Source organism: Lissotriton helveticus, chromosome 3_1 (assembly GCF_964261635.1).
Source record: "Lissotriton helveticus chromosome 3_1, aLisHel1.1, whole genome shotgun sequence".
NCBI classification, from domain to species: Eukaryota; Metazoa; Chordata; class Amphibia; order Caudata; family Salamandridae; genus Lissotriton; species Lissotriton helveticus.
In genome coordinates this window covers 1826329919-1826469409 of record NC_136061.1, presented here as the reverse complement: position 1 = coordinate 1826469409, position 139491 = coordinate 1826329919, and the positions used below count along the sequence as shown (strand labels likewise).

General features: G+C 45.1%; 1 protein-coding gene across 3 annotated transcripts; it reads left to right on the top strand.

The window, feature by feature from the left end:
- Nucleotides 1-17805: 17805 nt before the first annotated feature.
- On the top strand, nucleotides 17806-81166 carry LOC144823869 (uncharacterized). Of its 3 annotated transcripts, none has more exons than XM_078682749.1 (5): nucleotides 17806-18052; nucleotides 45819-45917; nucleotides 55964-56053; nucleotides 61110-61267; nucleotides 77241-81166. In XM_078682749.1, exons 2-5 carry the CDS (start codon nucleotides 45830-45832, stop codon nucleotides 78075-78077), a joined length of 1173 nt encoding a protein of 390 aa, XP_078538875.1. In that variant the 5' UTR covers nucleotides 17806-18052; nucleotides 45819-45829; the 3' UTR covers nucleotides 78078-81166. The 3 variants fall into 3 exon arrangements, with proteins under 3 accessions (XP_078538875.1, XP_078538874.1, XP_078538876.1); XM_078682748.1 differs by lacking the exon at nucleotides 17806-18052 and adding an exon at nucleotides 18237-18574; XM_078682750.1 differs by lacking the exon at nucleotides 17806-18052 and adding an exon at nucleotides 18448-18579 and having other exon boundaries at nucleotides 77241-78221.
- The last annotated feature ends 58325 nt before the right edge of the window (nucleotides 81167-139491 follow it).

The following is a 139491-nucleotide window of genomic DNA, read 5'->3' as shown; positions in this document are numbered from 1 at the left end:
AGGTTATTAAGCAGAAATTAGAATAAGAAATTAGATAAAGGTGGCAAGGCTGTGCTGATTTTTCTGGACCTCTCCGCGGCTTTTGATACCGTGCCCCATGACCGGCTCCTGCAGAGGCTTCAGGCGTGTGGCCTTGACGGCACGGTACTCAAGTGGTTCTCCTCCTTTCTGTAGGATCGGCATCAAGTGATTTGGTCTCCTCCTTTTGCACGTCCCCATTCCCCCCATGAAGGTGGGGGTTCCTCAGGGCTCGATTCTGAGCCGGACACTTTTTAATTTTAATCTATATATGGCCCCCCCTTGCTCCCCTAGCTGAGTCATATTGCGCAACAATAATTTTGTACGCAGATCATACACAACTCTTGTTTACATGTGACAAGGGTAATGATTTTAGGGGTGAGGAAATTAACAAATGCTGGACAGGGGTGATCACCTGGCTAAGTCGAACCAATTAAAGTGCAATCATGAGAAATCTGATATAATCTTCTTTGGTTCTCCATCCTGCGACGTATGGCGCCAATGGTGGCCTTCGGACATGTCACCCCCGCCAACCTCAGTAAATACAGTTAAAAACCTGGGGGTCAAGCTCGATGACAATCTATGCATGAAAGATCAGATTCAAACAGTAGCCGGGTCCTGCTTTGGCCTCTTTTAAGAATGCTAAAGTACTTTCTTCCCTTACTATCGATCACTCACAGGAAGTCTGTAGTACAAGCTCTTATTGTTTCGAGGTTGACTACGTCAATATGTTGTATCTGGGCCTTCCAGAATACCTACTGAATCGGCTTCCGGTGGTCGAGAATGCGGCGGCTATGGTGATTCTCATGTTAGGACCCAGAGTGCGGGTGGCCATCCACAAGAAAGCTCTGCACTGGCTGCCGGTCCGAAAGAGAATTTGTTTCAAAGCTCTGGTCTTGGCTTTTAAAGCTCTACATGACACTGGCGCCTTTTATATTAGAAAGAGAGTTCAGCACTACACCCCGGGTAGAACTTTGAGGTCCTCCTCGCAGCAGCAGGCGATTATTCCAAAGTTCTCCCGCGCCCGCACAGGTGGCCGCACCTTCCAAGTGCAGGCTTCCCGTCTGTGGAACAGTTTGTCACTGTCACTCAGATGGGTGCATGATTTACTTACCTTTAGGGAGCAGGTGAAAACCTAGCTATTTCAGCAATAGCCAATAGCCCCTCCCTCCTTTAGTAATAGTGACAGTTTTCTGCCCTGAGGTCTTTTAGCGCCGGGGCACTCTTCTGAGTAGCTGTGCGCTCTATAAGTACCATTTTAACATAACATAACAAGGCTGGCTGCCCCATGGGAAAACACTCAGTGACATAGTTGCATCTAATAATGCTAATTTTGGGTTGGAAGTGGCTACAAATATATTTTATGGACTCTTTTGAATAGTTATTCAAAATTCAATGTAATGGTGAAATTAGATTTGTATAACTATTAAGTAAAGAGTTACTTTTAGATAGTTACATTTTCCCAGCTGAAATCACTGAAAGGTAATCAGAATTGTGCTCTTCCTCTTCTGCTAGCGAGTAATTAGCATTTGAAAAGGTGTGAACTTAATCCCAGGACAGAGACAAAAGCCTTCGGTGCGTTGAGGTGCTGTTTGCCCTTGACAGGCTGGCCTATGGGCTGGGCTCAGGAACTTGATTAACTTTACAAAGGCCTACCCTGTCACAAGCAGATGTAGCTAACACCCAGCCCACACCCTTGCTTTGTCCCCTCAGCCAGAACGGACCTTATCACAATGGGCCCGTCTGGATGAGAGGGTGACATCACAGTGTCAAATCTTGAAGGAGTGTCAAGACCTGCTTTACAGGTCTGCTGGGGTTTTACATATCATATTTGGGGCGCACTTCAAAGGGTGAGATCTGGATGCCAAAATAATTCTTGTGTTTCCTCTGCCTGGTTGCTGATGAACACTGCTTTGTTCTACTATACTCGTCTCTGGGGTTCTTGGGGGTATAAGGACTGCTTCACACTTGATTTTGAGGTTAGATGTGGGAGGACACTAAAATTACCATAGTACACCCCTGTAATACACACCCAGACTTCATAGCCTAAGTTTACTGTGAATAAAAGCGTCTGCCATCTTGAAAATGCCCAAAGTGGATAGGGTTAGTCCCAGCAACCTTTACCCATTGGTTAGGGCATGCCCAGGGGTTAAACCCACCATCTTTCTTGTGCCAGGTATTAGTGTAAAAACAATAATTGATGGACAGAATGCAGAACAATGTCATACATTCACCCCAGTACAGAGATCTGGGGCAAAAACAATTGATGGACAGAATGCAGAACAATGTCATACATTCACCCCAGTACAGAGATCTGGAGCAAAAACAACAATTGATGGACAGAATGCAGAACAATGTCATACATTCAACCCAGTAGAGAGATCTGGGGCAAAAACAACAATTGATGGACAGAATGCAGAACAATGTCATACATTCACCCCAGTACAGAGATCTGGGCCAAAAACAACAATTGATGGACAGAGTGCAGAACAATGTCATACATTCACCCCAGTACAGAGATCTGGGGCAAAAACAACAATTGATGGACAGAATGCAGAACAATGTCATACATTCACCCCAGTACAGAGATCTGGGGCAAAAACAACAATTGATGGACAGAATGCAGAACAATGTCATACATTCACCCCAGTACAGGGATCTGGGGCAAAAACAACAATTGATGGACAGAATTCAGAACATTGTCATACATTCACCCCAGTACAGAGATCTGGGGCAAAAACAACAATTGATGGACAGAATGCAGAACAATGTCATACATTCACCCCAGTACAGAGATCTGGGGCAAAAACAACAATTGATGGACAGAATGCAGAACAATGTCATACATTCACCCCAGTACAGAGATCTGGGGTATTGGTGTGGCATCTCCAGGCACCTACTTCAGAACATCCATGACCTCTGGACCTGGGGAAGATCAAAAGAGAATTGAGCTTGCTGTCTAAGACCTGAGAAGAGCCTAGAATACTGGACCTGCTCTCCCTCTTGTGCCCAAGACAAACAAGTGGACTCCAAGGGTCATTAAGGTTGACCTCCTATTAAAGATACAGGGACATAAGCAACGGGAGCCCTTTTGCTGAATTTGCCCAACTGACCAGTGCCAACTGGTCCTGGATTGGACTCTCCTGTTGGCCTCTTTCATCCTTTGAGGCTCTAAGTGCCTCCCCTTAGTTTCTGTGGTGGATTGGGCCTTAAAGAACTAAAGTCAGGTGGTAAAATCTTTGACCAGTATGAACCTGGTTAGTGTATCTGATCTGCGCTCCATCGTGGTCAGCATCAAATTGTGCCTAGGTTCCGTTCCACCGCAACCATTGACTATCATTGGCAATTTGTTCTTCTTGGCTCTATTTCTATTGAAGACTTTAAAAGTTCATATCTCTGTTTCCCCTTATAGATTTTTGTCATTTTGGTGTCATTTTGTTATTAAATGTTACTTTATTTTTCTAATTCATTTTTGGCTTTTTGTTTTGCATGTCAATTTCATTACTGTTTTTGCACTGCATAAATACTTTGCAAATTGCAGTAAATTAAGCCTGTCTGTTCTGTGCCATAGCTACAATGGGTTTGAGATGAGGTTAATCTAACGACTTTGAGGGTTCACCCTAACAAGGTTTGTGATTATTACATGAGTTGGATACTTAACCCCTCTCAACTAATATTCAAACATTTTACAAACCCATATGTCTTGGATGTTTGGCATATCTTTGTGAGAGAGAATTTTGGGAGGACCGACCTAGAGTCTGGCAACATGAGACTCTGCCCAATCCCAGCAATGGCAGAGATGCACAAAGACAAAGCGAGCTAAAGTTGGAGGGCCAATGACTCCCTTAAAATGCTTTGAGATTAATTACTTATCAGGGGCCGCCATACAGGGTGGACATTCCAGACACTGTTTGAGAAGGGGAGATGGGCAGTGGAGAAGGTCATGGGCACCATGATACAAGCATATTGTGATGGGGAGCAAGTGGCACATAATATGTCATGGTTATAATAAATGAATGATCCGGAGGACACAATGATGGAATGGGAAGATGACATCCTCCTCTGCAATGCCCAACCCAACGCCATTTCCATGGTCGAATCAAGTGTGCCTTTAGGAGTGCTGTGAGCCGAGGGGAGCGGGAACCTGGTGCTCGCAAAAGTCCCAAGATGGAAAGGCCTTCTATTAGACTTCTAAGCCAGAAGCATGAGCTAAGACGAACCTGGCTGCAAGCCAAAGGTTAGGAGACTATGTGTGCCACATTCACAAGAGCATATGCTGTTTGGATAATTGTAAAGGACATGACTAATATGGGAGCGAATGTTGTGAGCCACTCAGCACGTACGTAGAGGAGCCCTCACACATTCATGCACCACTACGGCTGGGCGCAGCGAGGGCTAATAAAAGGGAGCTGGGCCTTTCAGGGTCCACTACAAAAAGCAACCAGGCCTGTTTCTGGAGGGAAAAATTCAGGAGATCTCTGGCCCACCCAAACCTTTTCTCAAGTGGAGGGTCAACATTTGCTTGTTTATTTGTAAATACTTCACATGGGACCGTAGCCCCACTCTCGAGCTCAACTTGCAAGATAAGAAGGAATTTTTTTTCGGGACGGGATGGGGATGTAAGAGCCAATGGACAGTTGTGATATCAGCAGGGTGGATGGCAGTATCACATATGTCTAGAAAGCAGCAGGGTTACCCGAGACACCCTCTTTATGAACAAGCACTGGCAAAGCCAATAGATTGTGCCTGTACAAACTCTATTGGCTTTGTTTATGTTTTTAGCCATGTTGACAGCCGCTATACAACATAGCTGAAAGTAAGGAAAAAATAAAACACTTGTATTTTCTTTACTTTCAACATGGTTAAATACATTAACAATGACAATGTATCTTGTTTAGGCAAGACCTAGTTGGCTTTGCCAATGATTTTTTAATCTCTCTGTGTCTCTCACTGTGATTCTGGGCTAATCACTCAATCTCGCCTGCCTAAAACATAGAATGGGAACTTGTGTAATGTAAGTTGTGTTCATTAAAAGTGCTCCAATACCTTTGGGTTGGGTCAAGTTCGCGCTATATAAAAATTCTAAAAAGAACTTGTACCTCAATCACAGAGCTAGCAGCAGACGGACTGTAATTAAGATAAATCAATCTGTACTTGGTCCAAGCCCCACTCAAAGAAAAAGAAGGGACACCGAAGTGACACCTTGCACACGTTGTTGAATTCGAAGGTAGCAAAGAAGCGTGATAATGATACCGATGGTAAATAATGGGTGGGCAAAAAAGCCCTTTTTAGAGTTTAAAAAAAAAAAAGATTGTCGCCAAGCCACAGTGCATGCACGCTGCCTGTAGGGGAGACCTAAAAAATGAATAGCAATCTCCCATCATGAAGCAATTAAGTGATGTGACAGGAAGAACCTGAAAAGGATGACCAAGAGAAGGAAACGAAAATTTGCATATATTTAGAACATATGTTTTGGTCGCATTTTTATTCCTAACTTCTGGCAGCATGTGAACAATAAATGAAGAGTCAACAAACAAAATATTGCATCCTGATGTCAAGCTAACTAAATAGCATTCTTATTTTAAAGGCTGGAATGTGAGAGAAGAATTGTATCAAGGGCCTTAACCAACACTACCTCCTTGGCTCAGTGAAGCATCCTTAGGATCGGGGTAATATAATCTTATGGGCTTGCACTAGGCAGAAGCTGGTCAGTGAAGTTTTTCTGCCCATCAGGATGATGGCATTTCCATAGTGCAGCTGTGGCCGGGGTGAGGCTGTAACTATAGTGGTGTGGTACTGTGGTGAAATATAGAGGAGGACTTTACACTGGAGTTGGTCACCTTGTATCTCTCTACTTCCAGGAAAGGCCCAAATCTAAGTGAATACCCAGGTTTGAAACAACTTTTGCTTCTGGAGGCGGGTGGGCGTTTGGGGGCGGGGGGTTCCCAGCGGACATCAAGTCGGGTCACTTTTCTCATTAGCATTTTTTTGTGATCAGCAGTTCCATTTAAATGGATTCAATTTAAGATTAGAGACCATCTATTGACGTATGCTGATTACAAAATCAATTAACCAATACTGCAGGCAACCAGACATTAAAAAAGGTTTGCCTGAGCAGCTGTTAGTTGGGGTGTCATCTGCTTAGATAAAAAAAATGTACTCCCTTAGTTTATAGCAAAAGGCTAAAAGTAACATAGAAATATTAAAAATAGAGGAGAAAGTACAGATCCTAGGGCACTCCCAACATGAACCTGGCTTGAAAACAGAAAATTGTATGGGCATAATCTGTCAAAAATAAACTGACCATTTTTGGTCAAGTTTATTGAGACTAATATTGTCCAATCTGTTATGCAACAGTGATTGGTCAATGGTATCTAGTCAATCAATCACTACATTTATAAAGCGCGCTACATACCCGTGAGAGTCTCAAGGCGCTGGAGGGGCGGGGGGCCGCTACTGGTCGAAGAGCCAGGTCTTGAGGAGTCTTCTGAAGGCCAGCAGGTCCTGAGTCTGTCGTAGGCTGGTGGGGAGAGCGTTCCGGGTCTTGGCGGCGAGGTAGGAGAAGGATCTGCCGCCGGCGGTGGTTTTCCGGATACGAGGAACTGTGGCGAGGGCGAGGTTGGCTGAGCGGAGGTTTCGGGTGGGGGTGTGTAAGCTGAGACGGTTGGTGAGGTATGTGGGTCCTGTGTTGTGTAGGGATTTGTGTGCGTGCATGAGGAGTTTGAAGGTGTGGCTGCGACGGGGGACGTCGAGGATCAGTCATGCCGAGGCGTTCTGGATTAGTTGGAGTCGTCTCAGGAGCTTGGTTGTTGTTCCTGAGTGGAGGGCGTTCCCGTAGTCGAGTCTGCTGGTGATGAGGGCCTGGGTGACGGTTTTTCTCGTGCCGGGGGGGATCCATTTGAAGATCCTGCGGAGCATGCGGAGGGTGTTGAAGCATGAAGCGGAGACGGCCTTGACTTGCCTGGTCATGGAGAGGGTGGAGTCGAGGATGACCCCCAGGTTGCGTGCGTGGTCTGTGGGTTCTGGGGCTGTGCCTAGCGATGTGGGCCAGGAGTCGTCCCAGGCTGATGGGGTGGGTCAGAGAATGAGGACCTCCGTCTTGTCTGAGTTCAACTTCAATCTGCTGTCCTTCATCCAGTCGGCTACGGCCTTCATTCCTCTGTGGAGGTTGGCTTTGGTGGTGTGGGGTCTTCGGTGAGGGATATGATCAGTTGGGTGTCGTCGGCGTAGGAGATGATGTTGAGGTTGGGTTGTCGAGCAACGTGGGCGAGCGGTGCCATGTAGATATTGAACAACGTCGGGCTGAGGGAGGATCCCTGTGGGATGCTGCAGATGATCTCTGTGGATTTCGAGCGGAAGGGTGGGAGGCGGACTCTCTGGGTTCTGTCGGAGAGGAAGGATGTGGTCCAGGCCAGGGCCTTCTCTTGAATTCCGGCGTCATGGAGGCGTGCTGATAGGGTGCGGTGGCAGACTGTGTCAAAGGCTGCTGATAGGTCCAGGAGGATGAGGGCGGCTGTTTCTCCTTTGTCCATCAGGATCCTGATGTCGTCAGTGGCAGCGATGAGGGCAGTCTCGGTGCTGTGGTTGCTGCGAAAACCGGATTGGGAGGGGTCCAGGATGTTGTTGTCTTCAAAGTAGCGGGTTAGCTGTTTGTTGACATTCTTCTCTGTCACTTTAGCCGGGAACGGGAGCAGGGAGATGGGCCAGAAGTTCTTGAGGTCCTTGGGGTCCGCCTTGGGCTTCTTCAGAAGGGCGTTGATCTCGGCATGCTTCCAGCTTTCCGGGAAAGTTGCTGTCTCGAAGGAACTGTTGATTGTTTTTCGGAGGTGGGGCCGATGGTTGTGCTGGCTTTGTTGAAGACTAGGTGAGGGCAGAGGTCAGATGGGGATCCAGAGTGGATGGAGTTCATGATTTTGATGGTGTCTTCGTTGGTGACTTTGGACCAGGCGGTCAGGCGGCTGGTGCGGGTGGTGGTCGCAAGAGTGGTAGACTCGGTGGTGGGTGCGGAGGTGTCGGAGTTAAAGCTGTTGAGACTGTCGTGGATGTCGGTGATCTTGCGGTGAAAGAAGGCGGTCAGGGAGTCGCACAGGTCTTGTGAAGGTAGGATGTCGTTGCTGTTGGAGCTTGTTTGGAGAGTTCTTTCACGATGCTGAAGAGCTCTTTGATGTTGTGTGCGTTGTTGTCTAAGCGGTCCTTGAAGACGGTCCTCTTGGCGGTCCTGATGAGTTGGTGGTGTCTGCGGGTGGCGCTCTTGTGGGCTGTGTGGCTGTCTGGTGTTTGGTCGTGGAGCCATTTCTTATCCAGCTTCCGACAGGTGCGGCTGGAGATCCGGAGGTCTTCGGTGAACCAGGCGGCTTTCTTGTTGGTGTGGTTGGTTGTGGAGGTCTTGAGAGGGGCGAGGGTGTCGGCGCAGTCGTTGATCCTCTGTTTGAGGTTGGTCGCGGCGGTGTCTGGGTCGGTGGGGTCGGCGGGTGGTCTCAGGGCGAGGGTGGTAGTCAGTTGGTCCTTGGTGATCTTGCCCCAGCAGCGGCGTGGCAGTTGTTGGGTGCGATGGTGTGTGGTGGGTTTCCTGAAGGTGAAGTGGACGCATCTATGGTCGGTCCAGTGGGGCTCGGTGGTGTGGTTGAACGAGACGTGGGGGCTGGTGGAGAAGATGGGGTCCAGCGTGTGTCCGGTGGCATGAGTGGGTGCCGTCACGAGTTGTTTGAGTCCAAGGTTGGCGAGGTTTTCGATCAGGGTGGTGGAGTTGGCGTCGTTGTTGTTCTCGAGGTGGATGTTCAGGTCCCCGAGGAGGATGTAGTCCGTGGAGGCGAGGGCGTGGGTGCTGATGAGGTCGGCGATGGTGTCGCTGAACTGTGGTCGTGGTCCGGGTGGTCTGTAGACGAGTGTTCCTCTGAGGGTGGTGTTGGGATCAGTGTGGATCTGGAAGTGCATGTGCTCGGCGGTGGTGAAGGTGTCGTCAGTGTTGGTCAAGACTCTGAGGGTGTCCTTGTGGATGATGGCAATACCGCCTCCCACTCCATTGGTGCGGTCTCTGCGGGAGATCTTGTAGCCATGTGGGATGGCTATGGCGATTTCTGGTGCTGAGGTGGCGTTCAGCCAGGTCTCCGCCAGGAAGGCGAGGTCGGGGGTGGTGGAGACTAGGAGGTCCCAGAGTTCGATGGCGTGTTTGCGAGCGGAGCAAGTGTTGAGGAGGATGCAGCGGAGGTGGTTGGGTTCTCTGGTTGGTGGTTTGGTGGGCTGGATGCTGGTGAATCTGCAGTTCCGGCAGGCGAAGGGCCCTTGGGTGCGCTTCGGGGTGGCTCGGTAGCAGAGGTGGTCTTGTTCGGTGTTGAGTGCGTGGAGGGTGCTGGAGTCGTAGAGCAGTCTGGCGTTGTGGGAGGAGCGGGGTCCAGGGGTTTTGGTGCTGGGCGCGGTCCAGGCGCAGACGGGCTTGCCTTTGGCGCGCCTTCTGCGTGCGGCCGCTGCGCGGCCTCCATAAGAGGCGAAATGGGAGGGAGGAGCAGCTGGGAGTTGGGAGCGGGCGGCCAATGGGCGAGGGCACGGGGTACAGAAAGGAAAAAGGGGGCGGGGCCACGGGGAGCAGCGGCGGGGAGTGGGGGGGCACAGAGGGCAGGGGCGCACGAGGAGTGCCTAAGAAACCACAAACCACAGAGACAATAATATTAAACAGGGGAGCAACAACACAATCACAATGGGGGAAAAAAGGGATGCAAAGAAAAACCTAGGGCACACCAGTGGCGAACCCTCGTCAGCACTCGGGTCCAGAGGGGTAGAGCGGCGTGGGGAGTGACATGGGGTCAGGTCACACTCACCTGCGCCGCGCGGCCTCCATAAGAGGCCAAGTGGAAGGGAGGAGCAGCTGGGAGGCGGGAGCGGGGCGGCCAATGGGCGAGGGCACGGGGTACAGAAAGGAAAAAGGGGGCAGGCCACGGGGGGGGCACAGAGGGCAGGAGCACATGAGGAGCGCCTAAGAAACCACAAACCACAGAGACAATAATATTAAACAGGGGAGCAACAACACAATCACAATGGGGGAAAAAAGGGATGCAAAGAAAAACCTGGAGTACACCAGTGGCGAACCCTCGTCAGCACTCGGGTCCAGAGGGGTCGAGCGGCGTGGGGAGTGACCTGGGGTCAGGTCACCCTATCTAGGGCTATGGAAATGTTCAAAAGGACCACAGTCCCTTGCAAACCGCGCTCCACAAGGTTTCCTCACGGAAACCTGGATGAACGCCTCCTCGGCCCCCAACATCGCCATAGCCATCCCGGACGACTACAAAATCACCCGGAAGGACCGCGTCAACAAAACTGGAGGAGGAATCGCCATCATCTACAGGAACACCATCAGCATCACGACCAACGCCGAAGACACACTCACCGCCGCCGAACACCTACACTTCCAAATCCACACCGACCCCCAGACCACCCTCAGAGGAACGCTCATCTACAGACCGTCGGGCCCACGGACACAATTCAGCGAAACCATTGCCGACTTCATCAGCCCGCATGCCCTAGCCTCACCAGAGTACATCCTCCTAGGGGACCTGAACTTCCACCTGGAGAAAAACAACGACAACAACTCCACCACCCTGCTTGACAACCTTGCCAACCTCGGACTCAAGCAACTGGTGAACACCCCCACCCACTACGCCGGCCACACGCTTGACCCCATCTTCTCTGCCAGCAGCCACGTCGCCTTCAGCCACTCCACCGGGCTACACTGGACCGACCACAGCTCAATCCATTTCACCTTCAAGAAGACCACATCCCACCACCACACGCTACAGATCCCCCGCAGATGCTGGAGCAAAGTCACCACAGACCAGCTGACCACATCGCTGAGCCAGAACCCACCTGCCGACACCCCTGACACCAACGACGCAGCAGACAATCTCGCACAGTGGATCACCAACTGCGCCGACGACCTCGCTCCACTGAAGAAACCCCCAGGCAAGACTAGCAACAGAAAAACATCATGGTTCACAGACGCCCTCAAAATCGCTAAGAAAACTTACCGAACCCTCGAAAAAGCTTGGCGCCACGAACGGACTTCAGAAAACATGACAGCCCTCAAGAACGCCACCCGCGAATACCACCAGATGATCCGCACCACCAAAAGGACATCGTTCAAAGAGCAGCTTGACAACAACTCCCACAACAGAAAGGAACTCTTCAGCATCGTCAAAGAGCTCTCCAACCCCAGCGCCAGCAACAACAACATCACACCTTCACAAGATCTCTGCGATTCCCTCTCCGCATTCTTCCCCCGCAAGATCGCAGATATACACGAGAGCTTCGGACCCCAGACTCCGCCGCCAGCCACCAAACCAACGACCCCCACCACCAGCCTCAGCGCATGGATGCCCATCAGCACTGGAGACACCACTCGCGTCATGAACACCATCCACTCCGGCTCACCCTCCGACCCATGCCCTCATCATATCTTCTACAAAGCAGACACCATCATCGCACCCCACCTCCGGAACATCATTAACAGCTCCTTCACGTCAGCCACCTTCCCTGGAAGCTGGAAACACGCAGAAATCAACGCCCTTCTGAAGAAACCAACAGCGGACCTCAAGAACTTTCGCCCCATCTCTCTTCTTCCCTTCCCGGCTAAAGTCATCGAGAAGACCGTCAATAAACAGCTGACTACATTTCTCGAAGCAAACAACTCACTCGACCCATCCCAGTCCGGATTCCGAGCCAACCACAGCACCAAGACCGCCCTCATCGCAGCCACCGATGACATCAGGACCTTGATGGACATCGGAGAGACAGCCGCCCTCATCCTCCTGGACCTCTCGGCAGCCTTTGATACCGTCTGCCACCGCACCCTAATAACCCGCCTCTACAACTCTGGGATCCAAGGAAAGGCCCTGGACTGGATCACATTGTTCCTCTCCGACAGAACCCAGAGAGTCCGCCTCCCTCCCTTCCGCTCCGAGGCCACCAAGCTCATCTGCGGCGTACCCCAGGGCTCCTCGCTCAGCCCGACCCTCTTCAATATCTACATGAGCCCCCTCGCCACCATCGCACGCAAACACAACATCAACATCATCTCTTACGCCGACGACACCCAACTGATACTCTCCCTCACCAAAGACCCTCTCACTGCCAAAGTCAACTTCCAGGACGGAATGAAAGATGTCACAGAATGGATGAAGCACAGCCGTCTGAAGCTCAACTCGGACAAGACGGAGGTCCTCATCCTCGGACAATCCCCATCTGCCTGGGACGACTCCTGGTGGCCCACGACGCTGGGCACCGCACCGACACCCACGGACCACGCTCACAACCTGGGATTCATCCTGGACTCCTCCCTCACGATGCCCAAGCAAGTCAACGCAGTCTCGTCCTCATGCTTCAACACCTTGCGCATGCTCCGTAAGATCTTCCGGTGGATCCCCACCGAAACAAGAAAGACGGTTACCCAGGCCCTCGTCAGAAGCCGACTGGACTACGGGAATGTCCTCTACGCAGGAACAAAGGTTTGGGAGGTGCACAGCAAAGTTACTCGGGGGGTTCTTGCAAAAGTTGTTGCAATTTAAGGGTGCTCTCACCGGGTGGTGTTGTCCGTCTTCACACCACTAGATACTACTGAAGTTGTGTTTGCGGGAACCGCAGGTACATCCCCAATGAGGCACACCGGAGAATGATCACACAAAAGTGCTTCGTTTCTTTCTAGAATTTTTCACGTTTTATTTTCTTAAGAATTACTTCATTTGAGAGTTGTTTGTAGTTTGCTGATATTTAAAGCATATCAAGAGACAACATCATTATGCATCCGAACTGTGATATCCTATGCATTTCGGGCTGATGGGCCCTTGGTCACGGATAAGCTGAGGAGGAAGAGTAAAGAAAGACAAGTGTAAGGGATGAAGCTCAAGCATATAGCGTGAATAGTGTGTACAAAGTGCTCATAGTGCGATTAAAAAAGACGGATAATATGTTGTGGAAAAATAGTAACCAAAAGTGATGAAGAACGGATGAAGGAACGTGGTTAACTCATAACTAAAATACGGCAATTCCTGCTGATGGGAAACATGTAGGTCTAGAACAAAAACTTTAACTTTAAAGCCGACGTGGGCGTGCTCCGTACACAAACGGTTGCGTGATGGTTTAAAGCTTGCAGAATAGCGCGTTAGCATGCACTTACTTCAGGATGAAGAACATAACGGCGTATAAACGCGTGCTCACTCGACTTAGCGGCCGGTTGTCTAATGTGTCAGGAAATGAAGTGAGTAGATATATGCTTAGAGACTTAAGCATAGAAAGTAAAAGCGGACTAACGTGTAGTAGTGAAGTTGAAAAAGTGTGGCAGCCATTTTGGAATGGTGAAGGTATCGTGAGAATCGAAACAAGGTACATACAATGTGTAAGCGGTATCAGAATATACATGGTAGCGTAATAAACACTATGTACAAAATTATAAAAAACAACTTAATTCAGTACGATCGTTAAGCCCGTTCGGCTTAAGAGTCTGTAGCAAGTAAATCCATTCAAGTTCTCTCCTAAGTAGGAATTTGGAGTTATCAGTTCCTTCTTTTTTCAACACCGTTTCAAGAATGATGAATTTCATTTGAGCGATGGTATGCTTAGCCTCAATGAAATGCATAGCAATGTTTGATTTTTCAGATCTTAGTCTAATGTTAGACTTGTGTTCATTGAGTCGAACTTTCATTTTCCGTTCTGTCTTGCCAATGTACAGTTTGCCACACGGGCATTTCAATGCGTAAATTACATTGGCAGTATCACATGTTGCATCCACCTTGAGTTTTACATCGTGACCTTTCATAGGGTGCTGTATAGTGTTTCCTTTGATGGCACTGTTGCAGTGACTGCAGTTGCGGCATGGTTGGGTGCCTCGATGTTGTTTGGATGGCTCACTAGATTTGGTTAGGATTTCTTTCAAGTTGTTGCTTCTGGTGTGAGCGAAAATTGGAGGTTGCTCAAAAATACCCATGAAGTCGGGTTCATTTTTTAACACAGGCCAATGTTTGCAGATAATCTTTTTAAACTTGCAACTAGCTGTTGAATACTTGGATACAAGCACCATGCGTTGTTTTGAATCCTTTTGAGACTTAGTCATACTGTCACTTCAGTTCGGATGCATAATGATGTTGTCTCTTGATATGCTTTAAATATCAGCAAACTACAAACAACTCTCAAATGAAGTAATTCTTAAGAAAATAAAACGTGAAAAATTCTAGAAAGAAACGAAGCACTTTTGTGTGATCATTCTCCGGTGTGCCTCCAAATGAACCCGACTTCATGGGTATTTTTGAGCAACCTCCAATTTTCGCTCACACCAGAAGCAACAACTTGAAAGAAATCCTAACCAAATCTAGTGAGCCATCCAAACAACATCGAGGCACCCAACCATGCCGCAACTGCAGTCACTGCAACAGTGCCATCAAAGGAAACACTATACAGCACCCTATGAAAGGTCACGATGTAAAACTCAAGGTGGATGCAACATGTGATACTGCCAATGTAATTTACGCATTGAAATGCCCGTGTGGCAAACTGTACATTGGCAAGACAGAACGGAAAATGAAAGTTCGACTCAATGAACACAAGTCTAACATTAGACTAAGATCTGAAAAATCAAACATTGCTATGCATTTCATTGAGGCTAAGCATACCATCGCTCAAATGAAATTCATCATTCTTGAAACGGTGTTGAAAAAAGAAGGAACTGATAACTCCAAATTCCTACTTAGGAGAGAACTTGAATGGATTTACTTGCTACAGACTCTTAAGCCGAACGGGCTTAACGATCGTACTGAATTAAGTTGTTTTTTATAATTTTGTACATAGTGTTTATTACGCTACCATGTATATTCTGATACCGCTTACACATTGTATGTACCTTGTTTCGATTCTCACGATACCTTCACCATTCCAAAATGGCTGCCACACTTTTTCAACTTCACTACTACACGTTAGTCCGCTTTTACTTTCTATGCTTAAGTCTCTAAGCATATATCTACTCACTTCATTTCCTGACACATTAGACAACCGGCCGCTAAGTCGAGTGAGCACGCGTTTATACGCCGTTATGTTCTTCATCCTGAAGTAAGTGCATGCTAACGCGCTATTCTGCAAGCTTTAAACCATCACGCAACCGTTTGTGTACGGAGCACGCCCACGTCGGCTTTAAAGTTAAAGTTTTTGTTCTAGACCTACATGTTTCCCATCAGCAGGAATTGCCGTATTTTAGTTATGAGTTAACCACGTTCCTTCATCCGTTCTTCATCACTTTTGGTTACTATTTTTCCACAACATATTATCCGTCTTTTTTAATCGCACTATGAGCACTTTGTACACACTATTCACGCTATATGCTTGAGCTTCATCCCTTACACTTGTCTTTCTTTACTCTTCCTCCTCAGCTTATCCGTGACCAAGGGCCCATCAGCCCGAAATGCATAGGATATCACAGTTCGGATGCATAATGATGTTGTCTCTTGATATGCTTTAAATATCAGCAAACTACAAACAACTCTCAAATGAAGTAATTCTTAAGAAAATAAAACGTGAAAAATTCTAGAAAGAAACGAAGCACTTTTGTGTGATCATTCTCCGGTGTGCCTCATTGGGGATGTACCTGCGGTTCCCGCAAACACAACTCTACGCAGGAACCACAGCCAAACTCCAGGAACTGCTTCAGCGCATACAGAACGCCTCCGCACGACTCATCCTCGACATCCCTCGCCGCAACCACATATCCACCCACCTGAGAAACCTGCACTGGCTCCCCGTCAGCAAGAGGATCACGTTCAGGCTGCTCACCCACTCACACAAAGCACTGCACAACATGGGCCCCGAATACCTCAACAACCGCCTCTCGTTCCACACCCCCACCCGCCAACTCTGTTCCACCAGCCTCGCCCTCGCCACCGTCCCGCGGATTCGCAGAACCACCACCGGAGGAAGATCGTTCTCCTACCTGGCAGCCAAGACATGGAACTCCCTCCCCGCACACCTACGACTGACCCAGGACCATCTCACCTTCAGGAGACACCTCAAGACCTGGCTATTCGAGCAGTAGCGGCACCACCACCCCTCCCCCCTTCAGCGCCTTGATACCCTCATGGGTGAGTAGCACGCTCTACAAATGTAGTGATTGATTGATTGATAGAAAGTTACAAGGGTTACAAAGAATGGGGAGATAAGATGGTGCACCCTAGTTCAGAAGATGCATTAATTGCATCTAAATGTACTGGAAGATAAGCGTTTAATTGTTCATAAGTGTTAGATTGCAAATCTTGAGCTTTTTTTTAAATACAATGTTCTACTTCAACTGGGGTTTCTAAATGATTGTTGAAGTTGCTCAGAACAATGGAATGATCATTAATTATCAAGGGTGGTACGTGCTATACCTTCTTTATTTGAAGTGGAGACTTCTTAGGCAGAAAATTGTGTGTGGTGTGGGGGAGAGGCAATACAATCAAAGCAAATGTATTGTTATGTACCCAGTTTTGCATTTGCATACACAAACCTCTCCTTCAAATCTTCTTTGAAAACGTTTTGGTTAATATCCATGTTCTTCTTACAAAGAACCGCTACCCTGCCTTTGGGTTTCTGGGCTTATTAGTTTGAGCACCTCTCAAGATCTAATAGTTCTCTGGGAATAGTTCATGCAAAATGTAATCTGAATGTCCCCGTACCCAAGTGTCAGCTAAGCAACAGAGGTCAAGACTTGGAGATTCGCAGAGATGAGCAATTTGAAGGCTATGTGTTGCCACTGACCTCACGTTGTTTAACATAACCTTCAGATTGTATGTGCAGAAAGGCAAAGAAGATGATGTAGAATTAGGAGGCGAATAGAATGATTTTTTCTTTTTTTACAGAGGAACAGTGTGGTATGAATTCTCAGAATTGTGAGACCTTTTGCTAGCATGAGAAAGCATATGAGATGGGAAAACAACATATCTAATCCATTGACGCTAGAGATAAGAGGATGAGCTACATCACCATCAGGATTCCTAATCCCTGCTGAAAGTTGGTCGGTTCGGCAGCATCTCGGGAGGTGGGTGGGAGAGAATGGTAAGATTCTGCATGGATCAGAGAAACAAGGTAAAATTCGTTTGTAATGACTGAGCTTTTCAAAAAAGTAGATTACAAGAGCTAATGGTAAAAATTAGAACTAATCGTAAATCACTATTAGGATGACAAGCAGGTAATGGACTGGGCCTGGGCATGTACATCTAATTTGTTCGATCCTGTACCAATTTGATTTCACACCAACTAGGTGAATAAAGAGACTGTTGCGCCACAGCCAGGGCTAAACAGTCACTTCTGACTCGACAAATCGAGGGCTAGAACATGACAGAGCGAGTGCTGAAGCATGATCTGCCTAATACAGCGAGCACAAAAAACGAGAAGGTTCTGCACTGCTTGAGGACAGGAGAGCGGGGGGTTGACAGTTCCGGAATTTCAGGGTTCCCGAGCGATCGGGGTGCTACGGCGGTGCTTTTCGTTTATTTATTTTTGTGCAGATTTATACAGCGCGAACTCGACACTAAGGTATTGGAGCGCTTTACATGAGCTCCAGCTATCTTACACCAGGGCACATTCGTTTTTTGATAGGCACGGGGAGATTACATGATTTGCCCGGAATCAGAGGCTGATGAGCCCCCACCGAGGCTTGAACCTGCTTCCCCAGCTCCAAAGCCGGCAGCTCTTGCCGCACGGCCACATCCTATCCCAATTCTCGGGTAACGGGGTCAGTACTGGGAGAGCAGGGCTATAACAGGTAAGGGATGAAGTGCATCCGCAGAGCGGTGGGTGTGTCTCTCGGTGCGGCAGTGCCAGGTGTTCCCGGGATGTCTCCTGCTTGCAGAGTGCCCGCCTGCTGACGTCCTTGCCCGTACGCCAGTATCCTAGAAACACTGAATCAGCAGCGCCAGCCAATCACAGCTCCAGGACCACCTAAACCCGCCCGCGGACCCTCCATGAGGGCGAGTCCAGACATCCCTTCCGAGAGCGCAGACCGGAGAGACGGCCACCCCGGCGTGCACAGGTGAGACGCAGGGGAAGCAGGCAGGGCATCCCGGAGGGGGGAAGAGCGAAGAGGCAGACTCAGGAGGGACAGAAGCGAGAGGGAGAGAGGATGGGACACGCTGGGGGGAGTTAAAGAGGGAAGCTTCCGGAAATGACAAAAGAAACCGGAAAACACACTAGGGAGGAAGGGAGCTGCAGCAAGAGACGGTCGGGACCGTAAGGGAAAAGTCAGGATCGTAAAAGGCACCCTAGAAACGGAGGGGTGAGCAAGGGTCGTAGAAGGAGGCAGTTTGAGGAGGAATAGGGCTACAAAGAGAGCAGCAGAGGCGGGAAGGGATCGGAAGAGAGGCAATAGTACGAAAGCAAGAGACGGGAAGAGCCAGACTTGGAGTGTAATAGTAAGAAGAAAGATATGGGAAGACAATGGGCGAAGTTGTGCAGGAAGAGGAGAGTGATTGGAAAGAACACGCTGAAGACAAAGAGTGAAGAGATGCGCTAAGAGTCAGAAAGAGACCATCCGGGGATGCAGGCCAAGAGACAGGTAAGGTAAGAGTGATTGGTAAAGAACCAACTTATAATACGAGATGGGCTGTGAAGAAAGTTACCAGAACTGAAGGGGAATAATGAGATCGCTGAAGCATCTGTGAGCAAGAAAGAGGGTTGGTGAAGAGAACATAACACCAGAAAGCCCAAGAAACGATAGGGTGCGAGGTACATGGTATATTGGCGAACATTTAACATGTAGTGAATGTATAGCCTTTGCAGTGTGTTGCAGTCTCGAGTCTACTACCTTAACAAACTATTCGATCCCGGGAAAACATACTATGTGCCTATGTCCACTGATCGTGACGACATATCAGCACTTTGCAGCAGCCTTAATCAGGGCCACTGGAATTATGTGGCAGGGAAGCACCACATTTTGCGACAGGGTTGACTAAATTATGCGGCAAGAAAAGCCAAATAATGCAGCAAATATTTATTTTTTCAGTATTCATTATTTTGTCATTTTTACACATGGTAATATTGTCTGGGCAAATATGTCACCTCATTAGTACTAGTTATGTATAAATACATAAATAAGTGACTGAAAGATGACCAGCTATCCTTTACGATGGGTCTTCCAATGCACATGGACACCCTTTGCCACGTTTTTTGATAACATTTGATCTGTTTGAGCTAGAAACAATTTTTTGTTAAATCTGCAGATTATGCTGCTGCTGATAGATTATGTGGAAAATGTGACAAACCCTTAATTATGCAAAAAAACCTGTGGCAGCAGAATCACATAATTCCATTGACACTGGGCTAATGGAAGAAATAACCACCCGGGCATACCCCCAGGACAGGCTCCAGCATGGTATTCACTAACACATTCAGGGCTGTTTATCTGCAAGCAACTGTATTTGCACCTCAATTTCTGTGCCTGCTCCCGAAGCTGTATTTTAGAGAATCCCCTCTTGTGCTGGACCTATGCCTTCCTAACCATAGACAGGTACTTGCACACTTCATAAAGGTCTGAACGAGTGAGAGTTACTTGTCCTTTGAAAGTGGTGTAGAATCAAAATGCAGGACAGTGGGCATCCCACATTGCCTCATGCAGGTAGCAGAGCAGGAGCCATGAACGTGGAACAAACCTGCAAAATATGGGATGTTTGGCTACAACAGAGAGCCTGGATAGGAAGCATAAATAAGTAGACCAAGTCAGAATGAAAAAAGATGGGAAGAGTTTGGAGGAGAGTGAGAGATACAGGTGCGTAGTTTGGGAGAGAGAGGAGAAAGTAGAGAAATCTTGACAGACTAAGGGAGGAAAGACATAGGAAACGAGTGAGAGAATGAGAACAAAGCTCTGCTCCAAATTAAGTATGCACTATGACTTAATTCATAGTGAAAATAGGTGCTGATTTTGCCATTAGAGTGCTGTAATCAATTTACAAAATTGCAGGAGTGTCAAAATCTCCATATTAATTGTCAATATGTCGACGACCCTCTGGAAACACAGTTGCACGGTTCACCTTTTCTTCTATCTATAGATAGCCTTAAATGGATATTCTGTGATAGATGTGGAAAACTACCTCTTTCTTACATTATAAGGACATAGCTTGTCACTGATGAGTTTCTTTATAATGTCATGGAACATTAAGGAGACTTGCAATCATTGTAACATACATCAGGGAGTACCTTATTCCGTATAATACATGATACACCATCAGGCTTCGCACAGTCTTCCTAAAATCCTAGGGTTTGATCCTTAATATGAAAAAAAAGAATATGGTTGAAGGCATGAAAAATTAAAGCGCACTCTTTAGTATAAAATTAAATACACCAAAAAGCAGTTAATTATTTGTTATACAAACTAATTAGAACCAGTTTAATGTAAACCAGATAAAAAGGCTGTAGCTCAGAATGGATACCAGCGTGCACAGATACTAGTTCTTTTCTGTTAAATAATGTAAAGAATTAAGTAGGCTGCAATGATGCTCTATGACTTGCCCATCACCCTTGGCTGTGGAACCGGGCATTATGACATCACAACACGACTTTAATAACAAAGTATTAGACAGGTTTATATACTGGATCTGCAGGCTTCCATGTCTTATGTGCACTTTCAGTGGAAGTGCACGTTACTAGACGCAAAATCAGTCCATTTCATATATAATAAAATAAGTAGTTATTAACTTCAAAGATTAGAATAAATACTTCTTTCGAATTCCAAACTTGTGTTCTTTCAACAGTTTTCATTAATAGCAGTAGTCACCATGTTTTAACCCATATTTTGTAATTTCTTCAAGCCTGAAACAAATCAATAATAAAGAAAAAAAATCCCATGTATAATGAAACAGACATTAAATTACAAATATGTAGTTGAAAAACATCTTGAATCCATATAGATCTTCATTAGCTTGCAGCCAGGCTGTGGAACTCCCTCTGATTGCAGCTGAGGTAATCCTTGTCAGAATCGCTGTTTCGGAAAAATCTAAAAACTTGGCTTTTCAGATAGGTTGTTCCTTGCGTCCGCTAAATCTTCAGCTGCATCTGACCTCTAAGTGCTGAGGCACTCCTTTCAGGAGTAGCTATGCTCTTTATAAATCAAATTTCATTATAGGGAGTATGCAAAACATTAATATGTAAACCATAATAATAAATATATCTGCAATGCAGTCAAGTGACTTGTGAAAAAGATATTTTTACTGTCACACATAAGCAATATCAAGTTAAAAAAATAGGTGGTGTATATGACAAAACAGAAAGGAGATAAGTTAATCACGCAAATGCCTATTTCTCGTAGCTATATAATAACGCATATATTATTCATTATCCATGATTCCAATCAATCATATCGGCAGTGAATGTATATTGAGACTATTATTCGTTTCTACAGCAAAAAATAGATACCTGTTTCATAAAAACATACCGCTCGCCTTTGTATTCATATTGTACATCATCCAAAATGTATCTAGATAGAACAACTTATTCTTTGCAGTAACATCTGTAACAATAGTATGCATATATTAGGAAGCTTCATGTTAAAAGTGACTCCATAATACTCTCGTGAGAGTTTTTGTTGTGAGGGTATAATAGAACCATTTCAACAGAGAAGCAGATGAACACACACTGCTATGATAGTGAAATTCAATATTCGTCTGTACCACAAGAGCACTTTACATGTATTTAGTGATCATGGTTCAAAACCTTTTCCTTTACATGGAACACTGCACGTATTCATGCCGAACACAGGAGAGAGGATAGCTTCAAGAGGTTGGTGCATGTGAGAATGGTGCCAACAAATGTAGATCACTTGGCCCCACAGCTATTGAGCCCCTATGCGAATGTTTTCACTGTGGATTCAGCCTTCTAGTTGAGACCCACTGAACTCTGGTAAACTCTATGCTCCATTCATCTGAGAACCAATGATGGGCCTGGTTCACTGATATTTGTGAGTAGCGCGAGTGACCAAATAAATCCAAGAGTACTTATTCCGAGATCCTTAATAAAAGAATCCGAATTTATGAACATTTATTGTTTATATGGAACTTAGTACTGCTTAGATCGGCCAGAACAGCAGATTTTCTGGAGTTTTAGACTTAAGGCTCGTGTAGGGACCAGAGTTATATTGAAGGTGCCCTCATGAAATGTATAGAACACAAACAAATATGTTTGTTTGGCTCTTTCAGTAACGTTTTGTATGACCTTTCCCACCCAGCAAATACACACAAATTACCATTCTCAAAAGAGCGACCTAGTGTCTCAATTATGTTTCATCACTTGTTCTGCGATTCAGGTGAAGGGCTTTGTTACCAGGGAGAATATTTCGCCCATAGGAAAAAAGTTTTTATGTAAATGCCCAGTTTTATTGCACGCACGTACTCGTACTCTATGATCAATCCTCAAAAGTAGTGTAGAGGAACTATTTGGTGTTATGAAGTTTTTGGGGAGTGCAGTGTTTGGCACAGTGGTATAAAGGAAAACCTACAATTTGCACAGTTTTTCACTTCCAGATCATTTGTATGAATCCATAGCAATGTCAAAATCTATTCAAATTGTTGGTGTGCCTGTACAGAAATTGTTTGAGTGGTGTGTTGAGGTTTCGCCTCCCAGCCAGCGCGTGCTTTCTGGGTTATGTAAGACCTAATGCTGGTTTACCGAAAAGTTACAAAAACTTTCTGAGCTCTTCCATTGCTTATCATTTACTGGCTTTATTGCCATTCTCAGTTTCTTGCTTCTTATTCAGTAACTTGTCTTCCCCTCCTTCTCTTTGGACCTCCCCTAGAACAAATCTTCGTCACCATTCTTTTGATCTCGGTGTCATGTATCCTTTCACTGCAAATTTATGGAACTGCTTTTTATTTATCTTTTGGCACTCGAAGGTGCATGTGTTTTCTAGCTCTCTCCCTGGGGTACTGTTTCCCCCCCCCCCAAATACCCACCTCCCCTGTGTTTCTCTATCTCCGTTGTGTGTTGCTCTCTGTGTGTGCTCTGTCCCCACTCTCTATGGTACTTTCTCCATTGTGTGCTGCTCTCTCTATTGCTAGGCTAACCACCCCAAGTCCCTGTGCTGCTGCATCCATCCCTGGTGTGCTGCTTTGTCTTCCCCGCCAGGCTTTTTTATTCTGCCCCACTGCTCCCCTCCCCACAGCCCTCTTGGGTATTTCTATATTTTTTGGTGCATTTTGTTTTTTTTTATGGCCCCACATTTGCCATATTCTTTTGAATGTTAAACTACATCAAAAGCACTTTATCACAAACTTTAAATTTGCCCGTCAAAGTGGTGCTTGCTAACTTTGATCAGTCAATTAAATAAAAAACAGGAAAATGTTGCCTGCATGATGACACCGCATGCCTATAGATTGATGCACCCAGCAACTGCAGTCGCATTATCACACTTTTTTATTTCTTTTTGTTTTTTTGCAAATGCTCTGCAGAATTGGCAAAAAGCACTTTGCTTTTTTTGCGCGTTGCACAGCATAAAGCTTTGGCAAAGCCAGTAGGTCCGAAAGATGAGACCTGTTGGCTTTGCCAATGCTGGGTTCTTGAGTTTTCTTAGTCTTTTTCCTTACTCATTGAAGATTGTTATCTGTTCAGACCTTCATCAGAGATTGCCTCAATTTTACACTACATATTTACAAACACGTTCTCCAACATCCTCATGGCCAGAGTGATCATTAACGCATCTCTTGAAACTGGAGAATTCACCAATGATTTCAGACATACACCCGACCAATCCGGAAGAAGCAAAGACCACCCTGGGCCCGCGAATTGCAGACCTATATAAATTCTTTCACTTCTGGGCGAAAATTAGTCACTCATACTTGGGATTTAAACTTCCTCTCTTGGCAGACAGGCAGGCAGGCTTCCAACCAGAAAAACGTACTAAATCAGATTTAATTGCTGTCTTGGACAACCTCAAGAATACTGTTAATTTCAGGACCCTGATACACATTATAGTGCTTCTCGACCTCAACAGGTGGTATAAAGAGCTATATAAATGATATAACCGAAGTAGACCCTTAGTCAATAACACAAAAAAGTGATTTTGGGCCCCGTTTTTCGATAAGTTCTTAACGTTTTTTTTCCATCTGAAAATAAAGTGAAGCACCCCATTCCGATCACTTTCATCTGATCTTTGCAAGGTCTGTTTTTTGGGTCTATGGATAGTGCTATACTCTGCAGATCTCTCACAATCTCCAATTGTTAACAAAAACCTTAACAACGTACTTATTTTGACCATCTAATCAGGATGTTCTTTTGTATAAGGGCCTGGACAGAGCAATGGTCTGCGCCTTTGCATATGCACATTTCCCTGGATATATGAGGCTACACCACGGCACAGAAAGCTATAGCCGGGCAGACAGAGCTGTAGCTGGGCACACACATCTGTTATTCAGCACATAAGGCTGTACTTTGCTCTATTGGGCCTATTACAGGATTTTATCAGCAGTTCACAATCTCAAGGTTGGACTCCTAGTTGTTCATCAGCAGTTAATCCTGGGGACCCTTTGTGCTTCTACATTATAGGATTGAAAAGCGATGAATAAACTGTGGGTACAGATTCTGGTCTGAACTTCTATAATTATATACTGCTCAACAATGTTTGCAGTGCTGATCATATCTGTAGGCAGGGCGTAACTTTCAGGTGTGGAACATGTACAGGGCAAGGTAAAAAAAATGACTACAGCAGTGTTGTTGTGTGTTGTTTTTTTTCATAGCAACATAGCAAAATCCTTGACGACTCCACCCAAACTTCACATAATTTGTGCAAAGCTGCATATGACTCACGTGGCTCTCTCCATATAATGTAGGATTATGCTTTGATTAGAGCCCCTGACTATCAAGAAGGATAATCAGCCCTTCTCCATTAAAACCCTTTTAACAATTTGGCCACCCATCCTTGTGCTGCAAAAGGAAAATGGAAAAAAAAAAAGAATTCCGCCCAACCCCCCTTATTTTTCAAAAAGGCTTTTGGTAGCGTAGTTCATTGCAAGATTTAAATTTCTACAGTGGTATTCATTGTGATAGTTGTAAAGCTGTCCTTCAAAGAACACCAGAGAAAGGGAAAACGGATTTAGGGCCTCATGTAGAAAGTGATTTCCCAAATCTAAGGGCGTGCGACTGATAAAAACACTTTTTGAAATGTATTAAATACTATAAACAATTCGGAAAGGCTTAACAGAGCGTTAAATAGGTTCAGGAAACAATAAGAAATCGGTATTTGGAAAGGGGATGTTTTGGGCGTCCCTTCTAAATACCAATTCCTTCTGTTATTAATGTTTTACAACCGAAGTCCTGCTTAACTTGAACTCTTTGTTTCTGTGCAAACTGTACTTTTGAAACTGATGGTTTTTCTACCTGTGACAGTTGGATTTCTTTCCTAGTTTACCCTGCACTGTGCATAGGCCAGCAGGGGCAACCCCCCAGAACCACCATTGTTGGCCCTTTGAAGTAAAAAAAAAAGCAAACTACACCCTCAAAGGTAAAGCAGAGTGTGTTTAAAAGACTGCTTAATCTGCTTTATGGATTAAACCGTGTTTGGAAAGTGTATGTAGCACTTGTTTTTGGCTAGAAAAAGGGATTTGTATAAGTGCACGAAAAGCAGTATTTTCAGTGGTTTTAAATTTAGATTTGGGTCTAACCTGCTGGCTAAAACAGGACCTGAAAAGTGTCAGGCTGTCTGTATCCAAGGAGATTCTGACTTCAGAAGCAGGTCTCCCTGTCCATCAGCCTGTGCTTACGTGATTGGCTAACTAGCTCCCAAGAAACCATGAACCCTCCTCCTCCCACACCTGCGGCCCTTAAGGTCTGTGTAGGGAACCCCAAGACAGCCACCTCCATCTTGTAACCCAGCTTGTCTGTGCCCTAAACAACCCAGTGAGCAAGCAACAGCACAGGTAGTAAGAACATATACTAGTACTGTGTATTCTTGATACTTTAAAGCTGCTGTGTTTTTTCTATCCGTTACTGCTTGAATATAACTATTTGTCCTATTCCGGATTGCCAAATAGGTAAATTAGGTACCGGCCTGGGGGCCTTACTCCTTTTAGGGGCCCTGCGACAACAGATACAAATAATATTGATTTTATCTTGAAAGAAAAATACACTCAAGCATTCTTAAATTGTTTCCAATTCATTTTTGTTTAATAGCATTAATAATTGTTTTTTGTTCTTTTGTTTAAATATATTTTTATTTTATTTTGCGACAATTGTTAGCATTGACATAACTGTAACAACAACATTGCACTTAGACCACAATCAACCACCTGGTGCTTCCCACATCCGGTGGGCATCTGAGGGATACAAATCATGATATAAACAAAAATTACATATAGGACCTTAGTACACGTCACAGCAGGGCCGTCTCCCACAACCCGTCCCCACACACCCCTCTTGGGACCAGCCAGGTATTGTTAGTCCGACACACACCATAGTATCTCATCCAGCGCCCCCATATTTTCTTAAACTTTTTGGGGCAGCCTCTACTTTTGTATATGACCATTTCAGCAGTGATGTATAAATCCATACCCCTTTTCATTCTTGTAATGTAGGGGTCTCTAACGCGCCCCAGCAATGAGCGATATCCTGCTTGTCCACCACTAAGCCCAGTGCGCTAAAAAGAAGTTGGGGTCTAGGGACATCTACCGTACCTGGGATCCCTAACAGGAAAAATCTAGGGTCCATTGCTAGAGAGATTCCCTGTATTGCGTTCAATTAGGTGATTATCATCTGCCAATAAATCCCTATTTGTGGACACTCCCAAAGCGTGTGAAGGAAATTGCCGGTGTCAGTTCGGCAGCGCAGATGCAGTGGTGACTCTGCGCGTCCCATTTTGTGTAGTTTGTCTCTGTCGCATTAGGCCGAGTGAAGGATTTTGAATTGAATGAGGCGAAACCTGGCTTGATTGCGACCTCCCTTGGGTGCATCAGTGCTGCCTCCCAATCCATGTCCTCCATTTCCCCTAGGTCTCCCTTCCACACCCCACTTAGTTTAACTAGTGTGTCAGGCATATTGTTGTTTGTAGTTTGTAGGTGAAAGAAACTGCCTTCATTTTTAATTCTTCCTGGAGCAATCTGCCCTCCAGTGGTGCAAACTCGGGGAGCCCAGAAGCCTCTATTCCCTCTGCACTCCAAGCATGGTGCAGCTGGGCGTATTAAAAAATTTGGGAGGCATGAAGTTGAAATTCCACCTGGAGGGTTGGGAAGGGTTTAAGGTTGCCCTTAGCCATGATCTCTCTCACTGTTAAGATCCCAAGCAGATCCCCAGCCTCGAATCCCCAAAGCTTATTCAGTTCTTTGAACCAATTTTCTTTCCACAGGTGGGTGGCCCTAGATATTTTGTGTGCCCAGCCTAACTAGTATTAGTTCTGTTCCAAACCTCTATAGTGGCTCTGGTTGCGGGGAATAGTCTGTGGGTCCCTTTTCCACCATATAAATAGTGTGTGAATGTTTTTTGTGTAAATGTTTCCCTTTCCAACCTATAGGTGCGATGATCCCCGGGGTGTGTATCAGTCGTTTATGGAAAAAGGTGGGCTGCCCAGTAGTAAGCCTCTATGTCTGGAATCGCAAGTCCCCCATTGTACAGGTTGCGCTGTAGAGTCTTTAATGCAATTCTGGGATGGCCCTTCAACCAAAGGAGTGCGTGGAGTTCGGAGTCGACTTCCCTGAATGTTGATCGAGGGACAGGGTGGTATGTGTTCTGCAGCTCATATAAAAATTGGTGTAGTGAAATCATTTTGTACATTGATGTGCGGTCCAATATTGTAAGTGGCAGTTCTCTCCATCTATCTGCATCCTGCTTAAAGCTAGAGAGGACCCAGTGTACATTGCGTATACAACATGTTATGGGGTTGGGGTTGAGGACAATCCAAACATACTTAAAGCCCTCTGTAACTATACGTAGGTCTCCGTGTATTGAAGGCCATTCCATATCTTGCATTGGGCTATATATTATAGTCTTGTGGTAGTTAATTTTATAACCCGAAAACCGACCATATTCCTCAAGGATCGGGAACACGTTGGGGATTGTGATAGTTATGTTTGTGATAAAGAAAAGAATTAGATCTGCATACAGCGATGTTGTTTCTTCCTCCCGGTCGTCTGATGTGATCTGGAAGCCTGTGACGTGCGGTTGATGTCTGATCAAGCAAGCTAGGGTGAATAATAGTAGGGACAAGGGACATCCCTGTCTGGTCCCGCAGGAGATCAGGAACTTAGATGAAAGCCTACCGTTAACCCATACTTTTGCCCTTGGTTCTGTGTATAGTAAGGCCACCCATTTCCTAAACTTCGGGCAGAGGCCGAATTTGGCAAGGACAGCATTGAGGAAAGGCCAGAGTACAGTATTGAAGGCCTTCTCGGCGTTCAGCGCCGGAAAGGCATGCAGGGTAGTCCGGTTCCTGACCTCCATCATCCAGTTATGGGCTCTTCAGAGGTTCCACCAGGTCGCCCTGCCCGGCATAAAGCCTGATTGGTCGAAGTGGATAAGGGACGTAAACGACTTTCAGTAGCCGCATGGCAAATATTGTTGCGAGGATTTTGACCTCCATATTCAGGAGGGAGATTGGGCGGTATGAGTCACATTTGTCCCTGGGTTTTTCCTTTTTATGGATGAACACAATAGTAGCAGTGCGAAGATCATTTGGGAGAATCCCCCCTACATATGCATCTCGATATAGAGCCAGAAGATGGTGGTCAATGAGGTCTTTACTTTAAAAGAAAATTTGGGCAGGGAGCCCATTCGGTCCAGGGGTTTTACCAGATCTTAACCTATTTACTGCGTCCCGACCTCTGTCAGTGTTCTATCTTCCTCTAGTAGCTGGACATCTTCATCTTCTAGCCCTGCGGTGGTGGTATCTACGAGGTAATTATTAATCTCTTCAGTTGTACTGAATGATTTCTGATTGTAGACATCTGCGTAATGTTGGGCAAATGCGGACAAGTTTCTGTTTGTCTGTGTTGTGTATCGCCCCCCTATCATCTACAATTGAGTTGACCCATCTGGCCTCATTTTTCTTTTTTTTCCATACCAGGCCAGTAACTTTCCGGCCTTCTCACCAACCTCATACAGACGATGCAGCATTGCTAGACTCCGTTTCCTAGCCTCTCCCTGAGCCTGTTCACAATACTCGATCCTTAAAGGGATTTCTGTTTGGTGTTTTCTTCCCTATATTCTGATTGGCCCTATCATGACCTATCACGAGTCGGTTACCATGGGGATATAGCGCAAAGTTGACCTGTTCCGTATTTTTGACTATGTTGTGTAGTCTGTTACCTGATTGGGCGAAGATCGGCCAATCAGGATAACGTTACTATGGTGATATAACGCGCTTTTAGGCCCGTTCCGTATTTTTAGCTAACTTGTTGTTAGTTTTATCTGTTATCTGATTTGGCGAAAATGGGTCAGTCTAGGTAACATTGCTCTGGTAATGTGACGCGCTTTTAGTCCTGCTTCTAGTGTATCCTTGACTTATTTTTTTTTTTTAATTCTTGTTTACTTGCTTATTGAAAAACGGGGCATAGTTTGTAACGGCGAACCCCTATTTCGCCATTTTCAATTCGATTTCCCAGATTAGGTTAAATTTCTGTCGTGTAGTAAGTAAAATGTGTCAATGGATATTAAACCTTCTTACCCTAATGGTCGGTTATGTGGTGTCGCCTATGTCTAACCAAAACAACAATGGTACCGTGTTACACCACGAGATGGATCACGTGTGTAATGGCAAAACTAATTTCAGAGGATTGCCACTATGGTTTCTTGTATTCCCTAGTGTCTTGGTCTGAGTGTGGCTTACTTAAGCTGTCTGGATACATTTTAGTAAGATTTTTAATTAATGCACAATTTGTTCCCAATCTTCTCTACTATTTAAGCCACATCTCACACTGTTGAATTTTGACATATAAAACTGTTCTCTCTTTTTCCTCTTTGCATTTGTATTGCCCCCCTCTTAAGTTTAGAGTAACTATTTCGAGACCGCACCAGCTCAGATCTTCTATTTTGTGTCCTGCTGACTGCCAGTGTTCCGTCAGCGGTGCACCTTTCTTATTATTTCTGATAGCTGATTTATGTTCGTTCAGGCGAATACGTACATCTCTGGACGTTTCACCCACGTAGCATAGTTGGCAGGGGCATTGTATTAAATATATCAAGTTTTTGGTACGGCAGTTCATAAAGCTTCTGATCTGTATTGTAGTGTTAGTTGTAATGATTGTACTGCCTTTGATGATATTCATGCATTTCACACAGCCCTGGCACGGAAAAGTCCCCTTGGGTAGAGGTGCATTATTTATACAGGATTGAGATGTCTGTCTGTTTTCTCTGTAGGTGTGTACTAACCTGTTGCGTATCGTCGTATTTCTTCGAAATGAGAACATAGGTTTAGGTAATTTTTCTTGGGCTTTGTTAGTGATTAAATGCCAGTTTCTGTTTACTATGTTTTTAATTTTGTTACTCACTTGGCTAAAGTTAGTAACAAAAATTAATGGTTGTGTTTTATCGGAGGATATTGCCTTTTCTTTGAACAGATTTTCACTGTTAAAATATTTTGCTCTTTTGTATGCTTGACGTACCATGCGTCTTGGGTATCCTCTTTCTAAAAATTTTTGTTTGAAAACCTCAGCGTATTTCTCAAAGTCTTTCATGGCTGTACAGTTTCTTTTTAATCTTAAAAACTGTCCGAAAGGGATGTTGTTTTTTTGACAGGGAGGATGGTTGCTGTTGAAATGAAGCATAGTATTTCTATCCGTTGTTTTGGTAAAAAGTTCAACATTTAGTCTGCCCTCTTTATGTTTGATGATTACATCCAGAAACTCACATTGCTCACGATTCTTATGTGAGGTAAATTTAAGGTTTATGTCACCCAGGTTAAGCCATTCTAGGAATTCAGTCAATGTGTCCATATTGTCTGTCCAAATAAAAAAAATATCATCTATATACCTAGACCATTCAGTGATGTTCTCGTAGAAAGGCGCAACTGGATTGAATATGTGATTTTCCTAAAATTGTGAGACATATAAACAGGCCAGGCTGGGAGCACAGGTAGCCCCCATGCTCGTCCCCTTGACCTGCTTATAGAGATCTTTTTCGAAAAGAAAGATATTGTTTTTGAGGACCAGGGTGATACAATCCACTATGAATGTTTGGTGGGCTGTCAAATCTTGCCCCTCGGTGCTTAGGAGATCGGTTATCATGGTGATTGTACTGTCTTGCGGAATATTCGTATAGAGTGCCTCTATATCGAGAGTAACTAGTATTTGGGTCTCTGGATTAAAACTGAGGCACTCTATTTTTTTAATCATGGATGTGGTATCTTTAATGTAAGCTTTTTGTTTGGCAACCAGAGGTTGTAAGAACACATCCGCATATTTGCTGAGCGGTTCGGTGAGTGAGCCTATGCTGGAAACAATAGGTCTCATGGGAGGGTTGTCTATATCCTTATGCACCTTCGGGAGGCCATAAGTTATGGCCCCAAAAGATGTCCACAATTCGCGGAAAAGCGACTGTTTCCTAGATTCGAGCAGCGCGATAGTGCAAGTACAAGTGCGAGTGAATATCTTAAAATGATAAAATCAGCAGGTAGCAGCAGCTTACGTGAGCGTGCAGTGGCAAGTAATAGTCTACCTGAGCTGAGGAAGATTCCTGCTTTTATTAACTCCTCTGAGCGCGGGAGTCCTGCGAGGCAGACCTCTGGCCCCACACCCAAGATGGCGCCCGTTAATCGGCACCTCCTGGCTGCCCACCCCAAGATGGTGGCCAAAACGCCGCGATACGGTAACAAGAAGTCCTAAATCCCGCAAAATGCGGGTGGCAAGACGAATCTAGGACGCAGTCGCTTTTCCGCGAATTGTGGACATCTTTTGGGGCCATAATTTCCAACTAGCTCTTACCTGCACTATAATCGTCTTGCCACCCGCATTTTGCGGGATTTAGGACTTCTTGTTACCGCATCGCGGCGTTTTGGCCGCCATCTTGGGGTGGGCAGCCAGGAGGTGCTGATTAACGGGCGCCATCTTGGGTGTGGGGCCAGAGGTCTGCCTCGCAGGACTCCCGCGCTCAGAGGAGTTAATAAAAGCAGGAATCTTCCTCAGCTCAGGTAGACTATTACTTGCCACTGCACGCTCGCGTAAGCTGCTGCTACCTGCTGATTTTATAATTTTAAGATATTCACTCGCACTTGCACTATCGCGCTGCTCGAATCTTTGAAGCAGTCGCTTTTCCGCGAATTGTGGACATCTTTTGGGGCCATAATTTCCAACTACCTCTTACCTGCACTATAATCGTCTTGCCACCCGCATTTTGCGGGATTTAGGACTTCTTGTTACCGCATCGCGGCGTTTTGGCCGCCATCTTGGGGTGGGCAGCCAGGAGGTGCCGATTAACGGGCGCCATCTTGGGTGTGGGGCCAGAGGTCTGCCTCGCAGGACTCCCGTGCTTAACGGCTACTTAAGATGTGCCTTTCTCAAGCGCGCAGCGTAGGCGCGCAGTGGGCGCGCCGGAGGTGCGCCAGAGGTAAGCCCGTTTGCGCACAGGATGCGCCGGGTGCCGGAAATGCTGCCTCTTCGTTTCGAGCTGTTTTGACTTATTCCCGCGTTGAACTTATAAGACTGAACTCTGGCACTATTCCCAGTCGCCAGCCTGATACCATCAGTAGGCACCAAGAATCCTTGTCCTGTGGCATGCTGAATGTGCGATCTCTCAGCAAGCACTGTGAAGAAATCGCGCTACTCATTGAGTTTCATGAGTTAGACGTACTCTTCATGACAGAGACTTGGACTATAGCCAACAGCATGGTGGAATTGGGCTTGGCTTGCCCTCCTGGTTTCAAAATAAGACACAATCCCCGGGTGGGGGCCAGAGGAGGAGGAGTAGGGCTGATTTTTAGGGAAACACTAGATTTCTCCCGGCTTGATATTAAGGCTATCCCAGGGTGTGACCTGCTAGGTTTTTCCCTAAATGGTCAGGGAGGTGTGCTACATACTGGGCTGCTGTGCTATAGACCCCAGGCCAGTGCTCTACCTGCTGTGTCTGAGCTTATTGATTTAATCTACGATCTATCTAACTCTCACACAAGGTTTATGGTGTTGGGGGATTTTAATTTGTGGCCGGACGGACCGACTGACTCTGCATTCAAAGAGCTGGTCCAGGCCTGCCGCAACATCCAGCTGCAGCAGCTAGTACTCTCTCCGACCCATTTAAAGGGTCACATCTTAGATCTGATCTTTGCGGACGTACGTCAAGTGACCTTACGGAATATTCTACCCCAGTGTTGGGCGGATCATGCGCTCGTCCTTTTCTCCCTCTCACTCACTGCCGCCTCAGCGAAGAAAGGCAGCTTAGGAGTCACTAAGGTGGGCAGACAATGGTCTAAACTCCTTAAACAGTCAACACTGCCTACTTTGCTTCTGGATGGTTTCACCTTGGGAGATAGTGTGGATGTGAGCTATAAGACCCTCTGCCAGCGAATTTTGGCTTCACTGGACTTTTTGGTCCCGTTGCGAAAACCTAGAGTCAGGACCAAACACGCCATGCCGTGGTTCTCAGGGGAACTTCTGCAGCTTAAACTCCAGTGCAAACGGGCTTAGCGTGCCTGGAGAAAGCAGTACCTTGAATCAGATAGAGCTCTTTTTAAACAGGCACTGGCGATCTATAAAGCTCAGATTAGACGTGCCAAGGCTAGATTTTTAGAAGAATCGCTACTGGCAGCCGCGAACAAGTCTCAGGCCCTATTTAAGATCGTTAAAGACTTGACGCGTCCTGCCTGCACTGTAAATGACATCCCTACCTCTCAATCTTTATGTGATTCGCTTGCACAGGCCTTTGAGGACAAGATTGCCACCATCCTGAGCAATCTTGCTTCACCGCCAGGCTCTGTTTCTCAGTCCTTGCCTAATCTTACTCCGACTGTTATCACGGAGAGAGACGCTAGGCTAGTCCGGCTGAACAGTTTTCCTCTGCCGTCTTTCGAGGATTTTTGTGTATTGGCTAACGGTGTTTCCTTGGGCTCGCCGCTTGATCCACTTCCACATAAATTTTGGAAACTGTTCCGTGAAGAGCATTTCCCCCCACTTTTTTCTATCTGCTGTCAGTCCCTTAGGTCTGCACGGGTCCCGGATTGCTGGAAGCTGGCGGTGGTTTCCCCACTCCTGAAGAAGTTAACTTTGGATCCCACTTGCCCAGCATTTAAAATTCTAGAGAAATTGGCCACAAAACATCTTTCCAGCTTCTTAGAGACCAATGCTTGCTTGGACGTGGCTCAATTTGGTTTTAGACCAGCCCATGGGACGGAGTCAGCATTGGTGACTGTTCTAGATGACCTTCGGACGCGTGCCGACCAAGGTCGAGCAGCCTTTTTAGTGCTGCTCGACATGTCGGCCGCGTTCGATACGGTCAGCCACACGATCTTGATCAGGAGACTGGAGGAAGTGGGGGTGTCTGGCCTGGCCCTTGACTGGTTGGTGTCTTACCTTGGTAATAGGCACCAGGTGGTGGCCCTGCCACCCTTTACATCCAACATCAGAAGGGTTGGGCAGGGCGTGCCTCAGGGGTCGGCCATCAGCCCTATTTTATTCAATGTCTACCTCCGTCCCCTGATCAAGTTGATAAAATCTTTCGGCATAGCAGTCACCAACTATGCTGACGACACCCAACTTATTTTCTCGTTTGAGGGTAAGGAGGTCGTGTCACAAGAGATTTTTCACCGCTGTATGATTACTACGGCGGAATGGCTGAGCCACAACTCCTTGCAATTTAACAGCTCCAAAACCGAGGTGTTGCACTGCTCAATGGATCGCAGCCCTAGGCCTCTTCCACAGGATTTTTGGCCTCCTTCTTTTCAGGGCACTAGTTTACCGGCTGAATCCGTTCGGAACCTGGGGGTGATGTTCGGTTCCAGCTTGCAGCTAGACGTGTCCGTGAATAAAACAGTGGCCACTTGTATGGCACTGCTTCGCACGCTGCGGAAGATTCTACCCATGCTCCCTGTGCAGGTCAGGCCAGAGGTAGTGCGGAGTATCATCTTAAGTAGGCTTGACTACTGTAACGCGCTACTTCTGGGTGCGCCTATGACCTTGGTGGGTAAACTGCAGCGTGTACAGAACTTTGCTGCCAAACTGGCCCTTTCGTGCCGACGTTCTGATTCGTCTGCTATGGCACTCGGGGACCTTCACTGGTTGCCAGTCCCTCAGCGAATTGATTTTAAAGCTCTTTGTTTAGTATTCAGGGCCCTTCATGGACAAGGTCCGTCTCCATTGCAGGACTTATTTTCCTGGTATACCCCGTCCAGATCTCTCCGCTCGGCCTCAGCTTGCTTGGTAGTAGTGCCCAAGATTGTGAAGACCCGGATGGGTGGTCGGTCCTTCAGGTTTACCGCAGGAAGACTGTGGAACTCTCTACCGTTGTGCCTGAGAGGTATGGGAGATCTCCCTTCTTTCAAGAAAGCTTTAAAAACACACCTCTTTCCTAGAACAATGTAAGCTGACCAGTAGCTGGAAACATCATGTACGGGTTACAATAGTCTAAAGCACCAGGATACCCGTTGGGTGACAGCCATTGCGCTATACAAGTATGCCAATACATACATATCCCCCCTGGGGACAAACACGTGGTCCAGTCTGGAAAATACTCTGTGTGCCCTGGAAAAGTAAGAATATTGTCGGGCATTCGGGTGTTGGAGTTTCCATATGTCAGTAAGCCCCATAGAGTCTGTAAAACGGTAGAGCGGGGTTATGTCTGTGTTTCCCTCTGACCCAGTGGACCAATCCAACCTGTATTGATGACATCATTGAAATCCCCCCCTACGATGTCGAAGGACATGGGGATCTCGAGAAGGATGTCAGAGATTTTAAGGAGTACGGGGTCTTGCAATGGAGGCAATTAGTATGCGCAGATGATAGTTATGTTGCACCTGCCCCAGGTTCTTGTTTCCCCAACGAATCTGCCATCTGGGTCGATCCATTTACGTGTTGTTTCGAAGGGGGGAGTTTTTTTAATCAAAATAGCAACGCCCCTCGACCCGAATGTAAATCTAGCATGTGTCAAGACCCTATATGGTGCCCTCCCAAGGAACTTGCATTGTGTACTCAGTAGATATGTTTCTTGTAACAAGACTATGTCTGGTCGCAGGCGCTTTTATATACTGGGGGACCAACCCGCCTTTGATTATATCTCTCAGTCCATTAACATTCCAGGTTAGGACAGAGACAGCTTGGTCTTCTATGTGTGGGAACATGAATGTTGTGGCAGCCCCAACCATGTTCCTATTCTTCCTATTGTGGGTCCCCAGGGTATATAAGTGTTGATGCTAGGTCCAGTGTAAACAACACAAACAAGTAAAAAAACAATCCCTTTCTGTCCCACAGACAACCACCCCACCCCTTTCCCCTTTCCACTACACCCAAACCCATAATAAAACAGCAAACTTGTGTAGTAAAAAGTAGAGGTCTGTCGCCCAACTCCCCTCCTCCCCCACCCAAATGAAAAAGAAACTACCCTACACCCTTCCGCTATACAAACCCTTTCTGATCTTTCTGAGCACTACATTAGCACTATGGCAAATATCTTTGACACTATTGCGCCAAAACAACTTAAAAGGATCCCTCTCAAACAATCCAAACCTTGGTTTAATGTTACCCTAAATGACGAACGCCATAATCTTAGGTTTTCAGAGAGGCTCTGGAGAAATGAGCCTTCCACTACTAGCCTTTATCAGCTTAGGAAAATGAGAAGTGCCTACAACAAAAAACTCTGCATTGCTAAAATGGACCATTTCAGGGAGCAGCTGGACGGTGCTAAAAATAGACCCAAGATACTATTTGAAATCATCAAACAGCAAGCAAACCACACGTCCAAACCCAACCTGGCTTCCTTGACTCCACTTCCTAGCGGGGAGGACTTCACAGTGCACTTCTCTGAAAAAAATAAGAAAATTGAACAGGAGATGCAACCTAACACTCCCAGGGTGCCACCTCTAATCCACACCACATCATCAGGGGAGCTCAGGGTTCTCTCTGCACTCTCCCTACCTTTAGGTTGTTCTCCCAAAAATGATGCCTCTTGGAATTGCATTATCCTGCCAGATTACACAGAACTACTACACGCTATGACCACTCTAAAATCGGCCAACCACTTCAATGATCCTGCGCCGGCACATTTTTTTAAAGACCTCAACTCGGCCATTCTACCCCTTTGGTCGAGGATCATTCATAAATCTCTCCTGCAAGGGAGCATCCCTGATTATCTCAAAATTAGGCAAGTAACTCCCATCCCTAAGAAGCCCAACACGGATTTATCTGATCTGAACAATTTCCGACCAATTACCAACATCAAGACACTAGCCAAACTCCTCGAGAAATGCCTCCACAAGCAGCTATGCAATCATATAGAGAAATTTCAAATACTTGACCTTTATCAATCCGGTTTCAGAGCAGGGCATAGTACTGAAACTGCTCTAACTCACATTGTGGATGACACTCATCATCATGTACTCTTTCTCTAGTCCCCTTGTTGACAGATTTGACATTTATCACAAAGTATCTTTCGCTATGTATTTTTGATTGGGTGTTATTTTACTCTGGGGCCCTTACGGAACTATAATAGAAGATTACTTCTTGGGCCGATTACAGATTTGTCATTTACTCTACTATGCTGTGACGAGCCACTCTATGATTGTTTACTTCGCTCTGATACCTGCAAGGGTCATGTTCGCGCTTTATAAAACTTTTCAAATAAATAAATTAAGGATAAAGGGAAATGGTCTTTGGCGAGCCCTGCCACAGCACTGTTCTGAATTGTACTCATCCCCCTTGTTCCACTCCGACTTCTCCTGGTTCTCCGTTGTTCTAGCGTTCCATGTTCTGCCCTCAACACTGGTCTGTCGCTCCGGGGGTGACATTTCGGCCTCTCTTCAATCCAAGCCCATACTTCCTCCGGCGTCTGGAAAAACTGCGCTCTGCTGTTGTATATGACCTTCAGCTTTGCAGGGAATAGCAGCATGTAATTGGAAATTGAAATTGGAGTGATCTTAGTTTAGCTTTAGCAGAATCAAGTCTTTCTCTGCTTCTGCACATCTCTGCTATAATTGGAGAAGATCAGGATCTTAGAGTTTTTTTGTCTAATTTCCCCCAGCCTGCGTGCCTCTCATAGGATCATGTCTCGGTCTGTGAAATTAAGGATTTTTGCAATAATGGGCCGTGGGAGAGCGCCACGGGGAGGCTTAGCATTCATGGCCCTGTGCGCCTGCTCCAGACCAAAACCTGTTAGAAGTGTTCGGGCAGGATAATGTTTTTCAGCCATTTGGTCAAGAACGCAGGTAGGTCCATTCCCTTCACGCCTTCCGGGAATCCCAATAAGCGGATATTATTTCTGCGCTCCTGTTTTCTTCGTCGTCCATCCACCACTGCAGTTCGCCACTAGTGCTTCGGAGCTCTGCCACAGCTTTTTTTAGATCCTTAACCGCATCTTCGACCTCGTAGGCCAGGGTCTCCGCCTTCATAACTCTCTCTGATACATTCCGGAGATCTGCCTCAGCAGCGTAACCTCGGAGCAGACCTCTCCGATTTTATTTTCTAGTGCCTTTCTGGAAGACTGGAAGACTGAATAGCTTGGAGTATGGTGGCCGCCTCCAATATGGGCTGCGTAGCCTCGTGCAGGGTGACAACTTTAGTATATTTGTCCATTTTCCCCTGTCTGGGGGGGCTTCAGGTCCTTAACTTTAGTCATCATGGGGGAGGAAGTCACCCTAGCACCGCTCCCCACCCCAAGTACTTTTCAATGGTGTATGAGGATCTCGCCAAATCTAAAACTGTGTCCCTCAGACCATGCATCCATGAAAGAGTGGGGGAGGGGAGTAGAGGAGAAGCAGCAGTCACACAGTGTCCCGGGGGGCTGCTATCAAACTTTGATCCTCGCTGTGGGAGGGGGGCACACCTCCGGGCGTACTCTAAACCTAACCCACCCTGTCACCAGTCTCACACGGGGCACCACTGTAGAGATCCACCAGTGTGTCCAGGCTAGGCAACTCGAGGCCAGGGCTCCTCCCTGTCTTATTCAGCGCCAACCAGGACAGTGGTCCAGAGGCACAGGGAAAGAGATGGCAGGCAATAGTCCAAGGACCAAGGACGGGCGCCTCAAGACACAGGCCCTCCCAGGACCGAGAGGCACGCCACACCTCTCTGCTCCGCATCGTGGAGGTCAACACCCCCCTCCCCCGGGGGAGGGGAGGGCAGCACTCACCGCAATGTCCGTTGGGCCCTGCCCTGGACCGCCCGCGTACTCCGGGCCGGTGAAGGAGATCAAAAGGCAAGGGTGCCGAGATGCGCAGTGCCCCGATGGGCCGTATTAAGTCCCCTTGCTACAATCCAGCCCACACCGGACTCAAGGGCACAGCCGTGGCAGGACGGGTAGGATCGGCACACACACCCATGCCCCCATCTCGCATGGCGCTCTGAGGGTCCCACTTCCTCCGGGGACTTCACCTGAGTAATTGCACGCCCAGCAGGGGCGACAGGCAGAGGCGACACACAGGCCCGTGTCCCAATGCCATCGAGGCACGGCAGGGTCCCCCTTTTCTAGTACCCAGCGAGGTCCTGCACACCGACAAGGGCCCAGCATCAAGGGTTGGCCAGGCGACGAGCCACAGATCCTCGGGACCTCGGCCACCAATCGCAGCTCACCGGGAGGTAGGCAGGATCCTTCACTGGTGTCTCCCGTCCGCTCAGCACTTCAGGGCCTCATACACCCCCACGTGGCATTTTTGGCTACGGCTGGTGAGTGTGCGGCGCGTCCGTAACACCTCAATCGTGCCGGTCTCCGGGGCTCAGGTCTTCCGCTCAGAGCCACGGAGGTGATGCACGATCGAAATCAGTGATTTATAGTTGGCAGGATATTTGATGATTGGGGCTCCGGTCGGGAGCTCCGGGAATCAGCGTCTCACTCTGCCATGTTCTTGGCCACACACCCCAACATTAATAATTGTTAATGTTTAGTTTGTGTCATAAAATTGGTTTATTAAAATTGTTGGTTGTTCAAATAAAAAATGTATTAGGAGATAATTTGCGAGGGAGCCCCCGAAATTATGACTGCCTAAGGGCCTCCACAGGGTTTAATCTGGCACTGTCTTTGTTTCTGTGCAATCGGTATTTTTAAACCTGCTATTTTTTCTACTCATGACTGTTGATTTTCTCTCCTAGTTTTCCCTGCATTGTGCTTAGCCCAGCAGGGGCAACACCCCAGCCCAGCCCCCCCCTTTTGTGTCTTTAAAAGTAAAAAAATATAAAGAGGCAAACTACACCCTCAGAAGCTAAGCAGAGTGTGTTGAAGAGACTGCTTGCTTTATGGTTTAAACTGTGTTTGTAAAGTGTATGTAGCACTCATATTTGGCTAGCAAAAAGTGATTTGTTTAAGTGGGCAGGAAGCAATATTTTCAGTGCTTTTAGATTTAGATTTGGGTTCTCCCAGCTGGCTAAAACAGGACCTGGAAAGAATGGATTGAGCCTGTCTGTATCCAAGGAGATTCTGACTTCAGGAGCAGCTCTCCCTGCCACCTGCCCATCGGCCAGTGCTGGAGGTCACACGCTCCTTATTGGCTGCTGTATCTGGTGTATTTGTATCTGTATCTGTATCTATTGGGCTTAGGGTTAGTGTTCTAATTAGCGGATAAGTCTAGGGTTCTGATTGGATCTTGGGGCTAGAGTTTCTATTGGACCTAGGGCATAGGTTTTTTTTCTTCTGATTGACTGCTAGGACTAGCGCTGTGATTGGCTGTAATGGTCTGGTCTCCTATTGGTCCTAGGGCTTAGGGCTAGTGTTGTGAATTGGTTAGGGCTAGAGCTCCCATTGGCATAAAGGGTCACCTGATCACTAGGGCTATTTAAGGTCAGGGTTCAGGACATCTCAGCCCAGGTGTGTAGGCTAAGGGTGGAAAGGAAAAGGGCAGCCGCCTGTTTGGGACTGGTCAGGCCTAGGCCAGAGACGCTGCCCATTCACTATTCACCAGAACTTACCCTTCCCCATCCACATCCATAACCAGAATAACACACTCACCGCAAATGTACTCTACTCATTTACTACAAATAAACCTCAACACATTTCCATGTCTCAGCACCCACTACAAAATCCCACAAACCCTTCTACCCCAACAACCACACATTTGCACCTTCACTCGCACCAAAAAAACCCTCTATCATCTACCACTAACCATTCCAAGCTTCACAAACATTACCCAAACCCACACCATACGTACCTATATCCCATTCAGGCACACACTCCCTACTCTAATTACTGTTCTGTCACCAACAAACCTATACTTTTTCTTCCATCTTTTCATCCACCATTACCCCCCTCTTCTTTTTACCAAAAAAATACCTTACACTCCATACATATTACTTCTTTAGCAATCATTTCTAACACAAACCCTCTTAACTCGTGTTCATCCCCTCTCACACACCACATACACTTTTCCAAAACACATCACCAACCACTTTATCTTGCAGCTTCCACAAATCAACAATACTTTACATACAAATACTTCTCAGAAAGCAAATACATCATCACCACCTTTTACTACTCCTCATAAGCAAAACATAACACACCCACCAGCACAACACAATCGCACACATACAACAACACCTCATAATACTTTCCATCACAAAGTAGAAACCTAAATCTACCCCCACCTTCTGACTACACAAATAATTCACACCCTAAACCAACTCCACTGCCAAGCTTTCTCGCTTCCCCCACACCTAACACATAAACAGCAACACAGCAACTCTCTTTAAACCACCTCTCATCCATTAGGCAATTTTATAACCTTACAACATGACCCACATGCTGCACCACCACCCCTAACTCTTACACCTTCTACCCTAAACAGACGCAAACCAAATAAGCTACATGCCACTCTTCACAACTTCGCATCTCCATGTCTACTGCACAATACGGCTACTCTACAAAAACAGCACAGCTTACCAACTCACTCTTGACCACCATCTACACACACAGACCCACCAAAATGCCTCCTTAGCCTGCTGGACGAGGAAGACGATACAGAACAGCTACACTATTGCTATTCTCATACTGCTAATACCAGCACTAAGGATACACTTGCTACAAGCCCACAAAAACACTGCTCCCTCTTATACAAAACAAAGTTGCACTATCACCAAAGCACATTCTTTAAACTGTCTACTAATAAATGCTCGATCACTCAAAAAAAACAAGCTTCACATCTACGACCTTCTCGCTGACACACAACCTGACTTACCTTTCATAACTGAATCATGGTGGGAGATGACATGGCCCCAGTGTTGCATGAAGCCATTCCTATAGGCTTTCAAACTATCACACAACATCATACAGGCAAAAGAGGATTTGGCCTACCTGTTGTATTCAGGCAAAAAGTAAATATCACTAAAGCTGGTGACATCTCCATACAAGTTTGTGAGGCACTCTTCACCAGATGCAACCTTAAACCATCTTCATCCTTTAACGTCCTGCTCCTTTACACACCTCCACCTAGCAATGCAACGTTCCCAGACGCACTTCTAGACACAGTTTCAAACCTTATAACACTACACCCCAACCTATGCATTCTTGGTGACCAAAACATTTGGTTTGACAAACCTATTATGCCCCGTCCAAACACAATCGTCCCTGGCCTAGGTGCACTGAACCTACTTCAGATTGTCCACAAACCCACACACATCACTGGCCACATCCTGGTTGTCATTTTTGAAAATACAGAACTAGTTACCTTTCAAACAATTACTCCATTCACATGGTCAGACCACCATTTGTTTGCTCTCCAATATAAAACAACAAAAACGCAACACCCTTAAAACCACATTACATGCATCCACCTATCGAATGTGGAACAAACTCAATTTTGAACACTTAGAAACAAAACTAACATACAGTACAGACGTGGGCACAATAAATTCCATTCTAAAACTATATGAATAGCTACAGGAAGCTTTTGATATCCTAATACCACTAAAAACAAGGCAACAGAACAAAATAAAACAGGCACCTTGGAGAAATACAGAGCCAAAAGAGATAACACAGCAAATTAGAAAGCTGCAACATACCAGGCTAAAAACAAACACCAATCAAGACAACCTTCTCCTACAGAAACGTAACAGAAACGTAACAGATTATACAACTCAGCAATCAAAACAGCTAAGAAAAAATACTATTCAAACAGAATTCAAAATACTGAATGTGCAAATAAAGAATTCTATCAAAGTCTCACCAAATTTGAAAAACCAAATTGCCTAGAAGAGCTCATCCTGTTACTCAAGAATTTACAGACAAACTGGCAAATCATACACGACCAAAGCAGACACCTTGGACTCCTATTTAAAGCAAAGAAAAACCACCAGCATCAACCCTTTTCTAAAAAAAAACTCTCCAAGAGTAGGCTTGCCCAGCCTCTGCATTCTTGCCAACAAATATCACACAATGAATTTATGGACCTGGTCAAAGCAACTAGGGCTGCTGGCAGCCCTTCTGACCAGTCTCCAAACAAACTTTCAATAAAATTCTTCTAACTACCTCTGCTGCCACACTAGTAAGAAGAATCATCAACAATTCCTTAATCATGGGAATATTTCCAGAAAATCTAAAAAAGTTATACATACACCCATTACTAAAGAAAACAAACCTGGACCCGTTTAACTCCAACTAAAAACCAATTACAAATGGACCTCTCCTGGGCTAACAGATAGAGCAGAATTCATCCAGATGTCACAATTCATTTTAGATGATTCCATACTTTCATACTTCCAAACAGGATTCCGCCCAGGAAGAGGCGCAGAATCTGCCCTCATTGCCATCAGGGAAGAACTTAAGAACACAGTTGATCGAAACGGGTTTGCTGCAGTACTTCTCTTGGACCTTTTATCTGTTTTGACCTGATTATCCATTTGCACTCTAATACAAAGACACTACGACGCCGGCATAGAGGGGACTACTCTCGATTGGATCACATCCAACCTTCAAAAACAGAATTAATGTCATCAATACCTCCCCTTTCTCATCCAAACCATACCTCACAAAACCAGGGATTCCTAAAGGCTCATTCATCTCACCCATGCTTTTTAACATCTACATGAAGTCATTTCCGACACTGATCAATCAATTTCACCTCACATGCTATACCTATGCAGATGGCACACAAATACTCCTTAAACCAAAGACTTTGGAAACAAATTTTCTGTTGCCTCAGATCCGTGGATCAGTGGATGAAATGAAGCCATCTCAAATTGAATGCTTCCAAAACAGAAGCGACTGGAAAACTTATGACCTACTCACTGCCTGGCCTGACTATCTGGGAACGCCTAAGGTATCAAAGGAAGCAAGAAACCTCAGAATTACCATGAACTCCAAGCTATCAGAATGCCCCAGTGAACAAACTAGCTTTTGTTACTATAAAAACTCTGTGGCACATCTTCCCTCCACCTGGGATTTCCACACAAGGTCCAGGCTACTATCTCTCTTGCTCTGTCTAAACTTGATTATGCCAATAGCCTCTACTACAGATCATCTTTAACCATTATGAAAAGACTACAATAGGTTCAAGCTCTGTTGCCTGACTACTCTTACATGTAAAGCCACAAGCCCACATCTCCCCTGCCTTGAAGGCCCTACATTGGTTACCGGTTGCCAGAAGATTCAAATTCAAGCTGCTTTGTGTCACCATTGTCCGCGGGAATAAAATAACCATATACATTCAGCAAAGGAACCGCTGCTCTAGATTGGCACCTCACCTCAAAATCCCACGATACAAAATAAAAACATAGGTGGCTTATCCTTCTCTTTTCAAGCAGCCAAACTGTGTAACTCTTTACCCCCAAACATAAGTTCCAGAGATAACTACCTTATTTTCAGAAGACTACTCGAGTTGACTCTTCCCCACATAACCACCATACTCGACATAAGTATACAGCTTATCCTTGTGAATATAAGCATTTATTTGGACTATATATGTGCACCTAGATATTTATATTGGTTTCTGTAAACATGTTTAATAATTTTGTTTATAAATATATCGATATTTGTTAGTTCTGCTTAACAAATGTTTAAATATTACTTCTGGTTATATTATTCTATGTTTCAACATGTATATAGGTGACTGCATAAATAAGTAAATCTTTATCATAACTATCTACAGTTGCTTCATGATTAAATTACCATTTTTTAAAATAAAAACAAATAAATTATCTTGTAATACAGCAACACTTGAACGTCTAAGTTTATTAAATACAACTTAAATCTACATATAGTATCTTCCTTATACATATAAAGATTCCATGTACTAATGTATCTTTATGTTTATTACTTTACTTCTAATTTAGCATCTCCAATGTACTACCATATATCTCACCCTATACCTCTCTCAATGTATCCTCTAGCTCCCCTCTCTGACTCATCTCAAACCTCATTTTACTTTCTCCAATGCACTACCAGCTGCGGTCCGTGCAGGTAACAGCTGTGGGGCAGTGAGGCCGGGTAAGGGGGGATTTCGAGGGACAATACGAGGGAAAATGAATTATTTAATTTTCCCTTGGCATCTTCCCTCGAAATCCCCCCTTACCCGGCACCACCGCCCACCGCTGTTACCTGCACGGACCGCGGCTGTGCACTACCCTATACCTCTATCAGTGTATCCTCTACCTCCACTCTCAGACTCATCCCAAAACCCATTCTATTGCTATGATCCACAATATAACCCTTTCTGTTCTCTTCCTTCCTCTACCCCTCCTTGCATCATCTCATACCTTTTTTGTTTTCTTTGGCACTTGTAGGCTTGAGGGAAATGGAGTCAACCGAGAAGTGGGGCAAGGAGAGCCTCTGCCTCAAGAATCTGGAGAAGAAGCTGAGCACCAAGAAGAATGGGGTAACAGGTGAGAAGATTGCTTTGGCACCTCTGAAGCTTGAAAGCCCAAATATTGTGGTATTGTGTGGAGCACTTGGCAGCTCCTGTGGGTACCCTTGATTGTTTGAGTTCTCTCTGTTGTGGAGATGGTGTAACAGCTGCACAATTAGCTCTTTCTAAAGTCAAATTCTCTTGCATGTCCTGTTGTTGGTTACCACTCTGAGTCAAGGCAAAGCAAAGGTGCTCTGGTTTTACAAAGATTGCCACTCACTTAACCATCACTGCTCAGATCATAAGGATTAACAGAGAATATAACTTTATCATTACCCCATTCTACAAAAAAATCTTAAACTATTAAAACAAGTCTGTGGAGTTGAAGAACCACAATTATATTTCTGCATAGTGGAGTTCTACAGACTACTGTACAGACATTGATTCTTATGTTTCCAACATACATCTAATAGAAACTCCGTATATGAAATTGTATACACCCGCTGAGGTAGTCCAGCTGGCTTGGAACACCATCTGCATGGTTCACTGTCTGGGGACAAACATGCCAGGCAAGGCCTCTCCAACTATCAAACTGCATTCAGATTCCTTTCTCCGGGCGTGTCTGAGGATCCAGCTGACATCATTCTCTTTACATCATTCTCTGTAGAGGACTGGGTGTCAGATTTGTTTCTGTGGATGTCCTTCACAAAAATGCTGAATTAAATATCCTTCCCTGTCTGTTAGCTAAACATTTATTCTTAGAGAGTTTGAGACCCAGTTAAAAACCCACCATGCATGAGCGAAACAGAGAAGAGCACTTATAGTTGTAAACTATTACAAAGAAAGTTGTCTGGATAAGGTTAGATTATTTACTGCCACACACTTTTAACTTGGAGCTGGTTATGTGATACAGTTTACCATTTGTGGTATCCTTTTGCTGGTAGTCTAAATCCCCTTCAGGTTGATGCAACATCCAAGACTGGGCTTTTCATTGGAAGAACAATTTAGGAGTTTCATCCTCTTCTAATGTCCTCCATCCTGGAGTTATTTGTCCATGCCTTTTATGTCAACATCTCTTCCCTATGGGAATGTCCTATAGTCAAGCGTCCTTAATAGCCCTCAACCAGTGTAGAATGATACAGTTTTGATCCTGAAAGTAGTTAGTCTCACTTTGATCACAACCCCACTCACCCCCTATGCCACTATCCAGGATGATATGTGATAGTTGCTTTTGACCTATTAAATAAGATTCAGATTGTTATTTATGATAACATCTTAAATTTGTTATTCCAAAAAGGGGCAACCTTTTGCTCCAACCAGTTGCACTGATGTTGCGCCTCATTGGCAATATATTTTAATTTCCAAATTAATCCATGTTCTCCAAATACTCAAACGTATTAATTTGTATGCTTCAATTAAATATCTTCTTCATCCACACGCGGTATTATGTGCAATCTACAAGGTTTCTATTGTTCTATCTGTGCCACTCCGGGCCTCTTGAACGAACAAGAAAGATGCAAAGTCAATTTTTTAAAAAAGGCAGCGTTTTATTCTTTACACCCAATGCATTTCGGGCATGATTTGCCCTTCGTCAGGGGTCACTATAAATAATGGTGAAAACAAACAATAATCAATTACATGCGCCAGTGGCGTCACTAGGGGGGTGCGGGCCGCACCGGGTGTCACCCCATCATGGGGTGACACCATTCTGGTTAGTTACGAAGTTACGCTGGCTGCTGGCTCGCTCTCGCTCTGCACTGCAGTGCACAGTGGAGTCAGTCCAGTGCAGCCTGACCTCTGCTCTGCTGCCAGTGTGCTTTTTATTTATAGTGCAACACTGCAAGCCAAGCGCACGCCACGGTGCACCTGCTTACAAAATTGAAATACTCTGCAGTCAGTGCAGTGAGTGTGCACTGACTGCAGCACGTCGCCACGCACGCACCCACCGGTTGTGATCAGTGATGCTGGTGCGATGCGATGCGATGCGCGGCGTACCCCAGTTTGTGGGTCCCAGGGCCGTCAATCTTCAGCGCTACCAATGACTGCCCTGGGACAGCCCCCGCGCACGCTGTGCTCCTCTGACGTGTTGCGGTCACGCGCCAGGGAGGAGACGAGACGGCAGCGCAGGGGAGTGCATGCGGTGCGCTAGAATAAAGAATTAATGTGAAGTTAGTCACCACCATCTTCTGTGATATCGCGAGCGGAGCGCCGTCGTCTCCCCTTCAAATTTGGGACAGTGTAACTGACTACTTGGGTCACGGTGAGAGCAGTATATCATTTTTATGAATGAACTCAAATTATGTTGCTTTTAACCCCTAGCAACATACACGGCGGTTTGTGAAGCCTGAGCAAGGGGAGGGGGGAGGAGGGGTGTGTAAAGATTTGCAGGTAGTGTCAGGAGGCTTTGGTTTTACGACGGAGGTGAGGCCTGGTGACCTAGGGTGGAAAGTGGGGATGGATTGAATGGGAGGCAGCGCCATCGAGTGCAGGGTGGGGGCCACGCTCTGTAGGATTTGAAGGATTGTATATGGGGTGGGGGGAGTGTTTGTAGTGTTGAACAAGGGGAGCCATGGGTTGAATGGAAGGCTGAATGTAGGGTGTGACTAGAAACACCTAAACTGTGCTATTAGAAGCGTGGTCTCCAGAGCACAGGATGTCCAACCTGGGTGTAAGAGGGCCGCAGTGCGCCCGACGCCTGCTTCTATGTGTCAGACTCTGAACATGTATTCATCCACAGCGCTCGAGTTCCCTCCCGGCTCACAGCCAGGTCTGCGCCTGCATCCCCCCCTCGAGCTGCCCTGCAGCGCACAGCCAGCAGCACTGCAGGCCAGTGCTCCATACCACATGGAACAGAGACATCTCAAATAACACCCAGTCTCTGCCCCCACATACAACCTGCACCAGCCACATTACACACACACCAGAGACTGCTGCTCTCAGGGACATTGTGTCACAGACAGGGCAGCTGATGCAAATTCCGTCGTTTGTATGTAAAGCGCTCTGATACCTACGGGTCAAGCTAGCGCTATATAAAACTTTAAAATAAATAAATAATAAATGTACCCCCACATGTGGGAAAGTGATCTGCTGTGGAGGGACCACGAGACGGGAAGAAGTTATTGCTTGCCGTCTAGAAAAGGGGAGGGGGATGCACTTCTTACACCCAGGTGTCAAGCACAGGCCCTGCATCCCCAGAGGCTGCTGCTGCCTCCCAGACATGCTAATCCCATCAGGGAGCGGAGTCCCACCCTGCTGCGATCTGGCTCACAACATGGTGCAAGAGCCGCGACTCACACATAAAAAGAGATGCCCCGCCCCTACCCCTCCCAGGCAAAAGGAAACCACGAGAGCCCCAAACACACTCTCCTGGTGGGAGGGGCTTCGTCTTGCGGCAATAGAAGGCACCCCCCATAACCAGGTACACGTCCCTTTTCAGGGAGTTCACCGTAGAATTCATACGCGGAGACTATATTGCACAGTTCTATGCTGAGGAAAAACAGAGTAACCAGACCTGACTCCCATACGAATTGCCCACTTTTGGACCATTCCTCCTCCAGACGTTTCACTAGCTTCCAGCTGGTGAGTTTTCAGGTGGGATACACTAGGAGTGTGTTATTACATGAGTTTACTTTCTCTGAAAGTTTGTAGTTGGAAAGCTATTTTCTGATGAAAGGTTTTGCAGAGGAAAGATGGACACTAGCTTTTTATGCTAAAAATAACTTCTGCATAACCATTTACGTATCATTAGCAGATATTAGGCAATACATTATTGCAAAATACACGATTTCCATGCAGATATTCCGAACGCAAAAACTTTGCAAACTTCGGAAAGTTTGGCACTTTTCATATAATGCATGATTGCCGGATAGCTGCTGTCCAAGGCCTACTGACCACATCATCTAACCTTGATTTGTAGCCCAGAGAGGGTGTGGACGCGTCTTCTTACCGCTTCCTGTGCAGAGAACGTCTCCCCTGTTCAGCCCCTCTGGATACATGGGTGTTCAGGCTTGGCTGGCTTCGCTTTCAGGGGAGCTGGTACCTTGTGTGCAGATTCAGAAGCCGAGAGTGTTTCCCCTTGGTGTATGAAGTCTTCTTTTGAAAGGGGTCTGGGTGCCCCTAAATGGGGTGGGTGGGTGCTGTGCCTGGCCAAAGGCCCCACCCTGCAGCCAACCCCTGCAGCACATGGACAATGATCATGCACAGCTGGGGTTTGCTGAATGTGAATGTTTCGGACTTGGTCCACTTTAGAACATGATCAAAGAACCCCAGAAATTCAGTGAAAAAAGCAAAGGTTAGAGTGACATTTTAAGTTTCTAATACCTTAATTTACATTAAAAAAATAAAAGCAAAAATTCACGGAAAGATTAAAGTTAAACTTATGTTGTAGTTAGTTGCTGGAATGAGGCATTAGCTAATGTTTAAAAAAATCGAAAACTTTGGAAATTTACCAGTTATAGTTTAGTCAAAGAGCTATATAACTTCTGCCCAAACATGATCACGTATGACCTTAAATAGTACAACACTCATGACATGTGAATTTTCGTTTTTAAGAGGACAAGAATATGGATTGGGTGTTTTCCTGTGGGTGGATGCACTGCCTGGCTGAAGGCCAGTGCATAATGGGGTGGAAGTTATAGTTTTTTTACTAAACTATAACTGGTGTATTTCTGTGGTTTTCGGGTTAACGTTATCTTATGGTCCCGTTATTTGCCATCTGTGTCCACTGGTGGACTCGGAGCGGAGGCGGTCCATGCGGTAAGTGGTGAGGGGGTGACACCATGAGTTACCCGCCCTGGGTGACACCAACCATAGTGACGCCACTGACATGCGCGATTAGACTTACAATTATAATCACAGATACATCAACGATCTTCCGATAATACTGTTTTACATTTCAACCCGCTAAACTATATCTGCAACAAGCCTGTAAAGCTAAGTTGGATTTTAACCTTACCCCATAAACTAAGCGTGCCACTATCCCCGTTCACTCTAACTTCTTGTTAACTCACGTGTATTAACTGCTCCCCAACCTCTCTTCAATCACCCCCTATCCAAGTCAACCCCTCTCACTCGCTAACTTCCTCTTGCACATTTTCCCTTAACTCGCCATACTTCACATTTACCTAATTCAACCGCTAATGCTCACATCCCCCATACCTATCTGCATGGTTTCTTTTCACATCCCTTTTCCACCTCCCTCCGGCGATCTAGCGCAGACTGACGACTGCGCTAAACTTCGTAACTGTTCTCATACCTGCCACGTGAGTCTAAAACTGCCAAATCCTCATTTCCATTACCAGAGTGAATGTTACCGCGTTTTCCCTCTTGCTTTTAACCAAATCCCACCTCCCCTCTCTCTACATTGGCCCGCTTCTTCACTTTTCCGCCACCAAAACGTTTTGAAAAAACACGCTAGTTGAATTAACTTAAACTCCATTTCCCATAATGCTGTGAACTTGCTATTCCTCCGTCGGAATGGACCCTACTTCAATGCCTAAGTTTGTTTCTTGTGCAAAAACACACAATATCTTATCATGACATGACATTTCAGATATTTCAACACTGTCTTATCCAATGAACCGAAGTTGTTACGCCCTCCGTGTGGATTGATACATTCCATGTGTTAGTTTCTGTTAATCCATTTTCAACCTGTGGGTCCTATCCCAAGGTAGGGCAATCATTTTAAAATGTACACTTTACTCTGCGTTCCTCTATCCTAGCTGTTCGACATATTATATATGGGTAATCCCTGGGAATATGCACCCCTCTCCTGAGTACGTCCAGTATTGGGGTGTCTCTGTATGTTCACTTGAGCAGTCTCTTCTCTCCGCTGTCATCGGGTGTTGAACACTTCAAACCATATATATGCGTTATTTCCCGTTCTGGTTTGAGTAACCAGGCCAGCAATTTACTGGATTTATCGGCTTTTTTATGGAGTCACTGTTGGTAGTCCCTCATCGTTGGCCTGTCCATTCTCTCCCATATGCGCCTAACCTTCGCTTCACTTCCTGGAACTCAAACTGCCCCTTTAGTGTTCGTCTGATCCACTGTTGCCTACCAGTTAATTTATCTTCTAGGTCTTTAAGGTTTTGGTGTTGCTGTTTTTTGATACCATATATTTTTTCCTAATCATTCTTCCCTCAGGACATCCTTCATAGTTTCCCACTCATTTGCCCAGGTGCCTGAGGTACCCCGGTTTCCCTCCAGATATTTGGAAAGTGTTGTGTGGATTGCATTGAGGCAAATGTCATCTATCAACTCCTGATGGATTCCATGCCTGCATTACAGCCCACTTCATAATCCATTAATAATGGCTAGTGATCAGACAAGAATCTTACCAGATATCTAGCATTATGTACGTAAGGCGAGGTCGATTTAGATATTAAAAAGCAGTCCAATCTGCTAAAGGTGTTATGAGTAGCAAGAATACTTTAGAATCATTGGTGCATAATTTCCAGTTTCCTACACTCTACAGATTACACACTGCAAGCCTCAATTCGGTGGCCATGGCAGGTTTAGTGTTGTATTACGGTGGGAACCTGTCCAGGTCTCCACCCTCAACACAGTTTAAGTTGTCTCCCTATATCACGGGTTATGTCTACATATGTGCTCAATAAAGTTTGCATTGTTGGTAAGACTGATTTATCATTCGTATTTGGTGCAAATGAGAATAGTATACATATTTCCATCCCATTTAGTTCACCATGTATCAAAATACACCGGCCTTCATCATCCGTCTCTGTATACCTGTGGTGAAATGGGAGCTTGGAATCTATCCAAATCTGTGCTCTGCTGGTGTAGAACAAGAAGGTAGACGAGAGCCGTTGGCCACTTCATTTTTTCCTTATTTTGTCCACCTCCTTATCCGTGAGGTGTGTCTTTTGGAGGCAAGCTATGTCCACCCTGTGTCCCCTAAGAAATTATAACACCAAATACCATTTTTGGTAACTGTTTAACCATCTCACATTCTGTGTGAGTACTTTTGTAGTGAACAGACATTATCATTTGTGTAAGTTCCCATTGCCTGAAGATAAACGTGCATTGTGCTGTAATTGTGTCGGTTCCCTCGGGAGAATCTTAAGAAGGGACTTCGATCTAGAACAGGAACAATACAGTACAACTTGTGAAGCTTCATTCAGCTTCTAACCTGTAAACAGTGAAACCCCCTCCACATTCCCTCCTCCCCCGCCCCCCAGCTCTCCCATCCCAGATAGACACCTTGTAACAAATCAACATTGTGGTTATCCATCAGTTCTGACTGAAACATTGGTACAGTGCTGTACCCAAAAATAAATAAAAACATAATCCTAAAAAAAAAAATATCCGCCTACTACCTGATATTTTGTGACTTGTTTAACAATAACCTTTATCTGTAATATGCAGAGTATGGCAGCCCCCAAAAGCATCCAAAATGTATATGAAGTGCGAGTGAGGAAGAGCACCCCCAGCTATCCTAAACAAGCAGCCCATGGCCACCACTCTGGTAACAAATATTTTAGATATTAAAGGCCACCCTTGTAATTCAAACTGTTTTGCTCTGGAAGTACAAATGGCTTATTTGAACCCCAGTGATTCAAGGCCATTTTCCTATATTGACGACCCGTTCCTCTTCAGTTTTATTCGATAGCGTTACTTTGGCTCTAGTCTGCACCCTCCCAGAAGTCTCCTCAGGTGTCATATCTGTAGATGGAGCTCGAACGCCAATGGTACCATCTGCCATGATCAACGGCCTGCCAGAGTTTTCCCTGTTCCTTGTACGCCTCTTTTCCTTTCAGTAACTGTTACAGATGCACACCTGATAGGCTGCGAGCTCCACGGCCCATAGTAGTCACCCAACAATGTCCTTCACCCACTTCCATACCTCGTGCGGTGTAGTGAAAAAAATTATACGTTCCATCAAGAATAACCCAGAGTTTGTCTGCGAAGAGTAGCATGTATTTCAGCCCTAAGCCTCTGGCCCGTTGCAGGATGAGGTCCTGGTCTCTATAATTTAGGATTTGGGAACCCCAGGAGAAGGTGTAGTGGACAGAGCGCTGTGTGCCCGCTCAGTTATGAAACCCTATGAAAGCCCCACTGGTTTTAAAGTATCAAATATCCAGGTCTCGATGAATGCCTCTGAGCTCCCCAGGAATCCCACACATTTCAGGTTGCATCTTCGGGACATCCCCTCTGCATCCTCCACCATGTTATCTAGCTGATGAGCTAGCTCAGAGAAGGAGAGGCTGGTGTATCAATCACTGATTTCTGACTTAAGGACTATAACCGATTTTTCAGTGTACAGGGATTTTTCATTGACCTTTAACGAGTTAGTCCACAGGAGATTGACTTCTCTTGAAAAGGCATTGTTCTTAGTCTCCACGTTTGTCCTAATGTCTCGATGGATGTGCAGAAAATGCTCCACCACCAACCTGGTCCCATGCCAGCTATCTTGGTCCCGCATGGATTTTAGTCCATTTTCGTTTGTTGTGTTGGTTTTGCTATATATCCTTCACCATGATATGATGTGACGTACCCGGGAGTCACCAGGAACAAGGAGAGGAAAAGACCCACAAGAACTCCAGGGAACAGAGGAAAGAGCAGGGGGTTCCAGTCAGGATAAGCATCACAGCGGCCTCTGCTGTAGGATCATTCCTCATCTCTGGTATCTTCTTATGGAGCTTGAGCAGTGGACCCTAACATTGGCGACGGTGTAACCTTCTCCACTCTAGTGCTGAACTCACTCCTCAATTCACAAAATGTATGAATCTCATGAGGGGCACGAGCTCAGAGACTCTAATGCCCAGAGGCCTCCTTAGCACAGATGGTTACAAACACAAAAGAGGGCCTCATTAAAACCGTAGGAGTTTTAAACAAGTCAGGCAGAGGCCTCCAAAGTTATTATTTTTATTGTTTCAGTGGGAGAGAATGGGAAACCCCACGCTCAGATCTTTCTCAGCAAAAACAGCATCACAGAGAGTGTCTGCTGACCTTCATAGAAGTTGTCCTGACATTGTTTCTGGGAACCCAGAATGTGCCTGTTAGGCTGGAGCTCACCTCGCATTTTCATATCGACTAGGCCCAAGGTGTGCACACGGGAAAAGCAACAAACAGGGCACCTTCAACATCAGGACATCAGACTCCAGATTTGTGGCTCCAGTGATCACAAGCCAAGGTACGAAGAGTTGTCCCCTCAACATGCTGAAGTTCAATTCCTCAGTCAGGAGGAGAGGTCATCCGGCACACATCGCCAATGTCTTCCAAGCCCAGCCCTAGATGCTGCAGCACCCACTCAGCGTGCGACTGGTGCAGCTGTCCCGGGCTGACTGGTGCAGCTGTTCCCCACTGCCCGGTGACTACATCCAATGTTGCTCCGAAAGAGCTGGCGGGCATCCCAGAAACCCACATATGGCACGAGAGCCTTCACAAAATGCCAGTTGGTGCCCAGAGCAATGTTGTGTGGAAGCCTTTGCCCAGGATTCTTCAGTGTGTAAGTAGGGCCACAGACCTGGCAGCAAATGCGTGCTGTCAGCCATATTGCTTGGCCACACCCCAATCAAGTCGTATTTTTAATTTGACTTATTTTGTTATTGTTCGATGTTTCCGATAAGTTCTGCTTTTTGACAAATTTATAGGTCTTACCTACCAGACAGTCAATGCGGTCTACTGCTGAAAAGACTTATTGTGGGCTTATAGGTGGGCTTTGCGCCCTTCATATGTGTACTACTGGTTGGTTTTATTATCACTCATTTGCTTGCTTTTTATTTGTCCACTTGTGCTGGCTTTACTTCCTTATTTTGTGTTTGTTCCTCCCATGGGGCATGGAGTGCTTTCTTGGGGCACATCACTGCTCATGTCCCTCACCTGAGTATGTAACTGTGGCAGTGTTGTTGGAAGATTGGGACAAGTCTGTGCTCCCATTACTCTCCAGTATTTTTTTTGTGAGTAACTCTCTGTCTATAGGGAGTAAAACAGGTCGCCAGTATGCTGCAGCTCTTGATCCACCTCACTGAGCAAAGAGTGCAGATTTCTCTATGCAGCCTGTTGCTAGGTTTCTTTCTTTCTGGGGAGTGTTTTGAGTTTGTTAATGGGACCTTTCTGTTTCAGGAATCATTGCAAAACATCTTCAGAAAACCCAGACAATGCCCAGCTCCGTGCCACTTCCTGGGCCTGCACCACTCTCCCAGCACTGTACAGGTATGAGGCCCAAGAAAATATTATTGTGATGTTACTACATAATCCCATCACACTAATTCTGCTCTTGTAAGAAGCTACTGCTGCTGTGAATCTACTTTCTCTTCAAAACAATTTTTGACCCTGTGATAATTCTCTCCTTTCATCTTCACTCACCGTAGGTCTTTAACTCCCCTGGCCTAACACATTTTTTTCAATGCCTTCCACTTTCCTGGTACCCCTCCTGTGATGCTTTCCAAATCGCTTTACTCTATAGTTTTTATTATTTATTTTAATGCTATTTGGGGTCACTCTGGAAAGAGTTGCCATAAGAGATTCTGGTAAAGATGCTTCTCTCCTCATAATCTATGCTGTTCGTACAAGCAATCTTGCTTGTCAGGGAGTTGGGCTCCAGAACGTAAGCCTCTATATCGCTTAATTGTTAGAATTTAAGTGACACTTTTACTCTAGATCTGTAGGGTAAGTCCTGGACAGCATAACTCGAACAAGGAGGAATGAGTTCCCTGATCCTTCCAAGTTAATGATAAGCAGCATTTGAACAGTATGATGCGGACAACATAACACCAGGCTGGGAAGGAAAGGCTCAGAGCCAGAATTTTTTAAGGTCCCCACCAGACAAACACAAGTGGAATCTGCACTTGTAGATGATTCATTTTCTTTTCAATGTGGGTGTTTGCCTGATTGTTCTCCTCTGCGGCACAAACATAATACAGAAATTATCTCTTTGTTATCCAGACTAATGCATCCGAGTTCTCTGTGAAACGTTTTTGTTGTGTTATGTTTTGTTATGTTAATGAGATTTATTGAGCACAATGTCTTTCTGGTTCATGTTCGAAGACATTCTAGTTCACTTTTCTGTCAATTGCATTGACTGTCCAAACAGTTTACCAGTTGAAGGGGAGCAACGCATCCATGGCTGTACTTTCATCTTCTTGGAAAAGGGGGATTTGATTCCTGAACCCTGATCTATCACTTACACGTTATAGGTTTCAATTCAAATGTTCTGGTGGGGTAATGTGTAAAATACTTTATCATAGCCTAACCTCTTTAACATTACAGACTTGGCCATGGAGTCCTTGGGTATGGCTGGCAGCCAAGTTATGGACTTGAAGGCTGATCCTTTACTTATCTAAAGTAAGGGTGACCCTTCTTCCGGCCACACTGTCTACACCAAGAGCAACGTAGGTTATTGTAAGAAATGGGGTTATTATTTGGGGTTGATGATTGCACACTTCAAGGAATAAACACAATTCTTATCAGGGTGAACCCTTATAGTCACTAAATTAACCTGAGCTCAATGAACTGGTAGCTGTGGCACAGAGCAGACCGGCTTGACTTAGTGCCCTTTGTAAAGTATTTACGCAGTATCAAAACAGTAATAAAGTCAAAATGCAAAACTATAAAAAATCGCAAACAAAATTATAAAAAAATCGTGAATTTTAACAAACCATATTGCACCAATATGACAAACATCCAATATCTGGAAAACCATTATATGAATCTTTTCATTTTAAAGTAGAAACCGGGCATAAAAGCACTGAACGCCAATGATAGTCACTGGTAACTGTGGCCCAGGACCGAGGCGCAATTTGAGGCTGGCCACAATGAAGCACTCTTGGAATACAGTAACCAGGCTAGGCCTGGTCGAAGATTTTCCATTTTGACGTAGGGTCTCATTTATATATTGTTCTGCCAAGGTTACTCTGTCGTCCTGGTGGAGGGACTGCCTGCCAAATTTAATGACTACCAAGTTGGCTGTCACAGCGGTTCCTGTCAATGCATTGTTCTGATTGGTACAGGGCTCCATCAGCAGGTCAAAACGCTGTACCAAACAGGTTCCTTTTTTTATTTTCAAAAAGAAAATCCCAAACTGGGATTCGCATTTTGAAAATAAAAAATACAATACACCCCTGACCATGGAAGTCACTCCCATGGCAAAGGGAGCATTTAGCATTTTTCACTGCCCCTTACTTCCAGAGTTTTCTTGGCTGTGACGGGCAGTGAAAACTGACCCGTCATTCTCCCCTTCTAAATTAGCTGGGTAGAATGACAGGTCTTTACTCCGCTGGTCCGTTGGAGGGGATTAATCACAGTGGAGTCAGAGTAGTCTATACTGTGATTATCCCTAACGCCGGCTCACTTTTAAATGTGGCAGATGGACTACATTCTTGGCGGTTAAGATACTTCATTGCAATGGAGTATCCTTACAGCCAATAATTAAATCACCCTCTTAGTCCCAGTCACTGAGACTTCTAAAACCTCAGGACTTCAGGGGAGGCACTTTGAAACGCACAGGGTGTCAAGTAAAAGTCAATAGCAGGGTCAAGTCCAACTCCAGTTGCCAATGGTCAGCTAGGTACTTAAAGAAAAAACACTAGTAGTTTGTTGTATATCTATAGCTTGAACAGGAGGTCAGCCCACTGACCCTTGGAGTCCAATTCGTTGTCTTGATACAAGAGGGAGCAAGTCCAGACCTTCAGGGCTCCTCTAAGGTTAAAGGCAGCAAGTCCAATCCTTTTTTGATCTTCCACAGGTTCAAGAAGTTTTTTTAAGGGGGTGCCTGGAGGTGCCACTATTATCCCTGGCATTAGATAGTGGATTGGGAATGACTCCTGGGTATGCCCTAACCAATGGGCTAAAAGTTCCCAGGGCCGTCCTTACCCCCTTTGGGCATTTTCAAGATGGTGAATGTTTTCTGCCACACTAAACTTGGTCTCTAAGGATAGGGGGTGTACCTTGGAAATCCTAGTGTCCTGCAACATCTGACACCACAATCCAGTTTGAGGCAGCCATTGAACCCGCAATAAACCCTGAGAGAGAAGTCTGGTAGGACAAAAGCAGAGTCCTTCAGCAACCAGAAAGTGGAGCCACAAGAATTGCCTTGCCTTTCAAATGTGCCCCAAGGGTTATATGTAAACCCAGCTGACCTGGGTTTACATATAACCCAGGTCAGCTTTAGTGTCAAATCCTGTTTGACACTTTAGGGTTTGACACTAAAGAAACAGGATTTGACACTAAAGTGTCGAAAAGGATCGTCTCTACCCCCACCCTGCATATTCTAAACAGTGCAGAGGCATCGTCGCTGCCTATTCAGGTCTGCCTGTTTGTTCCGGGAAGATATTTTACACTTAGTAACAACTATTCAAGGCTAATCACTGGCTGGGAGACGGCAGAGGTGTATGTTAATTAGCCTTCTGACAGTTAAGGCTGGTAAAGGGTAACTTCCTTAACATTTATTAAAAATCCTACTTCACCATTGAATTGAAATTTTATTAAATATAAAAAATAGTGGGTTAATTATGTTTTTTTTGCTGCTCCCTTTCCAGATATACAGTATTACTTTTTTACTACTGCTTCCCAGTGTTTCTCTCTGGGTTAACAAGCCTTCCTACAATGAAAATAGCTTTTGGGGGCAAGTCACTGTAGGGACATGCTAACTTTACATTGCTGTATGTCCTACATTTAAATACCATGCACCCTTCCTTGTGGGCTCTGAGGCCCACATAGGATCTCTTTAAAAAAAAATATATGATATCTTTATTGGTTTTCATAGGATTAGAATACTATATCATGGCTCCAGTATAGGGGTGACTTATTAATATTTAAAAGGAAGATTTTACCTGTCAAAAGGAGTTCACTTTGACATGTCACAGTGCATGTTTTGCATTGTTACAGTCAGGCTAGGGTGGTAGTCCTGAATTCATGTTTGCACTGCCACTGTAGTGGATGGTACAATAGGTTCTACAGTCTGCTAGTAGCATTTAACTTCCAGGCCCTGGGTACACATTGTTCCATATACTAGGGACGTGAAGGTAAGTTAAATATACCAATTAAGAATATTTGGTATACGACTGTGTTTAAAGGGGGCATTAACGCATTTTACTACTGGAGTGCAGGGGTAAAGTACACAGAGTTCTAAAGCCAGCAAAAATATAGCTCCTGGCACCAAGAAGAAATGCCACAAAGGCATACATTTTTGTGTGCTAGTCCATTGACTGGACCGGTACTCGGGGCAGTGCCTCAAAGCTGGTCTTTACTGTAATGGAACAGCTGGGTTAGGACAAGATCATGCGACTCTTCAAAGATACATTGATATTGTAAAGAGAAAGAGGTGATCCTCAGGCTGGAGTGGCAGTAAGGCAGAACTCTCAAGCCTGGGTTGCAGCTAGAATATACAATATGAGCTGGAAGATGCTGACTCCGATGCAAGGACAAGTTATGCCAGTAAGAACCTCAAGGCACAGAGGATCACAATAGTAGTTGCAGTGTGTAACCCACACGTGGCCTCTGGCTTATAATGTCTTGAAAAGAACACACCAGACAGATAGAGACATACTGCCCACTAGCAAGGGTAGATTGATTCTGCTCCCTTTAAACTGAATTTAAGCACAGTCACTACATGGGGAAAAAGGTAGGAGAAACATAAAAGGATCAATAGCTGTATACAGCCAAAGCCTTGCCAGAATGATAAGTAGGTGGTATCACACGGAAAAGGGACATGTTGTCAGTGTTATGTGGTGTGAGCAGATTTCCTTTTGAGAACTATATAAAATGTATGTACTGGCAATTCATGACTTGAAAGGAGAATGTTTTTTGTAAAGCTCTACCACGTTTATGTTGTTGATTGTATACATTATTTGCTGAGGCAATTATTATGTTTCTGGCATGTCTACTCTTTCTGCTATCTCTGGTATCATCATTTCAGAGTTGAAATCAGGCCTTTAACAAATACTCAAATCTCACACCTCCTATTCGATGTATTCCTGCAATGCATGTCCTTCCAATTCTCCTTTAGCCTTCTCTTCTCTAGATTATTTTTCATCCTTTCATTTAATATGCACACTCCCCTCTCACTTGTACTTTCTTTCCCCTCTCAACATACCTAGAAGTTCGATTCTTTGGTCTCCTTTTCCTACATAACCACTTTTGCCTCTTATTCCATTTGCCCTTACAAGAGAAGCCCTGTTTCTCAAGTAGCCTAACTTTTCCAGTTCTGTAGCCTTTAGTATTGTGATTTCCTGTCATTCTGTTTTCACCCCTCACCTCTCCTGGCATGTAGGTTCCTGTCCTGACTTGGTGATGAGCAGGAATGAGATAGCAGACCTCCGACCTTCATCCACACCGCAACTTCAGCGCCCACACCGCCCACTCTGTCTTTCACTCTCCTCTGAGCCAAGGCTGCAGACTAGGGACTGGTGCAAGAACCTCCAGTCTCAGGTAAGGTTAGGTATTGAGTTCAGTCTTGTGTTGCAGAAAGATGGTGGTGATTGTCTCTGGTTCTTTCATTCCCTTGTGCATGATCCCATTGCTTTCTTTGCAAAGACTGGTTGAATGTGCCTTTATTGTCCACTCCTCCCCTTCCATATACTTTCCCAACAACATTTTCATATGGGAAACACTCAGAACATTCCCTCCTGCTCTTATTCTCTGTGCTCCTCTGCCGTCTTTTCTTCTGTTATACACCATCTTTACCATCACACTCCTCATCTTCCAGCCTGTCTGTGCTCCCTGCCCATGGCTATTCTCCTGCTTTTAGCATGTTTTATCAGCAGATTAAGCGCTTTAACCTTCACAAGCATATGGACAGCTCTTTATAACTGCCAATACAAAACAATTAAGGGCTCTGCTACTTAAATCCATTCCCATCCCCCAAGCCCTAACCTCCCATCCATGTGTACTGGGACTGGAAATGTGCATGCAATTCATTAATCTCTCCAATTTGTAAAACTAAATACATCCATCTGCCAGAATTGGGGGGTAGACCACAGCCTTTTTCTGTAAACCGTTCATCTATGTAACATATTGACCCATTACTTGCACGTTCTCTTCTGAAACATCATGCCCTCATAGGATGGCCATTTTGCAGATATTCTATGAGATAGCCAAGAGTTTGGATTTTGCTGCTCAGATTTAATCTCATTGTACCAGGCAGGTGATTGTTGATTGATAGTTGCTAGGCTGGTAGAGTGAGACTGTAAATTGGTTTTGTTTCTTCGTACTTCCTAAGTCACTGTTGAAAATTCCACTGAGAGTGGAAATAGAGCAGCACAATAACTTACTTGTTGCCTGAGTGTCTTGAAGGATGAACTACCATCCGGCTAACCCTCAATTTACTGTTGCTTCCTACATTGAACAGATATCACACACTAGGTTAATTTTGGTAAGCAATTCTTACTTTTTTTACAGAGTTTTATATAGCGCGAATTTGACCCGAATCGGGTATCAGAGCACTTTAATAGCACCAGTTGCATTACATGAGGACACATTCATTTTGTTAGGCACAGGGAGATTACGTGATTTGCCCAGAATGACAGGATGTTCAGCGTCATTGCCGTGACTCGAACCTGGTTCCCCAGGTCCGAGGTCGACTGCCCTAGCCGTTAGGCCAACTCCTCTCTCCGTCTATTCTTGTTCAAACATTTTTTTTTTACAATTTCACACTTTATATAAGAATGACATCATGTGATTGCAACTGGAACAAGTCTTCTAGTTTGAGAAATAAAAGCAGTCAGCATGTTAATAACGGCTGCCATCTGTGACCGCTTTGGACTTTTTTGAAGATACATGTATTCTACAAATCTAAGCTTGTGAGGAAAACTCTTGTCTGAAGACTTATGGTGTATTTTTTGCATCAACCCCAGTTCGGCTGACATGAGATTCAATTCTGGGACCCTGTAAGCACCAGTTTTAAAAGTCATTCAGGCCATAACCTGCATACTTGCTAGTGTATATACATGTGTTTTAATGGATTGTTTCTTTACAGTTACCTAAAAGTTTAATGCAAGGGAAAACACCCTGTGTTAATACTGTTACCAGTGGTGTAATAAAAGCATTAGCATAATGATGAAAACTGTTATTTCAGTTTCTGGCTTCTTTCTGGACATACAGTGTAAAAATGCATAAACTCTAAAACATTAAAGATGTTATTTCTTGAAAAGCCATACTAGTAGACAATGGAGTCTGACACGTTTATATTAAGGCAACATTTGCAAGGATTAGACCAGGAAATAAAATAGTGGATTTTCTCTAGAGAAAGAATCGCACCGAGTGATTGCAAACTTATGAAATGGCAAAGGGCCACCATCTCAACCAAATACCAAAAATGTCAACTGAGTCGTCAGTAAAACCAATCAGTTCAAATGTTGAAAAATGTTGAAAAGTATGTATAAAACAAGAAAAATAGGAATCCTCAAGGTTTAACACACGTCCTTTGGGTAAAGTCCTGTAGTAACTTCACTGGATGTTTTGAGACCACCAAGGCTTCAGAAGCATTGACTGTAAATTGTTCTTGGAGGACTTCAAAGCTGATTCCTGGCATCTGATTTTAAGGAATTTCATTCATTATTGCTAGAGCTTCAACAAAATATGAAATTACATTGACCAACAATTTGATTGCCCGGAAAAATTTGCTAGTGTAAATATTAAAGGTTAGTGACATATTGCTACTTCCTAGTACTGGGAAATTTACCAAAACAGCAGACATATTTTTGATATTCACCATAGTAAGACGAGGAGCACCAAGGACTGAGAAATTCAAGTATTCCACTCTGAAGCTGATTCAGGCATATGTCTAATAGCTACAGGCTGCTGTTCTTCAGATATAACGACTGAAAGAGTTGAGACATGGTGAAGAAAAATGTACATAACATTGCCAATGACGTCGAGAAATGATAATTCAACATTTTGTTTAGAGGAATGATAGCCTGTACCTTGAAGTGATGGTGGGTGCATGGTTTTTGATGTTATTTTGTTGACTGAAGACAGAATCTTTTTGATACTTGCAAAGGTTCTGCTTTCTTCTGTTTTGTAAAAGCTAGTTGAAATGCAGATTTGTTTGTATACTTCAACAAGCTGGAGTGACGCTGTTATGTTAAACATGGAGTACAGACATTGGATTGTGGTAAAAAAGAATCCAAACATCAAGAAGCTGATGAGACTCTAAATGACGGCTGAGTATGTTCTAACAAGTATACTGTAGATATAGTAGATTCTACTAAGGCACAGAAATATGATTTATTATGATCACTTGTATAGCTCTTTCAGTCATTGTTATGGGACCTTAGCATTTTGTTCATCATGGCACCCATTTTTATTGAACTGAAGGAACCGTTGTTTGATAGTATATGTTGTTTGACTGGTTGTGTTTGATTAGTGGCGAGAGCGAGTTTGTTCTGTCTTTAGATTTTGCATGAAGATAAACGATGGGAGTGTTGAAGTACCAATGATTGGCCTTGTGTTGTTACTCCAAGGCTGGGCTGGAATACATTTGAGACTCTTTTGACATCTTTAGGGGTGTAGTAACTGTAGAAGTGCATTTTGTGAATTGCAATTGACTTATTTATTGTGGGTGATTGTTTTGCATTTAGCATGTTCCATCCAAGTCCTGCCTTAAATTTCCCTAAACCCCTCCCATTTCGTAGTAATTATTCCTCACTTTCACACAGAAAAGATGTAATAGAAGGCAGAGATATCTGGCTGTATCTTCGTGAACTACATTTTGTAGGTTGTATGTAGTACAACTGTAGTAGTACTTTACCTTATTACAAAACACAGTTAGTGAATTGGGCACTATGTTGGTGTGCAAAAGTTTTTCTTGAATTAAGATTGATTTCCTCCTTAAGATGTAAAAACTCAGAGGCAGCATGCATAAGTGAAGAAGTAAAAGTATCTTGGGCCAGTCCTAGCAATGAAAACCTTACATTCAGTAAACAAGCATTGGCAAAGCTAATAGGTCCCGCCTTTATAATGCAAGCGCAAAGCCTTTGGCTTTGTCAGTGCTTGCTTGTAAAGGGAGGAAGGCAAGCTGCCAAATAATAAGCAATCAAATGAGGCTGAAAATAAAGCCAGCCGGTAAGCAAGGAGTGGGCTGCCAGACCACTGTGTTTGGTGCCATCCGCAAGAGACATGCACTATCAAATTTCAGTTGTGGTCCTGGAGATGCAATCTGCTATACCTTCCCACCCCCTCCAGCCGTTCATTTGTACTTTTGTATGTGTGCACAATAAGGACATCGGCGACTTTCAGACTTCTATGTTTTTCTTCCTTGTGTTCATATTATGCAATTTGTTAAGCTTGTTGAATATTGTTCTATAAGGTTTTTTGTATGGTCTGTATTGGCTCGAAGGATTTTTGTCATTTAAGATGAGTGCTCTGAAGTAGCCTCTCTATTCCATTTAGTATTTTAGAACTGAATAAGAAACACAAAATAATGCTATAAGTATTTCTGAAAAAAGCATCATACATGATTCATTCACAGACAATGCAAACAGTTATCCGGTGGACTAGGCACTCTTCAGAGTCAGCACCTGCAACCCCCTGTTAATGTTTTACATCTACATAGAGTGTTATTGATAAAATGCAGCACATCTTCAACCTTACCAAGGGTTTGCACGAAAGGAAGCAGAAGAAAACTAGGAGCAGCAAAGAAACAGGATCCATGGGAATGGAAGAAAACTACAAAGTGCAAGGATGCTAATCAGTCTTGGGTTGCTTGTGTTCTGGTTCAGGGAGGACTTGGCCTGGCAATTTGGGCTGAAAAGTTCCCACTGCAGCAAGGTCAAGACTGATTTGTATATGGCTGGGACCAAACTGAGAGGGCATGGTGTGTAATATAACGGTTCACTGAGATGCGGCCCGAGAAATTACCAGTGGCTGAAATTATTCAAGCATGCATTCCATCACTTTTTTTATCATCACTTTTTTATGTCCTTTTTTACGTTTTCAAATTAAATACTCTCTTCCATTCATCTCCTTCTACAGACCAAATAGTACGCTTCTGCCACATATTCGGGAAGACCTAGGCATTTTTTTTTACTTGAGCCAAAAGGACAGAAAGAAGGGTAAGCAGATATCAATTTTCGATGGTTATCTCATTGAGTTCCCTGTAGTCCACCCAGTGGCAGTAATCGCTGTCAGGGTTAGCAATGTGAAAAAGCGAGTCCCCGCTGGATAGAATGAATGGCGGATCAATCCCTTCTTAGGATTTTCCTCCAAATATGTCTTCAAGACTGCATCTTCCATGTGCGCCACTGGATATATGTGCCTATGGGGAATCTTTGCCTTATGTTGAACCTAAAGGGTAAGATCAAAATCTCTATGGGATTGGAGATTATTAGCACTATTTGTTTCTTTAAAACTAGTTATGTAGCTGGTATCTGACATTCTTCTTTAGATCTGTGGAGGGCAAAACATTTTAGAGGTTTGCTTCCCCTGTGTCACAGATTTCAATCAGCAGTACTTGGATGTCAATAAAAGATACTCTTCCTTTGATTTGATTTGAGTTTCAACCAAAATGTGCTTAATACCAAAAGAAATAACACTGTAGTTGCATTAACATTAAAAACTACAATCTCTATATTCTCATTGTCTGCAGTCATGAGTAAATTTTGAGTTTCCCAGTAAACTTACCCGTCCCCCAAATCAAAGGTTATCCAATTATGCTCAGGCCTGATTTGGCCAGAGTTGTTGTCTGCAGTTGAATCTTGCATTTTGTACAAAAGGTGGAATCAGTGAAACATCCTGAAGCTTTATAATCAAGAACAGCCATTATTCTCAGAGCTCACTTTCATGTGCTTGCCACCCTTCCCACATTAAAGTGGCAAACTATAGTTTTGAAATAATGCCTCTCTGAGCTTTTTGGACAATGTGCCCTTTCTTGCCACAATAAAGACATAACCACTTTTTCCTCCTTTGATATTTTTCGGCCTTGGTTAGTATTATTTTCATAGTCTCGATCTGCATAGGGTCTTCTCTCTTTTCTCTAGGAGCTTGTGGTCTGGTAGTTGTCACAATGTTCCTATATCCGCTTTCCTTTTCTGCGTGTCAAGCCTTTTATTCGACTTCTATTAATTAATGCATCACAGATAATAAATCAGTTACCCATGAGTGAGCCTCTTTAATTTTTTTCGTGTAGATCATGCTAAAAATCTGCAGCTATCGATTCATTGGCCCACTGAGCCTTAACTCGAAGTTAAGGCTCAGTGGAAAGGGAGAACTAGATACTGGAATTGGCAAGACCCTCAAGGCTTTAATAATCCATGCTTCTCGACAATTGCCTTTAGGTCTTCAGAGAGCGTGTCATGAACAGACCTTCAAAAGTATTTAAGATAACAGGCGCAGAGGCGCTAGCAGCAGCAGTAATGTCATGAAACTATTATGCAGGAAAACAACAGTGACTAATTAGGAATTGAATCACTGCATATATAAAGCTGTTAGCAAACTCTCTTTATACTCCAAAGTTATAGCTATAGACAAGTCTTCGAACATACTAGATAATCCACTCTAAGACTGGGGATATTTGAAAAGAAGCAGAAGGGAACCGTGGCCGGTAACCTCAAGGAATCTAGAACTGGGGGAAGCGAGTATTTGTCAGCACCAGGAACCATACAACCAATGAAAGTTGCAAGACATCTGTCTTTTCCTGCTGCCACTACCTAAACTGCCCTAGAAGTGCTCAACCCTTCTTCTGTTTGGATGTTCCAGGTACTCTGAGGATTCTGCTTGTCTGTGCTGTAAAAGTCCCATCTTTACATATGATGCCCCAGCTGCCACAGACCAGTCTTTCATACTTTCGAGCCAGTTTGTCTCGGTGTTATATTAGTGGGCCCTCAACTATCGCTCTAATGCACTGTTCCCATAGTCTTCGCATAGATACTGACAGGTAGGATGTTGGGAACGCTCTAATTTATTCATAATTTCCTCCTTCAAACCATGTTGAGTAATCCGAATTCTTTTCACTTTAGCTAGTTTCAGCGCCTATTATGAAAACGGGTCACATACGTCAAGACATCCATCCCACCTTGATTAATATCAAACAGTGCTTCCTTAGCAGAACATTCCAAATTGGGACGTTGAAATATTTTATTAAACACTGGTGAAAAGGTGTCATATTAGTGCAAACAAGCATGTGAATTTGTTATCGAGTTGACTATGCCAAAGCAGATTTAGTATGGTATCCACTTTGACTTGATCTTGAACAAACTGTGGACAGCAAAAAGCAAAATATATCGTAAGATATTCCAAATATCTCTTCAACTTCATAGGATCTCCAGAAAATGCTGATTACTTGCAGGGACCTCTGAGATATCTGCTTACCAAACCAAGTTTCTATGTACGCTGAGTTCTCAGGATGCGGTTCTAGGTCCTGGAATGGATCCATAGTGTTACTAAAGTTAAAAATCTGTCACAGACTTGATGCTTGAACGGTCTGAAGAGAGCCCTTCTAGATTGCCCAGGGTGAGTCATGCTGGTAGCCATGGTGTCATCCTGCACAGAACATTTTAAAGGTGTCAGGGGTCTCCTTAAGAGGATCCCAGTTAGGAGGAAAAACCCACATTGGAAAAAACCTCCTTGACAATCTTAGAATTTTTGAGTTGAAGATAAAGATCAATAGGGAAGTGTTTACCTAACCACCAAACACTCCTCATTTTAGGAAGGACATAAGAGCCTCGCGACCTCCAGTAGATGAAATATGAAAGCAAGGGCCAAAGATCAGGACAAGAAAACAAGGGAGTAAATGCAATGCAATGCATCCTTCTGGAAAATCTAATAAAATATGGTTCCAAATGTACACATGGAACTGACACTATTTTGAAAGGGCTGCCTTCATCTTTGTATGGGGACTTGGTGGATGGACGACTACCTTGGAAATACTCCGATAATAAGGCTCGTACATTCCCCCATTCCGGAATTCATGGTGTTTACTTGACAAACGAAGAAGCCCAAGTTTAACATCTTTTGCTGAGCGCTGTAATCTCACCGCTATTTTCATTCTGTGCTAGAAAACGCTCGCAGACCAACACTTTGAGTGACAGCAATCTCAGAGATACCTGAGCAGACAAGACGAAGCAGGTGCTAAACAATGCACTGGACATTGTAGCTCAGAAGATGCCGCCTGCAAACACAAGCTATGCTCTTTCTTCTTCTGCCAGCATAGGTCCACCAATAATTTCTTGCCTCTCCATTTAGCATATGTGTAATAGTCTTTCTTCAAGACTTTGCAGTTCTCATTAGACCAGGCATTTTTTATAATGTATTCCTTCTAACCAGTGTTATTCAAGGCTTGTGTGTTTTTAGGATTTTTTTGTGTTTGGTCTGGCAAAAGATGAACAGATGCACATGCAGGTCACTTATCAGCATACAGTGAGTGGTGGTGATGCTGGATTTGTCCTCTACAGCTGCTTTAAATAATCATTCCCAGTATTATGATGACTTGGAGCTCCAAAAAGAAGGTAAACGGAATTTAATAAGTGGATCTTGCATTACACTGAAGGGACTGGTCACTTCACAGCTCGTGCTGGCGCCAGCTCACCAGTTGAATGTTGGTAACAGGCCATACGAACATATAAAGGTAATAGAGGGGTGATTGTGGGAGCGGGAAAGGTGAGGCAAGACAGGTAAGACTTCTGGAAGATATTAAATGATGTTGCAACAATATGCAGCACTAGGGAAACAAGTCAGTCAAAAATGGAACATTGTCAGACCCCGTTTGGGGGGGACAGGGCAGGCAAGGTCTTTTGAGCCACAACTGTGGTGGCTGGGGTTGTTTGCCTCTGGTGTCCTGTGTTCGTCCTACTGTGGTTGTGTGAACTGGGCTTGATACAAACTTTCCACACTTGACTCTCAGGTTCGCGAACACAACCAGTCACAGGCTTCCTATGGCAGTATTACGGGGTGGGGATGAGGGGAAGGCAGACAAAAACTCAAACTGCCCCCCAAAAAAAGGCACAATAACTTACTGTCCAGCCAAGTACTTTTCTTTAAAAAAAAAAAACAAGTACTTTCATTGTAATATCACAGCAAAACGAAATACTATATTCAGTAAGGTGGATTTAGCTACATGGTTCTACAAACCTATCAATCGGGCACAAGCCAGATATGATAATCCTCGCAGCATTTGCAGTGGTGTAACACAGCTCCTATAGTTGCCCACAAAAGCTACAGTGTCTTAGCCACGATAAAAGGTCATAGGGAAAAACGGACACAGTTTGGAGCTTACTATCATTGTTGGTCAACAATTACCATGTTAGTAAACCCTTAGGTCAGTTTGTTTAGTTCTTGAGCAGTTCACACTAGCAGTCGGTATTCTCTCTAAAGTGTAGACTTATCTTGGTGAGTTAATGATACAGCCTCTGTCTTTGAGCTCAGGGCCTCTGTTATCTATTTGCCGGGACAGGGCTCTGAGACTGGCAGTGCACTTGTCGCAGTGCACTTGTCGCGTTGCACCGTGAGTCGTCTCATCAAGCTCTGAATTGCTGACAGCAACCTGGCCCTTTGGATATTGCTCACAGCAGTAACGTGAGTAAGTTATGGACTCTTCACATAGTTCACAACATGAACTATGCAGGGAGGCTAGTTAAACCCTCACACATCTGCTTGGTGCCAGTTGCATTCCTGGTACACGCAGGCTTTTCTGTGCACTCTACATGCTGGGAATTCAGCTGGCTTTCTGCTCCTGGACAGTGTCTCCTCCTGCAGGATCAGGTTAGGGCTTCCCCTCTCTTAGTAGGCAGGCGGGCTTCTAGGCTGTAGAAAGACACAGCTTCTCTGGCAAGTTTGCAGACTTAAGGTGATGTCCCCCCTCCAACCACCCACCCCCCAATCTCTTAACAGTCCGTCTGTCATGCAGTCACCAGCTGTGGATCACAGCAGCTCTTAATGTACTCTGTGGAGCATTACCTTCCTTGGTAAAGAAGAAATTGGAAATGGAACCAAGTGATGAAAGTTTCGGTCCCACCGTTTTTTCGCTATTATTTACTTAATGGGATTTTCTCATGTAAACACAGGTAATAAACGAAAAAGAGACGAAAACATATCACAGCGATATATAACACCAAAAAGATCAAGATCACTTTGTATTATATATGGTAGCCATTTTACTTAACTGCACAATCCAATGAAGTCCGTTCACCAGCTGGCCAATGTCACTGCACCACGTGTAGAAAAAAATAAAACCTGCTATAATTCTCCTCAATACTTAATGTGTGTTATGTGTGTAGTTCCCTGGCGTACATATTATTCAGGTAATCCTTGACCATCCATTAGTTAGTTTGATGGGTGTTTAATTTCAGGACTGACAATGTGACGTTTACTAGGATTGTTTGCCGCAGGACGCTTATAATCTTAAGGTGTGTTTGCCGGAGGAAGTGTAGTGGGATATGTCTGTAGTTGATTGTTGGAATAGATTATAACTGCCAACGAGGCCTTAACCGTAGATATGATATGCATGGCACTCGACGTTTGGCCAGCAGAAGGGCCGCTGTGGCGAGCCAACTGACATGCTCGGGAAGGTCCATTCTGTATCCCAGTAGTGATAGCGTGGAGCATGGCAGATGCCTCATCTCGGGCATCGTAGAGACATGGCAAAGATCTCAAGACTATCTTTATTTCAGGGCATCTGCTAGCTAGATGGGGGAAGTCTGCTACTGTGACGTTGCAGCATTTGGAATAATCCCTTATACAACATTTCAGTTGAGTTAAGAGGGTACTGCTGTATACTCAAAGCAGGAACTTAAAGTGGATGCAGTGCAGCCTAGAATCAGGGGCTACAGTTTGTCTTCCCCCAGCAGAAGCACCATTCCTTGTCTGAGATAGTACACTGAAGGTCTGTTACTCATTTCAGCTTTGCTACTAGGGCAGTGATGGGAGCCTCCAATGACAGTGTGCTTGTTTGTTTTAAGGGTTAGTAGGTGGGACACCGTTTTGGAGGTAGAGTTTCCTGAGCAAAGGAGGAAAAGGTTGCTCTGAGCGGATGCGCAGAGTCTAAAGTATAGCGTTTTCAGAAAAGTTGACATACGACAGAATAAGTTAAATCAAATTTTTTGAAAATGTTTTACCTTGCACTTGCCGCATCATAGCGAGCCTCGTAGCGAGTGGTTTTGTTCATATTATCCCCTCACATGTTGACTTCTCTGACCCCCGTCCCCACACCGCCGTTACCTGTGCCGGCCCCCACTGCACACATCATATTATAGGGAGGTGGGTCTCACTACAGCAATACTAGGAAAATGTTCGACAAATAATAGGTTCCACCTTATATAAGCGTCTAGAGTGAACATACTAACTTGGCATTCATTTTGAAGGGAGTGCCTATGATGCTGAACAATGCAAGATATTGTTTTAACAGCTCTTTAAGCAGTAAAGCAGGTTATTTTAAAATACTGGATGAAAAATCAGGCCACAAAGTTAGAGGAATTGACTAAAGTAGTATGGTCACATTGAACAATATGGAGAGTTAACCATTCAGTCACAGTACCAAAACCAAATGGTGAGAATGTACAAAAAACACAGATCAGAACAGACCAAGAGAACAGGATGACCAGAAAAGAGGATTACGGTTCTAAAAAAAAAAAAAAAATCAAGACTTTTTTAACTTTAAAGTGGAGCAGGAGAGAAACAAGTGGGATATAATGCATATACTTAGAATGAGAGGAGGGATAGAGAAGACTGGAATGAAAATAAATACACTCAAAGTAATCAAGAAGAACACTGAATGAAAAGAGATTTTTAGAGCAGGAGTGATGTAATATGGATCTATCTCCGGTGTTCAAATTGCATTGTTTACACTTATTGGTGTTCAACGTAAAATAGAGAAGTTAAAAATCAAGGAATATAATTTTACAAACAAAGCAGATATAACTTTTGCACACAAACGATTTCCTTTCTTATGGGGTCAAGCTCAAAATATTTGGATTTCCTTTGCAGTCGTGTAGTGTGGCTTAGATGTTGTGCTTGCCTGTGAGCTGGGACAATTTAAGTTATGTTCCTTATTTAAAGGGATGCCCTGCTTATCCTGCACATTTCTTCTGCTCCCCAGCCTCCCTTACCTAGTATGCACTTGAATACAGTTGTTGTTCCAAAGTAACCCTTTTTTTGGGTGTTCTCTCACCGTTTTCATTCTTTTTGGGACTTCTCTGCTTGTAAACTTGAACTCGAACACTGGGAAACTGCTATTATGTGATAGAGTATGTGCTCTTACCCTTCAAACATATCAAAATTGACTTAAAACCTGATTGGCACATTGAACTTTTCTATAAGGCAAAAGTATGATGCAGAAATACACCCCTGGCATGGAAAGTTAAATGTCACTTGTGAACTGCGTACCTACTGTGCCAGTAAAAACCTGGCTTGAGGTGCACCCTGTATAGCCTGACTGCAGTAGATTACATTTTGAACCCTGCTCCCCAGACCTGGTCCCTCAGCGTTACTCTTTAACGTGGTGTTCCGGCCAAACTTGTCCAGTCACCACATGGTGGAATTTTTTTGCCGCGAGGTTCCAGAAGATACGAGTGTGAGCGATATCTGGTGTTTGCACGATTTTCTAATGTGGGCAGTCACGGTCCGAGAGCTGCCGCTTGAGTAGATTGGCTGCAGCTTGAGTAGATTTTCTACTAGAGCTGCAGCAAAATCAACTCAGATGGCCTTGTGCTTTTACGCAACGCATGGTGCTGTTCACGCTGATTTTATTCTTCGGAGTTCATGCTACCGGCGCTAAATGGCAGTGCAAGCTGCATATTTTGCAACCGTTAATGGGATTCCGTGGAATTTTGCTGAATTTTTATGTAACTCTGCAAAAATCCACAGAGCGAAACTCTGAGTTCTGCCCACCCCTAGTCAAAATCACCATTTTGTCAGGCTGAAAATCTTATTTTTTTAATATACTAAACTAGACCACCCTAAGCATACCTTGATGCCCATAAGGTAGGGCGCATATTATTTGAGTGGGACATGTGACATTGCAAATGGCATATTCCACCAGTTACTAGGTCCAAAATGATATTGTAACTGGTATCTAGAGAAATGTCAAAATATAGATTACACACTTTAATCTGAAACCTTTCATCTGTACCGGCTTGAGACTCAGATCAAAGGCCTATTTTTATATGTAATAAAAGCTCAATCTAATGGTTATGTAGGATTTTCATTAAATATAAGAGAAATGTAATTTTCTGAAAGTTACTCTTGCCCTGCCTAAAGCTGCTTCAGGATAATTTACCTTAGCTCTTTAGCAACTGTTCAGCCTATACTTGGCCTGAATTCGATGTAAAAGAGGTGTGAAAACTACTCCCAGAGCAGACATAATGGTCTTGAAGTAGGGAGGCGTTTTTTCCCCTGCAGGAAGACCAGTTGAGGAGGGCCAAGGAACTTAATCAACTTCAAAGGAGTACCACGTGACGAGCAAATGTGAGGTGACATTCGAAAGGCCCCAGATTTTGTTGCCATTGTCAGACTGGCACCAAACCCAAAGGCTGGAAAGCTACCCCCAGAATCCGGTTTGAGTAACCATAAAGGAGGGCACTGCTTATTACCCAGGACACATCTCTGACTCTCCACAAAAAGAGAGAGTTTATTTTTCTTGAATTTTGAGAATAAGGGGTGTGTGGGATTGTTGACAGTAGGGAAGCAGTAAATGCTGAAAAAGTGGGTAGGGTTGCTCCCCAGAACGTTTACCCAATTAGTTAGGGGTGTCCAGGAGTTTGCCCCACCCATTAACTGGCACCAGGCATAAACGTGGCACCTTCTGAGAACACTTCCTGGGCCTACAGAAGATTAGAAGAGGACTGGACCTGCTGTCTGTGACCTGAGAGGAGCCCTCTGTAACTCTTGTACCTGGTTCAAAGAAGTGGCCAACCCCATGTGTGGCTATAGGGACACAACATGCTGCAAGAGGTTTTTTCCTGGAAGTGCCCATCTGATCAGCGGTAACTGGCCCTGGACTGGGCTTTGCTGTTGGCCTCTGCCTTTATCCTGAGATTCTCTAAGTGGGCATTCAGAAGAAAGTATGGAATCTTTGTGAAAGTTTTCTTCCATAGCTTCAGGAGATTCTGTGGGAAAAAGTACCCAAACTGCAGTTCCATGGCGTCTGATTACATTTCAGCTTCGTCCGGACACAACCCTTGGCAAAGCCAATAGGCCTCTCCTATGCAAGAGCAATTGACTTTGCCAATGTCTTTTGTACATGTTGTGCAGGAACATGACTGCTGTGCATCATGACTAAAAGTTACTTAAAAAAACACTATGATGCAGCCACCGCTGGCCGCTTCATAGTGTTCTTTTTCTGATGGGAGATGGGTAATGTGGACAACTGGAGGGAGGGTGAGAAGGAATAGTGACCACAGGCATCTGGGAACCAAAAGCTAAAGAAATATAAAATAAGTATTATGACCCTGCCAATGCTAACTGCGTCATAGTGGGGGGTTTTCTTCTTCTTATGGAAGAGGATGGAGTGGGAGGGAAGAGGCAACAGCCACAACATGGTGGGACGGAAAAAGCAACAAGAACAGTGGGAGGAAGTAACGGGAGGAAAGAAGCAACAGGGACAATGGGAGAGTCCGGTGGGAGAGTAGCAGCAACACGGGCAACGGGATGGGGTGGAGAAAAAGCAACAAGGATGGCAGGGGAAGATTAAATAAAATAGTACCTTAATCAGAGCACCATCAGCAGAAGGACACTAATCAGTACTTGGTCTATGCTCCAGACGAAAGAACAGGAAATGAAACCGGCAAATGCTGACCAATTCGAAAGCAGCAAATAAGACTGCCAATGCATGGTAAGCAATGGGCAGGCTGGAAGCGAGCTTCTCCTAGAAAACAATATCTCTCCAAAAGGAGAGCGAGAGAGCATGTACTGGTATAGGTGAGACCTATAAATGACTAAGTCCAATTCTGCCATAGCTGGCGAAACCAACCTGCTTCAGGAATATGGCCCTCATTTCCATGGCGGTGGGTACAGTTTCAGCGGAGGCCCACTCAAGGAGGATTTTTTCTCAAAAAAGTGACAAAATCCCTTACTGCATGGGACTTCCAGAGTTTCATCAGGACCAATCCACTTCTTGTATATGAACAGGGCTTTATTGCGGTCGGCCTCAAATTGGCCTTTGGCACAGGTCCACTACTTCCTAAAATAATCCTTGGTTCTTTGTGCCTTTCTGCAACTTTTTCACTTAAATCTTCAAAAAATCATATTTACAGTTTCCCCTATTATATGTCATAAGTAAATATATATATATGTTATATGGAAATAAGGAGAAAAATGTTATAAGTAAAGTAATACCAAAAGTAATACTTTACTTATAACATTTTTCTCCTTATTTAAAAATTGGTTGTGGAATATTATTGTGTTTGGTGTGACTTTTTATACTGTGCAAATGATTTCAAATTGCCTTTGATTTAAACGTGATTGCTTTGTGTCAGGTTACCCGGGATTGAATACAGGTTTATTTTTTGTAATTTGTGTGACATCTAGCAGCTGGTAGCCTTCTCTTTGGACACTTGTCCACCTCAAATGATAATCCACTTTCTTAAAGTTGTAAAGCTAATAATTCTGCTGTCCTTTAACCAGTTATAGTCATGAGCCCCTCCGTTTGACCCTCACTAATCTAGAACTTTACAAAAAACTCTATACCCCATTTTAGATCATAAATTAAGCTTATTCTCGGCAATGGAGCCCTCCTTAGCAAGAGTCACCATATATTTGAAAAAATACAGGTGTATCAACTTTAACATTTATGGCAGCTCTTTATTTCCATCTGTTGTCTAGATTGAACACGTTTTAAGTTTGAAAAATGTCTTTAGTACTCAAATATAGACAATAGAGGCTGTATGAGTACTGTTAAAAACCATCCTTACAACACGGAAGCCTTGCATTAAGCCTATAATTGAGTGTCCATAACTCTCTGGCCTCTGCTAACTTTTGTAGGATTTATTTTCCCTAGTTTGGTTTTCAGGACTACTCCAGTTACCTTTTGCCTATAATAGAACATGCATATTATGAATATGAGAGTTAAAATGTTAACCGCCTATAGCCAGTGGCTGACTGTGCCAGATTTTCTTGTGCTTGTAAAAAACTACTCTTAAATGTTCAGTACTAAGAAGTACGCAATGCATGCTAGGGATTGCCGGAGATTTCCACTCCCCGGTACCATTGATGAAATTAGTAAAATCTCAAAAATATTATCCTTTCAAACGTTCTTTTGCCGGATGCTAATGGGAAGGGTGGCTTACCATGCAGAACATGCCACACCTTGACATCTCCATTAGATAGTGGCTGCAGAAGAAGCATTGACTGTGCACCTCATTCTGGGTGCTCCAGAAGGCTTAGTGGCATGAAAGTAGTAACTTAATGTGTGACTCAAAGAAGTGTCTCCCATAGCTCTTCATCTGCGTTCCCTAATACTTGTTTCCTTGTTTCACAGATGGAGCAGGCCCATAGCAGTGGGGCTGCAAGTAGCACGGGCTCTCTGGAGAGAGCATCCCTCTTCTGTGCTACAGGCTCGAGCACTGCATCCAGCCCCATTGAGCTGATTTCCAAAACCAAATCCTCCAGTCGATTCTCCCTGTTTTCTCCACCATCATGGAATGGCAGCTTTGAGCAAGATGCCCTACCACCCTCTCGCACAGGCTCCAAAACGTTCCTTGGCTACAGTCGAAAGGGACACCTAAGACCTGAAGAGATGGAGGACACAGGGTACAGGCAGGAGCACTTCCAGTTTTCTGAGCCAATCATAGGCCGGGTGACAGACTGCATCTACCTGGGAAACATGAACGCAGCCTACAGCGGCCGAGCTCTCTGCCTGCATGGCATTGACAGCATCATCGACATGAGCAGTTTACCTGGGAACCGTAGCCCCAGTGTGGTCCCTTGTACCTGCTCCCGAGGCGGGCGCCACAGTTGGTCCCGGCTGAAGGTAGACATCCAAGGGCCACCAGAGAGTGAATGCGCTGCCTTGCGTCAGCGTGGCTTTAGTGACGTCAATGACTGCCTGGAGGCATCTGCTGAAAAGAAAAAGAGGGTATTGGTTCACTGTCGAGATGGCTACTCACTTGCACCCACCTGTGTCATCCAGTACCTTATGGTGCGCCGCAGCATGCGACTGCTGGCAGCCTATGAGATGGTGAGGGCCCGGTTCCCTGTCAACATCCGCCAGTGCCACCAGGAGCTGCTGGTTAGCTTGGAGCAGTCGCTCTGGCCAGGAGAGACGGACCCGGACAGTTTTAAAGGAGTCCTGTCGCGGAAAACAGCCTGGACGTGACCAGGTGGGAAATGAACTGATGGGATGAAGGATATTGAAAGTACTAATTCATGGGATAGGTATTTCCCTTTTCTGGGCTTGCAGGGTTCACTATGTTTGGGGGTGGGAGGACACAACGGGATATATGTTTGTTTTTTAATTTTAATTTTCTTCTCTTAACCTTTGAAAAGGAAGATTTGTTGAATGAACCAGATGATGAATAGTGAGCTTGCTAGCCAGGCTGTGCATTACCACTCTAGGCGCACAGCTTGGCACCTCAAAACAGTCAGACTCTGGGCTGGGGAGGGTTTAATTGTTGAAAGATTTGGATTTTGCTCTAGAGGAAGATTTGCCTTCAGATCTTGTGCACCTGACACTTTTAGTGTCTTCAGAACTCTGCCATTGGATGTCCTCCCCAGCGGTGTAAACTTATCAGAATGGCTGTCGAAGGTCCTGCTGTTGAACACTCCTGATTCTGTGCCCTAGGGCATCTCTTCTGAAACTTACTAGATGTGAGGGCACTCAGAGTTTGGATATCAGCCAGCATGAGATAGACTGAGGCCTCTTATTGATGTATGTCAATTGAAAACCTGCCAAACTAGCCCACAAGAAAGCGATCACTTGAGGGGCGAAAGGATTTTTACCTGCAATGAGACCATCGTCCATCATGGACCACTGCCCAACTGGAGCAACCTGATAGCGTGGGTTGTTCCTTGAACCCTTGTCAGGTGTAAGTATTGAATGGTGTCAACTCCAATGCAGTGCCCGCCCTGGCACGGCTCTGGCGGCAGAGGTGGCCACTGTTTACAGACACACTTGCCTGGATTGGTTTCCGCCACAATTCCCTCATTCATTTCCAGACCCTGTAGGATGCTGCCAATGGTCCCTTAATTTGCACTTTATCTGGATGGGGTGTGCGTGTCGGGTGGCCTCATTTAGCGCTATCTAATGTGGGGCTCTGGGCTCTATCCTTCGGCATGCAGTGAGCTACGTAGACAACAAACTCTGCATCCATAGGCTCTGGCTGGGTCACCTGTCAAGAAAATGTAAGAGAACAGCCTGACTGAAAGACTCTTCCCCTGCTGTAACATCTGTGGCTCTGTGCTATAGGTCTTAATATGCGGTGCTCTTGGCTATGCTTCCCTTCCTGGGGAGGTCTTTGACTGGATGAGCTAAAGGCAGCCTTGGAGGATCAGCTCCTCACTTCAACTCAGGTTGACGTTTATTCTTGAATGATAACTATCTCCTCTGCTGTGGTGAAGGTTGTTTGGGCAAGGAACTACCTTGCCAGCAAACGTGCCTGTGTGGTAAGCATGTTTCTTAGAATAAACAAAATGGGAATGAAACAAAATGAAACTCTCACCTCCATTCTGCACACGTTTCAAGGCAAAACAAAGGCCAAAATGTCCCCTCGCAGGTATAAATGTGTGCTTTGCAGAATTTCCAAAAACCATATACCTAAGTATTACATTTGCAATCACTCCACACACAGTAGAACGTATTCGGGAAATGCTTGGGTATGGGCTAAGAAGTGAGTAGCCAAACAGTATTTCCAGGTGCGTGCATTGGTGTCTTACCGCTTCAGTGGCGTCTACAGTACTTGCGCTCTCGTATTCACAACCCTACTCATCATTAGCAATATTTACACTATTTGGACCGTGGGTACCGTAGTATCACTGATCACTGCCCAGTTACTGCCATGGCCAATGTTTTTTAGGGAGAGAGGAAATCACCATTATGCAGCTTGTGCGGTGAAGGCAAGGTGGACAATTCAGCACAATAGACTCCCTCACTGGACTGGCAGCTCGGACTCTTTCTGCGCCGCAGCATTTTCAGACAAAAAAATGTTATGGGCAATGAAATGGGAATGACCAGAAAATATGGCTGTGATCTGGAATCTGAAGCCCGCCTGTAGCAATGCAGATCGCGACTGTCTAGCCCCAGAAAGAAAAGATGGAAGGTGGAGTAGAAAAAAACAACTGTTCCTGAAGCTTGGTGTTGAGGGGTCCAGCAGAACTGGTAGAAAGGATAGGTCCGTATGGTGCACCATAACAGGAAAGAAAAGTGCAGTGAGATTGTAGGATGGTGAGGACGGTGCATGAAACTGAAATTAGGACTGCCCTTAGCTGAACCCTGTCACAGGCGTTGCAATCTTTGCATAGACATGTGCTCTATGGTGGTGGTGACCTTGCAGTACTGAAATGCCCTAGAACTCTTATGCAACTCTGTTAAGAAATAGGCACATCACCCTAACCCTTAGCAGCCACTGCCATTGCCAGAGTTTAAGCATCATGCCCAGTTTCACTGTCTGTTCCCTAAGCAAAATGCCCTTAGCACCTTTGTGAACAATTAATCGTAGTGTACAGTATCATTATGTTTGACCGCCAAATGAATAAAATGCCCTTACCTGTCACTGCCAAACGTTGGTTGTTTGTGCCTCATTAGTCTTTGGCAGTGTTAACTATTAGTCAGTCTACACTATCCTGACGTACTGCCTACAGTTGACATTTATGTGGAAACCACATGCTCCTCTGTTGGCCATTCTTTGGTGCTGCTTTGTGAGTGATCAGGAGCTATGAACAGTGGAGCCTTACACTCTAATAGGTGGGCATTTTAACTTCCAGTTATGAGCTGTTAACGGCCCTTTAAAAATCATGCCAAAGCAAATTTCCATTCATGTTTACTAGAAGCTGTAACAAGAACTCTGACCCCGAGAGAATTGACAATTCTAGCTCTCCTGAAATTCCCTGGTTGTTCAAACAGCAAAATCAAAACTGCTTTTTCAAGAGTTGGTTCTTTGGGCTACACCTGACCCCCTTTAAACACCTTCCAAACACCCAGCTCCTTTAGTGAGATGCGAAAGATCCTACCAATCTATCAGACTACTGAAGGCTTGTGAATGTCACAAGTGTGGCTATGGAGATGTTTGCATGATGCTCGAGGGAACCCACGGCTCACTTGGAAATGGATACTGCGACTGGCTAGCTACTTAAGTTCCTCGTTTGTATGGCTTGTTGTACAAGCCTGTGGAAATTTATCTTTTTTTTAATTACTATTGTCCATTTTGTCCACTCTCACCGTAAACACAATAAAATAATTTTTGCATCTCATTTTTGCTGCTGTAATTCTTTTCATTGTTTGACCTAAAGGCAAACATGTCAGACACAGTGCTGTGTCCACCATCCCACCTATCTAAAAGACCAGAAAGGGAGGAAAGTCCTTCTCCTACCTCGCAGCCAAGGCCTAGAACGACTTTTCTCTCCATCTCCGGCGAACCCCCACACTGCCCCAGTTTAGGAAGGACCTCAAGACCTGAGTCTTCGGATGATCCTAGCACTCAACGGAGTCGGCCAAGCGCCTTGAGACCCTGGCGGGTGAGTAGTTGCACTTTACAAAACCCCTGATTGATTGCTTCATAAGTGGCAGGAAGGTTCCCCAAGCTTTCTGAGCCATTGGGTGGTTGAAGAATTTGAGAGCTGATCGTGCCTAAGCCAGAGGTCTTCAAACTGCGGGGCCCACCCTCCTGTGGGTTCGGGGGTGACGCGATTACGTGAACATGAAGACCACATGGAAGCGAGACATGCGCGTTTTCAGGTTTTCTTCATTTCCATGCAGCAGTTAAAGTCCATAAAAAAGTGTGAGGGCGGTTCTAAGTTTCATGGGCCAGGATCAGTGAGTGAGAAGACTAGATCGAAGACATGAGCAAAAAAAGAAGAAAAAAACTGCTCTTTTTCACCTTCAGTTAACTGCATATAAAAAACATGCACACACCTCAAAATAGAAATAAATGCAAGTTAAGCTAATCAAAGGACAATGCATTTTCTACCGTTTGAAACCTGTTAGCTAATGTGGGCACTGCAAATTTCTTCGTGTGTGACCAGAAAGTCACAGAATTAAATCCTTACTGGCGCAGTGAGGAATAGTGAATTGTTTATTTACAGTGCTACAAGTTCCCAATCTGTCACAGAAAGCACTGGGAATGTCACTATTCTAAAACTGAATCACACAGTATTAAACAAGCAGCTGCAAAATGCTATTTAAGATAAAAACAAGTGCTTGAAAATGTACATTTTAGTGCTAAGTATTCAGACTATAGTGTAAATATTTGATATGTGTCCATTTAAAGGGTGTCCATTTAAAGGGTGCACTCCTTTTAGAGGACACATGTACTAGCTCTCAAAATAAATAAATAGATGTCACCATAAAGCTCCAAGTGACTCAAATAATTAAAACCTACATTGGCTCCAAAGCAGCCTCTATGTTTGGTGATTAACCAATTGCACACGTTTAGATTTCTTTCAGGTAGCGGGCACCTTGGTGAGACGGTGTGTTTCTTCTTTAACAGATCTCTATTTCTCTCTCTGTTTCACAGCATAGAAGTCCCCGCCCCCCCCTCCGCTCGTTCTGTGAGTGTCCAATGGAGCCCAGTTATGGCGGTCTTACTTTTAAAAAGAACAGGAGGACTAGCATTAGGGCTCAAATCACCATTTCTGAGCAGGAAACGGCCCAAGCAGCAGAGGAGTGTTAGGGGCAAGGGGCTAAAAGTATTTTTTCTTTTCTTCTTTCTTACACAGAGCCTGCTTTTGACATCCAGCCTAGAAGTGATGGCCCTGTTCAGTGGGAAAAGTAGACCGCCTGATTTGCAGAACTGTAGATATCATTTGTTCTGTTGCTGCTTTAGAGACCCAGCGCATACTTGCTGTGCCAGTGTTGCTTTGGAAGGGGAAAATTGAACAGAGGAGACAACTTGATTTGGGCATCAGAGAAATGAAAAGGGGAGAGTTGTGATGAGAGATTGGTGGGAGAGGGATACGGCGAGATGGGAGCCCATGTTGTTAACAAAGTTCGGAGGCCACAGCAAGGCAGTAGCTATAATTAGTGAAGCAGGTGCAGTGACGCTTTTGCCCAGGGGCCCGCTGCTTCACAATTATAAATGTTTTACTATAAAAAGTTGGCATGAGGGCTCATTTTTGTTGCTAACATTGGGGCAGATGGCACCCTTGGCGCAAAAAGGGGGGCCCCATGTAGTAGCTAATTTTTTTTCAGAAAGAGACCAAGCTTGTTTCGAGATTGAAGCGACGGTCAATCATAGTGAGGGAGTAGTTAAAAAAGAGAAGATAGGCAGCTTCTCAGGGCTACAGCCATAATTAGTGCAGCAGGTGGAGTTGCATTGGGGACCACAGCACCCCAATTATGGGGAGTAGTGTTTTTTAATTTTGTTTGTTTTGATGCTGTTACCTTTTTTTTTATAAGTACCACATTTAGTGTGGATTACGAGCTACAGAAAAGCACCCCTGAAATGATCTCATGATCCTCGCCCCCTGTGATCATCCCTATCCATATGGCTGACTACTGTACTCTGCATTTGCTTCACTTGGGCTGTCCTGCTTGGGTAGGAACTTCTGTGGCTCCACAGGAACAAATAATTACTTCACTGGGCAGCTTTATCTCTGCAGTACCATATCCCAGCTGCAAGAGGCAGAACAGTCAGGATGCCGCACAGCGGAAACAGTCCTGGTCGCCATAGGACCTGTCATAAGCAGGGAATTTACGTGCCCAAATGTACAGAACAAGTACTCCTGGTTGGCTCAGTGACATGAAACAGACCAAAATAAAAGAACTTTCCCCTGGTTTTCATCATTGGTTTTTTATTTTTGTATTCTTTTTGACAAGTTTTACATATAACAGTAGGCATGTTCAATTATCGTATCAATTGCTTTGACATATTTAGTACTAAATACGCTTCACATAAAACTCCCAATTTGCATCATGTGGGTTAGCGAGCATGTGGTGACTGGACATAGACATCAAGTATAAGTTGGTCATAAAATCTTCATTTGACTATTAAAAAAAGTCATAAAAAGGTCTTACAAATAGTACATAATAAATAGAGATAAATAATTAAAAACATCAATAGAATACTAAAACACATTAATGGAAAACAGGTAAAGAATTGTCAGTTGCGTAGGATTTCCTAAATTTCCAAGGCTGAGCGGATAAGTATCAATAACATCAAAACTTGATTTGACAGGGCATTCGTGAGAATGCATGCATGTGACATACAGGCCTCACTGTTGTCGGTTTTCTTTTCTCATAACGTTTTATTGGCATTTATAGGTAACCACATTACATTTGTCTACAGGGACATCATTTGCTTCATTTACCATTTACAGATCACCTAATTCCCCACATATTCTTTGCCAGTTTAACTTGTAGAACATTTTCCAACACTTAACTCCCCCACACCCCCTCCCCTGTCCTCCCCTCCCTGGTCAGTCCTAATCCAAGTCTCATGATCACCTACACATTTCCAAATCATATCTATTGTTGGAATTCCGGACACTTCCTAGGCAGTATCTCACTTTTATCCTCTTCTCTATGGGGTTCCCCTTCGCGTGAGCTCCTGGGATTCAGACTCATGACCCCCCTGTAAGTCTGCCAACATGTCCTCCTCGACCTTATCTTTCCTCACAGATCTCATTCGTACCAATTCTGCAGTCGACCATTTGCTTTCGTCTCTAACCCAGTCCGCAAATTGTGGGGGACTGAGGATGCATGCATGCTATCACTACCCACCTCATGGCCAAAACTTGTCCGAGATTGACAAAACGCCTGCTTAGCTTTTTGTTCTTTCGCGCAAGCAGTACTGCCAGCAATACCTGCTTAATCTCTCTGGGTATACTCCAACAAATGGCCTCCCCTAAACATGTCAGGACCCTCTCCCAGAAGGGGTGCAACAACGAGCACGTACATATCATGTGGAGGAAGTCTGCCCCTGATTTTTGCATCTGGGACATTCATTTTTGCGGGACGTGTAGATTATATGTAACGTGCGTGGGGTAATGTATACTTGATGCACTATATTATATTGGAGGAGTTTAAATCTTACATTTGTATTAACCTTTTGCACCCCCTCATGCACCCTTCTCCAGTCACTTTCTGTCAGGGTTCACTCATCAGCGTATCCCATTTTTGTTGGATTCAGAGAGGTTCCCCCGGCAGATCCTCCCGAAGTGCTCTGTAGAGGTGGGAGATAAGTCGCCTGCCTTGTGTCATGTATAGCATGACCATCAATATATTGGTGGGGTGGAGGGAAACCCCGACCAAAGTTTGCGTGTAACACTGGAAATTTTCCCATTTTGCAGAAATTGGCCTGGTCCGTGGTCAAAGGTATCCTGTGCCTCCTCCCAAGTCATGCACCTTCCGTCCACATAAAGGTCCACCAGCATCTGGCAGCTGCCATCCTTCCACCGACACACTGACATGGAATCTGCGATACTGGCGAATGGGCGCAATGCCCATTAGGGCAGATCGGGTGCTTACGGAGCATGCTGCACCACCCTCCTCACCATATTCTCCCATAATGTTGCTACGGGGTGTACTACGTACGGACATTATCCGGGGATGCAGTCTCCCAACATCAACGATTCGGTCAACGAGCAATCGCCGTACGTTCCGGCCAGTAGGCTCTTTTCCAAGTTGTCCTCATTGTCTAACCAGTGAACCACATGCTCCAGCTGAGAAGCCAAGTAATAGAGCTCGAGCCGGGGTACCTCCAAACCAACCTTTCCCACATTCTCTGCAGCGTTGTCAGCCGCACCCTTTTATGTTTTTCCCCCACAAGAGGTCCCCAATGAGACTCTCTAGTGTATTAAAATAAGATTGAGGGATTATATAAAGTGAGTGCTGCTGTGTATATAGGCAACGAGGCATGACAATCATTTTAACAACCGCGATGCGCCCCATAAGCGACAACGGCAGATCAGTCAAGAAGCGTATCGATCCCCTCATCCCTTCGACCAACATTGAGGTCAAGATAGGCAGTGGCCGTTTTTGCCAGGCGTATGCCCAGGTATCGTGCCCCCTCTTCAATGTGTGGTCGCTCCCCTGGCGGCATCGTGGCCAGTCTACCAATTGGGACCACCCTAGACGTCTCATGATTGATGCAAAGTCCTGAGATCTCACTGAAGTTATGCAACTCCGCCAGGAGTACAGGGATAGAGCTCTCCAGGCGTGCCAAGTAGACTAGTGTGTCATCTGCATATAAAGAGACTATATGATTAGTCTTCCCAACCTAACTCCCCAGGGGTCTATTACAGTTCTCAGACGAGTTGCCAGTGTCTCCATAACAATTGCAAATAGTAGGGGAGAAAGCGGGCATTAGCCGCCCTGACACCGCCCTGCCCACCGGAACTCTGGCTGCAGAAGCTTGTACCCATTGTAGGTACTGTTCGCCCACCCCTAGTCTCCGAAGGACCTGCCACATATAAGGCCACTCTACTAAGTCGATGTCTAACAATGCTATGGCACTATTAGTTTCCAGCAGGCTCGGGCATGCCACACATGCGCCAGTCGTCTCAGGTTATACGTCGTATTTCTCCTGGGGATGAAACCCATCTTAATCCGAATGGGTAAGCTGCGTCATCTTCCGGAGGAGCCGTTCCGCCATTATACCACTTGAGTATTTTTACATCAATATTTAACAGCGATATTAGTGTAGGAACTGGGCAGGTTGGGGTCCTTATCCTTTTTTTAATATCATGGCTACGAGTGCTTTCCTCATAGAGGATGGAAGAGCACCTTTTCCCAGTGCCTCATTATAAACCTCGAGGGGTCTATCTACCAGTAACGGGGCAAATTGCCTATAGAACTCTGCCGGGAGCCTCTCTGAACCCGGACTTTTAGCCGGTTTAAGAAGACCTGTAGCTCGGTTTAATTCATCTTTGGTGATCAGAGAGCCCAGAGCCTCCTGTTCTTCAGGCTTCAAGCGGGGGAGTTAGTCCAGATAGGTAAGTATCGCCTCTAGGTCTGGCCCTGAATTTCCTGTGTACACTGCTGGCAGATGACTCGCCAGAGCTTCATCTATCGTCGCTGTGTGTGCACCAATATCCCATTGTTGGTGCGAATCTGCATTATCTGTGCCACAGCTATTTCTTGGCTCACTAGTCGTGCCAATAATGCCCCAGTTCTATCATCCACTCTGTATAGTCTTGGAGGATAGGCTGTATAAACATGTTTTTCTAACCGACGAAGATCAGTCAGCGTGGCCTCCTTGGCTGCACTCCACTCCCTCAGTCTCTGGGCGGCCGTGGCAATCTCAACCTCCAGCTTACCCAGGTTATCCTCGTGTGTAGCTACATTCCACTCCAATTGGTGTTGAACCCCGTAAGAAGTCTTGATGCAGATTCCCCATATGACTACTTTCATGGCATCGTATTCGATCGCCCAGCAAGAGGCCGACCCCCAGTTCTCCTGAAAGTACCGGTTTAGTTCCGCCGATATATTGGCTACGAATGAAGGGTCTGCCAGTGCTTCAGTATTGAGCGGCCACAAGGGTATCTCAGACCTAACCCCTCTACCCCCTAATTTCATCAGGACTGGGGAGTGATCTGACAAATATCTGGGCAGGTAGGTTATCCCTCCTACACTACAACCAGGATATGTAGAGAGAAACCAATAATCCAGCCTACTGGAAGTTCTTGTGGCGGGCGTGTAACATGAGAGCTGCCTTGAAGTGGCATGGCGTGTGCGCCATATATCTCAAAAGTGCATACCCACTAGCATATCCTGCAGTGCACTAGTCATTTTTCGCTTAGTGCAGAATCGCAGTGATTCTCTGTCGAGAGAGCTGTCAATGACACAATTAATGTCCTCCAACAGCATTATTGGTGCCCCTAGGTGTGGTGAGGCTGCCTCCAGAAGGTTAGTGAAAAAGGACGCATTATCTTCATTTGGTGCATATACATTAATACACACTTCTGTGCCATCCAACCTCCCCATGTAAGATGACGTACCTTCCTTCTGTATCGACTACATGGTGTAGGTGTTGGAATGGAAATCCCGGTGCCACCCATATGAGAGCCCCCCTCCAAACCCAGAATACGAGGTGGTGTACAGTTGCCCCCTCCAGCGTTTCCGTAGGCATGCTCTAGAGTCTCCCCAGTTATGGGTTTCCTGAAGAAAGACCACTGCTACCTTATATCTTTTCAAGTATGCAAATAAACGCCTACGCTTTTCAAAGGCAGCTATGCCTCGGACATTCCATGTGATCAGCTTTCTCATGGTGCCTGCCATAGATTGCACACTTCTTCTCAGCCATCATGCGTCCATTTTGTTCTAGCAGACGCGATCATTTTCATCCATGCATTCATCATTGCAGATCCTGTCAACTGACACATATGAATGAAGGACCCCTTGAACCGCTCCCAAACATTCCCAACATCCCCCCACCCCTTGGGCAATATCACATTTCCTTCCCCATCTGAGCAGAACCCGGTGAAGGCATGTAGATGTCGCCCCATTTCCCCAAAAAGTATCCCCCAAACTTAGAACCTTAGGAAGGAAAAAAGACTACTACTAACAATAACACCTTGCTCACACCCTTCTCGACAGTAGTGGCTGGTCAGCTGGTGAGGTGTGAGGACTCGCCTCCAGCTCCCCAACCAGATACCCGCCTCTGGTGGGCATGCCCCTGTCAGCTATTTTAGTTTGTGCAGAAAACTCATGCGAAGTTGTCCTCCATTTCCCCCCAACGCAATCTCTTGGTTAGATCTTACCAAATGTCCCAAGTTGGAGGCTACCGCTGGCTCCACCAATACATTCCTTGTGCCTCCGCCACACACCACAGTCAGTCGTCCCTGTCCTTGCTCTGGTTACTGTTCATGAGTCGGCCAGGTGATGAGGCTCTTGAGTCCGGCACAATATCCGAGGCCTGTAGCGTTCCATCCGGACAGACCCTGATCCGGCTGAGACTCCGGTTCTTGTTACTGTCCTGCAAATAATTTTGCTGGTGTCTGTTCCTGGGTTGCCTCTGTGATCCCAATTTCCTTAGTGTCACAGTGGAGGGTACCAAACAGGCACCGGGGAAGCTTCTTGCGCCCAGCCAATCACTTGCTTCCCCCACTGAAAAGAAAAGTAGCACTTTTCCGCCACTCCCGGCCCTCAACTTTGCCGAAAATAGGAGACTGTACTCAAGGTTCAAGTCCCTCATGCGCCTTTTTACCACCAGAAAGGATCGTCGTCGTTCTTGCCTTCGTTGCATGTAGTCCGGGTAGATGAAGATCTGGTGGCCCTCGTATGTCAGTGGGCCCTGGCTACAAGTGAGTTGCAGGATAGAATCCCAGTCGCGGAAATTCAGAAATCGGGCAATGAGACCCTTGGGGAGCGCACCCGGCCTCGGGGGGAGGGGTGTGGGGGAAGATAGGGGGCACGCGCAATGCACCCTTCCCACTGTGAAAAACTTTGAGAGTTGTTTGGGAGCCAGTGCTGCAACCAGCCAGTCCTCAAAAAAGAGTTCAGCAGACGGTCCTTCTGCCTTCTCGGTGAAGCCAACAAAGTGAAGGTTGTTTCTCTGTGATCTTCCCTCCGCGTATTGTGCCCGATTGTCTAGGTGCACCACATGTTTCTGGAGGTTAATTACTGATTCCCTTAGACTGTGTAACTCCGTTTGTCGAGTGTCCACCGTTTGCTCAGTGGTGGTAACCCTGTCCGAGACTTTCCTTAGATCACATCGGAGCAAATTCACATCTATGGCAACAAAGTCAATTTTGTGGATCATCTCATCCCTTGTTGCATAAATAGCCGTGAGCACATCTGCTATGGAGGGCGGTCAGTCATTATTTTGCGTCTTTTCTTCCACACGCGTGGCCAGGGTCACCGTCGGTGCCCCCTGGTCCAGTGGGAGCGGCTGCGAGTAGTTGGATATTTTATTTGCCTGAGCTGACTTGCCGCCCTTCTCTTTTACCATGCTTGCTCCTTAGGCACCTCGCTTTTCTTTTGAAACGTCTGTCTTGGTTGCTAATTGGGGGTCCATATCCAGGTTTCGCATGACGGGAGCTTTTTCTTACTTTCACCTGGCCCTGCCTAGGCCTCCTCCACCATCCCCAAATCGTAAAGTAGTCGATAGTTCCATGTTTTATTACAGTACTCCTAGCTCTCCTGCCCCAGGTCGGGAGGGCGAGGTCAGGCCCTACCCCCTACCAGCGGTGGATATAGATGCCACTTTATAAATATGAATAACACTGCCCAGGCCTCTTCCAGGAGTTTCCACCTCCTCCTGCCGTGTGCTGCTCGTTTTGTCAAGTATTCACTTGCCCAGGCCCTAACAGGATGTTCTCCTTCCTTGTTCGACCTTCTCTTCGTGGCCCTTAACCCCGCTTGCATTCGTCTTAACAAAACTATCCTATTGCTGTATGCCTCGTCCCCGGTGTGAGCCTCCAGTGCTTTTCATCTCCTGCCCATGTCCCAAGAGAAACATCCACTTTCTTGGTTCTGCTTGTTCCCCAGGAGGTCCGCTTATACTGGCTGCTCACGAGGCTCCCACTCCCATTCACCGCCTCTCCTTCTGCATGGTCTGTGTGTCGGCAGCCTCTACTCCCCTCTAGGGCGCATCTCACTCCGCTCTCCATTTGTATGCAATTGGTCTTAGTTGCCTGGTGTCTCCTCACACCTCATATGGCCTCTCAAGGCCTCACTGCCCTTCTCCGTATGGCACCCCATTGCGGAGTGAGATATGGAGCCGCAATGGCGTTGCTCTTCTGCTCCTCTCCTCTTCAGCGCGGGGACCAGACTGCTCCAGTGCCCGCAGCGGCGCCACGAGAATAAGGATCCCTCCTTATTCTTGGTCGGCCGCCTGTTATGTTCACTGTATCTTTAAGACTTCTCCTGCTTGATTGCATCATATGTTAGAATGTTGACATTCCAATGCTGAGAAGTCAGTTTGCTGATCTTGTGTCCTGTTGATGGCTGTACATTAAAGCTACTCTACTTATTCTACAACTTCTGGATTGAGTGCTTTTATCACTGGCGACGAGGGTCAACGCCTGATTGGGGACAGGCATTCACAACCATCAACTCCCCTAGATATGGATTTGGACTTAATTTTGAGGAAATTTTGACTTTTTACTTTCATTTGGAATTGGATTTCCTATTGGACTCACTCTGGCACTACATTACCCTAGACTTCCATATCCACCTATACTCATAGCCTGATATGCCTTCAAGTTATCATATTTGGATTTTACTTGACCTGATATTCCTTCAAAATATCATATTTGGATTTTATGGATGAGAAAACCTGACTTGATCTACTTGTCGACGCTGCTTCTTTAAAATACAATCCTCATTGTCCTAGGAAAATTCGGACACTTTGCGCAATTTTGAAGTTTTATTGCCGATTATCTACAATTTTCTGTGATTATGACACCCTGTTGACTTTTAAAATATAACGCTACTTGCCTCGCGTTGCAGACAGCATCCTCGCGTTACAGATTCTCTGTTCGGCATTCGGAAGCTCCTCTCAGCGCGAGTGCAGCCTCTGTCACTGGAGCTGCGAACGTCTGACGCCCTCAGGTGACGTCCTTACGCTGCGTGCGTCATCGCGTTGGTGGCCATTTTGTTGTCTCCTTGGCAACAAGTACCTTGTCAACACAACGCGCAGATCATCGCTTTAACCTTAAATCTTGGACAACGAAGCCTACGCTTCCCACGCCGATACACACGGCTGTGTGTAATCACTTCTTCAATGCTTTGAAACGCTGAAATGCGCAGCTGCGCATCAAGAATACATACAAAGAAGGTAACATTGTGACACTGTGACTTATTCCAAGCCAGCTCATCTACACGCTGGTGTGCACAGCTGCACATCAACAATTCTGTGATTTATTATATGAGTTCCTCGCTGATGAGCACAGCTAAACATACAGTAAATACAATATTACAGTAAATACATTTATCTGGTGTTACTCATACACAAAACTTTAGTAAATAACATAGTTACTAAATACAAACCTAGATTGTTTTGTTAGATTATTACTTGAGATCACCACATCTCATCATCCTTTGTTTTGCTTTGGTTTTCTTTCATTTTTCTCCCAATTATGGCTACAACATCTAGCATGTCACAACCTCCTCCTTTTCTTTCGGAGGAAGGAGAGCCTATTCTTCCTTGGAAGAGATGGAGAAATTTATTTGACTCCTATTTAGTTGCTATTGGTGGAGAAAAGTTTTCAGCTTTTAGGAAACAAGCCATTTTGTTACACAATTTAGGGGTTGAAGGCAGGCATACGTATGATAGCATGGACAGCATACCTATTGGTGGAGCTGATGGTGAACCTGCAGATGTTTTCGAAATGTCCATGACTATGTTAGAACAATATTTCGGTCCAAGAATCAATGTTGTTCTTGAACGACACAGATTCTTTACTCGTGTGCAAGGTTCTCGTGAACGTGTTGGGGCATATGTTGCCTCCTTGAAAACTCTTTCTCGTACCTGTGATTTTGGAGATTTAGCCGAATCTCTTGTCAGAGATCAACTTGTTCGTTGCACAAACAGCTCTAGAGTTCAAGAGAAGTTATTGTCCAAGAACCCCACCTTGAAAGAAGCTGTGGATATAGTAGAGGGAATGGAAAACACTTCAACGTGGGTCAAGGAAATAAGAAAAAATAAAGAAGATGAAGGTCATACTGTGACTGATAATAAAAAAAAGTCTTCAGACTCTGTACACATGTTAGATGAAGATGAATTTGATGGTGAATGTCGTGAAGAGATTGCCAAAGTCAGTGCTGGTTCTAAAGGCAAACCACCTCTGAAGTCTTCACTGCCTCAGAAAAGTTCCTTGGAGAGTCGTCCTTCCTTTAAAGAACCTAGTGTGTCTAGGGAACGTGATTTTCGCCAACAGCGTGTTTTTAATAATCAGAAAGTACGTTGTTTTAGGTGTGGCAGTTTTTCCCACACTTCCAATTTTCCTCATTGTTTTGCAAAGGACAGTATTTGTAATAACTGTGGCATCAAAGGACATTATGCACGCGTGTGTAGGTCTAGTAAGAAAAGAGACACTAATGACTCTAACTCTGACATTGTACGTACTGTTGTTGTTTCTAGTGTGGAGGGGGATTCGGTTGACACGGAACATATTTTCATGCCGTTCTGTGATATTAGAATTGACAAGTTTGATTTCAAACTCATGGCAGACTCAGGGTCTCCTTTCACCTTAATAGGCAATAAGATTTGGGATGAGGCTGTAGGTCTAGATAGTGTCCAACTTCTACCTCCAGACATTTCTCCTATAAGCTATAATAAGTCTAGAATAGAAATCTTAGGATACATTGTGGCCAACATCTCTTTCAAAGGAAAGAGTATCACTGGTAAAGTCTATGTTGCTGTCAGGGGTGACAATCTGCTTGGTTGGCGACATCAACATGATTTAGGTATCATTCTTAACCCTGGAGCCGAAGACCCCAAGAACCAAGTCATGTTGATGGAAGACTTTCTTTCGAGTTTCCTTCCCGCTCAGATAGATTTTGTGGGTGGGACTGACAAATATTTTTCTGACTATCCTAATGTTTTTTCTGATGCCTTGGGGTGTTTGAAGGGTTTTGAACACAAGATCATTCTTAAGAAATCTGCCAAGCCATGTGTACACAAAGTCAGGAAAGTACCTAACATGATGCTAGAGCCTCTCAAAATTGAGATTGAGAGATTGTTGAGTTTGCGAGTGATTGAAGAGATTGAATCCTCTGAATGGTTGAGCCCCGTAGTTTTAGCACCCAAGGATGGGGGAAAGTCTATCAGGATGTGTGTAGATTTGCGTGGTTTGAATGAATGCATCTGGGTAGATCGACAACCTTTGCCCAACATAGCGGAAAGTATTAGCATTTTGAAAGGAGCTAAGATTTTCAGTGTACTTGATCTTTCTTCGGCCTATCACCAGGTTGTTTTACACAAAGATTCAAGGCATTTGACTTCATTTGTCACACCTTTGGGTGCTTACCAATTTCTTAGGATGCCTTTTGGCCTGGCTTCGGCTGCTGCGTGCTTTCAAAGAGTGATGAAAATGGTTCTTGGCAGTCTTTCTAATGTTATGTTTTTTCAAGACGACATTTTGGTTCATGGAGCAAATGAGTGTGAGCATGATAGAGTTTTAAGATCTGTGTTGGATAAACTAAATGTTTGTGGACTCACTAAAAAGGGAAAAATGTCGAATTGGTTTGAAGTCAATCACATACTTGGGACATGTTATTTCTGGGAAAGGGATTCAACCTAAGTTAGAATTGGCAGAGAGCATCGTGAACGCACCCACACCCGTGGATAAGGAACAAGTTAAGTCCTTCTTAGGAATGGCAGAATTTTATTCCAAATTTGTTAAAAATTTTGCTAGTCTGGTTGAACCAATAAGGTCTCTATTGAAAAAAGGTGTTCAATTTTTGTGGTCTGTTGATTGTGACAAGGCTTTTGATTTGGTAAAAAGAGAAATTGGCAAAATGCCTACTTTGGGTCATTTTGATGCTAAACTTAAGACCATCCTGACTACTGATGCCAGCCTCAAAGGTCTGGGTGCGGTACTTTCTCAAGTTGTGAATGGGGAAGAAGTTGTTGTGGCTTTTGCTTCAAGAGCTTTGAGGGAAGCTGAGTTTAACTATTCGTGTATTGAGAGGGAAGCATTAGCAGTATTTTGGTCTGTACTCCACTTTAAGTTCTACTTGTGGGGAATACCGTTCATTGTCAAATCTGATCATCGACCACTAGTCCAAATTTTTTCTTGTCATCAAAGTGATCATATGACACCTAGGTTAAAAAGATGGAGTGAAGGTTTGCAAGAGTATAATTTCAGGGTGCAATATATTCCTGGCCAGAATAACAAACCTGCTGATTGTTTATCACGTCTTCCTATCCAAAGTGATTGTATTGATGATGATGTTACAACCTGTATAAATTGGGTGTTGGAGTCTAGCATATCCAAGGAAGAATGGTTTCGTAGTGTTGAGAATGATGATGTGTTTCGCTTGTTGAAGACCGTGATCATGAATGGATGGCCAAGTCATGATACACTTGAATCTGTTTTGAAGCCTTATTGGACTGTGAAGGATGAGTTGTCTTTTTTTCGGGGGTAATTTTTTAAGAGGTGACAGAATTGTGCCCCCTGGAAGTTTGAGAGACAAGGTGGTTAATCTTGCTCATGAAGGGCATCTGGGCAGAAATCTCACGAAGGCTCGGTTAAGAGAAAGATACTGGTGGCCGGGTATGGACCGAATGGTAGAATCTGTAGTCAAAGATTGTCATTTATGTGCTGTTAATGACAAATCACACACCACCAGTCAAGCTCCGCTTTCTCCTGTTGAGGTACCAACTACTGTTTGGACCAAGTTGGGACTGGATATTGCTGGTCCATTTGAACTGATGCCTTCTCATGAGAGATTTGTTGTATTACTCGTGGATTACACTTCCAAGTGGGTGGTGTCAAAGTGCATGAGTGTTGTTAGTTCCAAAACTGTGATTGAATTTTTGAAAGAGGTATTTGTTTCTGAAGGAGTACCTAAGTTTTTACTTACTGACAATGGGGTACAATTCACCTCCAATGAGATGAGTAGTTTTTTTAATGGGTTGGGGGTTATACATCAGAAAACGGCTCTTTATTCTCCTCAAGCAAATGGTCTCACTGAGAGGATGAATAGAGTTGTGAAAAGCTGTGCACAGAGGGCTTTAGAGTCCAAGGTTTCTTTCACCAGTGTATTGAGGGAGACATGGTGGGCACATCGCACGACTCCCAATGCTATCATGCAAAGGTCGCCTTTTGAAGCTTTGAGGGGAAGGTTGGCTTGCTCAAAACTCAATCCCGCTTGGCTTCCTGAGAAAAGAGGTGATGACAGCATTGAAAAAGCAGTAAGGAGGAGAGAAGCTTTGACCAACTATCAGCAGAAATATAAACAACGTTATGATGCTAAGATGGTAGTCAAACTTAGGAAATGGAATGTGGGTGACAGTGTTCTAGTTAAAAAACCGAGATTGGGTCACAAAGGTGTCTCAAATTTCACAGGGCCTTTCACCATTATCTCCATTAGGAAAAATGTTGTCACATTAGATAATGGTTGCACCTGGAACATGTCCAAATTAGTCAAATGCAATGACGTTAAACATCATTTCAATAATAATTCCAGTCTCTCCACTGATCCTGGCTCTGTTCCTTCTACTAGCTACCACAGGGTTACTTCCAAGAGACCCATACAACTTCCTAAGAAGTTCAATGATTATGTACTACATTAGCTTAGTCGTTTCCTGTGCTAAAGGTTTACCTTTCCTGTGTTTTTTCCATTGAAGCTTTATCTTGTTATCGGTAAATCTTTCATGTGTTTTTCCATTGATGCTTTACTTTGTTTTCTTTTTTAATTCTTTTCACTGTGAATGGGGGATATGTTATGTTCACTGTATCTTTAAGACTTCTCCTGCTTGATTGCATCATATGTTAGAATGTTGACATTCCAATGCTGAGAAGTCAGTTTGCTGATCTTGTGTCCTGTTGATGGCTGTACATTAAAGCTACTCTACTTATTCTACAACTTCTGGATTGAGTGCTTTTATCACCGCCCTTCTTTTCCTGGTGCGCCCACTAATAGTTGTGCGCCGTCTTCTCTTCTCTCTATGGGCCCCACCTGCTCATTGTTGTCTTTACACCTGTTGTGTTGGTTTATATTCTTCCTTCTTTATTCTGAAATCTGTTGTGTTGTTGTACCTCCACGTCAAATATATACAAACAAAAGAACAGGATGCATAAGTGAGCCTCAGCAGTACAGGTTGAATATGTAACCCCTTATGTAGATAAACCTCCTTTGTGCTTGCAAAATGTGCTGCCATTTTATTTTCAGATATGGTGTGGTCACAGATACCACTTTTCTTCTGTCGAACATCACTGTATTTTCCTCTATACATTTGTGACATGGCAGCCTCTATAATCCATCAGCATGGTCCAGATATGCAGATATGCTTGCTCTTATGCACAGCCATGCAGGTGTCGCACAACTGGATTTAAAATCTTAGGCTTGATGGTTTGGAGAGGTCAGGCTACCCAAGTCCTTTTACTTAATGTCAGTGGCCACCAGCACCACACTGTAAATTCAGCATCGAACACACCACGAACGTGACTCTCTTTATAGTGAGAATATAAACAATTCCATAAACTCGTGCCTTTCCCACCTTGTAGCCCAAGGAGTTCCAATGCATACACCAATAGATTATCGGATTGTGGAAGCAGATTTGCATTCATATTCCATGACAGGTGACAGAAATCACCTTTTCCTTTCTACTCCGACTCCCAAACCAGCATGCAGATCTCCAGGCCTCTTACCCTACATTTGCTTGCCTAGGTCATGCATAATTATCATTCTGGATTTCTGCTCCCTCAATAGACAAATACTTTTCAAACAGCTTAAGTGACTTAAGCTCGGTTTTTTTAACACCACCGCTGCCTTTTATTCTACCGAAATATACATGTAGACAACACAATGACCGCTTTAATTCATTCTTTGCTCACCCTATGCGGTACACTCGTCTTTGCCCATTTTGTTTTCCCCACCCACAAGAATGGACGTGCTTTTGTCCGAAACTTCTACAAGTGTATAATTCTCACGTTAAACATCCATTCCCAGATATTGGCAGCTCGTGGCTAGGTGCTATTGGCATCAACTACCAGGTGCTACTGTTTAGCTGTGTAGAATTATATGCCATCTTCATTTCTTCAGTGGTGCTGGAATAATTTTCAGAGTGGGGGATGCTGCCAGTAATGTTATATCACTAAAGTCATAGGCATAGTGAAAAATCCAGGAATCAAACAAAAAACAGAGATAGCAAATGTGTCGTGCCCCTTCAGAAGGAGAGTTTTGAGGATGTGGTATGTAGCTGGGTGGTGCATTTTGGCGCACTGATGCGGTAGCACACTGTCATTTACAGAGTGCACATTTTCTGTTGAAATGGCCACTACTCTTGAATAAACATTCAGTTTTACTGATAAAACTAAATAGCACACAAATGAAAATGTAAGGAAATACTGTTCCAGTCAATATTTATCATTTGTGCATCACCATGTAAACTCTTAATTTGTTTTGGTCCTATTAAAATCTTTTTTTCCGTTACACTCCAGAATTACCAAAAACTTGTTTCATTTGTTCTTTCCTAATTGCTGATATATTCTGAAATATGTGATGTTCATTTACATGTATTTAACTGGTGTTGTGTGTTAGAAAAAAACGAAGCGACATCATACGCCTTTCCTTTCACTTCCTACACCCCAGCAAGATTGTCACCTAGGTCACTTTTACAAAATCCTCTCACTTCGCAGTTGGAGAAATAAAAGTAAACACCAGTTTCTGAATAAGCAGCACTGTATCTGAAGACATTGACCTCACATGGTCAGCGACTAGCTGCCGCCTCCCCCCCAAACCGGCACCCAACACCCAGAAACGTGGACACGAGACTTCTTTACTTTTTGGAAGGCGGGCGCTAGTCGCCCGGCCGTATTTATTAAGATATGAAATTAAAAAAGGTTTTAATTGCATGATCAACAATTTATACAAAAATCAGCAGGACATTAGATACAAATTTTTGTCAACAAGTTTGAGAGCCTGACCTTAACAAAAACTCTAATACATGTTGTTTCCTAACCGAGTCTAACATCCTCATCTTGATTTTTGTACATTTCTGGCCATATGGCAAGGTCACTACCGGTGTCAGGTCCTACAAGCTGCGCCTCCCCTAGAGACGTGCGCATGCGCAGTGTTACCCCGGGAATTGCCCGGTCTACGCCCTGAACTCCATTTACCCACTAAAGGAGGGCCCTTACTCTGCGCCATCCGGTGACGTCATGAGTATACGCGCGCGGGGTGGCTACCAGCCTAAGGAAAGCGTGAACTACTCCTACCCGCGCTCCTTTGCAGCATCAATTACCTTGCCCCTGGAGTTCTAGGAGTGGCCCGCAGGCCCCTCCCCCTGGGCGGGAACCTCCATAGGATGATGCCCGCCCCCTCAGACCTCAAATATGTGCTCACCGATAATGACCTTACCGCATGCCCCATACCTAATAAATACGACGACCTATGGGAAAAAATTCTAAAGGACAGCTACACTGGCTAATAAATAACAGCATCACCGTACAGCTACAAAGGGAAAAAAGGCCTAAAGACACTTGGCATCAAAGAAAAAGTACTTCACACACAGTTTGCTAAAAAGGGAAAAAAATCCTAAACAAAAAGCATCATCAAAAATATACCGACAGATCCATTTCTACTACCATGTAAGACATGTGGACAGTACCTTCGCAAACTTACCATTAAACCAGACATAATGAATGCCACAAGACTTTTGTTCCAAGGGATGGTGGGTGGGAAAACAAAGAAGCCCCGAGCGCGGGGCACACCGTGCTGTGAGGGAGCGTCCAGGGACAAGGGGGTCTCCTGGGCGCTCCCCACCTCTTTATTCTCCAGGGGCCAGGCGGGGGGGGCATGCCCCCCCCGGCCCGCCCCTCCTGTAGCCCGCCCCCCCTGACCCGGACCTTCTACCTGGTATCCGGGTCAGGGAGGCCGCCGGCCAATCGGTGGTGGGTCGCGCCCCCCAGGGCCCGCCCCCACCACCGAGAGACAACAAAGGGGAAAGGGGGGGAGACGGTCGCCGCGCCGCCATGCGTGCGGGGGGGCCGAGGGCCCCCCCTTTTCACATGGTCAGCGACTAGCTGCCGCCTCCCCCCCAAACCGGCACCCAACACCCAGAAACGTGGACACGAGACTTCTTTACTTTTTGGAAGGCGGGCGCTAGTCGCCCGGCCGTATTTATTAAGATATGAAATTAAAAAAGGTTTTAATTGCATGATCAACAATTTATACAAAAATCAGCAGGACATTAGATACAAATTTGTGTCAACAAGTTTGAGAGCCTGACCTTAACAAAAACTCTAATACATGTTGTTTCCTAACCGAGTCTAACATCCTCATCTTGATTTTTGTACATTTCTGGCCATATGGCAAGGTCACTACCGGTGTCAGGTCCTACAAGCTGCGCCTCCCCTAGAGACGTGCGCATGCCCAGTGTTACCCCGGGAATTGCCCGGTCTACGCCCTGAACTCCATTTACCCACTAAAGGAGGGCCCTTACTCTGCGCCATCCGGTGACGTCATGAGTATACGCGCGCGGGGTGGCTACCAGCCTAAGGAAAGCGTGAACTACTCCTACCCGCGCTCCTTTGCAGCATCAATTACCTTGCCCCTGGAGTTCTAGGAGTGGCCCGCAGGCCCCTCCCCCTGGGCGGGAACCTCCATAGGATGATGCCCGCCCCCTCAGACCTCAAATATGTGCTCACCGATAATGGCCTTACCGCCACAGGCCAGCATTGTTAACCGACGATCTGGCCTCCCCCTGCCTTGACCTACCCTAGAAAGTTCTCATTTTTGCAAAAAACCCTCCCACCAGGCCCTGACATTATCAGACCACAGGACCTTTCCTTCCTCCGTCAAATGAACTCCCCTCACCAGGTAGAATTATGCACTCCCAATACACCCATGTTGGATCGTCTGCAACCGGGGGGGGGGGGGCTTGAAATAATTTGTCCAACTGTGTGTTGATCCTCTTTACCGAGTGATCCAACGCCCTGACCGAGTCCGCCCCTCGGCCCTGCCCCCGCGGGATAAGTTGAGACCCTACTACTATGCCACCCGGGCAAGTCCTGAAGACCCACCCGCAGTGGAGATGAACTCATCAAAGAGTATTCGCTCCCAAGTTTGGCCAAGTCATTCCCCCCCCAGGTGAAGTATCACCACTGATGGGGGGTCGGGCTGCTGAGCTAAGAGTCCCTGAAAGAAGATCCTGACTGACCAAGGCACAGACCCCGAACCAGATCTCCCCTGTCCCCCGTCCAGCCTGTACCTTGTGCCGGGACGTTGTAGCTCCTCCACTTCTGGTGATGAGTTCCTCCCCTGCGTCACAGGTTTGAGAAACGGCAAGAACCAGGAAAAGACCAAGAAAACCTGGGTGACAATTCCCACTTCCACCTTAGGGAATGGGTAGCACTTACACCTGCCAGCACTACTTGTGCCCTTGGGTGTCCTCTTCCTTGACGTATGCTTCCCTTTTGACGTCCACCTGCTGCTGATGTTGCGGTGTGGAGCACCCCTCAGATATCCAGCATGGACCCAGCCGTGATTGACGTAAGCATCCCTTGGGCTGTCCACCTGTTGCAGCTGTTGTGATGTGGAGCACTCCAGATATCCACCATGGACCCGGCCATACATAAATGGAAAAGATAAACACAAACCATTAGTGTTTCTGGCGATAACTGCTTTTCACGTGCTAGTCTTACATTGCCATCACTTGCTACGTTTTAGATACGATTAGCGCCAGCTGCATACTCATTGACACTTCCGACTGTAAGTGTTAAGCATAGCCTCAGTTTGTGTCCCATGTAGTGTGACTGAATTAGTGTTACGGAGAGTGCCCTGTAGAATGACCTTTATTAGGAATAATATCCCGTGCGCAGTACAGTGACCCAGTGGTAGTGCCACAATATCCCGTGTGCAGTACAGTGACCCAGTGGCAGTGCCATGGCACATTTATGGCTACTAAAAATTCTGCTGTAGCCAGGACATCACCTCCTATTCCTTATTGTCCACCCACGCCTTTAGGCCATAGGGTCTAGGTTTGAAAAGGCCAGTCTGTTTGCCAGTGCAGCATCTAGGGCTAAAAGCATTAGCACAGCCCTAACTATGCCAGGCTGTAAGCTGGCCCAAGGGCCTTCTACGCTCGCCACTTTGGCCTCTGGTAGATATCATCCTAGGCAACCGTACATGAATACACGCATCCCTAGAACTATGTGATGCCGCAACTAGGCTCTTGGGCACCTTCTAGGTGTGACAGCAGGGTGTGTCGGATTATCAGGACCCCAAGTAATCTTTCTACAGGCTCTAGGCCCTGTCTCTATGCCATTTGTGGTTCCCCTACCACTTTACTGATATATGGCTTTGGTACACCCCTAGAGCTCAACCGTCTGGTGCTAAATTACTGTGTGCTATATAGGTTTACAGACTGTAATTGTTCGCCTCTAATCTCATCATAGGCTCAACGTATATTGTGCCAATTTACTTGTGTGTTAAATAAATTTACTGACTGTAATGTCTTGCCTTTAGCCTCGTAGAGGAACTAAGGGGATGTGTTTAGAACAAATACATATATTTGTTATACACCTGTTCTCTTTCCATTTACTCATTCATGACATTATAGACTGGTAAAAACAAGCTGCTCTACATTCCTTCAAGACTTAGCCTGAAGGCTGCACGCGATACAGCTACCACTAGGATAGCTTTCTAATAAGGTTGACTTTAACCTATCATGAAGGGTCGTTTGGACTGGTGCAATGTCCCCCCTTGAATAGTGAACAGCGCCTCAGATGTTGATTACCTCACAATGAAATAAGTCCCTTGCATGGCTTTCTGCTTTGGCTTGCAAAGGAATGTTGGACCTGGGAAACTGGCTTTCACAGTCTCGTCAAGCCCTACCCTTAGCTGTGCGTTAATCCCCAGGAGGACCCCAAGAGAAGGGGGTTGTTACATCCTGATCATCTCATTCCCTGCTGCTCAGCCTGTAAGTGTGATGTCATTGGAATGTTACTGTGTGCATGATTTGAATGTGTGATCAGTTTGATTGAGTGGGCTGAGCAGCTGGATGCTGCTCCCGGTGGGGCCTCCTTCCTTATTCCTTATTACCTTATAATTACCTAATTTTAACTAATAAATACCAACTTAAGAATACCAACGTCTACTGGACCTTCTTACCTTACAAATTACAATTACTACATTGCAACAATGGCGACGAGGGAGAAAGAACTACGCGTGAAGGAACTAAATTTACAATATGGAACTACAAGATATAAAGAAAACTTTTTAAATAAAGACAAGCAACGCTTTTTGATGCCCCACCGGTGTCATGTCACATCTGACAGCCTACAGGAAACATCTACAAAGGTATGTTTCAAGCGTTGTACTTTGAGGAGCTTATTGAATTTTAAATTGACAGATTTATTAACAAGAGCATCAAAAGTTCAAGATATGACTGGTGTCAGAGTTAAACAGTGGAAAACTTAATATATTTCATGCTACGATGTTCTGAACCCAACTTAAATAACTAGTTACATTATTGAAAGCAAAGATGTGAAACTTTCAGCAAAATTATCTGAAGCGGCTGTTTTGTTTATAAACCTCTGAGGTTAAGTGTGAGTTATAGCTGTCAAACAAATGAGCGGCGTTTTTAAAGAAAGGAACTTTATTCATTCAATTCATTACATGCAAGTATGGGTACAGGCTGCGACCTTTTTCCACTCTGAGGCTTCCGTTTTCATTAAATTAAGAAGTTAATTGGAGCAATGTTTAGGTGATAATTGATGCCAGCGCGCTCAACTAAACAGAGCTGCAACTTTCATAGAAAATTACTTCACTTTTCATTTTAATCTCTGACACTCACCGTCCAGTTTGGAGATGACGGTTGAACTGTCAGTTGATCAGCAGCGATACTTGCCTTTCCCCTGCTTCAAGCTAAGTGATGACGTCTTCTCAGAGTTACGAGGAGTTGGCGAAGTGAGCTCTCCTCACGTTCTACTTCCGTGATGTCAGCCAATGAGTCACCGCCTCTGTTCAAGCATATTTTCACAGTGAGCCATCTTGTGAAGACGTGACAGCGTGGTGCTTGCTGCGTGCTGTCGTCATAAATCAAGCATTTTCATTCCTACAGCGTTTCCTTTCTAAGTCTCTGCCGTCGCATTTCACCATAAGTGTATACTATCGTATTTCACCTTCATGCTACAGCGATAGGCACGCTTTATAATACTTGCCTATTTCAATTCTTAAAATTGAGTTACAGCGACTGGCACACTATATTATTTTGAAACCCTGCAAGTCTCCTGGATGTTTTCATTTAATTTCAAAGAGACAAGGTACGGTTTATTTTCTCAGGTCTCGCAATTCACATCGTCTAGCTTGACAACGGTGACTACTTTTATTATTTTAGTTTCTTATGTTCTATCAATAGCTACATATGTGTTCTGAATGATTTATGAAACGGTCATTTGCTGAAATTGATTGATTAATTTATTTATGTTCTGAGTGATGTTCTCATTTACTGTTATTACAAGAACTGTTATATACTGAAATTGATGAATTAATTTACGTACACTTTACTTTAAAGGTCGATATTAATGGTCAAGTTTTGATATGCGGAGTTGTGACAATGTTTGAATTTATTTATAGAAATATCCTGATCATCTCATTCCCTGCTGCTCAGCCTGTAAGTGTGATGTCATTGGAATGTTACTGTGTGCATGATTTGAATGTGTGATCAGTTTGATTGAGTGGGCTGAGCAGCTGGATGCTGCTCCCGGTGGGGCCTCCTTCCTTATTCCTTATTCCTTATTACCTTATAATTACCTAATTTTAACTAATAAATACCAACTTAAGAATACCAACGTCTACTGGACCTTCTTACCTTACAAATTACAATTACTACATTGCAACAGGGGTATACCTTATTCGTGAATGGTTCCACGATTGTTATAACTATCACCTCAGCAGACACCAATCATTGTAATTCTAGAGTGTCAAAATTTGACTTATGTCCATGGCTGTTCCTTGCGTAAGATAAATAAGCAGGCAAGTGCCTGGAGGACATCAATAAAGAAGCCCAGGAATTTTACAAAACAAAGTGTGTCTAGCTCAAACCGTTCAGAAGTTACAAAAATGCAGCAATAGATGTTGCCTTGCCGTCAAAGGACCTAGCTGTTGCTTATTGCTATATTGAAGTGTTACGGCCCGACTAATGAGATGGAACCTGTGCACAGACCTGGGAAAACAATGTCGGAGTAATACTATCAGTATCAACAGTTCAAGATCAGCATGTTTGTCAATATCAACACTTAGTTGTAGGAAACGGTATAATGTGCAATTCTGCACAGAGCAAAACTTTTTGGGGAAACCTTACATTTTTTATCTTGTCGAGAAGCGCTTTATGAGGACTGCCGCCAAACACTGAAAGCACCGTGACAGCGGTGGAGAGAAAAGCTGGGTCCTGTAAGATATAAACGAGCTGGGCCCTATGTGGCCTCGCTCATTGCTTTGCACTGAGACTCCTGGCCGGTGCCTGCAGCCTACAGAACATTAGTCCACAAGGTAAACTACAATCATTACCGTGCACTATTCCCAATTCTGGACTGTCACAGTCCGTGTGTGCCCACTACCCATGTGCATCTATGTTCTGTTTACACCAAATGTGTCACAGTATTTGAGCGTGTGTACCGAATTCACACCTGTGATATTGCAGCTCCCTACATTTTGGTTTTGTACGTCCCTGCAAACTAGGGTGACCAGAATTTTAAAGCCAAACGGGGACATTTCAAAAAATTAGAAGAAGGACTACAATTGTACTTTCAAGCAATGAGAATGCTCCTCAGCTGAGAATTACAGAACAGGCAGTAAGAACCTAATTAAAATGCAATGTTTAAACCCAGTAGTTTGTCTGTTAATTAAATTCCTTTCTTGAAACAACTGCTAACTATCCCTTCTTTGTAAAATATAGAAAACACCGCCCACCGTTTTTTGTCGACCCTCTCTACAAACTGGGACATGAGCTAAATTTCTTGAAATCTGCTGGGACGGCTGGTTAAAAAACAGGGACCGTCCTGGCTAAACGGGGACACCTGGTCACCCTACAGTGCAAACAGCTTTGAATTTAATGGCACTCCTTCTGCGCGCACATCCTCCGTAGATGTATGCAACATACGCAGACAAGTCTAGAAATCCAGCGCAGTGTGTTTGTGAATACCCACGATGTACGACTAATTCTATATCATTTTATTTAATGCATTGTTATAAAGCGCGGGTTTTTTCCGAAGGTGTCAGAGCACTGTACCATAGAACCCGTTACGTTACATGATAAAACTGTTGCAGGAAAAGAGTAAACAAAATGTAGCATGAACAGACTGTCTCAGCAAAATTACATCAATCTGACAAATTTTTTGATGACTAACGAACTGAACTTCCTGGCGGAAAATAGCAAGCCAGATAATCAAAACAACGCATGCGAAATGAACACCCTTTCAAACACAGCAAGCACATGATGCGCTCCCCACCAAGCAGAATTATACATAAGTGCCCAAATGTACAATGAATAAAGAACTTCCTGTCAGGGTCTGAGAAGGGGGGAATTATTTCTGAAAGTGTCCTTGGAATCAAAAAACATCTGCAAGTGCGCTTCACTATGCTACATTAATGGATCAGAAGCTCGCTGGGCAGTGACATTCTTTGACAGGCACCATTGCCCGGGCCGTCTGGTACAGATGATCCAGGTCACGGAGCATATTTAGTAATTAGAGAATGAAAAAAGTGTAACAGCAAGCGTGAGGGAAACACGGTCCAGCTGGGGAAGAGAAACACGCGGCCTGGCTCTGAAACAGCCTGCTTTGTTGTATAAAAGCCACTAATCATGCTCCAGCTGAGGCGCGAACTCGCAACCTCGTCACTTTCCCACTGTAATTACCGCCGTATAAATATCTCAAATTATTCCCTGGTAGGTGACAAATTAAAAAAGATCCTATTTTCGATTATATCATTTAACCCTGGCAGAGCACTTAGAATTAGAGTATTCCTATCTGAGAGCATCGCCCGCTAGCATTGATTTCTTTGCTTCTCTCAATCTTCCTTCAACACGGGTCCTTATCCATAAAGCATAATCAATGCACACGGAAAAACGTTGCTTTCCGTGTTTTGACCGGTGCCTACACGCCATTACTGTACAATCTCTAACCTGGCCAGCTCCTGCGATTTCAGCCACACACTGGAGCATTTATACCCGTACTCACCGGCAAGCGCCGATGTTAGTGTGGCAACAAAAGGATGTGGTGACCGGATGCCCGTATTAACGACATGGTTGAGGGGATGCATTCATTTTTTATTTCCTGGTGAATCCCCGTCCATAACACTAGCAAGGCAAAATTGTTGGTATGCTCCTCGTGGGGCTATAATGACGCTCTCCCCTGACCCCCATGGGCGACACCAGCAGTGAAAACATTAAAGGTAAGGTAACGAAAACACGTGCATTTTAAAGTACATTTGATATCGCTGCTCCGACCTTACAAAACACACCCCATTGCCGCCTAAATTAGATGAAGTGAGCGGACATTCCTCCGGCTCCCTCCCCTCCACATATGTCCCACTCTACACACGCGGCTCAAAACAGTAAGGCAACGGTAAACAAAAAGGCAGTAAATCGAGAGTTTAAATTACGCTCGAACAGCATGAATTCCCACAGCAAGGATAAGGAAGGTAGCCTTGTGCACTCGTATATCGGTATTTAAACACATGGGGAAGCTTTAGCGGCGCCTTCACCGCACGACCCAGGCACTAGTATAGTAACAACCCTCCCGGTATGTGCCCAAGACAACAAACGTGCGCCATGGAATTCAGCCCTCGCCAATAGCAAATATCAGCGCACCGCACAAAAAACTACTGAGCATGGCAGCATTATATTATACTGTGCTATACAGTGTGCCCAACTTAACTGTACAATGTTCCTGTATCTTCGAGCATGGCTCCTCCGTGACGACGCTGATGCTCCCCCTCGGACCGGAGACCTGAAAGCAACTTCACCCACAGCTTTGGGCAATTTCCCCATCGCAAACGAGGCGACATTCAGCTCTAATGAGTGAAGCTTGTTCCGTAGGGCAAAACCATCGGCCACAGTTGACCGCCGCGACGAACGCTCCACGTTTTCGACATTCCCGCACTGCATGCACCGGCTGCCTGTAATTCGGAGACCGCGAACCTGGAGAGGGGACAAAAGAAAGGGAGAAAACAAAGAAGCCCCGAGCGCGGGGCACACCGTGCTGTGAGGGAGCGTCCAGGGACAAGGGGGTCTCCTGGGCGCTCCCCACCTCTTTATTCTCCAGGGGCCAGGCGGGGGGGGCACGCCCCCCCCGGCCCGCCCCTCCTGTAGCCCGCCCCCCCTGACCCGGACCTTCTACCTGGTATCCGGGTCAGGGAGGCCGCCGGCCAATCGGTGGTGGGTCGCGCCCCCCAGGGCCCGCCCCCACCACCGAGAGACAACAAAGGGGAAAGGGGGGGAGACGGTCGCCGCGCCGCCATGCGTGCGGGGGGGCCGAGGGCCCCCCCTTTTCAGTCTTTGAACGCACAGCAATTGTGACACTATAAACACAAACTTTAAAGGCATTTAATGCTCATTTACCTTCTGAACTTCAGCATGGTTATATTTGGGGGCGCTACAGCATCCCTACTTCCAGCGCCTATGCATTTCTTATCTATGTGAATCGAGTTAGGTGTTGTTTTGCCATTGTAGCAGTCTTCTGATTTCCTTTAGTTCCCTCTTCATGGATATGCTGGTAGCTGACAAATTGTAGCTTGGGCATTCACATGGCTGTGTCACATGACTGAGACACATTTAGCCACTCCCTTTTCCTGACCACATACTAAGCCTTTTCCCAGTGTATGCAGACCAGGCATCAAAGGTGTTTCAACTGCTCAAAAATAGCAGCCCTCCGTTGTGGCACCACACTTTCCCTCCATCGTTTAGCTCGAAATCTAGGCCCTTCACCAACAGTGAGGAACCTGAGGGAACTCACGGGACTGACCTTTTCATTGTGCCCCAGATAAATCAGGTGACCAACTCTTCTTTCTTCAAAATGAGGACCTTCACAGGATTTTCTCACACCTTGTGTTATCCTACTGTCTAGAGACCACCAATGGACAGGTCATTTATCATACAATTACATCAATTAATTATACCTAAAGGCAGGCAGCTTCTAAACATATATCTCACTCAACAGGTAGAGGTTTACAGGCTGCTGTACACCCTCAAAGGTAAAACTCAGACAACAAAAAATATGGCTGCTTCTTCATTCCTACACCTTACTGGAATAAAGAGACTGTACCTTTAGGAAACAAAAAACAAAAACGATTTGGACAGAAAAGTGTCACCCACTTATTCGAGGCATGCCTCATCATTGGCCAGCCTGCCGGACCATGTTAAGATAATACTAGGCCTGGGTGGTTTCGTGGAGTTATACTCTGCAGAACACCGTAAAGAGCCGGAAAAACTCTGCTGTGCTCAGCGGAGTTTTGCCAGCGGTGTAGTCTGTTAGGTTGCATTTCTCACACTGATTTTTAGTGCTGGGAGTTTGTCCTGCGCTGTAAAATCAGCACGAATGGCACAACACGTAGAGCCAGAGGACGCTGCTGCTGTCTGCCTCTCGAGTAGACCTGCTACTCGAGCGGACGCTTCCTCAATGCGAGCTGCCGATTTCTCAACGCGAGTGGTCGCAACACACCCACGTTGAGAAATCTCACAGGAAGGAGGTCAAGTGCGCGATTTTTTTTGTGAGCGCTCGAGATGAAAAACTCTTAAGAGTTTTTCGGAACTCCGCACTGAGCGGGCAAAACTATGCGAACCCTGCCGGCGAAGCAGAATCCTTCACCCACCCCAGATAATACCAACAAGCGGTCTCAACCTCTTGGGATGTGGGTGAGGCTTTTCCATCTAAATCTTTTTTGCTTTTTCTTTTCTTTTTTTTCACAACACTTTTTATTAGTCTGCACAAATATAAATGCAAAGCCCCGGTCACCGGGTTCTGTTGCATACATCAATGAAGCAAGCACAGTAGTGTCAGACAGTTTCATGTAACACAAACACACCCCCCCCCGGTTGAGCTGCTACCATGTCCCAGTCTACTGAGACCAATAAAGGAAACTGATCATATGCCAAAACCGTCAGAGCACTTCCATAGAGGTCCAACACTCCTTAGTGATTAAAATGTCAGAGTGGTGTCGTGTTCCGGGGGGGGTCAAGGTCCAGCCCCCTGTAGTCCGCCCACCTTTTCCAAATCCGAAAGTGCTTACGGGGGCACCCCCTGGCCAGAAAGACAGGCTGCTCCAGCCCCATACAGAGGTCCATGCCGTTCTTCCAGGCGGTCAGAGGCGGGGCCAGAGGTGCCTTCCAAACTCTTGCTATATCCCGTTTGGCTAAGGTCAAACCCAGCAATAACAAGTGACGTTTATAGCGATTGCCTCCAACCCCCTCCATAACATGCAGCAAAGCCAATTTCGGTTCCCTGTACAGTTCCCATGCCAATACTTCTGATAAACATCGAAAGACCCGGTCCAGAACCTATGCAGCCCCTGGCTATCCCATGTTGTATGTAAGAGTGTGCCTACCTCAGAGCCACATCGCAGGCACTCAGGGGACCCTATCATACCCGCCTTCCACAGGCGCTCCCTAGTGAAATATGTGCGGTGAAGGTATTTGAATTGTACAAGTCTCAGACGTGTGGAAATGGCCGCTCCTCTGGGGCTCGCCAGGGCCTCCATCCAGTCTTCCTCCTCTAAGTCCCCAACGTCCCCCACCCACGCCTCCCGTAGCCTCTGCAGATCCGGGGAACAATGCCGCACCAGGGACTGGTATATCCGGGACAGTTTTTTATCAGGCAGCTCCCCATTAACAATTGTGCTTCAAGTGGGCTAAAGTCTGGGAGGGTGTCCATGTCCTTCAGGTACGGTGTCAGTGCATGTCGGAGTTGGAGAAAGCGAAAGAATTGAGAGCGAGGCATCCCAAAGTCAGTCTGCAGATCTTGGAACGACTTCAAGGTGTCTCCTGACATCACATCCCACAAGGTGGAGATTCCTATGGCATCCCACCCGCCAAAACCCCTTAGGGTCAGCAATTGGGGGAAGCGACCATTGTGCCATAGGGGGGTCTCCCGAGTAAGGATGCTCCACCATCCCATCCGGCGCAACGCCTGCCGCCAGACGGAAAAGACCACTTGCGTGGCAGATGGAAGATTCCGCCGAAACGGTGCCGAGTACAGAAGGACATGAATGGACGACGAATCCATCAGATGGCGCTCTACAGCATATGCTGGATCCCCCCTGTCCCCATACCACCAGTCATTGAGGACCAGGAGGTGTGCGGCTTGATAGTAAGAGAGTAGATCAGATGTGGCGAGGCCCCCCATGTACGTGGACCGAAAGCATGTCCGTAGCGCAACCCTGACTGCCCCACCCTCCCACAGAAATCCGCCCAGTGCCGAATTAATCTGTTGAAACCAGCGAGGCGGAATGGGGTAGGGATGATTCTGTAGTTGATACACCAGTCGTGGGAGCGCCACCATTTTGAAGATGGCCGACCTCCCAAAGATAGATAGTGGCATGCGGCCCCATGCCTTCATATCCTCCCGCGTGCGATCCCACAGCGGGGTAAGGTTATGAGCGCGGGAGACACCTGCATCTTCGGATAGAAAGACTCCCAAGTACTTCATTCCTCCCGGGGCCAGCTGTAAGTCTGCCGCCCAGTTGCCCGCCCGCCGCCCAGGACCCACAAGGTTGATTTCCCTGGGTTCACATAGAGGCCTGAGGACTCCCCAAAGATCTGCAAGATGCGCAGCAGCCGTGGCCCTGATCGATCAAGGTCTGTTAAGAAGAACAAGACGTTGTCAGCATATAATGCTATCTTGTCCGTAAGGCCCGGAGACCAGCGAAAACCCTTGAGTTGGGCGTCAATGCGCACTCACGCGGCCAAGGGCTCCATGGCCCGCGCAAACAGGTATGGGGAGAGGGGACACCCCTGTCGCGTACCCCTCTGAACCGTAAATGGCCGGGACACAGCCCCCCCAGTTCGCACAGAGGCCGTAAGACCGGTGTACAACAGCTGCACGTAGGCCAGAAAGCAAGGACCTATGTTAAGGAGGCGCAGCAGGGCAAACAGGTAGGTCCAACTGAGGGAATCAAAAGCACGGTCCATATCCGCCAGGAACAAGGCAGCCCGCTCGTCCAGATGTCTCCAGGCCGAGACCGCCACCTGGGCGCGCCTAATATTATGTCGTGTGGCCCTTCGGGGCATAAAGCCCGCCTGGTCAGGGTGGACCAGGTCTGTAATATGGGGCTTAAGCCTATTGGCTAGGGCCTTGGCCATGACCTTGGCCTCCGTATTAATCAACGATATCGGGCGGTAGGACGCGTGGTTCTCCGGAGGCCTTTCCGGCTTCAGGAAGACCACCACCTCTGCGTGTCTCCAGTCCGGCGGGAGCACTCCAATATCACGCGCTTCCTCGATCACCGGGCGCAGGCATGGGCCGAGCTGCACATGGAACCGTTTAAAGAATTCGCATGGAAACCCGTTGGGGCCAGGCGCCTTACCCGGGTTGAGTTCGCCCAAGGCAGAGCCCAGTTCCTCGTCCGTGAAGGGCCTGTCCAAGAGGTCTCGCACCTCATCCGAAACCGAGCGCGGGGGGAGGTCGTCAATGAATCGCTGAATTGTCTCAGCCGGCAGGCATTCCAGTGGCGCATACAGTCCCTCAAAGTATGTCGCAAAGCTCTCTGCGATATCCAACGGCTCTGAGATAGGTGACCCCGCCGGGTCCAACAACCGGGGCAGCGGCTGGGCATGGAGAGTGCCCTGACACAGGCGGTGTAGCATCTTACAGGACTTGTCCCCCATTGGTACACCCGACTACGAGTGGCAAGCCAGGACTGCCTCGCCTCCTCGAGTAGGACCGCCGAGTATTGACTAGCCGCCGCCCAGCCAATCTACCACTCTCCTCCCTACATCTGCGCTCCAGTGTTTCCAGCTCTGCTTCACGCCTCACCAGATCCCGCCGCCTCTCCGCCTGTGCTGCCGCACACCAGGATATGTCTACCCTGCGAAGAGTAGGTTTGAGGGCCTCCCAGAGGGTCGTCTGGGAATCCACTGAGTTACGATTGATGGTCAGATAGGTGTCAATTTCCCGAGACATATGGTCTCTATAGGGGGCCTGTAATAGCTGCCACCCAGACATGCGCCAACGAAACGGAGACCCAGACGGGCCTTCTCTAAGGGTAAGGGCCACCGGTGAGTGATCCGACAGGGCTCTCGGCAGGATATCAGAGGCCACGATCCTCTGCGCCAGACCCCTGGGGACAAACAAATAATCCAGTCTGGAGAACGAACCATGTACTGAGGAGAAATAGGTGTATTCTCGGCTCGCGCCGTGCCGAAACCTCCAGACATCAGTCCAGTCCAAACCCGTGACGAGGGCCCGGAGTTTGGTGGGGGGTCCCTCCACATCCACAGAGACATCCGCGTCAGTCGTCCCCCTCCGCCATCGATCCAGACGCATGTCCAGTACATCATTCCAGTCGCCCCCAACCACGGCCAGGGTGTCGGGCATACTACTCCAAAGGGACATAACCTTCTCCACCAGAGGCCACTGTAGCGTCCGCGGGGCGTAGACGCTGCCAAAGGTCACCCTATCTCCCCCGACCCTCCCCTGAACGAAGATGTATCTACCCTGTGGGTCAGACCAACTCTGCTCGTGTGTAAAGGAGATCCTGCATGAGGACTGCAACCCCCCGGGAGTCCCTTGTAAAGCCTGCATGGAAAACTTGTGAGAACCCAAAGCGTTGAAGGCAAAGCGCTTTCGTCCCCAGTAGGTGGGTCTCCTGAAGCATTAAAACATCAGCCCCGGCTCTCTTGACATAGCGGAGCACCGCCCCCGCTTCACCTTATCCAAAAAACCCGCACATTCCAACTCACAATGCGCACGGTGCCTGGACCTACCCGCCCCTCACTCTGAACAGGTGACATTCGACAATAACACTATATGAGCCACTAAGGTCCCAACGGTCCAGCATGCATACAACCCATGACACAGACAGTAGCAGATTAAGCGCAACCCCCACCCCCCCAGCCCAACTCAACCACCAACTCCCACCCCCCCACCCCGCACCTCCCAACTTGGAAGCACCCGTCACCGAGAGCCAGCCCTCCAATGGATCCCCAGAACACACCCCATAACTAGGACATAACCCGTCTGCCCTTCATACAGCTTTCCCCCCTCCCCACTGCCCTCCCCAGCAATCAAGTTCACCATAAGTCTGCAGTCTCCCCTCCCTCCTTATCACCTAGCAGTTGGCCTAGCTGCCTGGGACCCGTACCCACCCCCAAGCAGGAGATCAAGAGCCTGGGGGTGTGGCTTGAGCAGGACCTTTCCTTTAAAACACACGCAAAAAAGATCTCAGGCGTGTGTTTCGGCCTGCTCCGATCAGCCCGGAAGATTCTACCTCTCCTTCCAGTGGCCTCTAGGAGGTTACTCATTCAGGGGCTTATCATCTCGTGGCTGGACTTCAGTAATGTACTGTTTCTGGGTGCCCCAGAATCCACCCTAAATAAACTGCAGCAAGTGCAGAACGCGGCCGCCAGGCTCCTGATGGATCTTCCTAGGCGTCAGTCGGCTCGCCCTGCACTGAAGGTGCTACATTGGCTTCCCGTCAGAGAGAGGGTGAAATTCAAGGCACTCTGTGTAGCCCACAAAATTCTACAGGGGAAAGGCCCACCTATCCTTGGGGATATGGTCCAATCTTATAAGGCCTCCCGCTCTCTTCGCTCTGACGATCAACATCTGCTGCAGGTTTTGAGGGTGAGGAAGGCAAGAACCGGGGGCAGAAGATTTTCCATAAACGTGGCCACCCTGTGGAACTCAAATGTGGTCAGTGGTACCTAGGATAAGTACCAACTCCTCGAGCACAACCTTCAGCGAAAGAATTCACAATTTATTCCAAAACTGTATGAATTACGTGTCCATGTTTAATTCACATGTATTAGTTCATGTCCATAATCCAATCTTTATCAACTGTATCATGTATGCAATCCACTTATAGTGTTTCAGTGTTTAAACATTTTCCCTCCCGATGCATTTCGGACCTCAGTCCTTCGTCAGGGGATTCCTACAAGGCAAAGACATAGTCTAAACATTTCACCCCGAGGTTCAAGAAATCAAAAATAGCTCTATAATTAATGCACGTGGAAAGTAAAGAAACGGTGAACTACAGTGCTCAACCAATACTCGATCATTGCCCAATTCTCGTAGTATTCATGCATTGTCTTAATATTACCGCTGTGTTTGTTCAAAGTGAGTGACAAAATCAACACAAGATAAGTAAAGTCCAGATCACTTCTGTAACACCCGGTGCTCGGTAAACAGTGCTCGTATTACATACATACATCAATCATCGTGTGCTCTGTGCCTAAACGTTCTTTGCAAAGTTCCTACATCGAAACAGTCAAAAATAATAAAGCCAAACTTACAGAAAAGTGGTGTCTGTGAGAGCCCGCGTCCCACTCGTGTGCTATCTGGCGTTTGCCGGCTGTGTTTAAGCCTAACCGCAGACATAAATGAGGGGTGCTCAGATGCGTGTAAACCTAAACTGTTGTAGCGGCCATCTTGTAGTGGTGAAGAATGATTAACCACATCTATACAAAGCAATCCAAGTAGTGCATCAATGTCTTTCTATGTACATAAATAAACCTAAGAGGATGGACAAACAACATTTATACAAGCTGTAGCAATGGTAAATCCAAATAAAAATCAAAATGAAAAATAATAATAAGCACTAATATTCAACATAGCGGTGACATTCAACATATGATACAGACACATATAAGTGTCCATCATGGTCCATTATAAGTAACATGTAAACTCCATCCGATCATTGAGACCGGATGGCTTCATGGATTGAAGGAACTTAATCCAATGATTCTCACGTTGCAGTAAAAAGTCATTATTGTCTCTGCCTTCCCGTTTCTTCACCACTTCCACAGCAGCGAACCTCAATTGACTGATGTTGTGTCGGTTTTCTTTGAAATGTACAGCGAGGTTGGATTTCAAGTTCACTGTTCTTATGTTGCTTTTGTGTTCATTTATCCTCACTTTAAGTTTCCTTGACGTCTTGCCAGTGTAAACCAAGCCGCACGGGCATTTAATAATGTAGATCACATTCTCAGTGTCACATGTGGCGTTCAGTTTGAGTCTGATATTGGTACCCTTCAGGGGGTGTTTCAGTATAGAGCCTTTGATCATGTTATTGCAGTTCTTGCAATTCAAGCACGGCTGATTTCCTTTAAAAGTGATTTGCTCATGTTGACCTGGATGTGTAATGATCTCTTTCAAATTTCTACCCCTTTTGTAGGCGAATAATGGCTGTTGATTGAAAATGCCATTGAAATCTTGTTCTCCACTAATGATCGGCCAATGCCGCAAGATTGAAGTCTTGTATGCCTGAGAGGCTTCAGAAAACTTAGATACTATTACTGGTCTTTTGGTATCTCCTTTAGCTTTCGTCGTTAGTGTGTCCTGTCTTGTGAGACTATCACAACGCTCCTTTGCTTTCATTAAGATACTCTCTGGGTATCCTCTGCATTCAAAACGTTCTAACATTTGTTGTGCTTGTGACTCATATTCAGATTCATTGGATACGATTCTTTTCACCCGAAGAAGCTGTGAGAAGGGCAGGTGATTCTTTAATGGTCTTTGATGGTACGATTTGTAATGTAAGATGTTGTTTTTGTCCGTTTCCTTTCTATACAGATTGGTTTCCAGATGGTCCCCAACCCGTGTCACCCTGACATCAAGAAATGTGATCGTTGACTGGTTCACTTCATACGTGAACTGGATGCGGTCGTTGATGGTGTTCATGTGAATTTAACTAACAAGGAGTATTCCATTTTGAACAATCTAGCAAGTAAAGAAGAGATTACCTACCAGACAGCAGACAAGGGAGGGGCTCTAGTCCTGATGGACACCAAATTTTATAATGAACGAGTTCAAGAACATCTAGCTGACACAGCTTCTTCGGGTGAAAAGAATCGTATCCAATGAATCTGAATATGAGTCACAAGCACAACAAATGTTAGAACGTTTTGAATGCAGAGGATACCCAGAGAGTATCTTAATGAAAGCAAAGGAGCGTTGTGATAGTCTCACAAGACAGGACACACTAACGACGAAAGCTAAAGGAGATACCAAAAGACCAGTAATAGTATCTAAGTTTTCTGAAGCCTCTCAGGCATACAAGACTTCAATCTTGCGGCATTGGCCGATCATTAGTGGAGAACAAGATTTCAATGGCATTTTCAATCAACAGCCATTATTCGCCTACAAAAGGGGTAGAAATTTGAAAGAGATCATTACACATCCAGGTCAACATGAGCAAATCACTTTTAAAGGAAATCAGCCGTGCTTGAATTGCAAGAACTGCAATAACATGATCAAAGGCTCTATACTGAAACACCCCCTGAAGGGTACCAATATCAGACTCAAACTGAACGCCACATGTGACACTGAGAATGTGATCTACATTATTAAATGCCCGTGCGGCTTGGTTTACACTGGCAAGACGTCAAGGAAACTTAAAGTGAGGATAAATGAACACAAAAGCAACATAAGAACAGTGAACTTGAAATCCAACCTCGCTGTACATTTCAAAGAAAACCGACACAACATCAGTCAATTGAGGTTCGCTGCTGTGGAAGTGGTGAAGAAACGGGAAGGCAGAGACAATAATGACTTTTTACTGCAACGTGAGAATCATTGGATTAAGTTCCTTCAATCCATGAAGCCATCCGGTCTCAATGATCGGATGGAGTTTACATGTTACTTATAATGGACCATGATGGACACTTATATGTGTCTGTATCATATGTTGAATGTCACCGCTATGTTGAATATTAGTGCTTATTATTATTTTTCATTTTGATTTTTATTTGGATTTACCATTGCTACAGCTTGTATAAATGTTGTTTGTCCATCCTCTTAGGTTTATTTATGTACATAGAAAGACATTGATGCACTACTTGGATTGCTTTGTATAGATGTGGTTAATCATTCTTCACCACTACAAGATGGCCGCTACAACAGTTTAGGTTTACACGCATCTGAGCACCCCTCATTTATGTCTGCGGTTAGGCTTAAACACAGCCGGCAAACGCCAGAGAGCACACGAGTGGGACGCGGGCTCTCACAGACACCACTTTTCTGTAAGTTTGGCTTTATTATTTTTGACTGTTTCGATGTAGGAACTTTGCAAAGAACGTTTAGGCACAGAGCACACGATGATTGATGTATGTATGTAATACGAGCACTGTTTACCGAGCACCGGGTGTTACAGAAGTGATCTGGACTTTACTTATCTTGTGTTGATTTTGTCACTCACTTTGAACAAACACAGCGGTAATATTAAGACAATGCATGAATACTACGAGAATTGGGCAATGATCGAGTATTGGTTGAGCACTGTAGTTCACCGTTTCTTTACTTTCCACGTGCATTAATTATAGAGCTATTTTTGATTTCTTGAACCTCGGGGTGAAATGTTTAGACTATGTCTTTGCCTTGTAGGAATCCCCTGACGAAGGACTGAGGTCCGAAATGCATCGGGAGGGAAAATGTTTAAACACTGAAACACTATAAGTGGATTGCATACATGATACAGTTGATAAAGATTGGATTATGGACATGAACTAATACATGTGAATTAAACATGGACACGTAATTCATACAGTTTTGGAATAAATTGTGAATTCTTTCGCTGAAGGTTGTGCTCGAGGAGTTGGTACTTATCCTAGGTACCACTGACCACATTTGATGACTACACCTCTCTGTCAGGGGGTGATATTCTTGAAGCGCACCACAACCACACAGACTGATACAAAGAGGTGTGCGTGACCCACACCACAGTTTGTATTTTGCCCTGACCAGGGCCACTGCACCCCCAAAACAGACTATTGAAACATGGCCTCTTTAGCATATGATGACATTGCGGCATTAACTGACTTGAAAGCAGACACTTTTGCTTTTAATACTGAAGACATCGACAAAATCTACGCTTTAATCCCCGAGGTGGCAAGTCCTCAAGGTCCTACCAGGAATAAAGACAATTGTTTGAAGCAACTTCTTTACTACTCACGAAAGGAAATTAGTCAAAGGCTTCACGCCAGCACCTTAATACGCTACCACCGCGCACAGCGGATACCAAGAGGTCTCCGCATCCCACTAAAGCCACTTCTATGCAGGAACAGCTCTAAATTCGTGGAAAGATGGTACGCCATCCTGAATAAATGCTCTCTCGACTTAATTTTGCTAATAGTTGATGAGTTATCTCGAGCATTGGAAGAATTAAACAAAGAAATACAGCAATGCAAACAGGAACTAAATGAGATGCTGTCCGTTGAGGAATGGTCCAAGATATTGGATGACATCACGACTCAAATGGACAAACACACTCGAGAAATTAATGAACGAAAGATACGCAAGTATCGAAGAGATACTATTGATTATAAGTTAGGGGAGGTGTACTCCTGGGCGGAGGTATACGCCAGGAGAAGACAGAACAAACCACCGAGGGATCAGACTAATACAACTGAAACTTCATCCTCGGAGGAGGAATCTCGGGGTGATCGTGGACGAGCAGACACCAACAGACCTACAACTAGCGCGGATTCATCAGTTCCAACTACGGTTCCTTTTTTAGGCGAGGGATCAGGAGAAAGAGACGACCCAGGAGGAGCCAGGCCAAAAGAAAAGGAAAAAGAGATAGGGAGGGACATGAGGAGTTCAACCTTGAACAAGAGAGTAGAGAAAACAAAGAAAACAACCTCGTGATCAATATTTCTTCCTATACGTTATCTGATGATGAAACCAAAGTTCTACAAAAAGGCACTTCGTTCATCCCCACCAGTCACACCAATGAGCTCGAATTGGAGATTAGTTTGTTCAAATTTATGCGCAACTTGCGACTAAGGCACTTCTTTGAGAACGTGATGCCCCCAACAGAGAGTGATCGCATTGACCAATTGAGAGGATTAAGAGCAAGGAGTACCTTTATGGCACCTGTGAGTCACAAGTCCTTAGACACTTTTGAGAAATTGGTTAAGAATGACATTAGCAGCATCAACTTCACCAGGAAAAAGAAACATGTGAATTTAACTAACAAGGAGTATTCCATTTTGAACAATCTAGCAAGTAAAGAAGAGATTACCTACCAGACAGCAGACAAGGGAGGGGCTCTAGTCCTGATGGACACCAAATTTTATAATGAACGAGTTCAAGAACATCTAGCTGACACCAATACTTACAGCCGGCTGCAATCCAATCCCACTGCTCAATACAATGAGGTATTACTGAACATACTGTCAATGGCTGAGGAGAAAGGAACGATAAATCCCAAAACCAGGAAGTTTTTAACCACCACTAATCCACGTACTCCTAGCATGTATATGCTCCCTAAAGTTCACAAGAACTTAACATCGCCACCATTCAGGCCAATTGTTTCGACTCGTGGAAGTATACATGAGAACACTGGGAAATGCATTGATCGATACCTGCAGCCTTTCATACAACAGTCTTGCACATATGTAAAAGACACGACCGACTTTTTGTTAAAGATCAGGGAAATCAAGTTTGAGGAAAGCGACAGCATTTGGCTATGTTCCATAGATGTAAAATCTTTGTATACCAGCATTCCCCATGACTTGGGGATGGAAGCAGTAGAAAATATTTTGCTACATTCAGATTTGGCTGAAGATTTTCAAATTTTCATCATGCAGCTGATGCACTTCACGTTATACCAAAGTTATTTTTCTTGGAGTGACCAACTGTACGCACAATTGTCTGGGACATCCATGGGCAACTGTGCGGCACCTGTGTACGCTAATGCATTTATGCAATATTTTGAAAACAATCATATCTTGAACCAGACCCAGTGGATACGACATGCCATCATGTTTCTGAGATATATAGACGACATCTTCGTCTTGTGGCATGGAGATCAAGACTCGTTATCATCAGCTTTAACAAATTTGAACACCATCAACGACCGCATCCAGTTCACGTATGAAGTGAACCAGTCAACGATCACATTTCTTGATGTCAGGGTGACACGGGTTGGGGACCATCTGGAAACCAATCTGTATAGAAAGGAAACGGACAAAAACAACATCTTACATTACAAATCGTACCATCAAAGACCATTAAAGAATCACCTGCCCTTCTCACAGCTTCTTCGGGTGAAAAGAATCGTATCCAATGAATCTGAATATGAGTCACAAGCACAACAAATGTTAGAACGTTTTGAATGCAGAGGATACCCAGAGAGTATCTTAATGAAAGCAAAGGAGCGTTGTGATAGTCTCACAAGACAGGACACACTAACGACGAAAGCTAAAGGAGATACCAAAAGACCAGTAATAGTATCTAAGTTTTCTGAAGCCTCTCAGGCATACAAGACTTCAATCTTGCGGCATTGGCCGATCATTAGTGGAGAACAAGATTTCAATGGCATTTTCAATCAACAGCCATTATTCGCCTACAAAAGGGGTAGAAATTTGAAAGAGATCATTACACATCCAGGTCAACATGAGCAAATCACTTTTAAAGGAAATCAGCCGTGCTTGAATTGCAAGAACTGCAATAACATGATCAAAGGCTCTATACTGAAACACCCCCTGAAGGGTACCAATATCAGACTCAAACTGAACGCCACATGTGACACTGAGAATGTGATCTACATTATTAAATGCCCGTGCGGCTTGGTTTACACTGGCAAGACGTCAAGGAAACTTAAAGTGAGGATAAATGAACACAAAAGCAACATAAGAACAGTGAACTTGAAATCCAACCTCGCTGTACATTTCAAAGAAAACCGACACAACATCAGTCAATTGAGGTTCGCTGCTGTGGAAGTGGTGAAGAAACGGGAAGGCAGAGACAATAATGACTTTTTACTGCAACGTGAGAATCATTGGATTAAGTTCCTTCAATCCATGAAGCCATCCGGTCTCAATGATCGGATGGAGTTTACATGTTACTTATAATGGACCATGATGGACACTTATATGTGTCTGTATCATATGTTGAATGTCACCGCTATGTTGAATATTAGTGCTTATTATTATTTTTCATTTTGATTTTTATTTGGATTTACCATTGCTACAGCTTGTATAAATGTTGTTTGTCCATCCTCTTAGGTTTATTTATGTACATAGAAAGACATTGATGCACTACTTGGATTGCTTTGTATAGATGTGGTTAATCATTCTTCACCACTACAAGATGGCCGCTACAACAGTTTAGGTTTACACGCATCTGAGCACCCCTCATTTATGTCTGCGGTTAGGCTTAAACACAGCCGGCAAACGCCAGATAGCACACGAGTGGGACGCGGGCTCTCACAGACACCACTTTTCTGTAAGTTTGGCTTTATTATTTTTGACTGTTTCGATGTAGGAACTTTGCAAAGAACGTTTAGGCACAGAGCACACAATGATTGATGTATGTATGTAATACGAGCACTGTTTACCGAGCACCGGGTGTTACAGAAGTGATCTGGACTTTACTTATCTTGTGTTGATTTTGTCACTCACTTTGAACAAACACAGCGGTAATATTAAGACAATGCATGAATACTACGAGAATTGGGCAATGATCGAGTATTGGTTGAGCACTGTAGTTCACCGTTTCTTTACTTTCCACGTGCATTAATTATAGAGCTATTTTTGATTTCTTGAACCTCGGGGTGAAATGTTTAGACTGTCTTTGCCTTGTAGGAATCCCCTGACGAAGGACTGAGGTCCGAAATGCATCGGGAGGGAAAATGTTTAAACACTGAAACACTATAAGTGGATTGCATACATGATACAGTTGATAAAGATTGGATTATGGACATGAACTAATACATGTGAATTAAACATGGACACGTAATTCATACAGTTTTGGAATAAATTGTGAATTCTTTCGCTGAAGGTTGTGCTCGAGGAGTTGGTACTTATCCTAGGTACCACTGACCACATTTGATGACTACACCTCTCTGTCAGGGGGTGATATTCTTGAAGCGCACCACAACCACACAGACTGATACAAAGAGGTGTGCGTGACCCACACCACAGTTTGCACCCTGTGGAACTCCCTCCATCTGTACTTGCGCTCGGAAGCGAGCTTTTTACGGTTTCGTAAACTTTTAAAAACTTATCTGTTCCCTGTCTAATCCTGGTGCTTAGTGTGGTGGTGTCTCTTTCTGGATGAGCGCGGGGATGCCTAAGGGTAACCAGGCGCTATATTAAAACTTGTTAATAATAATAATAATAATAAGTCTCAATACATCAGTTCAGCTTGTCCCAGGACTTCGGCCCCAAGTGTCTCCATCATATCCCACATCTCAGCCGATCAATTATACCTTACATTGGTCATGCAACAGGTCCAGAATCAAGGGTCCGTCTGAGGCAGGTCAGGAGCATCCTTCTTGTTGTTCGCTGCCGCACCCCCGGATTTGGAGCGCTTCCGCGACCTGGACCTCCAATTGCTCTGGCTGCGGGATCGACGGGGGGTCCGCCCCTGTGGCCCACTCGACGAAGAATCCGAGTCCCGGCCAGGAGGTGTATGTACCCTAACTTTCACTGTTTCATCAGTCCAGTGGAACACCTCCTCCGGGGTATCAAAGAACAGAGTACGGGACTGGTAAACCACTCGCAGGCGGGCCGGGTACAGTAAGGCATATGGAAGCTTAAGATCCCGCAGTCGTGCCTTCGCCGCCTTGAATGACTGCCGCTGCTGCTGGACAAGCCTAGTATAGTCCGGAAAGATAAGGATTTTGTGATTGTTATACATGAGTGGTTCCTTCTCCCGTGCCTGACGTAGGATAGTGTCTCTATCATGGTAGTTCCAACAATTTGGCGATCACTGCCCGAGGACGGGTTGCTTTTTCTTTTCTAAAGGTACAGTCTCTTTATTCCAGGATGGTTCGGAATAACAAAGCTGCCATATTTTTTGTGCTTAGGCTTCTAAACGTAGGCAGACAAAATCTTGTTGCACCTAACCTTAAAGCTATTCGCTCACTCATGCGTGATGTATTTAATTACATACAGCATTACACTCTGAGCCATCATTGGTACTAAACTGATCTTCTTACAACTCAGCCTTTCACCTCTTACCCAAGAAGCACCCTTCAAGCTGGACAGGCTTTATGTCTGACCATCTTTGGTGCTTCTTTGTTAGAGGTTCCTTTGCAGTTGAGTCCGCCCAGCTCATATTCCTCAAGTTAGAGACTTGAAGAATATGAAAACTTCACAACTAAGTGGATTTCGGAGGAGTGGTAAAGACCTGGTTCTTTTCTGATGCTCAATCCTGTAACCATCAGGGACTTCCTTTCAAAATGGGGTAGCGGAGGGGGCGGAGCTATTCCGTTAGCAAAATGGCCACCCTGATGAACAGCTTCTTGTCCCAAACAGATACTGGTGTTATTGGGGAAGGATACAGGAGTGATAGAAGCTGTAACAAATTATTCAATCTGGGTGATTGTCAGTAAGCTCCAGGCAATAACTAAACAATAGAGCATTTGGAGCTTCTCAAACAAGAGTTTCACTCTCTACTGCAAAAGGGAGCTATCGAGTCTGTCCCATTACAATATCAAAGCTTTGTGGTATACTCCCTATACTTGCTCATACCCAAAAAAGATGACTCAGGCCTATATTAGACCTCAGAGACCTAAATCTCTACATTCAATCGGACCACTTTCACATGGTAACACTCCAACAAGTGCTCCCACTCATTCAGCAAGGCGACTTACTGTCTTCTCTAGACTTAAAGGACGCATACTTCCATATTCCAATACATCCCACTCACTGCAAATTTCTCAGGTTCGTGGTAGCGGGAAAGCATTACCAGTTCAAAGTGCTCCCATTCGGAGTGACCACTGCTCCCAGAGTATTCACCAAATGCCTGGCAGTTGTCGCTGCACATTTGCGAAGAAAACATATTCACGTCTTCCCATATTTAGACGACTGGCTCATCAAAGCCAGTACTCTCACAAAGTGTCTACAGTGCACTCAAAGAACAGTACACTTACTGCACAGCCTCGGATTCCCAGTAAATCTGTCAAAATCCCATCTCCAACCCTCCAATACGCAAACGTACTTGGGAGCCACTCTAGATAAACAAAAAGCTCTAGCCTGTTTCAATCCAGATAGAATTCACAATACTCAGGCTCTAATATCCAAGTTTCAGCCCCACCACTCATTACCAGCTCGGGTATTCATGCAGCTCCTCGGAATGATGTCATCTTGCATCATGATTGTTCCAAATGCAAGACTTCAAATGTGTCTCCTTCAGGAATGTTTAGCACGTCAGTGGAGTCAGTCTCACGGTCAATTGCCGATCTAGTGTTGGTGGACGGCCGCACTCATCGCTCTCTGCAGTGGTGGAAGCCACGGAACCATGGCGGCCTTTCATCGACCCAGTTCCCCAGACAGTGCTAACAGCAGCGCAATGGTTTAGGAGCTAATCTCCAAAGTCACACAATACAGGGATTGTGGAGTTAAAAGGATATTTGCCTATGCTTGTCCCCCTCTCCCAGTCATACCACTAGTGGTTCTGAAACTCAGGCAAACATCCATCACACTAATACTGGTAGCTCCCACATGGGCCCATCAACCTTGGTTCACCCTACTGCTGGAACTCTCAGTAGTTCCTCATCAAAAGTTACATCTTACATCCAGTTTCCTCACACAGAGCCATGGAGAGATAAGACATCCAGATCCCAAGCCTCTCAACCTTGCGATCTGGCACCTAAAATCATAGAGTTTGGCTATCTCAATCTTCCACCAGATTGTATGAATATCATTAAAGAGGCTAGAAAACCTACTACAAGAGCTTGCTATGCAGCAAAATGGAAGCGGTTTGTTATTTATTGTAATGACAGCCATATCAACCCACTTGATGCTTCAGTTCAAAATATAATTTGTTATTTACTGCATTTGCAGCGATCAAATCTAGCATATACATCTATACGCTTACATCTTGCTGCCATAGCTGCATACGTTCAAAATTGACATCTGTCTCTTTTCAGAGTGCCTGATCAAGGCTTTTATGTAAGGACTTAAAAGAGTTATTCCACCAAGACTTCCACCTGCCCCAGAGAGGAATCTTAATATTGACCTTACCAGACTAATAGTTCCACCCTTTGAGCCATTGCATAAATGTGAGCTGCCATTTTTCACTTGGAAAGTTGCTTTCCTCACTGCTATTACATCACTGAGGAGAGTGGGTGAGCTCCAGGTACTAACCACAGAAGAACCATTTTTACAAGTAAACCAAAAGAAAGTGGTTCTTCACGCTAACCCTAAATTTCTACCCAAAGTAGTATCTGCCTTCCACATCAACCAATCCGTTGAGTTGCCTGTGTTCTTTCCTCAACCGGATTCAGTGGCAGAATGAGCTCTACATACTTCAGATGTTAAACGAGCATTGCTTTATTACATAGAAAGGGCAAAACCTTTTCGTACTACTAAACATCTCTTTGTTGCTTTTGCTCCACCACACAAGGGCAATTCCATTTTTAAATCTGGTATTGCAAGGTGGATAGTCAAATGTGTACAAACATGGTATGCAAAAGCAAAAGGGACTTTACCAATTCCCGCTAGAGCACATTCCACTTGCAAAATAGGGGCTTCTATGGCTTTCTTAGGAAATATTCTCATGACTGACACCTGTAAAGCTGCAACATGGTTTACACCACACAAAACACTATTGTGTAGATGTGTTATCTTTCAAATTACTGCAACAGCTACAGGATAGCCACGGCTTTGGGAGATTACTGCTGTATAGTATATGCAAAGAAAAACCAAAGGTGGTGATGGGCGGAGCGTTGACAATACAAACACTCACCCCCAGTCAACTGATCTGGGTTTAATCCATCACAGTTCTTTAGCTCACTCCGCCACCCCAGTTCAGACATGGCCATATGCAAATCAGTCTGACCCTGTGCCTCATGGGAACAGTCCAGCCCGAACTGCCAAGCCATGTCTTCCCTGGACCGGAATCAAGCTTCCCAGGACCGGTTTCTGGCATTACAGCCGTCTTCAGCCGGGCTTGCTTGACTCCAGTGGCAAAGTGAGCAAGGGACTCACGTCTGAGCATACCTTGCCAACTTAGGGCGAACAAAAAAAAACAAAGGTAGTATATGCAAAGCATGTGTTCTACAGCTCACATGACTCGATCGGAAAATGCTACTTACCCAGTATGCATCTGTTCTTGGCATGTAGAACTGTAGATTCACATGCGCCCAGCCACCTCCCTGGGTGCTTGTACCTGTTCTAGTACTATATTACTTAGATACATATGCATGGCCATCTCTTTTCCACACTTACGCACTCCGTTCTCACCCTCTGCGGGAAAACAATCTAACAATGGAGTCGACGCCCATGCGCACTATCACCGAGGAGTAACCTACCTCGTGACTGGCAAACACTTCTTCGTAGAAAAACAAAGTGCAAACATCCGGACCCAACAGTAGATGGCAGACTTATCCAAAGCATGTGAATCTATAGGTCTACATGCCAAGAACAGATGCATACTGAGTAAGTAGCATTTTCCTTACTTGAGCGATATTACCGCCAGCTCAGTCCGCTAGCCCAAAGTGGAATGTGGCCTTTGGAGCTTACTTGGCCTCCATAGAACATAGTGGAGTATACTCGCAGCACCAGTTTGGTCTTTCTTGGCACAGACTGGACTCGAAATACTGCTGATCTTGGCAAAAGACACCAATGCTCAGATGTATCGAGAAAAGGCACTGGTGACATAGGAAAGTGGTAAAGCTGAAATGGAATGGTTGCTCCTATTTGACTGTGCTGTCTCCAAAACAAAAGAATGACACAGGGCACAGCAGGAGGTTTGAAACCTGTTTCCTGTGCATCTTTACAGTTGGGATGAGCACCTATCTATAATGATCTGCACTTAAATGTCACCCGCAGTTTCAGCTCTTTGAACTTGTTCTTTCTGTTAAGAGAACGTTAATCCATTGCATTGTAACTGGCATAATAATCATTAAACTCAATCACATTCTTTCGGGTATGAAGAATAAATGGCCATAATGGGGTAAAGAGACTTGATCATGTGACAATACCTAAAAATAATGCTTCTAATGTGTTTTTTGTCATGAGAAATCTTTATTGAAAACATGCAGAAGTGGATGTGCACTACTTTACTTGTAGCTACCCCCAAATCTTTCCTTTGGTTGCTAATTTCGTGAGCGTTATCCGGGACTAAACCAACAAGCCGACTAACCAACGGTAAAATGTCAGACACTTCCCTCGACGCACTATTGAAGAAAATATTGGTGAATGGTTCCACTATCGGCAACCTGGATGGTAAGTGTAAAATAATTGTCTGCGATGTGAGAGGAGGTAAAATCCTTGAGTAAGTAGGTTGCAGACTACATTATGCAACTGAATGTGACAAAAATCCTACTCACAGCTCTGGAAGTTAGACTGGATAAAGAACCAGATTAGGGAGCTGATTTGTGGCATCTAAAAAGGAGTACTGAAATAGCAGGCACAATGTATGCATTTATGGAGTCACTGAAACAGAACAAGATGATATGCTTGGATTCCTGCAAACTTTCCTGCCACCACCATTGTATGTTCACTGTTTGTCCGCGAATTTCAGAGGGCACACACAAGTCGGCCCAAACTCCTCACTCTAAAGGACCTCATCCTATGATAGGTTGCCTACTATGCCATCAGCATGGTAGAACAATATTTAAAATGGCTTGATGTGACAAGAGCCTATTCACTGTATTTGATCTCTGTGGACTGGTCATGGAACACTAAGCGCTACTGGAAAAAGTGTCTGATGCTTCAACCTTTTCTCAAGGAAAACAATATCGAATTTGGGTTACTTTAACCCGCAACAATGATCATTGTGGTTGAGGGGAAAATGATGGCGTAAACTACCCCATATGGCTTGGAATCCTTTTTAGGCAACCTCGATGCAGAAACTATCATTATGGCACCACCTCTGAGAAAAGGGCTTCTGGACACATCCTCAAAGGTACAGGCTTTAACTTTGGCACATAATAGACTGGGTAGGAGACGGTCTAGCAAAGAAGGCCTAGAGGTATTTGAGGAGATGAGCAAGGGTCGAGCTAAATCAAGGTCTACTTTGAAATCTGTAAGTGACCCAGTATGCACATATGAAATAAATTCCTTACTTTTGGTAAGACCGAAGAACTGATCTTTGGCACATGGGGAAATTGGTATTTCATACCTGAATATATGCAAAATTGACATGAATAAAGATAGTTACCCGTTACAGTATATAGGAGTCCTAATGTTATGGTATGATTAAATCCAAGAACAACCTAGATTGTGTACCCTGTCACTATTGATGGTTCAGGCATGAGCACCTGGTTGAAGAACCTGCAGACAACCGAGTATGGCACAGTAGATTTAAATATCTATACATTTAAACACTAAACATAGCGTTACAGCACATGTATTGCCTCCCGCCATAAGCTGCTGCTTTCTGCATATCCTTATTGTCAAGAGACCGTTCACTTTACAAGATTTTTACCTTGTTCCAGATCTTTCCCACATCTCCCACATTGATTATACAGACATCTGATAATGCCACTGCCTCAACGATCCACCACCAATGTTTATTAATTGTCTCTTCATTCAATGTGCATGGTCTTGGCAAATATGTCAAAAGACAGAAAATAACTTCACTATTTCAAGACCAAGCCTTCTGACATAACCTTTATTCAAGAAAATCACCTCCCAGCTGCAGAGACCTTGAAATTACAAACCGATTGGATAGGTATTGTAGTCAGTGGGGGCTGGTCAAAATTGCATCGAATAGAAGGAAGTACTGAACCCTAACTGACCAAAAAGTGCAGATTAGCGATCCTAATTGATAATACCTTACCTAATAAGCAGCTGCCATCTTCGGAAAATCAACACAAATAGTATTTTCTTGCAAAAATTAAAACCTTTCAGAGTTCTCACTGAATTTTATTTTGGCCAATTTATTCTGGAAAGTTGGTAGAACATGATGATACACCCCATGTTAGACCAGACTTAGGCAGTTGACCTCCACAATAATAATGACGGGATTGTCCTCAAGACGTAATAAAAGACTGTCCTGGTAGACTTATGACGCCTCATACATCCTACAGATAGAGAATATACATAAACTCTTTTTTGTTATTGTGTGTAACTAATTGTCGGACCATGCGTTCTTACGGCTTGGAGTGGAATGAGGTCACGTTATCCCTTACTTTTTGGCGGCTACAGGGCTACAAATATGAAAACCCCCACAGAGAAAAATCAATTGCTATCTCATGTTCAAATAGTAAAAAGTAAAAATGAAACACGGGATATTTCAGCACAAACAATATGGGTGGCGTAGAAAGCCACATGGAGGAATATGTTAATCTGGTTCGGCTATCGGAAAAAGGGAGGCCAGGGCTGATCTGCTCAGTTTAGAGGCTTGGTGCAATGCCTCAAGCACAATATTCTTTTAGGCCATCTCCGGAATTGTGGAAAGGGTTAAAATCAGAATAGGTGGCTCCAAACGTTGGTTTCCCACCCAAAGCAGAAACTGCATTGGTCGTAGTGAGGCAGCACCACTACAAATACAAAGGGAGAGATAGCTGGCCCGCTTTTAGCGTTTCAGTTGAAACAAAGAACATTTTTGTTATCCATCCAAGTGATTCATGATGAGCAAAGTCAGACTCTGACTCATAGACTCTATAGAACTAAAGCATTCAATAGGGAAGCAATAGAGGAAACTTCCCTTGCAATTTTCAGGCGCCTTATTTATCTCAGGAAGGATGCTTACGTCGAGAGGGAGATTACTATTGACTAGGCACATATAGCAATTCTACACTTATAAATTGCCCAGGCAGACCGGTTCTCCAGGAAATGTTTTAATACTCATCAAGTTAATTTTATCTCTTATTCAAATTGAAGGGAAAGACCCATTGCTGTGTAGCAGCTATCACCCCATTTCATTGATAAATATTGATGTAAAAATGCTGGCCAAGATCCTGGCAATAGGGCTGAGTACAGTGATCTATTCCATTATCCAGGACTCTCATGTAGGGTTCATGCCTGGATGTTCTGCGTATGTTGACATGTTCTTTGGCTGACTACCCTTGTCGCTCAATGCCGAGATTAATTTGATCGCATTGAATAGCGCTATCTTTTTAGACAGCTAGACAGATCTGGTCTCGGATATGACTTCATTTCCAAGCCAAGGTGGTTATATAACTCACCTACAGCTAAAATCAACTGCAGAGGTACAGCAAGGCACGGTATAAGACAAGGATGCCCTTAAATCCTTAATTATTTCTCAAAGCATTCGAATCTTTTGCCTTTGCATTACACAGATCCACTGATATTTAGAGGGAGAGGAATGACTGCAGATCTAAAATCTTTCCTATACACCACTGATATCTTACTCTTTCACAGACAACCATGTCTTTCCCATCCGTATCATCTGTGAAACACAGATGTTCCTAGTTTTCAGAATATAACATTATTTGGGATAAGTGTGAAGATACATCCCTGGACCACAAAAGCTGACCCTTGCAACACAACATGAGATGGGTGCCCAAATGTTTGATGTAGCTAGGTGTCTAGTAATCTCCCATTGCTATCTATCTCCTATGTTTACTTATCTTATCTACTACAGTGTCTTAACCAATCCAGGACTGCAGAATATGTTATGTAAAAGTTTGGTTCATGTAATCCTGTGCACGCAAAATGATTTTGCACCTTGGAGCCAATTCAATTAGTCTTTATGGGGCAGGGTCCAAATAATTAAGATGACAGTTGCACCATGGAATAACTACATTTTGGTATGCTCACCCTCATCCACAGGAAAATATTGAACATCATTAATTCTGACATAAAATCTTTTGTCTAGTCTGATGATTTGAAATATCTAAACTATACATACAGATGGAATGTGGCGGCCTACGACCACCTCATACGAAGGGTTGCTGCGTAGCACATCCGCTATCACAATTGACATTCTTCTGCTTCAGCATGGCTTTTGCTAGTACTACAACTGGAGGGACGGTGGGGGAGAGTCATGGGGCAGGGAAAATAGAATGTCAGTCTTAATATCTGATGCAGGATCACTTGTCCATAATCCATAATATGAAATATGTGATAGATCTGACTGCGCACACTATCAGATGGCTGGCAACTGCACTAACAAAGGCTGAAATCAGTATACTATGATATTGGAGGTCAACTTCTATGCCGACAATAGTAGAGTAGTTGAAGGTGCTGTGCTGAATTACCTCTTTTGAGAAAGTTATATGTGTGGTCTTTTTGAAGTTTAGATATGGTATCCTGCCTACTGCTGCCATTACTTGATTTGATTTGAGTTTATAGAGCGCAAACAATTACCCTAAGGTGTCTCGGCGCTAGAAACAAGAACCAGGCAAGTGATATCAGTTAAGCTTTAGAAAAGAGCCAAGTTTTTAGTAACTTATGAAAGCACAAAGCGAATGAGCAAATTTTATCTCTAAGGGAAGGTAATTGCAGTTGTTGGTCATGCAGCGCTTAAAGCTCCTGCATCCCCATGAGGAGAGCTTATAAGGTGGTACAATCAGATTTATGGCTAAGCAGGACCTAAGTATTCTGTTGGGGACGTATCATCGGAATTTCTCTTTTAAAAAAAGTAGGACCATGTCCCAGTAGCACCTTATACGCAATACAAAGCGTTTTAAACGTAATCCTTTGGTGCACAGGTAGCCAATGAAGGTTCACCAGTCCATGAGAGGCTGATTGAGACCTGTGGATTTTCAGCAGCAACCTTGCAGCTGTGCTTTGCTGAGTCTGCAGCTTTTTCAAAGGAGCTTCGGGTAAACTGACATTTAGTCAGGGCCGGACTGGGAACCACAACCGGCCCTGGCAAAGTGCTCGGCCGCCCCCCCCCACCCTCCCCCCTCCCCACGGGGGGGGGTTGGATGTGCCGCTGAGCTCTTTGCCGGGCCGGTTTTCGGCCGATTTTGGTACAGGGCCGATTTTGCAGCTATGCTGCAAAAAACGGCCCTGTGACAACCGGCCCCCACCCGTGCGGCGCACCTGGGGATTGCCCGGTGCCCGCTATGGCCAGTCCGGCCCTGCATTTAGTGCATTGCAATAGTCTAATTTGGACATTATGAGGCAGAGGACCACTATTTTAAGCAATTTTGGGGGGGGGAGGGAGAGAAACGGTGCGATTTTCTGATAGTCAACAGCATAAAAAAGGCTATAGAGATAACTTAACGTATAAAGAACAAGTCAATAAGGTTATCGTCTTTCAGGATCCTCAGATCTTTCACCTTTGCCACTTGGACCAGAAGCAGACTTAATTCGTCTGGCCACCATGATGGATTCCAAAAGGAGGTGTTTTTCACTGAATAAAATGACCTCTGTTTTAGTGGAGTTCAGAGTTAGACAGTTTGCATCCATCCATACACAGATCTCCCATATGCAGTTCTGGAATGATTAGTTTAAATTGGGACCCTCTCGCAATTTGCGACCCCATTGGGAATGGCAGGCCCTCACAGTTATGGTGGCCTGCTGGGCTCAGCAGACTACCATGTCCGGGACTGCTTATAACTAAAGCAGTTTTCTATAAATGCGGCCGTTTTCCTTAAAGGAAAACGGGATGCATATAAAAAAAACTTTTTCGTTTAATTTTTTAAGGGCAGGCAGTGGTTCCAGGGAACACTGCCTGCCCTTAAAAAATATTTCCACCTGCGTTTGGGGACCCCTTCCCTTTTGCGACCCCATTACCACCCTCTTGAAGAGGATTGTAATTTGAGAGTGTTTTGCACCTGCAATTGAGGACACAAACATTCTTACATAGGGTTGTGCTCCCTATTAGGAAGGGAAAGCCCCATCCTAATAGCAGGTCGCAAAACCCTATTTTGCAAGTCGCAAAACCTTCTATTGCGAGTCACAAAACATTACGACTTGCAAAATACGGTTTGTACATTTCCCATGCTGTATTTTCATGCGCACATGGGTGCAAAAACTCGTTTACGCATGCAAAAATGGTTGTACATCTGGCCTACTGTGTCCTAAATATGCATTAACATATTTCCTTGGTAATAGGCATGACTGCAACTTATTTTACCAGGGCTATTACCCTTCAGATAATCCGTAAAAGAAACGGTAAAAAACAAACTAAAGATGACCAAACCATAACTGAGAAGCACTGCTGTAAATGAGGCAATATGAAGCTACTAAAAGAGCCACAGAGGCCGATGTTATTATTAAAGAGAAACGCTGCCTTAAGCAGCCACAAAACAGACACCGTGACCTCGGTTGACACTTGACAGGTTCCAGCAGGAGAGCAGAACACCGTGACCCCTGTTGGGAACAGGCAGGAGGAGGGAACCTCAAGGCAAACCAGCTGTCAAGCAGCCAGGCCACACAGGCGTTCAGTTTGGATATTAGATATTCCAACCGCAGAGGATACAAAAAGTATTTGTATTGCTTCACTAAGAATCGTAGCAGAAACCTGAGTGAGTCGCACAGCGCTAAGAGTGATGCGCATCATAGGTATACCTGAAAGTCTGTCTACAAAATTAAAAAAGCAGGACCCAATTAAGAGGGAATCACTCAGTTACATATATTCCTTAAAATAAACCAGTTCTCCTCCAACACTTCCTGCAACGATTCTTAGTGGTAAGTGAAGCAATGGGACATATTTTACAATGGCGGCCCCTCCACTAAGGCGGAGGAGTGTCGCCCCACTGCTTTAAAGTAGTGAAAGAAAGGAATAATAAAATGATAGTAACTTGATGGTATTATCATTTTATTTGTTCCTGCTGCTGCAGCATGGGTGCTGGTTGGGCTGCTCTGCTCGTAGAGCAGGGCAGGCGGGAGTGGTTGGCACGCTGAAGTGTACATGACACTTGGCTGGCTGTCTCTGGCCAACCAAACATTCTTGCGCACTTAGTATGTTCTCCACCTAGCTTGCATTACAGCCTGGGTGGAGAACATGCCCTGGCTCCCAGTCCCCATCTGAGCACCGAACTACGTGCTCAGGCCAATCACAATGCTGTATTGCAGCATTGTGATTGGCTATGGGGATCCTCGCTACTTCCGGTTCGTCCGACGCAGAGGAGTGATGACATGGGAGAGAGCGGTGAGGAGGTAAGTGTCTTTTTAATTTTTTACACTCTCTTACCCCCTCGCCCCGTGCCCCACCACCACAGATCCATGCTGGTCGCCACTGGACATATAACTTAAGAAGATATGAGCGGGCACAGCAGATGTATAGACAATTCATTATTAATACTGGGAGATTGTGCAAGATGATAAATTGTACGGATTATTTGAAGGGGGTGTGTTGGGTGTGATCATGGTGTGTATAGTTGGGCCCAGGGGCCTCCAGTCGGGCTAGCATTGTCGGGTTTTCCACTCGAATTAGTAGTCCTCGTTGCACAGACACACATCTCTATGACGTTTTGCGAAGCTTCTATACACCCACCCCTCATCTTCCCTCTCACACAACAGGCCAAGTATAAAACCAGGGTCTGGATGGCTCTGATGTGGTACAGAGAAGCCTTTTAAATATAATGCTATTTTCTCCCATTTTGCTATTTTAATGGCAGTGATGGTTGGGAAATCTCTGTTCCACCCTCCACGAATCTAACTGGTTAAGCTCCGCCCTTGAATATTTACTAAAACATATGATAACATATGGGGAACACACATTTTCTTAAAATACCTTGGCTTACTCCACTATCTGCTGGCATAGCTAATATTTGAGGAATGATTTTGGAACACCTACCCAATTTATTTGAGGATTAAGTTACCTAGGTGAATTGAGCAGACTTAAATTAGTAATTAGGGTGCTTGATCAGTGCTAATTCGACTGTGGATGTATGATTCTACCCTGAAAAGTTTTGAACACATTTCTCAATAGACCAGTTTGTGTAAATTACAAAGACCTCTTGGTTATGTTTATAGATGAATAAACTCATATATTGGGTAATGACATTATTCTGCAAATAAACTAGAGATAAAACAGAAACCAAAAGGTTTTAGGGGACATGACTTACCTGTTTTACTCTATCAGCATCCATTTAGCACTCGATCTATTTAATTATAAAGGCAAATTAGACTATCTGGTGATTTTGTAGCTGATCCTATAGAACACATGTTTGACAGAAATACAGATTCCTTAATGGAACTCGCCCTTAATGCACTCAGTATTAATAGTTAATAGGTGAGAACTACACTCTGAATCCTGTTATACCTCACGCTTACTTAATGGACTTTCGACTCATTTTTTACATTTTCTACCCACATTTTCTTATCTCTCTTACACTTTACCCGTAATATTGGTGTGAATAAATAGAAACTTTTTGTTCATGAGGTGCAGAGGGTTCCATCACTTGTTGCTAATGTAATGAAATGCATTCTTATTATAACTCCTGGAAAGATACTATGTTAAGGGTGATGTAAACTTTAACTAAAATCACAAGTCCCTTTAAGTATCACTGATCACTAGGTGTGTGTAAACATTTGAAATGTCCTGCAGTGCAGCCTATATTAATACCCCAAGGTATAATCATTTAGAGTGGGTGTGAAATATATGATTTCTAGCCTTGAGGAAGTCATTGGTGACTTACCAGATGACAAACCGTGTTGGCAGGCTAGAATGGTCTGTATAACAAGCTGAATATAGAAGACTACAAGTATACAACACAAATGCAGACTACATTGTTCTTTGTGATAGTGCTCAAAGGTCTAACCAAAACAGTTTGGACATTGTCCTACTTGAAGAACAATGTGGGGGCTTCTCCTCTATTCTGTAGAGCACATGTCCATGGAATACAATGACACTGGACACTAGGCTTTCCGAAAAGTATACACCCGCCAAGATCTATCCACGTATATGAATTGTTTTCAGTGTTGTTTCAAGAAGTAGCAGTTAATGGGTGCAAGTGGATGCTCATTATGTCTCTTACTTTAGTACAAACTTGAAGAAAAAATTGTTATATCATGCTTATAGAGTTTGCATCCATCTTCATGTCATTAAATGGGCAACGGGGATGTGAGTCCCAGTAGAGGTCATCAACGTAACAGTCTTGGTGCTTGCTCTGGTAGTCTCATCAGAGAGACAAAAGTGGTCTTCATGCCAAATCCAGGGGCAGCCTGACAGCATAAGATGTGGGCGTTTCCGCCAGAGGTCCTTCTCCAGTTACTTGTCGTCCTTGTGGTGGCCAGCAACATCACTGCGGGTTGGCCTTTCCCATGCATCAATATGTGACAGATGACATCAGAGGCTAACTCAAACACAGTCATTTTCCCTTCATTGAGCTATTGAGTGTTTGCAATGCATGGCAAGGGTGTGAGTTATATTTAATATATTCATTGAAAAAAACAACGATTACAGGGACATTATAGTTAGGCTCAGATTTCACTCGTACAAAACCAGAGAAATTCAGCAGTTATAGTTACCTGAGCTAACTATAACTTACACCACTTCAATGCACTGCTTGTGACCTCACATTATTCACGATATGGTCAGTGACATCACAGATTACATCTCAAATGACATCACTGATGACATGCAGTGAGTGTAAGTGTTTTTAAGAGTTTATGTGTGTTAAACATCTATATATATTAAAGATAAGGCATTGGTAAGCACACCCGTTGCCACTTATAATTTCCTGATTGTTGGAAAAGTAAAGAGACTTAAATAGCAGGAGGCAGGAGCAAGACAGAGCAAGAGAGAGAAGTAGGAGACAGAAGAAAAAGTTTGAAGAAATAGAGACAATAAAGAAAAGCTGGATTATGTGCATAGTAATACAAGGACTGGTTGACCGGCGCATCACCTCGGCCCATGCTATAAATTTGCAAACGTAGGGGCCAGTGCATACAAAGGCAACCTTCATGTGTCTCAACTGAACCCCAACCAAGGAAGCATGCGGAGTTGCCCAGGTGGACTGAGCTCATATGATGGGACATGCCATACAAGTGTCACCTCGTGTGTGACTTGTCTTCACCCGCATTTAATAACAGGTTACTCTATATCCCAGTGTAATCATGGGACCCAAGTGTACTGAACACCTTTTCTATGTCCCATGAAATAGCCAGCTCAACACCCTGGAGACAGCCAGAGAGCATACAAGGTAAGTGTCAGAACTCCATTAAGAGGACCACAGAGAAAGTGGGAAATACTGGGCCAAACCATGGGGGTTTAAGCCTTTTACTCCCAGTATCCAGGGTCCCGGCCTACTATAGGTCATGAGCAACTGTCCCAAGTACCTCTACAGCAATTGACTCACAGTGGCAGAGCAGATCAAGAAGTTTCAGGGGGAGACTGCAGGCACACAACTTAGCAATAAATGATTGTCCAGTCAAGTATGTTCTTTTATTAAACAAGCCTGGACAAAGCCAATAGGTTTAACCTACACAAGAGCTATTGGTTTTGCCAATGTCTTTTAGCCATGCTGCATAGCACGTGGAGTGGAGTTGTATGGCGAAGAGTGGTGTGGAGTGGCGTAGAGTAGAGTGGCTTGGAATGGTGTAGAGAAGAATGAAGTGGCATAGAGTGCAGTGAGATAGAATAGAGTGGGGTGACGTATGGTTAAGTGGAGTTCCGTAGAGTGGAGTGGACTGGCGTAGAGTAGACTGCAGTGGTGTTAAGTGGATTGGTATGGAGTAGAGTGGTGTGGAGTGGGGAAGACTAGAGTGGAGTGACTGCATAGAGTAGTGTACAGCTGGGTGGAGTAAAGTGGCACAGAGTGAAGTAGAGTAGAGTGGGATTGTGTAGAATGGAGTGGCATACGGTTGCACAGAGTGGAGTGGAGTAGAGTGGTGTGACATAGAGTGGAGTTGCCTAGAGTAAAGTGGAGTGGCGTAGAATAGAGTGGACTGGCAGAGAGTGCTGTGGCATAGAGATCTGATAGAGACGTCTTACCGCAGATGTCTTAACTTAGAATACTCCCCAGGTGTCAGACTGGTCCAGAAAATCTTGGGCAGCAGCACCTCTGCACGCCGGGGGGGCGGCGCCGTATGGCTCCGCCCTGACGTCGTCCATGGACGTGACGTCAGCCGAGCCATATATGCCCCGCCTCGGTGCGCCGATATCAGTTTTCTTCTTTTCTGCGTCACGATGCGGATCCTGGAAACCAGCAGTTCCTGTCCTAGTTTTGGGTCTTCTCGACACCGATGGTGTCGTACCGGAACAGTGTGCAATGCCCTCCGGGTTCAAAGCCTGTGAAGCCTGTGCGTGTCTGGCACTGATCCGCACCTTATTTGCATGTGGTGCCTTGGTGTGAACCACGATTCCAAGCAATGCGGCGACTGCCAACAGATCATGCCGAAGTCCCTTAGGGAACGCTGTTTGAAGCTGTTGGCCGCGAGGCTGTCTGGCCCAACCTCTTCTCGTCGCCGCTCTACCTCTCCAGAGGGGGCTCGTTCCCGAGGCCACTCCCGTGACTGGCGCCCTAAAAAAGGTAAGCGGAGCCACAAGCGTCCAGTGAGGCTCACCTCCTGTAGGTGTGCCGCTGGCACCCATTCCTCTTGTACGGGGTCAGCTACGGGTGCCCGGAGGCCACCTCCTCCATACCCTCCTTTTCCAGGAGTTGGATCAACGCGCGCCCAAATGGAGACCTACTCCAGGGCTCTTCAGGCCTACTTTGAGTACCCCTCTCTCCCTGGTGCGCTTCAGGCCCCACAGAGGCAGAGGGTACTCAGGTCGGGCCCTCGTCAGCGAATCCTTCCCCGACCAGAGCTGTGTGCACCAACTCCGGAGCCGAGGCGACGACGTTGGGCCGTGGCCCAGACTGTCCTGGTCACTCTAGCACACTCCGCCAGTAAACGCATAGCCCTGTGTGGCTTCTTGCCTGGATGGCGGAAGCGGCGTCGGCGACGCCATGTTCGACGCCAGGCTCTCACCTCCAGTCAACGCATAGCCCTGTGCAGCTTCCTGCGCGGACAGCGGAGGAGGCGTCGGCGAGCTCGGAGCTG

What these genes read in the sequence shown, in the direction of transcription:
- LOC144823869 (XM_078682749.1), top strand. Translation starts at nt 45,830, where the DNA reads ATGGAGTCAACCGAGAAGTGGGGCAAGGAGAGCCTCTGCCTCAAGAAT. An exon ending in CAAGAAGAATGGGGTAACAG is followed by an intron (nt 45,918 to 55,963) that starts GTGAGAAGATTG and finishes TTTCTGTTTCAG; the next exon opens with GAATCATTGCAAAACATCTT. An exon ending in GCAAGAACCTCCAGTCTCAG is followed by an intron (nt 61,268 to 77,240) that starts GTAAGGTTAGGT and finishes CTTGTTTCACAG; the next exon opens with ATGGAGCAGGCCCATAGCAG.